At 36.1% G+C, this 129,151-nt stretch overlaps 3 protein-coding genes across 3 annotated transcripts; 1 reads left to right on the top strand and 2 right to left on the bottom strand.

Moving 5' to 3' along the window:
* The first annotated feature begins 23,519 nt into the window (after positions 1-23,519).
* On the top strand, positions 23,520-42,804 carry LOC121316646 (chitin synthase chs-2-like). Its single transcript, XM_041251687.1, has 20 exons — positions 23,520-23,566; positions 25,241-25,376; positions 25,755-25,937; positions 26,476-27,518; positions 27,789-27,884; positions 27,980-28,129; positions 28,467-28,614; positions 28,738-28,803; positions 29,974-30,208; positions 33,441-33,641; positions 34,964-35,248; positions 35,408-35,587; positions 35,890-36,343; positions 38,547-38,597; positions 39,154-39,296; positions 39,557-39,900; positions 40,490-40,600; positions 41,444-41,658; positions 42,195-42,261; positions 42,730-42,804. The coding sequence occupies exons 1-20, from the start codon at positions 23,520-23,522 to the stop codon at positions 42,802-42,804; spliced, it is 4,230 nt and encodes a 1,409-aa protein (XP_041107621.1).
* Positions 42,805-51,281: 8,477 nt separating this feature from the next.
* LOC121316869 (ribosomal protein S6 kinase alpha-2-like) lies at positions 51,282-96,445 on the bottom strand. The gene is made up of 21 exons (XM_041252147.1): positions 96,128-96,445; positions 83,528-83,644; positions 82,652-82,733; positions 80,059-80,139; positions 77,901-77,980; positions 74,509-74,615; positions 73,467-73,504; positions 73,198-73,340; positions 71,827-71,897; positions 70,751-70,839; positions 69,169-69,233; positions 67,357-67,459; positions 63,586-63,716; positions 62,695-62,820; positions 61,565-61,654; positions 56,689-56,847; positions 56,077-56,238; positions 55,914-55,990; positions 54,293-54,410; positions 53,384-53,521; positions 51,282-52,890 (listed from the first exon to the last, which is right to left on the bottom strand). The coding sequence occupies exons 1-21, from the start codon at positions 96,224-96,226 to the stop codon at positions 52,765-52,767; spliced, it is 2,202 nt and encodes a 733-aa protein (XP_041108081.1). The 5' UTR covers positions 96,227-96,445; the 3' UTR covers positions 51,282-52,764.
* A 17,038-nt stretch (positions 96,446-113,483) lies between these two features.
* rnaset2 (ribonuclease T2) lies at positions 113,484-122,011 on the bottom strand. The gene is made up of 11 exons (XM_041252146.1): positions 121,739-122,011; positions 121,526-121,631; positions 119,100-119,197; positions 118,807-118,867; positions 118,436-118,497; positions 116,581-116,638; positions 116,082-116,146; positions 115,856-115,969; positions 115,487-115,532; positions 115,317-115,391; positions 113,484-114,763 (listed from the first exon to the last, which is right to left on the bottom strand). The coding sequence occupies exons 3-11, from the start codon at positions 119,174-119,176 to the stop codon at positions 114,569-114,571; spliced, it is 753 nt and encodes a 250-aa protein (XP_041108080.1). The 5' UTR covers positions 119,177-119,197; positions 121,526-121,631; positions 121,739-122,011; the 3' UTR covers positions 113,484-114,568.
* Positions 122,012-129,151: the final 7,140 nt, after the last annotated feature.

Here is a 129,151-nt window from a genome sequence, read left to right as displayed (position 1 = left end):
CTGTTCTGGAAAAACCAATCAAATCCTGTTTCAATCACAGCATGTTAAACTGTCCCCAGCATTAAGTTCAGTTAACTTGGTTCAAGCTAATATACTGCAGTACAAAACTTAGCCTAGTTGTAGAGTATGCAGGTGCACATAGAGAGAACAGGACAAATCTTTAGCCTTTTAAGTCTGGGAGTATGCTTAATGATTGTATCTGGATGTTGCTTGTGGATACAGCATTGGATAAGTTGTTTACCTGGTTTTGTCAATTTAAATAAATATCTATGTGTTGATTATTGTGTTTTTTTTTTTTTTTTTTTTTTACACACATGTAGGTGCTTTGTTGATTAGTATACCGGCACTTTTTTCGAACCACTTTAAACACTGAGTTAAACCAGTGTTATTAAACAAAAAACAAAAAATGTTGAGCAAGCATTCAACATGACCTGGGGTCAGTCACAAAAATGTAGACGCTTAACTGAACTGCTTGTAAAAAAAAAATATTAATAGTTTTAACCTTTAAACAAGTAAGCCAGGTCTGTCATCTGAGGAACACTGCAGAAGAACACATTTCTTATGCCTTTATGATTTAGTAATACCACAAACATTTGATAATAAAAACAAAGAAAAGGGAGAGGCACTGGGTCTTCCTCTGTGCACATACCAGGAGCATTCCAAGTGCTCCAGGGAGTGTGCTTCTAAAACATGGTACATTGTAAATCGCCTTCTCACGCTAAAAAGATGTTCAATTGACCAAAAACCTTGTATTTTTTTCTTCATGGAAACATGCCGTGCCTTATTCTTACGAGACTCCCGCAGTGAAAATCCTGTTTGTGACGTAACCTCAAGCAATTTTCTTCTATAACTAAAGACCATACCAAGCAATACTTCATTATCTGAGATCTGCTGGAAGTAGCCCTGGCAAGCTTCTTTGTCCAAATAGGGAAAAAGAAGCATACAGTCCAAGGGGTTTAAAGACCATTAAGATTTTTTTTTTTTTTATGTGACACCATTTATTCAGTGTTTCAGATTATTGCTATTTGACTCATAAAAAAGTGCTTTATAGTTAAGTTGTTTTATAAGGAAGGATATCAAAAAAGTATTGAAGCTATGACAAATAGAAATAAAATACTATTTTCTGTCCCTTAGCAATACGAAGCAATTCATTGTAAGCTAGCTTGAAGTAGCATCTATCATGGATACTTACCAAAGAGAAAAAAGTCACGTTTGTACCAAAAGATGTCTTAAATTAGCTTAGCTGTTATGGCTTTAGCCATAAATTACAAAGTTTAATTAAACTCTCTTAAACCTAATTCATTGAGCAAGATTTGTTTTACAAATACGAAAATATGAAAAAAAAACAAAACAAAAAAACATTAGGTTATTATCATAACCCTGGTTCCCTGAAATAGAAATGTAACCATTACCAAATGGGTATTTACCTCTTAAAGACCCGAAACCTGAATAAGATATATCAAAGCTGCTAGCATAGCCTGTGACGCAGTCATGTCCCTGAAGACATAAATGGACTGCACACACAGATCTCATTGTCACTTTTCCATCAAGCCTGCTGCAATCGTGGATGCAACGACCTTGAAGGTTAATGGCTACATTTTTATTTAAGGGAACCAGGGTTATGATAATTCCCTTTCAAGTGCGAAATGTAACCATTACCGAATGGGTCAGTATACCCAAGCCGTTGCAAGGGGCAGATTGCCACACAACTAGAATGCTACAAGGCTAAGCTGAGGCTGCCTTGTGCGTTACCATTCGGGAACCGAGTAGCAATTAGCTAGGGCTTCATAGGCAGACAAGGCCACCGAACCCCTTTCAAAAATTGTCCCACCAGGAAGGTTAGCTCCTGGGGATTCAATTTTGACACGACCAGCCGAATGGCTGTCAGATAGACCTTTAATATGAGATTCCCCTCATCAAACAAGTCCTGCAAAAAATGCAGTCACGAGACAATTTGTGGGGTTGAACCCATGAGGCAGACACCATGTCTGAAAGACGGTCCACTTGTACTCGTACTGGGAATGCGTGGCGCTGCTCTGGCATTTTGTAAGGTGTCAATAACCTTATTAGATAGACCCAAATGGCTCAAATGCAGCCGTTCAGGGCCCAAACCCAGAGCTACAGGCTCGATGAGTCGATATGCCATAAGTTCCCCGTGCCTGACTGAGCAGGTCACAGCGATTGGACAGTCTCCATGGCTGGCCACTCAGGAGCTGCATCAGGGTTTAAAACCAGACTCCTGGGCCAATAACTAGGAGCACCTTGGCCCTATCCTGCCAGACTAGAGGTGGGGAGGCATATAACAGTTGCCTCGGCCACTGGTGTGCCAAGGCATCTACCACCAGCGGGCCTCTGCCTCCTATTATGGAGAGCCAGAGGGGACAGTGGGTTGATTCCTGGGATGTACTGCCCACAGTGAGAGGAGGTTCTCATGTGCCCCGAACAAAAGCTTGCAGGCCACGCCATGGAGACTGGGAGACCTGAGGCTGCCCTGGTGGCTAACATAGGCCACCACTGTTATGTTGTCCATATGGACAAGCACATGTCTCCCACAGTCCTCCTGCAAAAAATTATGCATGACCAGATAAATTGCCTACAGTTCCAGAATATTGATGTGGAAACCCTGCCAAGGTAGGTTCTACACCCCCTGTGGCCCCCTGCCATTCACAGCCCAGACTGGATGAGTTGACCATGCGGCGAATGCACTGGATGAATAGGCATGCTTAAGGATCAAGTCTGAGACCTGACACTGCTTGTTGGGGCAGATAGCATCCTTTAGGGGTAGAAATAAAAAAAAAATTGGGCTTTCCAAATTGGGGAGAAAATGAGAGAAAAACATTGGTGATTCCAAACAAAAAAAAAAGAAAATATTGACTGCAGCTTCTGTAGACCAGGGCCGCTTGATCAGTGGCATAAGCTCTGCTGACAGGGAGCGCTTAACTGCAGGAGTCATGCTGTCTGACTCCAAGTCCTCAGATGGTAACGGCAGCTCCTGTTCGCCTACCCCCTTAGAGGCCAATCTGCACTCGCAGGCCCCTGGGAGCCCAAAGAGGCAGATGGGGCAGGTGATGCTGAATGTTCACACAGCAACTCTGTGACGACAGTTCCTTTGATAGCATGTATTAGTGAGGGATGCAGAGTGCTCTGTAGAGCTGCGGGAGAGACATTTCTCCAGCGTACGTTCCGAGAATGTTCACAAAACTCACAGGTAGGAAGAGCATCTGCAGAGCTTGTACACAAGCAGGCTGGCTTTGTACAGTAAGGATGTACAAGTGCTGCCTCAGCTGCTACAGACAGCAACAGGGCTGTTGAAGCCCAACAAAACCTTTGTGGTACCAAACTGAGGATCTAAACACTGGTCAGTAGCAGGTCTGAACCGGGTCAGTTCAGTGCCTGTAGATGCAGCAGAACTGTAGCAGAAAGTTTCAGGAAGAGGAAGAACAGCTTCAGTCTGGTACAAATTATAAATGTGGAACACCGACTCAGAGTTCCCCTGATGTGACTGCTCTGTGCAGGGCTTCCCACTGTGGACTCTCGCCCTCAGGGGGTTGGAGGGGCTCCTGCAAAGCTGTGTCCCGGTGGGAAACAAGGGCGAGGAAATGGAGAGTGTGGAGGATCACCGCATACAGGGATCTCCTCGACACAGAGTGGAAAGAGGTCAAGGACAAGTCCGAGATTCTGCTCAGGTTGTTCTCGAGGGGTTCTGTAAGGAAGAACAGAGTGCTGGGGGTGGGGAGTTATGTTGGCTCCCCAGTCCTAAGGACCCCTTCAGGATACCTGACAGAGTCTGGGTGAAAGGCTGCTTTGTATTCGTGGATCACGCGGTGGGCCATCCTGGCGGTCCACGGAGGCACTCCGGCGACGAGTGCCTCGGGATCCAGTCCATTCATAATCCAAGAGATCCCAGACTGTCTGGCCAAGACCATCTGCTTCTGCACTGCGAGGGATTTCAACACCTGTGCACAAGATGGGGGTTGTGCAGCAGGGGTTCCAGAAGGTATGCTTCCCCCTTGGTCGGAAGACAGTGTTGGCTCACTGATAACATGCTCCAGTTTTTTAGCAGGTCCTAGATTCCCTGGACATTGATCCAGAACATAACCCAGGCTGTGCAGCTGGTGCAAGAGAAGGGAGGCCAGCTGACACCATTGGGGGCCTGGTCTGTGTACAGGTATCTCTGCAGGGTCTGTAGATGGAAGGTGTGCATCTGGCTCTTGATGCACACCAATCCTTGCCCTCCCTCATTCAGGGGGAGGCACAGAACCCTGACAGACCCAATGCTTTCCGGCCCAAAGGTAAAATATGCCAAATGTCCATTGTACAGAAACAGTAATAAATGATGATTAAACTTAAAATACCAAGGATTTAAAAAACAAAAGAAAAAGAATATTATGATATTATGCTAATTCAGAGGCTGGGATCCAAGAGTTCATATTTTGGCATTTGTTTTGTTTCTTCTGTTCCAATATAGGCCATCACATGGGTCAGTGTGTAGAGTCTGAAATAAACAACGTAAGATCCAGTAAGTGCTGTAAGTGAATAAATACCTTATTTTAATTAATTTGTTGGCTTCTTGAACAGAAATAAACATGTAAAGACATTTTTTACACAAAAAAGTTATGTTGATGTAATCAATTGAGGTAGGCATAACTTAGAATATACGTTTACACCAGCATTTGTGAATCGTGTTGGAATCAAAGAACATATAGAATTGAAACAAAAAATACATCAGTTTTTTGCCAACATTACTATTAGTGTCCCTCTTTATCTGTATAGGTCATCTAGAATAGTTTGGCTACTTAACATGCAGCTAATTATTACATCATGGATTGGGCTTTGTTTGTTTTTTGTTTAAAAAAAAATAGTAATTGGATGTTGGCATTATTATTATTATTATTATTATTATTATTATTATTATTATTATTATTATATACCTGTGGTAAATCATGGCAAGAAACTGCACAATCAGCAAGCCAGCAAAAGTCACAGTGAACAAAAATCCAACTGGCTCTATATACATGGTTACATCTTCAGCAAGAGTTCCATTTGCATTCAACTGTTTCACTTTTATATTGACATATGAACCCATAGATTGGATGATATATGTTGCAATTAGCCATAAAGCGTTGACGAAAAAATATACAAAGGCAACCTGAAAAAGAATAAAAAGGTAATTAGCGTCATTCAGTGTTGTTGTCCAGATTGTTAATATAATTGACTCAAGTGATAACAGAAAATAAATGGTACAAAACAATTGTGAAGCTATTAAAAAAATAATTAAAAATGTAATCTTAGTTAATTGTGGTTTTAATTGCATATTTATTTGACACAATTAATGCATCCATCTCATTTGTTTGTTTTGTTACTGATGCTGTTATTATTATTATTATTATTATTATTATTATTATTATTATTATTATTATTATTGTCATCCAAATAAAAACAACCCAGCATAAAAATGAATAAAAAAAACCTGTTGTCCTATTTCTGGATTAATATTGTTGCCCCTTCTTTATAACGTATTTATTTACACAGAATTATACAGAAAAAACTCCAGCATTTGCTGTTAAATTGTTTGAACCAACTGCTAAATCAAAATGGAGTCAGTTTCTTACTCACTTTAATGTATTTCAAATTACACTGTATATTTTCTTATCAGTTTCCTTTAAAAACTGACTGTTTTGGTAATTATAAGACTGTTTGGACATTCACGCTGTCACCCACACCACTCACCTGCTGACAGGCATGTGTACAAAGAGATCAGATTGAAAAACATAGACTAGATGGCAAACTAGAGTAAAACAAGGATCTGAAAATGGCAGTGATACAACTTAAAGAGAAAGGAGAAACTACCAGAAAAAAAGCAGAAAGAGCAGTGTGTGGGCTATTATTGATAAACACAAAAGTAAAGCTGATATGGTTCTGCAGCCTGAGGTGGGTGTGTATGTGTTGAAGTGTACATGTATATTCATTGCTACAGCACCGCTGGACCATGATGATGGATGTCTCTTGTGTCATCTGGAAAGAGTTGCATGTTCTCTGACTTACTGATGATGGCAGTTTGCAGTTGCTTGTGTTGTCTGGTTGCTTTGGCAGCTTGTGTGGGGGTTGGAATGGCAAGTTAGGGTTAAGTTAGAAGACTTTATTTTCATTATAAACTACACAACTTTTGTGGAGGTGTTCCATACATGACTGCTGCATTTTATCACATTTTATTAGACATGGTAATGCAAAGTGCAAACTCTAGCAAAATAGCAAAACAATGTTGATTGTTTGTATTTATATAGTTTTTGAAATCTATGATGCATAATTGTAAGGTAAGAAATGAAGTGTCTCTTAAGGTGGGTTCACACTAGACAACATAAGTGTCTTAATGTAGCCTAGTAACTCTTTGTGACAGTTTAAACAGGTCTTAATGGATAAGACATAAGGTTCATTTCTCAAGGTCTCAAAATGCCTCATGTTTGTCCATAAAAACCTCTTTAACTATCATCTATTAATGAAACACTTATAATTAGGGCCTCTGTCTTTTGGTTTATATTATTTTAATTTTTTTGGTGCTTATTTTAAATTATTTTTGAGTTTTATATAAATTGTTTTTTTCTTTGGCTTTCGCTTTTTATATGCTGTATGAAATTATTATTTTCGGTTACTTTCCAAAACACTTGGCCTTTCCAAGTTTTTTTTTCTGCCACAATACATCTAGTAACTCGACAGCGGTACCTTCTTTACTTTTCTGTCTTATACAACGAGCTCCTTAAGGTCACGGGCACATTCTTCTGGGGTTTTTGTGTGTCTAGGCATTTTTTTACATTTGCTGCCACTCAGTAGTTGGGGTGGGTCTAAAGTATTCAGAATGAATCAATGATAGATGATGATAGATGTCAGGAAGGAGGGATATTGTTTGTTTGATATTTTTTTGTTTGTTTTTTAAATGCGAAAGTGGTGAAGTCAATGTGAATTGATTAACCATTTCAAGTGTTTTCCGGTGTTTATTGCCTATATACCGATTTCCTTTTTGTATAGGGGTGTTTTATTGTCTTTTATCGGTTAAAATGAAAATCAGAAGTTCTATTTATAATGCAATCTCCATTAACAGTAAAAAAAAAAAAAAATAATAATAATAATCATGACCATGAAACATAAATGTAAATTGTTTTTACAACTGATAGCAATGATTTAACATATTGCTCATTCTTCACTAAAGCTGGAACTTATTTTAAGTGATTCTGTGCCTGTTATTGGACTGCAGTTTATTGTTCAAGGCCATTCAATATAATGAGAAGGGCCTTACCAGATGATAAAGCACTCTTATGACGGTTGTATTGCTATTTGAAAATGGATAAGTTAAAAACATAACTGTGATGAGTCAAAGGGATTTCGGTCTGTGATTCAGCCTCCCGACAGTAGATGGCATCAAACCAACTCGGGACTTCCCTTACCAAGATCTCGTGACCATGGCAAAAGTCATCTTTTGAGGGGCGGCACCTTGGTGAGGGGCGGAAGTACGAGTATGTAAATTCCCGCCACTGGAGTCAAGTGAAGGATAAGGATACGTGTCGGTTGGGGATTGGTGTTCCACTGACTACAGAGGCGGGACGTTACATACTAAAGGGAACGTACTACTGTGTTCGGGGTTGGTCCGAAAGTAAAATAGGAGGAGTAACGGGTGGAGGGAGAGACTGGTTTGGTGCAGCGGGATTTTTAAAACAAAAAAACACTAACATTTCTTTTGTCTTTTTGGTTTATGTATGGTTCGCCACGAAGACAATTAAAGACGAGTCATCACGGTTTGTTTTGGATTTCACCCCTGCACTCCTTCCCTCACACCATTTTGTTTTCTTTTGTTATTTAATTATTTTGTTGTGTATAGATAATAAAAATAAATTATTTTATTTCTGTACACATAAATTACTGTCTGGACATTCCATTTAATACACTCTCGCCTCACAATAACATTTACAGTTTTTCTGTTTGTTTGGGTTTTTTTTTTTGTGATTTTATGCAGGGCTAGTTTTTGTTGCTAATGAATACAAACATTTTCCTAATTATTCAGAATTCCATTTGAGGTCTGGTAGTCTTCACTCCAGCTTCATCCCAGCGGTGAACACTTTGTGGGTATTTATTGCGGTAAAAGTTTCTACTTACACAGAGCTTTTCTTCAGTTCAGATATTTTTGTGCAACTTTCAGTATTTAAGTTACCGTAAGGTCCTAACAGTTATTAGCAAAATAATATTTAAAAAAAAATTGTGATTAAACTACAGTATGTGTTTAAAATATATATATATATATATATATATATATATATATATATATATATATATATATATATATATATACACACACAGATATTAAATACATATATAGAAATAGATATAAATCTAACTGGTAGCACAGAGCGAACATTTTAAGAGGTTATTTAATGCTGCCCTTACATTAAGTGGTGCGCCACAGCTTCTGTGTACAGTATATATGTAACTACTCATTGACCTTGTATTACTGACTGACCCCTTTTTTTATTTTAGTTATTACTGACTAGTAAAATTGGAAGCACTGCTGCGCTTAAGTAAACGGTAAGTGTAACAAGCACACTCCTTCATGGGTCGGGATTCTTTACTGAGAGGCTTTCAAAAGGTCTCGGATGCTAGCCTGTTATCTTTTTATTATTAATAACTTAGGAACCATTTCATATTTTTTCACCAAACCTTCTAAAGGTCCTACCTCAGCACAGACCACGTGTACCTTACTTGGTTTGGTGCAGAAATTCAGTACTGTGTAACCTGTACATGAGAGAGCAAAAAACGCTAAAAAAAACAAAAAACAAAAAAAAAACAACAACAAAAAAAAAACATGTTAAGTAATAATGGAAAAAGGGAACTTTTACTAAAAAACGGGTATTGAGATGTCGGAAACCACACAAGGTGGCGTCATGAAACCTTCACGCTATCACAACATCAAATTTGTGGGCAATTCCAACAAACCCCGACAAACTCAACCCCAACAAAACTCATGTGTGTGTGTGTGTGTGTATATATATATATATATATATATATATATATATATATATTATATATATAGCATATATAGCGTATTATTGTTCACTGTTCAGTTTTTTGGTAGGGGTTTCAGAGTCACAAACCCTGAGTTCAGTTTTAAGAACCATACCTTATTTCTGAGGGATCTAAGATCTTGTATTACTTGGTCTTGCTTGGCCTTATCTTCATTAATGGGTTTTAAGTACTCATGTATGAGCCCTTCCCAAAAAGGTATTTCATCCTGGAGCAAAAACAAACAAATGAAGGGAAAAACATTAATATGCATTCCGCTCCACACAAATGGCAGTAGACCTTTCTACTCACTCATAAATTAATATATATATATATATATATATATATATATATATATATATATATATATATATATATATATATATATATATATATATTACTTAGCATTGCTCTGTAATTGCACACAGCCCAAATACATGAACTAAAAACATGTTTTTAATTAGGGCGTAACTGGTAGCACAGAGCGAGCATTATTTATTGCTGCCCTTACATTAAGTGGCGCTCCACAGCCTCTGTGTTCAGTATATATGTAAACTGACTGACACTTTTTTTAAGTTGCAGCACCTACAGTGCTTAGAGAGAATTCTTACCCACAGCCAGCATTAATAAACACAAGCTGGGTACGAATGTTTATGATGGCCACATGTATTCTTTCACAAGGTTACAAGGCACTGCTGCTCAGTAATATAATTTTTGCAAAGCATCATACCATGTAAAAGTAGCCTAATCTACATAAAACCTTCAGCAGCTTTTGCTAAAGAATGACAATTGGATGAGCTCTTATCAAGATATGGGTGTGAGAAATGGAGACAAGAATATCCCTGTCAGCAGTATAGTATATCTCACAGGAAGATAATTACCATACCTTCAAATAAACTGTAAAATGTCACTAAAATATGAAGGAAATTATTGTAATATTGTATAAATGTAAAGGGGAGTGGGGTATGGCTACCAGTCAGTCGTTCTTTTTTAGATCTCACCCCAAATCTTTACATGTAGGACAATAACATACATGAGTGTGACAGTAACCCATTCAGTCAGTTTGAGTAAGAGTTCCAGAGATACAGTACATCAGTGTTGCTGGTCGCAGAGAACAAGGTGATTCTGATTAATCCCAATATATAAACATTTCCTTAACAAGTAATAGCTTGACAGTGGTTAAAAATATGTGAACTCACGTCATTAAGTCTATCTTCAACAATTTCAATTTCACGTGACTTCTTTTGCAGTTGATGAATCCAGCCTTAAATAAAGAAACAATTTCCAACAATGACAGAGAATACATACATTTACATTGGCTATAGGTCAAGCTTGTCAAAAACATTTACTCCAAAATCTCAAAGAAAAAAAAAAAAAAAAACCATTACAATTCTAAAATAAATTAGAAATAATTAAAATAATAATGAAATAATAACTACATACAGTACCCTACATTGAATTTATAATGTGTATTTTTCTAGTTTGGTTACTTTTTTTGGGTGCAGTTTTCATTTTTTAAAGAATTATAGTAAGGACTATTGAGAGTAAAGAATTTTGAAAATCTAACCCTTGGATTATAAATTTAAAAGTTAAAGTTAAATCAAATCTACCCCTGAATGCAAACAAGACAAATATAATTGCTATTTTACCAAGCTTGGCTCCAATAAAATGATCACTTACACCTTCACAATGCTGCAAAGTCGGTGCATCAAAACCTTTTATAAATAAGCTTGCGCATTTCACATTCTAAGTATGGTACTTACATTCTTCAGCAGTGGCATCTATTTCCACAGGGTGTTCAATTCCTTCATCTTGGCTAAAACAGAAACACGTGGATGAAATTATTATCCTAAAGAAGAATGTCGCCTGGTGCTTCCTGATCACACTTATTATGTTTATTATGCAGAAGAAAGTGTGATTCACAGATATCTCTGCATGTCTATCTGTATGTATTCATAGGTTCATTGTTTACTTTCAATAATTCCACGACTGTTCTGGCAAATGCCTCCAGCAGTGGTAAATATTTCAGCAGCTGAAACTCATTAAGGAAACAGGTGATACATTTTGACACATGACATTATAATTTTACCAGTCAATGAAAGTACATTTTTTTAGCGTGAGAAAGAGATTTACCCACCCTTTAAAGTCATACAACATTTCAGATGCGCACTTCATATAGCACGTGGAATGTATGTGGTATGTATTGCTACGTCACACAGTGGAGAGAGAGTGTAGACTTTCTAAGCCAATGTTCTACCACATTCTCTTTTATAAAAAAAAAACATGATACTGAGAAATGAAGGAGAGAATAAATTATTACACATTTGAAATAAATAAAATGATACATTTATGAAACTGTGCAATGCAGAGTTATTTATGTATATATTCTAATTTGAGTGAATAAAATGATTCAAATGAAAAGGTGATGTAGTGCTCCAGGGCAGGGAGGGGCTGCCTGAAATATGCCTGGGTACTGAAATCACTTGGCTGGCTGTCACTTCACCTACTTTTCAAAAAAGAAAAAAAAAGCTTGATGCTTCATAATTACATGCTTTTTAAAGGCAACTCAATCGACTGCAAAAGTATTTACCTACAAGGTGATTATAAGATTACATCTTAAACATGTATTTTGCATGACAAGGTTAGCCTCAACACAGGCAGAAATGATGCAGAATAGAGTTGGAGGACTGCCAGATACTGTTCTAAAAGTATTAACCATGTCATTGCTATAATATGCCTGAAAATTTTCAATTTTAGAATACAATAAGAATAAAAGCTACATAGATGCAACAAAAGCACATACATTAGATGTTAAACAAAATGCATATGGAAGCCCCATGAGTCAAAGGTCAATTGTGTAAGATGTTTTATAAAAAAAGAGAAAAAAACAGCTCCAGGCAGATAAGTTCAAGTGTTGCGTACGAATCACTAAATCTTATGAATATGATCAACAAATTAAGGAAGCGAGTTTTTTGGAAAATGGATTTTAATTATGTCTTATTCTTATCTACTGTATAAGATCTGGTCTAAGGCCGTAGATACCCACACAATTTTTAAGCAATTTTTTTATTGACAACTCAAATTGACAACTTTGAGTTTTCAACAAATTTTTGATTGCCAATTAAGTTGCTTGAATAGACCACTGCTCTATTTTCAGCAATTCAGTTGACACATTTTTGATGTGCCTGTGTGTGTTCAACCAGTGATATTGCATTTTCTAACATTTGATTTCACTCTCAATTTTGCTAATAGGAAGTATAGCTACAGAGTAGTAGTCACATGCGAAAACTTTGTAATTGATAGCTTTTTTAAATCATAGAAGATGTTTATGGGATGTTGTATGTGTGGAACATAAAGACCACAATAGAAAATAAGATGAATAGAAGGAATTAGCAAATATTTTTGAGAAATCACCAGCGAAAGTAAAAGACAAACTATAGAACCTCTGAACTCAGTATTTTGCTGGGAGAAGGAAAGTATCTGAAAAGAAAATCTGGGAATGGCCACATTTATAAAAATGAAGCAAAACTATTTGTTTGTTGTAGGAGTTTGGGGAGGTGAGTGTGCTGTGATTTTTGTACTGTTTTGCAAAGTGGTAGTGAAGGCTAATGCCCAGCTTACGAGTGTGTTGTTCTTTTGTTGAAACCTTTTATTTTAGCCCACATATTGTGTTTTGTTTGTTCCTGTTTGTTTTTGTGTTTAATAAACGTGGGCTTATGCCCTTAAATTGCAGCTTTCTGTCTCTGGGTCTAATTTGAAGATTGAATGATGAGAGCCTGTTGCTGAGGTAGTTTCACTGTTGGAAAGGTAGGTTTCTCTTAGATTTACCTGATTTTTACTGGACGCGATGGGCTCTGGAGGGTTTTCTTTACCAAGTATTAGAGAATTGTGGAGATATGTTGCTGTTTGAATTGCGGAGATGTGTTGCTGTTTGAATTGTGGAGATGTATTGCTCTTTGAATTGTGGAGATGTGTTGCTCCTTGAATTGTGGAGATGTGTTGCTGTTTGAATTGTGGAGATGTGTTGTTGTTTGAATTGTGGAGATGTGTTGTTGTTTGAATTATGGAGATGTGTTGCAGTTTGACAGCTTGCACAGGTAGCCCTGTTGCTGGTATTAATGAGCGCGTATTTCCCATATCACATGTCTTTGTGAACTTTGGTATATTATTCCAGCTCATGCAGTAGATGCAAATTCTGGTTAAAAAAATGTGCTTGTTGTGATAGAAGTAGTATATTTTGCACCAGTATAAGTTCTGTCATGCTAATTGTTTCCAGATACTGTATGGAACCAATTGCCAAAGTATTTACCTTCAAGGGCTTGTTATGGAAAATTCTCCAAAATTGGTTAAGAATATCTTAAAGATGTCTTTTGCATTTTGCTAGCCTCCCCACATGAAAATGATATTCAGAATAAAGGTCGAGGACTGTCAGGTACTGCGCTAAAAATATTAACCACTTCACTGCTATAAATGACTGGGTCTGTTATCAAAAAGTACCCTCAGATGCTATATTGACTGATACAGAAGGCTATTCAGATGAGAATGTGTTGTGATTTGTTTCATAATGATGTTTGACTGCAGACTACAGTGTGCGAGCGATTTTGTTGCAGATGAGTCACAGGTTTACCGCTGTTTTCAGTGAAAGCAAACTCTTTCTCCCAGTCTGGTTTAAAGCCTCATACGTTTGTTTATTGCTCATGGAGGGTTTGCTCAATGCTGCTGTCGCCACGAAATGAACAAGCACTTAATTCAAAATTGTGAAATTTACTTTCAATCGCATGCCGCTTTCAGTCAATGATCGAAATACGCATGCACCAGTGAGCTTCAACGAAAATCAACAAGTGAGGAAATATTCCTGCAGTGAACATGCAGGGTCAAAGAAACAGGAGAGAGAATAAGAGAGAAGAAATAATAATTAACACAAATTCATACAGAGAACAAAATTAATTAACTCATTTTTGTTCATTATTCTTTCTTTCTTCAGTTCATTTGAGCCGCAAAGCATTTCACTGGGAGCCGAACATGAACTGCCCAAGAACTGCATGCGGCTCTCATCTGCGGTTTGGTCACCTCTGCTATATGTGGTAAGGGTGGCTTGTGGATGACGTCAGACCAGGAAATACAGAGACACAGTACTGTGAGTGCAAGCACTGGTGCGCTGATTTATTGTAAATAAAACGTTTAAACATAAAACAAAAACACTTTACAAAAACAAAAGGCATGTTAGCCAAAACAAAACAGACAATAAACAAAAATTCAACAGAAAAGGTTCTTTCTTTAGCATGACCTGCCATAAGCCATGTAGGATTTATCGATAATCTGTGTTTGGCTAGTGTTTTAAGCATTCTCCATTCTGGTTATACTGCATCAACACTGCAACCATTCTTTACTAGGCCACTATAGCATTTCAGTAAGAGCTCTAACTGTTCAACCCCAAAGTCAACAAGATCATCAGGCCATGCATTATGACAGAATTGAAGAACAATGAATAATTTTGGGTACTCCTGAAACCCCCACTTCAGTGGAGAGCTTAACTATGATGCCAAACTTGTACTAAACAACCTAACTGTGATTTCAACGTTTTTTTTTCAATTTGTCTTTAGGTCATTTTTTACAATGACCTAAATGCTGCTGTGAATGAGGCACTGGCTGGGAATCCACATGTTGTAAACATTTCTCTAGTTTGCCATTTTTTTAATTCATTTTCCTACCTGCTTTTAATGAAGACACAATTCTTAATTTTTGTAACAGCTTGGGGAAGAATTAAACTATTCTTCTGGCGTGTAAGGTTAAGCTTTGATGCCTCTGAAAAGAGATAATGTAAAATGTCAAAACCTTAAAAAAATTGTATTAGTGCACATATTCACCTAAAGTATACAGTATTATACTTTCTAAACCAATAATAGTCTGAAGAACATTAAGAAAACAGTGTTGTCGCTCTATGGTGAAGTATACCCTACGATTGCCCAGTTTGAATATCAAAGTTTTAAAACTTACGGAAAACTTAATTTTCCTTTAGAAATGTCTTCATAAGTGTAATTTATTGATCTCCTACCTAAAAACTCTCAAATTACCAGTGGTAGCCACAACCCTAAACGATCAGAACTAGGATCAGATTTGTTTTTTTTATATAAATACCATGTATCGTTTTGATTTTACACCAAATTGTTTGACGAGTGTGCAGGTTCATTTACTTCACATATTTAACTAGAATCAACATGAAGAAGTTTGTCGCCCGAGAGATCTTCTATTTCTGTCATCCCATCAACATGCAGAGCTGGGCCTACACAGAATTTTATACCCATGGAAAAAGACAAGAATGTGGCAATAAACATGTCTATTTCTGCAAATACACCCTATGGTAGTTCTATGAAAGGTGAAACAATTCCAAGGTAAAAATTTCATTTTTATTACTTGTAGGCAAAATTCCCAGACCCTTGTCCTTTCTCCAAATAACCAACTCAGGTTTCAGAACAGTCCTGAACATCACAGAATCCCCAGCAATCCTGCCTATCTTCAAATGACACACTCTGCTTTATTGGCTGTTATTACCATAGTCCAATTAGTAATGTCACATAACTGAATTCCTGCAAATAATTGTAGTTGATTTCAACTGGTGTTTGTTTTAGAGACACTGATGCCAAATTGTTGGGATTGAAACTGATGGAAAACCTGAATAATAATGTTCTTAGAACTCTTGAGCCATATCACACTGAATAAACTGTAGCTACTTGACAACACCTTTCTTGCAAACACCATATCTGCAGCTAGAAGACGCAAGAAACACTGCACGTTTTCTTTTATTTTTCCACTAGATGTCACTGTTTTCTCAGTTGTCATGTCTTAGGCTCATTCTTTTTTTTTTGTCCAAGCCATTTGTACTAAAGACCACTGGCGGTAGAACTGCGGAGGCAGGTATTTTACAATGCCAGATGTGTGTTCTGCTGTTGGGTGCACCAACAGAAGAGGGAAAACAACTATGCACTCCAGTCTGCTGAGCCAGAAGGAAAAACTGATCCATGCAACCCAAATTAAAGAAAGAGAGACTGAACTCAAACTCAGTCACACAATTGTGTAGTGAGTACTTCATAAAAGGACAGTATCAGCAATATATTGGTACTTAGTTCTGGTCTTACGTTATTATTATTATTATTATTATATTATTATTATTATTATTATTATTATTATATTATTAAGTGTAACACACTTAATTGTATAACTGATTTTTCAGAAATATGTATGCACTTAAACAGATATTAAACCTAGGTGGTTTGGTGATTAACTGAAATATTAGTTTACTGTAAACAGAATGCATTATGCTACATTAATTATTTTACTGAACTTCAATATGAAATCATGGAAACCTCAGTTTATCATATATTTAAATGTACAAACAATAATGAAAACTGCATTTATCTACATGCAATTTTAGACTACTTGGAAACTGAACATGAGCCGTTATGCACCTACCTTAACACATTGTTAATGTTGTGCTAATTTTTGCACAGGATAGTCCTTTACTACAGTCCCGTTTAGCTGTTATTTGCTGATGTTGATTTTACATGAACAAAAAAATCTACAGATTCTAGTTACTGATCCTTCATAGAACAAAAGTTTTTTTTTTTTTTTTAAATCGCTATGCAAAGTTATGATACTATAATCCAGGTGTTCTCAACATTATTAAACGAAGGTCCACTCCACAGAAGAATACTCCTCCCTCTAAGGTCTCTGAACACAGATCAGCACACAGCTAACCATACTTGCCAGGGGATCAGTCCAATATAGATAAATGGTTTTGGCTTTTTATTTATTTTTTTTGTTATCTGTTTACAAGCCATGACAAAAGCATGAAGCAGAAGCCATAAATAAAACAGTTTAAATAAACATAATGTACAAAAATTAAAGCCTAGTGTGAAAAATTGCACTTTTTTTCCAGTGCCACCCTTTTGAAGCGGGGTGTAGGCTGTGGTAGCAATGTGAAGATGCTCATTGGTTATCCGGGCTGTGGGCTGCAGTGTTTATTTTTATCATGTTCATTTTGGAAATGCATGCCTCACTGGAGTAGGTTTACGCCGGCCCTGGGCCAGTTAAAATTAAGACCAGCTTTTTGATGTGGCCTAGAGCAGGCAATGCTGCCTCAGGGCCTAGCTGTGTGTGTGAACCCAACGCAGGCCCTGTGCTGGCATTATCATGTCAATGCAGTGACGTAGCTCAAACCACTCCCCTACTAGGTTGAGCGTAGTAGATCAAACAATATTGGTTTTAAGAGCTAACAACTGGGACGATGCAGAAATTAATCCATTTATTCAACGCTTATCAGATGCATCTGGTCCAATTTATTTTCACAGGCCCTGTTTATTTTACACGTGCTGCTCTTGTTCACTGTATTTTTGACATACCTCTTTATAGACGTGCATACTGATAAATACTCGCCTGATCACTAGTTTTATCACCAAACTCCTCAATAATGTGATCCAAGTCATTATTTTATTACTATAACATCTCAAAAAGCTCTGCAAATGTCTCTGATATTCTTTGAGTGCTGGACGCAGAAGCAGCTATCTCCTTTATGTCTGTGCTATGTGGTGCAAGGGGCTATCAGATACGCCCTTTTGAGTGGAGTTCAGAGAAAAAACTGCATGTTGTTCCGAGAACTCTCGGAAGAACTGAGCAGCAGACCAGAGATAAACCCACCATGGATCTTGGATTTTGTGGAACCTACGGTGATCTCCAGCTCTTTAAATAGCAATAGTAATGCACTGAATACACCAACACTTTTGACGATGATGATGCTGGGTCAGTCATGAATGGCAAGCATTTCTTCATTGTACAGCTTTCATTAAAATGATAAAACTTACTATAAATATATATATATATACTTATATATATATATATATTATTTATATATATAATTATATATATATATAGATATATATATATATATCTACCCAGGGAAAAATATCACTGGCAGTCTTATTCCACGATCCTCTTGGTTCAAAACCTTCAAAGAAATGTTTTTTTTTTTTTGCCAACATGAAAATATCTTCTGTAAGGCCAAATTTGTGAAACCTCTCACTGAATTCGGTCGTAAGCTTACTAAAAAAATCTGAAAAAAAAAAAAAATACAATTGAAAGGTAATTTTCGCAGCATAAGGTGATCCTGAGGACTTCAAAAAGTTTTAAAAATACTTTTAAACACACTGGGGTGTGTTTGAATATTTTTATTTACTAAAATTAATTTGAACTATAATCCCTATTTGTGTCCATCTGTCTGGGAAATGTTCTCTTTCAACTCGAAAAGAACCAACAGTACTTTTTGGATATGCCTGCCCCCGGTCAGGTATTTACTGAGCATTTTATGTCAGAGCTGCTGATAGGCCCCTCCGGGGAGTGACATCCTCGTCCTGCCTACTGAGGGGCTAGGTAGTCACTCTGTGGAGATCACTTTCTCTTTTGATTCTCTCAATCAGGTAGGTAAGGTATGTATAACTAACCTCTCCAGTGGTGTGATTGATTCTTGTAAAAGAGCTCTCACTTTGAGTTTTTCTGCTGTTGGAAGTCAGCTTGCCACTTCACCGGAATCGGAAACTTGGCTTCTGAGGACAGAGCTGAAACGCTCTGCTTAAAAAAAAAACAAACAGAAAAAAAATCCTTCTTTACTTTCAACAGCCAACATTGCTTGGTGACTGCTTTCTTAACCTACAGCATCTGCTTTCTGTGTTTTTTTTGTCTGCTTTTTGCAGCTAATATACAGTGTTTATAGAAAGTCTGCACCCCCTTGAACTTTTTTCACATTTGGTTGTGTCAGTGCTTCAGAGTTTCATGCATTTAAATGACGATCTTTTTCCACTTATCTATACACCATACTCCACACTATTAATTGGGAAAAAAAGTTTTTATTGAGAAAAAAATGATCTATTAAAAATACAAAACTGAAAGATCATAATTGGATAAGTCTCCACCCCCCCCTGAGTTAATGCTTGGTGGAAGCACCTTTGGCAGCAATTACAGCTGTGAGTCTGTTGGGATAGGTCTCTACCAACTTTGCACACCTAGATTTGGCAATATTTTACCGTTCTTTACAAAACTGTTCAAGCTCTGTCAAGTTCCTTGGGGACAGCAATCTTCAAGTCATGCCACAAATTTTCAATTGAATTTAGGTTGGGGCTCTGACTGGGCCGCTCAAGGACATTTACCTTTTTGTTCCTTAGCCACTCCAATGTAGCTTTGGCTGTGTGCTTTGGGTCGTTGTCATGCTGAAAGGTGAACTTCCGTCTCAGTTTCAGTTTTCTTGCAGAGGGAAGCATGTTTTCCTCAAGGACTTATCTGTACCTTGCTCCATTCATTTTCCCTTCTATCCTGACAAGTGCCCCAGTCCCTGCCGATCAGAAACATCCTCATAACATGATGCTGCCACCACCATGCTTCACCTTTTTGTTTTCACAATTTTTTTCTGTTTTTTTGAGGTTGCGCTGTATGTAATATGTCTATATATAAAAACATTTCTGTTCAAATGTCCATTTATTTACAAAGTTTGGGTTGTATAGAGGCTTTACAGGAATGTTCCTGAAACTATGACTTATAATCAATTGCTTGTCCTACGATAATATTTGTTGTTTTTAGTATGCTGGTCAAATCGACCGCTTATGGTTGTTCTAGGGATGACTATAAACGCGGTTGTTCTAGAGTTAAGGAGATATGCAGACAATTTCACTTTAGAATCTAAGTATTGAACACTTGAACCCAGAAGACAAGTCTGTGGACATATGCAGGCAATTTCACCAGGATCTCCATATTACCATTCTGTTAGTTGTAATGTGATTTGCAATGGGACTCAATTGTGCTGGAGAGCAAAACTGTAAAATACTGTCACTGCCAAGCCTCCATTGAAAAAAAAAATAGACACTATTCTGCTGTGCTACAGTAGCAAATGCACTAATTATCAGTGCAATGTTCTCCGATCTTACAAACCAAATAATTTAAAACAAATTACACATGTAATCAATATGGTCATACCATATATTGCACATTATTTATCAAATTGTGCTGGAGTGACAAATATGGCTAGGAGCCCCAATTTGGCAGAGACAGTATAGCACCTAAGGTGCCAAATACTGCCAGGAAGCTTTATTTGACAGAGACAATATTTGGCATAACACCAGAACTTTCTGGAACTTCGTTATGTATTAGGTCTTACAGCAAGCAGCAAAAAAAAACCCCATGAAATACAACATTACCAGAATTAATTATGAACATTTACTTTCATGGGGACTGTAGCAATTTATTTTTATGGCAATTATTACAAGTGACAATATTTACGTACTGTTGGAAAATGGATCGAGAATTGGTTAGCAGTTTGCTACGCATGTGGACTGGCAGAGTTATACTGGTGTTCTTTTCTGAAAAGAGACTAATATTGCAGATAGCAGACTGTTTGGGTCAAATTGAATGTACTGCTAACAATTGATAGAGACCTTGTGCCTACAGGCTTCTTGTCTAGCATTGACTGCAAGATAACAAGATAACAAGATAACAATGCTGTGGACCAGAAGGGGCCAGGCTCTAAGATTTTTGGAATGCAAAGCATAAAGGGGCTAAAAGGCTCCCAGGGACTGGTGTTGGACCCAAAGGTTCTCACGGAGAATAAGAGATAACGCCAATGGACTCAAAGGGTCTCAAGCAAAACGAAGAAATATGAACAAGGAAGATGACAAAAACTAGATGTATGGACCTTTTGGGGAGCCAGGGGTCTGAAGAATGCACTGAGTTCAGAGGTTGTCACACTAGACTACACACACACACACACACACACACACACACACACACACACACACACACACACACTAAATTAAATATATGGTAACAGAATAATGTGTTGTACCTTTGCTATTGGTTAAGTGTCAGAGAAAGAGAAGGTGGACCATCTATACAGAAGGGTATTTAATGTCATGCAAAAATTGTAAGGACGAGTAATCTGTTTGTCCTGCACCTGGAACCAGACTCCCTGCATATTTCAATAAACCTTACAACTGATTGAAGAAAAAGACTCTGTGCATTTTCTTGAATCTACTTACTCGCCATCCTTTTTTTTTTGGTTTGTTTAAGTTACTTCACGTACAGTATATGGAGAGCAGCATAACAACAGGAGCGTCACTTCTGTATCTGTGTATCACATATGTGCGTCTGTCCTTTTCCCTGGTTGTTGCTGTGTGATGCATTCATGTAACGGTATCCCGTCAATTTGTCACGCACTTTTCATCACCAACAATTAATCACCAACGACAATTCATCACGGATATTAACTCACCGATTAAGGCCATAATATGTCATAAAAGATGTGCTAAAAACAAATAGAGCTATAATAAATCATAAATAACAGCTACTTGTGGCGGTTTTGGCTCTGGGAAATATTCTATGAGATTTTAAACTTTGCGTATACTTACTAAAAACCATCAAGGTAGTCATCACTCTTCCAGTAACCACTGCAACAACGAGTGTCTGTTTTCTGTTTTAAGTTTGGTTAAAACCTATTTCTGAACTTCCAGGTAGCTTCAGTATATTTTTGATAACCTTGCTCATAAAACAAACTATAAATCAGAGACTCAAATGGCAATAATCTGAAATGTTGAATAAATGGTGTCACATAAAAAATAAAAATAAAACACTGATCTTGAAGAGGTCTTGAACTCGTGCCGTAATTTTTTTCCTATTTAGTCAAAGAGGCTTACCAATGAAGGATTGCTGACTTCTGTAGGAGTGTTTGGTCAATTGTAGGCTTTCTAGTGAGAAAGCAATTTACCCACCCTTTAAAGTCACACAATGTTTCAGATGTGCACTTCCTAAAGAGCGTGGTATGTGCGTGCTACAGCACATAAATAGTGACTCTGGAGAGATAGAGTCACCACTTTCTAAACTGCGTGGAAAACTTATCTTTGACCCTTGGTTGTTCTAGTGCAGTGGTACACAACTCAGTCCAGGTTTCTACTCCAGGCAGGTTCTAATGTAGTTAGTTGAAGCTGCTAAGAGGCAATTAACTAATTTAGGATCTGGTTGGAATAAAGACCAGGAGTGGAAAGGATCTCGAAGGCCAGAGTGGCCTGCCACTGTTCTAAAGTGTAAAACATATTGTAGCGCTGTAGGATTTACATTTGCAGTATAAAAATAAATTATAATTATTCATAAGTGCATGCCAGGCACTGACATGCTTGCCAGGAACTCTTCAAACTATAAAAGCCCAACTTCCTTATTGAGGGTCCAGATCCACCTAATGACTGGTAATCAGTTGTGGGTATCAAAGGTTTCAGGTGGTTACTATCCTACCCTTATTTGTCCTATGTAATTTTATCTAATTTTATTACCTATGCAGAGATGTGTTCTCTTGTTTGTAAAAACAAGATACAACTCTCAATGGTAGATTATGTGTGATACTAACAGACACTAAAACTAAAAGAACATTGCTGTGCAAGAGGTAGTGGAAGGAGAAATTATAAATGTATCGTTTAACTGATGGCCAACCATCTTGTCATTCAGGTTAGAATAGTCTAGTTGTTTACCGCTGTGTTCCATGGGGTTTTAATAGAGGAACTAGCAGTTCAGTTTAAATGTCGATCACAGGTATGACATTGCTGTTTTCACAGGTTATGTTACAGTCTAGATCTGTTCAGAAAAGTAAGAATCAGCATTGAATTGAAAAAACAACATATGAATCCAAATTAACATGTATTTATACTAAAGTAATACAAAGATGACTACAAAAGATTTAGAAGTGAGTAGTTTTTCGAGATTTACAATTATATTGTAAATACAGTATAATTGTAAATCTCGAAAAACTACTCACTTCTAAATCTTTTGTAGTCATCTTTGTATTACTTTAGTATAAATACATGTTAATTTGGATTCATATGTTGTTTTTTTCTGACTTTATGTTAACAAAAAGACACACATTTGCCCATTTTCCCATTGAAAATAGTGATATTTTGAAATATCACTGTCCTGGTCACAAAAGCAAAGTTTGTGGGGAATAATAGCCATTTTCTATACTTTTGAGGCATAAGCAATTAGGAAATAACACTTACTACCCAGGAACAAAAATTGTGTTACATAGTGTTATCCAGACTAAAGGAAACCAACTTTCCTTAGGCTGGGGGAATCATACCCCTACTGTAGATAAAGGAAATGTTAGCTCAAATTGTATTTGACCAAAGTTCCTTAATTTTTTCACAGTGCAAACAGAATAAGGAAGTTAAGCAGGGAATTTGTTGCTTCTTTTTATAACCCAGAGAGCACAGTGCCCCCACCATCAAACCTTTATCGGTACGTAAACAATATAAATGCACTTTGGTTAGGGGTGGACTCAAAGAAATGTACTGATAAAGACTAGAGTCAAGTAGCTGATGCTTTATCGGAACAACACGTCTACTGTACATCTTGTAGTCCTGATTTATTTTATGGAATCCATCTAATTCCCATGAAAAATGGAGGAGCAAAAAGATAGATCAGAACAAAGACAAGAAAGGCACGGGTGAGTTGCTGTTTCATGTTTTCATTGTTGTGACTTAATTTGGGACATTTATTTAATAAAATAAACCATTTGACATACACTGCTGTACAGTAGCGCAATGCTCACAAACGTCTACTTTTGTTTTTCTTACTGTGTCGTTTCATAATTATTATGTTGTTTCTTTCAACACTGATAGCCAACAATAAAGTACATTCCTTGATATAAAGTACAGAAAAGTATTCAATAACTCATTTGTTTGACACAATTATAATAATAATTCTGAATTAACAAAATGATTAATAAAACAAAGTAGAATTCCATTGTACATTTCTATTTTTTATTATTGGAATTATGCTTTGAATAAAGTTTGCTTGTTGGGTTAATTTAATTACCCCTTTGTTTCTAAACAAGTGAAAAAAAAACCAAACAAAAAAAAAAACGTATAGCTGTACCAAGACTTGATTGCTAGTCAGTCATTCAGTTGGAGTCGCGATATAACTGCACGTGAATTAATAAAGTGCAATTCCCCGTGCTCACATATTATTACATTTTACTTGCACGTGAAGTGCTGTACAATCCTCTTGCCTAAATACAAATATACATTTTAAACACTTGTGTTACACAGACCCGTTTATATCCCGTGTACCAATGACTACATACCGACATTAACACACAACATACAACACAAAATACACACATGGGCGGGCACTTTGCCACAATAATAATGTATTAGACACTAATTTATAAGTTTTTCTCTGATAAATGAGAAGTAAACACAGCCTGATTCAGTTCATGCTTTACCCGTGCCATCTCCGGAAAGTTGCCCAGAGTGAAAAGGCTTAACCCAACTGTACAGTTACAAGGGAAGAGGTTTTTACAATTTTAGCCATGCTATGGGCTATTCAGGGACAAATTTTAGACACAATTTTCAAAAGATGTTTTTGTCAGCGCTGAAACGAGGGGTGCTGAGGGTTACAGTTTTGTTCAATGGCTTTCAGTAACCCCACTATAGAAATTGTTCCAGCGCCTCTGTTTGTCAGCGTCTTTTTAAACTACTGTTATAGTTTATTGTTTTGTATCTTTGCGTGAGTTTCAATGCATGTGTGAATAACTGCATCTCTATTGGGAAAGTAGACCACTGCTTTCAGACACTTTATACTACAATGCAATCTTTTCTTGGAAAGATTCCCCTTTTATTACCTTGCTAAATGCTGACTATCACCAGATCAATTTAGCTTGTGTGATTGCTGAAGTTTTGTAATTTATTCAAATTAACCATCTAAATAAAAATAATAACTAGATGAATATTCTGTGTAAATTGTTATGTCATATAATCATACCATATTTTGTTATAGTTATATAAAGAAGCAAACATTATTTACTGGTATATTAGGGGGATAAAAGAACATAAGAACATTGTTTTATTACACTAAGACAACTTTCAAAACTAGGTTCTCAACTGGCTAACTTTGATTGCAGAATTTTAATGTGTGCAACTTCTGGATTACAGTATGTGTTTGTAGACTGCATTATATGTTTTGTGTGATGAGACATCTCAATGTTTAAAACTAAAAACTCTAAATGCCTGAAACAGTTACAGTAAAACAAATATGTGACCCTCAAAAAAGGACGCCCAAGTTCCAATGTAAATCTCTAATAGAAATAAAGGAGTTAAATTTATTTTTGTTTTGGCAGAGATACATGGGATCCATTTCAGCTAAATCCAATTGGTGCCGAAAAAGAAAGCAAAAAAAGAGGGTTTGTTTTTTTGCAGCATCTGTTTGCTTTGTTTGTTGGACTCTTTGTCCTGGTCTCTGCGTTTTTTAGCAAGGTAAGTTACTGTTCAAACCTGTCACAGAAAATTTAAGACAGTGACCATGTTTATTGGCTTAGGATGACACAGCACAGGCTAAAGTAAGGGCCCCATCAGTTTAGGTCATTATAAACTCAAACTTTGAGAAATTGATTATAGGTTGCTTATACATTTCACTTTTACATAAGGTATTATTTCAGAAACTGCTTGTAGTATCTGACATAATTAGATTACTTTCACTTCACAGTAATATCTCTGTGTCTCCTCAGTCATATGATTCCTGCAATCAGGAATGAAAGCTACAGTAATATCTGACGATAAAAGTGCATGGTATTTTACCATTTGCAGATTTAGAAAACATACAGCAATCTTTTTTTTCTTCTTCTTTCAATACAGGGTTCCCTACTAGTTCTTACTACGATGGCAAGTGAGAAGTCGTTGCTTGAAAAGGACAGGGCTTTCTACCTCCTTATGGTGGCATGCAGTTTAGCAGTACCAAATGTGCTGCTATTTCTGAAATCACTTTGGAAATGTGCATTCAAGAACTTTGTGGCACCTAACATTAAAACAATGCTTGTGGTAAGTTACATGGGTGGAAAAAAAGCTTCACAAAAGAACATGACAATTAATGAAAAAAAAATGAGACAATACGGTTTGTAATGTATTAAAGGAAGAATTCGAGGGGGGAGGTATTGTAAAAGAGATGTCATCTTGTGCAGTTTGGGTGATAGAACTGCAACATGAAGCTAAGTGATTCTGACTGCTCAAACAACAAAATTACATCTCTTGTGAAATATTGACGAATCTGTAATGGATTGATGATTCTATAATGCTATATCATGCTTGCCTGTCCATTACTCTCCATTAAGCTTTTACAAGGAAAATGTATTTTTTCGATAGCCCCCCCTTTATAAAGATAAATACAGTTGAATTAATAATTATATAATTTTATTAACTGTATTTTTGTTTATTTGTGTATTTTATTTATTATCTTTAAAAGTTTAATTGCATTTCCTATTGTTTATTTATTTTAAATCTGCTTTTTTGTATATTTTCTTACTTAGATATGTTTTTTTTTTCTAAATTATAATTCTCTCTCTCTTTTTTCTTTTTTTAGATATGTCTGATTGAATCCCTTGTGTCATTCGGTACTTCAATTCTTGCATTAGTTGCAATGCCCTATTTTGATATTCTGACCAACCTGTTCATATTAGGAAGCGTTTGTTTTTTCTCATCAGTTTTCCAGGCAGCGTTCCATTTACAGAAGAAAGCTTGGAAAATAATTTTCCCAATTTGTTCTGTTGTGTTTGTGTTATCCGGCTACATTCTTTTAGGACTAGATTATTATATACGAAAAACATCAACTGTTGCTAATGGGAATTCTCAAAATGACTATTTATATGTTGGTCTTGGTATATTTGCAACCATCTTGGTATCCCTTAACTGGTGGGAAAATTCATTCCAAGCCAGTGATAAACTGCATAATGCCCTGACAGAGTTGGAAGGATTCAGAGATTTTGTATTTGTGCTTTCTAGCATTTTAAGGACAGCTGTTATTGGCATGGTGTTTGCAATATGTATCACAGTGGAAGGTGTTCATTGGTCAGTTTTCAGTAAGTTTCCAGCTGATACAGTCCATCGAGGCGTCAGCATTTTAATGGTGCAAGCATTTGCCTCTGCTGTGTGCCACTGGTTTGGGGTGGTGGGCTGTAAAATACATGCTGTTCGCTGCAGCTTTGCTCTCCCTGTTGTGTTAACAACACCTGCAGTAGTCATTGCATTTGTGGTGTCCTTCTTGATGCAGTTCAACAATTTCCTTAAAAACAATATCAATGCCACTATTGGAGGGTTTTGCGCCAATTTCTATAATTACAAACTTATGAACACTTCAAAGCTGGTCTTGGATGAAATCTCCAATAGCATTTGCCGTACATCAGTACGGTATAGCGAGCCCTGGGGCCCTGCAGTAATGGGGCTGGAAGGTCTGTGTTGGTGGGTTGGGCTGTTGTGTTCAACCTACTACATTTGGACGCAGAAATTCCAGAGAATAGAAAGAACAACTCAGATATTTGTTCGCCGACTCTATGAAGCTGCCTTCATCGATCAATCCTTGCTTTTAAACACCAGGATGAAAATCATCAAAGTGAGAAAACAGGAGAGGTACGTCCAATTTATTTTTGTTCTTTCACAAACATTTAGCGTAACCTGAACTACTGTGATTTAAAACCCTATTGTAAAAGAACCTTGGATTGAAAAAATGAGAATATGACCAGAATATGTAAATGCATATATTTTAGAATTAACTGTAACACCCTATTTTTTTCCTATAATTATTATTTTTTTTAATGATAAACTGTTTTTGTTTTTGTTAAATAACATGTTTAGTATTATGATGAGAATGTGAATAATTATTATTCTTTTTTTTTTTAGTAATGAAAAAGTTGAAAGTTGCGTAATTTATCTCTGTGCAACAATGTGGCACGAAACCTTTGATGAAATGTTAAAGATCCTCACATCAATGTTCAGGTAGAATTGCTATGTGTCATTAGCATATATTCATTTTACAGAAAGTGAGTTATTTTACTTTTGATAAACCCCTTGTATTACATTTTTCACTTTAGGTTGGACAGATACAGGGGCGATCCAAAAGAACAACATAAAGATAACATTGATTTTGAATGCCATATCTTTGTGGATGATTCATATGATAAAGATAATAATGTCAACAAATATGTGAAGGATCTTGTCAGCGTTATAATAGAAGTTTACAGGTAATAAAAAACGTTGATCTTTTTTCTTTTTATTTGTGTTTCAGCTATTGTGGCAGTTTATTCTGAAAAGTGTTCAAAAGTACAGGTATTGATTATTTGGCAGGATAAATGGAAAGTGTAATGGAACTGCTGCATTGGTAATTAGATCCATAGCCATATTTCATTAGTTATGTCTTTCCTCACTTGTGGTTTATTTTTGGAATAGTCATACAATGGACACATTGTCGTGGTTTACCTGATATTTAGTTTTCTCCTCTCAACCTTGTTTAATGGCACGGGTTTTGTTATATAATCTCCCAAAACTCCCCGTAAACCCCCACTGCTGTTAATTTTATAGGGTGTTTACCAACAAGGAACCTGATGATGTGTCAATAATTGAAACACCGTATGGAGGACGATTAACCTGTATACTTCCAGAAGGAAATATGTTATATATACACCTGAAGAATAAACAGTTGATCCGTAATAAGAAAAGATGGTCACAGGTATCCTTATTCAACATCCTCTAAAGCTTGCAGTATTCACTAATGTTTTTAATAAAGTTTGTTATGCTTTACTCAATTTTTCTGTAAGATAAAAACTACAGTATTGCATTGTTTTTTTTTCAGATTATGTACATGTACTATTTGCTTGGATGGAAAGGCTATATTGCAAAGAATCCTCAAAGATTACGGGTAATATACATTTGATTTTAATTTACCCTTCATCTCATGTAAATACCCAGTACACATGAATACATGTTCGAGGTGTAGAAGTTGTTACAGAAATTGGCAACATGATGACAAAAAATCAATTGCAAACATCAACATTAATTGAAATACTTCCCGAGCAGACAATGAACCACTTAAATATGCAATTAATATATTTAGTAATCAATCAGGAAAAGGACACGGAATATAAATGCAAATTCTGTGCAATAACAACCTTAGAATTAGTCTGTTGTTTGCATGTTAACATAGGACCATATCTCAAAATGATTTACTCCAAATCATCAATGGCAATTATTTTTTTCTGGATGGAAAAATAATAAATACATACAAAAAGAAACAACTTAAACCAATTATAAGTCCTTAATAAAATGTCAGATTTCTTTTTTCTTGGTGCTTTTTTCCTTACCGAAAAAGTTGTGCAAATGACAAGTAGAGAGGTTTAAGAATCTTCTAGCCCATACTCATTTGGACATTTTACACTCCCCAAAAATTATAAGCAGTAGTGAAGCCCTAAATCTAAAATCTGAAGGTTAAGAAATAGTTCGTAACAGAAGACATGCCTTATACTGTTTTCATTGCATCAAGATAACTACTGACTGAATCAGACAGTTGGCGAGAGATGTGAGTCATGTGACTTAGCTTGCCTATTATGCACATTCCGGCTCGATAAGCCATTTACAGTCCAGCCTGCTACAGTTGTTTGGCACTCAAGAAACTGAATGGTCTTTAGAAACTGTTGGTTTTTGTACAGGTAACTTAAACCAGAAAATATTTTTATAGCAGCCGTTGTTACCAGAGTCGACACTACAGACAGGTTTTCATAAGTGTACCGGGCAGTGTTGTGTGACACACTGCCGTTAAGGATTCTGTTCAGTGCCCTGTTGGGGAGATGAGATGAGCTTAAAAGCTTTAAAACTACAGATGCAAGCCCTGCTCTTTTGTATTTTGGTTTAGACGCTCACTTGCAGTGCACAGGGTCACTGGTTCTCAACCAGCTTCCCTGTTACATATACATGCCCTTTAATACAGATTTGACAATAAACAGAAAAACACCATTACAATAAAGCCAAGTGTCTTGTTACAGGCAGCCTTTTGTTTTTGTCTCATTACCTGCCTTGCTTCTTCCTTTCACAGACAGTAGTTAACCCCTGTCGAGCAAGTCTGGTATCAATGAATGGAAACGCCTTCATTTTGCCTCAAGATGAAAATGATAGCAAGAGAAAAAATATATCAGATGATAACACATATATCATGGCACTGGACGGGGATACTGACTTTCATCCATCAGCTTTGATCTTGCTGGTGGACCGACTTCGAATGTATCAGAATGTAGGAGCAGCTTGTGGAAGAATACACCCTACTGGAATGGGTATGTAGGCATTGCCATTGCTGCAGAACAAGATGCATAACATTATATTTAAATAAAACATATCTTTTTTATTATAACTTTTTGTTCATGGGGAAATTGAGATTTCCCCCAAAATCAAATATTAAAATCTCTTGTGTTTATCTTTTTAATGATTGTTTCATAAAAACACCAACCTAGAATCAAAAGGGCAAGTGAGCAAATGGAAATGCTCTTGGTATAAGTGATAGAGCACGTGGACTCCTCCGGATGGAAGAGACAAGTGGTTAGATATGTATATTAAAGTAGTTAAACAAGAAATTATAGTAGGACTAAAGAAAAAATGTAAACTTAATTTAACCATATGACTGGGTTGTTAAATGATGATGGTGATATAAGTCAAAATACATCTAAAGCAGTAAAAATAAACCAGTTTAAAGTAAATAATAAAATGCAAAATAGATAATTAAACAGGACTAGGATAGAGAATTCAAAACAGAAAGATAGGAGACCCAGAAATGGAAATGGTACTAAATACACTAAGGATAAGACAGAAGACATAGTATTTAATTTATCAAGTAAAACTTTAACCACATCTCAGAAAACAGTAAAGATAAACTGGCCACTGAATTAAAGGAGTGGGAGAGATGCATGAGATTAGCAGAATATTTTTTCAATGAAAATATCTCAGATTCAGAGGGTAATTATGAGCATGGGATTAAGGTTAATAGTACAAGCACGTGGTCTCCTCTGGATGGAGGAGACAAGTGGTTAGATATGTATATTGAAATAGTTAAACAAGAAATTATAGTAGGACTAAAGAAAAAATGTAAACTTAATTTAACCAATATTGAAGAACAAGCTATGACTGGGTTGTTAACTGATGATGATATAAGTATCAGACCAGAAGATAAAGGATTGGGAATAGTGATAATGAACACAGAGGACTATATGAAATCTGTAGAATGTGAATTAAAGAATATGGATACATATGAAGAAGTTAAAAGCAATAAGATCAATACATCGGTTAAAGAGGTCACGGAAATTGCAGAGAGACTACACAATAAAGGCGTTATATCAAAAGAATTAAAAAAATACATGCAGCCACATAATGCAAGAACAGGTCTAGCAAGAGGAAATCCTAAAATGCACAAAGACAATCACCCTATGCGAATGATAATCAGCACAATTGATAATCCAACACACATGATAGCTGAAATAGCAGAAAAACAACTTAGGTCACACGTTGAGAAATTACCAAGCTATGTTAAGGATACAAAACATTTTTTAAAAAGACTTGAATCACTAAAGCTCAACCTTCGAGGGAATACAATTTTATTTTGCATGGATGTAAAATCCTTGTACTCAAGTTTCCCTCGTAAAGAAATTTTAGAAGCTTGTCAAAAAGCACTAGAGGATAGATTAGATAAATCAATACCAACAGCAGAGGTGCTGAACATGATCAACGTAGTTTTAGAAAACAGTTATTTTACATTAGTTGATAAACTAATAAAAATTACAAACAAAATGATGGTTCAGCAATGGGGAAATGGGAAGAACAATTACTTAGGAAATCAGAAAGAGAACCTTTGGAATGCATTCGGTTTGTAGATGATATTTTTGGGGTTTGGACACATGGAGAAGAAGCTCTTCTCCAGTTTCATAAAATGGCAAATTAAATACACAGTAATATTAAGATGGACCTTCGATGGACAAGAAAATAAATCGAATTTTTAGATACCGTAGTAAAACTTGAAGAAGGTTCAACTGAGACTGACCTCTTCTATAAGCCTACTGACATGCACCAGTATTTACACATGTCCTCTGCACATCCAATATACACTAAAAGGGCAATCCCAAAGGGTCTAGGAATAAGGCTACGAAGAATATGCTCTAAAGAAAGTGACTATGTAAAACAAAGACATGTATTAAAAACAAATCTTTAAAAAAGAAGATACAAAGAAAGAATTATAGAGACAAAGTTAAGAGAAGTGGATAAACTAAAAAGAGATGATCTTCTAGATTATAAAAATAGAGATAAAAAGGTCAAAAGAGTCTCACTAGTAATGACGTACTCTAAACTTTTGCCCAATATTTTTAAGATAGTTTGGAAACACTTGTGGATTCTACATAATTCAGAAAAATTGAAAAAAGTATTTCTTAAGACCCCAGTTGTAGCATTCAAAAGAGAAGCTAATTTAGGTGATATTTTGCTTAACAGTAAACATAAAAGAATAATTGGCAAAATAGGTTCTACAAATACTTGCACTAGTACATGTGAAGTTTGTAAATACATGGACAAAAGTAAAAATATAATTTAGCATAAGAACACCACATATCCACTAAATACTAATATCTACTGTAAAAATAGCAATGCTGTTTATGGAATAGCCTGTGAAAAATGTGATGAAATAAAATATGTTGGAAAGACTGGAACAACTTTGCATAAAAGAATTCAGAACCACCTTTCACTAATTAGAAATTAAAAAATGAATGAACCCATAGTACAGCACTTCACCAGTCAAGGACATGACATAAATGATGTAAAGTTTGTAGTATTAGAACAGCTAAAATTAGACAATGCAACATATAGAAGAATAAAAGAAAGTAAATGGATAAATAGACTGAACACAATTATGCCAGCAGGACTCAACAGAAAATAATGAACTAATTAATTCCAGTAAATATATACAAGTTAAAAATAATTAAATAAACAAAATTAATTCAAAAGCTATGCATGCTGATGCACTGAGGAGGCCAAATCAAGGCTGATCCTCAGAGCCAGCATTGCATGAGAATATAAATATAAGTTTACATAAAATAATGTTAACTAGAATTAATATAGATTTAAAGATATAAGTAAAATGATGTCACAATATATAGAACACCATTACATCATGTAAGAATAAATCATGGATTTGAATATAAACAAGGTAGTTGTCATGCCGTCAAACACCTATAAATACCTCCAATTTTTTTATTCAAAATTGACAAAGATATGTACAACATATCGAAACGTTGGGCAGTTGGCTCTTTGAGCTAATATATATATATATATATATATGCCTACTGTATAAGGTACTTTTGGTATCACTGTGCCGTACAAAGAATATATCTCTGTGAACCACGTCTTGAAGTGCCTTGCCTTTTAGTAATATTTGCATATTATTATTATTATTATTATTATTATTATTATTATTATTAGACAATGTATTTGAAGCCTGCAATTGCTGAACTATTAGTTTTCTTATTGCAGGTCCTATGGTGTGGTATCAGAAATTTGAGTATGCTGTGGGCCACTGGCTCCAGAAGACAGCTGAGCATGTCTTTGGTTCTGTTCTCTGCAGTCCTGGATGCTTCAGTTTATTTAGGGGATCAGCACTTATGGATGACAATGTTCTTAAACGATATACAACTACCTCAACTAAAGCCGGGGAATATGTCCAGTATGATCAAGGTGATTTTTCTTTCCCTTATTTTTTAAATGTATCCTGTTATATTCCTTGTATCTGCGCTGTACATTTTCACTGACCTTCAAGACAACTGGACCCAACTAGATAAAGATGAATATAAGCAATGTGCATTTTATTTCTCATTTATTTTTTTTAATTAATTAATTTTTTTAATGTTTTAGTTTTTAGGTCTGCTGGTGGAAAGTAATTCCATAAAAACATATTGTGATAGAGATAGTTAAATCAAGGAGAGAGGGGAAGGGTGTTTGACCACATTGTTAATAATACTAATATGAGGGAAAAAATTGAATACCCTGGCTATACTGTTTTACTTTATTGTAAAAGGTGGAAGGTAGGAGAAATTCTTGCAGGGTATAAGGTAACAAATAAAAAAGAAAGCAACCAAAGCTTAAACTGACTGAGGAAAAAAACGTAACAGCATAGATGCTTATTATTAAGAGCATGGTCAATTATGTGATATAAAAGTGGCACATCTTCACTGTCTTATGAACCAGTTAAACAGAGACTCATCTTTTCTTTCCCTGTTGTCTCTTTCAGTGATTTCAATGTAATGGCATTTTGTTTGTGGATATACCGGTTGCTGTCCACTGAGGCAATGCATTACATTTTACTTTCGTTTATAAAGTAAATTGTTCTGTGCTGAGCTGAATAATATTCATATCACTCTACTCATTTAAACATATGTATGCCACCTTAAAAAGTAAGTAGTGGAGTTCTGAAAAATCTAGTGTTACACGTCCCCTTGTGTTGCTACAACTGTTTAAATAACATACCTGTGCCTTTTCTTTTCATTGTTAACATCCTGACAACTTTTTACACTTATATGTCTGCTTAGTGCACTGATAGTATAAGGCCACATTGTCAAACAGGTAACACAGAAATAATGATCCATGATGTGGTACGGAACAGAAAAGCCAGAGCACTTGTTGTCATGTTTCTTTTTTGTTTGTTTTTTAATCTCTCTTCTTGCAGTGATTTTGAGAACAGATCTCAAACCCCAGTGCACCAGTGCGGACATTTTTTTAAAAGAGCTTTGAAACAGACTTTAAAGTTATAAGTGTAAAGAGTTGTCAGGAGATTAACAATGAAAAGAAAAATTACAGATACATTAGTTAAGCAGTTGTAGCATCACATGGGGAAGTGTAACGCTATGTTTTTCGGAACCCTGCTACTTACTCTTTAATGGCTTTGAAATTCAGCAGTTATTTAATCTTTAATGATGTGCTATAGTTCTGCATAGTTGCGTCAAATATGTTATTTATATTGTGTGTTATTCTCTAATACTGTTCCTAAATCTTTCTAAAAGGGGAGGACCGCTGGCTGTGCACCCTGCTTCTACAACAAGGCTGGCGAGTTGAGTACAATGCAGCTTCTGATGCCTACACCAATGCCCCTCAGGAGTTTAATGAGTTTTACAACCAAAGACGGCGCTGGGGACCCTCAACACTGGCCAATACCCTGGACCTCCTGCACAGTGGCGCAGAAACATCCAAAAAAAACAGTTCAATTTCCAGCTTGTACATATTTTACCAGATATTCACAGTTGGTTCGTCCATTCTGGGTCCTGCCTCTGTTTGTTTGATGATAGCAGGTAACCAACTTTGATTTTACACATTACAAGTCTTGTGCAATCCCATTACAATCTACATTGTCTTTGCAAACAATGGCCTAGTGTCCTATTGACTATTCTTGACTCTGGACATCTAGAGTTAAACTAATTTGTCATACTTTTTTGTTTTTCTTTTTTTAGGTGCCTTTTCTTTTGTGTTCAATTGGGATGCAAACTTTGCTATTTTATTAAGTGTTCTTCCTCCTGCTGTCTACATCATAATTTGCTACACAACCAAACCTGCTTTCCAGCTTGCTGTGGCTGCCATTTTGAGTGTATTGTATGCCTTTCTGATGACTGCAACATTCTTATCTATTATAGGTAGGTTTTTACACAGCTCCATCTTCATAGTTCAGTAATAATAAAAAGGAAACTTAGTAACTGAGTAAATGTTTTTTTGTTAACTGAATTTTGAGTAAATGTACTTACATTTACTGTATAAATCTGATTTAATTTTGCATTCCACTCAATTTGACTGCCATGATTTAAATAAAAATGCAATAATTTGATTTTCTTTTATAGCTTCAGGGCTGTGTTAAAATAAAATCTTAGAATTACAATGTAATCATAGGGTATGTTCATTATATAGCATCCTCACTATACCATTTATTATATTTTGTCAGGTCAAATGGTAGAAGAGAAGACCTTTATCACACCATCAGGCCTGTTCCTTGTGTCAGCCAGCATTTTATATGTAACAACAGCGATCCTCCACCCCCAGGAGTTTGGCCTACTTATTTATGGTCTGATGTATGTAATCTGCATCCCAAGTGGGTACCTGCTGTTAGCTATATATTCACTGGTCAACCTCCACATTGTGTCATGGGGTACCAGAGAGTCCACCAGTGAGGTGGCTAAAGAGAAAACTATGGGTGTGGTGTGTGACAAGAGGTGCACAATGTGCTGCTGGGATATAAAAATAGAGGTCAATCAGGAGACTAAGAATGTGGTCTTGCAACAACTCCAACAAACGGTTCAACCAAAAAATAAAAACAAACAACAAAATCTGAATAACCTGCAAGAACTCCAGCTCCAGACCATCCCACAAGATGGAAACGAGGCAGCACCTTTGAAAAGGTAAATATGAATTAAATAACTTTTTCATATGTTGTAGACATGCGTCACTGTTTTAGGGAGCGTTGGCGTATCTCATTTTGAGATACCTTAGTGCAACAAATTGCATATTGTGTCCATTCCATTTCCAGTGATTTTCTTTCTTAATACTTTTAGATATGCATGTGCCACTTTGAGATATGATAAGTACTATATGACCGCATAGTAGTACCGAAATTTCAGATAAAGCTCTATGAGAAACAATAATAAGAAGAAACAAGATTTTTTTTTTCTCAATTATGAAGAAATTGAGAAAGGCTTTCACATGAAATGTTTGTATTCCCATAAAACTTAAATTATTTACAAAATTTGCTAGCAGACCCTGCGCCTATTGGAGTCCAGTGATTATCTGAGACCAACGTTTATATTAGATCACTAGCTTCACATGTTTCATGCTGTCATTGAATAGCTGATAACTAGCAGCATCGTAACTCAATTTAAACGTTCCAGCAACTTCGTTAAAATGTTGTGTGTGTCATTGAGAACTAAGTAACATATTAACCAAATTACATTGTATTGTACACTCTCAAATATAAAGCAAAATTCTAAGGTCTTTTTATATGCACTGGTTAAAAAGGATACACGGTATGCAAAACATTGGAAAATGAACAAGCAGAAGTACAGATTTCTATTTAAAAACTGAATTAGATCTACCAATAATAATAATAATAATAATAATAATATAATAATAATAATAATAATAATACAATTCTAAAATGTTTTTTAAAAATTAACAATAAAAGCAATAAGTATAATTATCAAAAATAATGTATTGTTTAATCTCAAACTTGTACATTGTTAATACAACAAAACATGTTAAAATACAACAAGAGGTTTGTATCTGGCGCACTTAAAAACTTTTAATAATGTAATAACTGTACAAAACAAATATGCATTACATGTAGGACTACCTTAAATTATGTTTTCTATTATTATTATTATTTATTAATCACGAGAGTCACTTTCATCGCTGTCACTTCATTACGCTCAAGCTCCTCCTTATGTTCCCGAGCTTCAATACCAATGACAGAGACCCTGTTGTTTCAGTTGTCTGCATATCTCTCTGCTAATAATCTCTATTAAATTTCAATCTGGCTTTCGTAAGCAACATAGCACAGAGTCTGCACTCATAAACATTGTTAATGACACCCTGCTGAATGCAGGTGAGGGGCTGTTATCAGGGATTGCCTTTTTGCATATATCTGCTGCATTTGACACCATTGATCATACAATTCTTCTTGATCTCCTTGAGAAAACTATTGGCATTGCTGGCACCGTACTCTCCCCCCTGTGGTCCTACTTAACCTCCCGACATCAATTTGTCCATCGGAGGACCAAAAATGTCTAATTCTCTTGTTGTTTCTGGGGTTCCACGGGTCTCTGATCTTGCTCCTTTACTTTTTAATTTGTATATGCTACTGATGGGTTATGTGATCAGTCAACATGGTTTTAATTTCCACTCTTATGCCGACGACACCCAGATTTATTTTAAAATAAGTTTAGATGATGTAACCGTAAACTCCAGACATCAACTTGCCTTGACAAAAAAGGGGCTTGGATGTCAAAATTTTTTTTTCAGTTAAATACAAATAAAACTGAATTTCTTTTAATTGACTCTAAAACAGCATTAAACAAAATCCCACAACCAATGACCTTTTGTTATTCGTTTAGAGCAGGGGTGCCCAATCCTGGTCCTGGAGGGCCGGTGTCCTTCCTGGTGTTTGTTCCAACTGTACGCTAAATTGCTTAATTGGACCAATTAAGCTTCTAATAAGTGCTTGATTAGTCCAATTAACTAATTTAGGGGACAGCTGGAACAAAAACCAGGAGGACACCGGCCCTCCAGGACCAAGATTGGGCACCCCTGGTTCAGAGCTATATTCAGCTCCCCCCATTTACTAACACTGGACGCATGCCCATGTATTTGAGCGCGGCTGTTAGTGCGCGCACCCCCTTAATGGCCGCTCCTACCAGCAACATGCCAACGCACACCCTCGCTCTAGATTTGAATGGTAACTATTTGGATATTAAATTAATTATGTTAAAACAACAGCATTTCAATGCAAGCAGTACAGTTATTTTACACAATGTACACCTATTATACAGAATCGTTTCCAGCACGCCATGCCAGATGTGTTACTAACATTGCTTGTATTTCTTTTTACAGGCCGTCAGAATATCGACTTGCCGGACAACACGACCCCTCTCCCCCACCCAGGTAAGTAAACAACAGTTATTATTATTATTCACGTTTCTTTTAACATGTGTACAAAATGTTTTTTTACATTGGCAATCAGCAGCAAACATTTTAAAATACCATCGATGTTATCAGTACGCATTTTAAAGGAACATTATACATAATAAAATGTGTGGCAGGTTTAAAACAGTCAGTGTTCCGTGCTACTGATGGACAATCTACTCCATCCCAGTCATAAAAAATATATATGCTTGTATAAAAAGGATACAGTATGACTGTTGTGTCCTTTCTCCTACTGCACTGCTTTATAACCCAATGTACTGTGCATAGTAGTTACTTAGTAAATACAGGTGTACTTACAATCAATTACAAAGTTATTATGCATAGTTACAATGCACTTAATGTGTAAATTTATCTGCACGATATAACCCTAACCCAGTGGCTAAGCTGGGATTTGAATCGGGGACCTGCTGGTTAGAAGCCAGTTTCTTTAGACCACACAGCCTCCTATGTGTACACAATACACAGTAATTAGACACAATGTAACGTGTTACCATTTTTTACAATTTGTTTACAGCGATAAATCTGAAGACCAGTATGAAAAAGAAAAACACGTTCGCTTTAGGGATCTGGATGAGGATCAGGATCAGGGTCAGGATCAGGATCAGGATCAGGGTCAGGATCAGAATGAGGATCAAATTGAAGATCTACCTGAAAATGGTAAGTATACACAGTGTATGAAATGCTTTGCCTCACATGCGGCAAATCACATTAGGTTTTCTCAATCCACATACGTTTTAAGAAATGTAAAACTAAAAAAAAAAAAAAACTATTTCAACATATTTTATCAGCAGCATCATGCAAAATGTTTGGTTTTACTGAGGTGCATTGTTAAAACTAGTTATAAAACAGACAATTAATATGAAACCACATTTAAAAACACTTTTTTTTAATTTTTTTTTTTTAACTTTTTCTTTAAGTTTGGATTAAACCAATTAAAGAAGAATTCCTAAAGAAACTTACTTACGCTAACTTGAAAAGGAACCTGGCAGCACAAATAAAGCACGCGCTCAGAGACAAAAAGCATGAAGATGTGTGTGATGAATTGGTTCTCATGCTAACAGACACTTTGAATCAGGAACTATTTGACACAGTAGGTCCAGAAGATATATTACCTGACAGTTTGGTTGAAGAACTTAGGGAGTCCCTAAATGATTGCGCAAGAAGAATTCTGGTAATGAATCAAGTGGAAACTCTGCAAAAGAGAGTAAGAAGAGCTATAGAAAAAACACTGATGGCTCCTCAGGTGGAAAAACTACCTGATGTAAGTTATTCTTTTTGCTTTGATATTTAGGGTTAGAAACACCAGCCATACGTAGCACATACTTTTGTGCAGATCAGATGATCTTTACTTCATTAATGATTTAACATCCTGTGATGGGAACTTATACTGTTTGTTTTGTAAATCTGTTATAGGTGCTAATATCTTGTAAACTCCTCTGCCAAAATCTAACCTTTAGCTTGACCGCCATGGCTACCATATTTAGGTTATGGGATTATGGAAGCTTCTACTATAGAGAGACAGTATCCTTTGAGTTATTGTTATCACATTTGGTACTTAGCTGTACTTTATAATGTTGTAAGCTTCCTTTATTGAAGGTAAAATTAACCTTTTTTTACAGCCATTAACCTTTGCACTTTAAAATAGTTTTAACAGGCTTTGAGATAGTGTTTTCACATTTGGTACAAAGCTGTTTTTTATAATTCTATAAGAGGTGTCCAGTGTCCAGTCTTGTCCAGTTTTTGGCCAAATTAATGATACAGATCAAATGCTTTATTCCTGCTTTTAAAGTTACGAACACATGGTTTGGGTACTGTTACTTGTTTTAAACAAAGATTGTTGTATTTCTCAGGAAGAACGTGACTTTTGGGTAAAGTTAATTGAAAGATACCTGGAACCTTTGTCAGAGGACAAAGCCCACAAAGAAGAGGTTAAAAGGGAGCTGAAATCACTTAGAAACAAGGTATGAGTAGCTAATTTGTTTTATTCAGAACTTAAAATTGGGTGTCTAAAAGTATAGATAATCAGCTGGAACACATGCATTTTTGTCAAATCATCAGATGTTTAAATTCAGATGTTTCTAAAATTTTTACTAACTTGGTTTCAGGAATTCTCCAAACGTACATTTTGAGAACACCTGTGGTATCCACAGAGATCCCCTGATAACATGTCATATAGTAAGCAGGTCCCTTCTGCCTTATTGATATACAGAAAACAAATATATCATCCCCCGTTACGACAGATTTATAGTGTCACACCACAGCATTCCTTAATCCACTGGATTTTAACAGATCAACACCAAATTCCTAAACTGCTATTGTAACTCGTCACTAATCAGTGGTGTGCAAAGCTGTTGGATGTCAACTGTCAACAGTCTGTTCCTTAAACTGGAAGAACAGTGACATCATCCAAATTGATTTGTTAATGTTGCCTGCTGTATTTAGCAATGCTCCCCATTGTCACAGAAATACAGTTTTTCCATAGTGGTAAAAAATATCTTTCAAAGAAAAATATGTCTCTTAAAAATGTTAGCACTGAGAAGTATAATATGATGTTTACATCCATCGTATGTGGGCTCAGTTCAGTATATATATATAGAGTATTAGATATATATATAATAGTATATATTATATATATATATATATATATATATATATATATATATCGGGTTCAACCCAAACTTTGTGTTTATTGGGGTTGGGGTTCTTATTAGGAACTTTACGGTACTTTATTTTAACAATATTTTTATTTATTTATTATTTCTTTTAATTGACTGAACGCATATTCTTCATATTTCCTGTCTCAGGCCACATTTCTTTACTTCATCGTCAATATCCTGTGGGTGGTTGCTACATTTTTCCTTCAAGCCATTGGGGAAGCCATCAGTATCAAAATTCCCAAAATCTATCCCAATGGCACTGTTGCAGATGAATATCTCAATGTGGAGCCCATAGGATTGATGTTTCTGCTGACATTTGCAGTGCTACTCTTTGTGCAGTTTTTGGCAATGCTGTATCACAGGTACAGTAAAAAATAAACAGGCTTTTCCCTAAAAAGTTCCCTTTACACCATCAGTAAAATATATGCAGCCATTATTGACCAGGTCTAGTTCTAAAGCAGTTTGCTATTTCCATTAATGCAAGGTCAAAGCATCTGTTTGAATAAACAAAGCTGAAATGTCATCATCGTAGGTTTTTCAAACCCCCTTTTACCAAATGAAGGGGCATATACGGTACTGTAGAATGTGGACTAGACAGGTTGTACTCAACTGTATAGTTTCAACTTATACTTTATATAATATTGTAACTCAACATTTTTTTTTTCTTTTAGTAATGTGTGGATATTTGTAATATGCTGTATATTTCAGCTGATCCTATTAAAAATGTATCATCTAATATTCATATGTAGGGGTTTATAAGATAATGTAAATTAGAATGTACAGACCATGTTTCATGTGTGCTTGCACTGTTGTAGCCCCTTAGCTTTCTATCAAATACCGTAGTAACAGATTTCATCTATCTTTTGACCATTGCTTATATTTATCTTTCTCTTTGCAGGGTATATACCCTTATCCATATGGTATCCTACAGAACTACTGAAAAAGAATACGCGACCAAGGATTCTGTGAGTGACATCAGACTAACATAGCCAGCTTTGTTTTCTGTGAACATTCATTAAATAAAACATGCAAATACAAAATCACCTTTGCTGCACCACTAGTGGTATACTGTATAATTTGGTACATGTTGCAAACTTAGCTACCCTATAAATAGCTACAATATTGGAATTGTTTTTATTTGGAATAATATAAGTGCTACACAGTTGGATTCCCGTATTATTAATAGGTCATTAAAATGTTGACATTAAAAAAGACCCTTAATGTCTTTGATTTCACGTTTACTAATCAGTGCTATTCAATAACCATTTTAATGAGGAGAAATCTGTATTATCATAAAATAATACCCCCACCCCCTCCCCCAAAAAATACAACTTAATTTTACTAAAGGTAAACAATTTACATCTAATTTAAACATGGTCCTAAACATTTTTTCTCCTAAACATTATGTTCCTTTTTTTTTTTTTTTGTTACAGGATGATGAAGATGAGCTGACAATTGCTAATAAAATTCCATCTATGTTTTCTATCGAGGATGACATCCCAATGTGAAAATACAGAGTAGGAATAATTGTTACAGATGCCTTCTGTGCCGACTTATTAGCTGTTGGGCCCGGTAGTTTGCTTGCTTCATTGTGCTTTCTAGGGCAAACATTGCACTTTACTTCAATACTAAATAATAATTATTCACAAGCTTTCAAGACCTCAAAGGTCTCTTCTTCAGGTGAAAGTAGGAAAGACAGATTGATGCCATCAATTTAACATCAGACCTTTGAGGTATTGAAAGCTTGTGAATAATTATTATTTAGTTAGTCCAATAAAAGGTATCACATCTCCTTCTCTTTGTCTATAGATTTACTTAAAATGTAATAATGATATAGAGGAAACAGGCTTTAAAATGTTTGTAAATATATACATTTAATGATGTTTTATGCATGTATTAATGTCATTGTCCGATTTTAGCACCTTAAGACCATATATTAACTACCTCTAGTAGTTTAGAGATTTCCTATGTAACAAAGATGATTTAGAAGTTCTATTTATTTTATCTTATTTTATGAGCTTGAGTTTGGTCAGAGTTGAATGTATTTATTTATCAAATTGGTGGAAAGGGATCAATAATCTTGTGTGATAAGGGGTGATGTTGCTATACAGGTTTGAAGCTGTGAATAAATTATTATTATTATTATTATTATTATTATTATTATTATTATTATTATTATTATTATGAAATGCCAATATAATTCTATGCTCAACAGTAGGGTATTCTCAGATATTTGATGGACGGGATGTTCAGATTTGCTATCTGGGTGAGAGAGTGCAAATTAGAAACAGAAACCACCTTCATGGGAAGTGATTGTGTGACTAAAAGTAGAAATTGCGAAAGTTATACCTGAATCAACAGTTTGGGAAATAAACTGAAACATTACATGTAATTTATAGCCCCAGCACATTAGAAAAAAAAGTCTTTGTGTATTGGTATTTTATAATTATTATTCTTTTTTGTTTTTAATGTCTGGTTTAATTTAACTTCCTTGATATTTGTCAGCTTAGCTAATATGTATGTGCCTTTAAGCAGATTTAGTTTTAATTAGTTTCATTGTTTTACTGCACATTGTACTTCATTGTAAATTAGGACTATGTTTAAAAATGTAGTACAGATAATAAATCTGGCATAATTTAATTATTTGAATTGCTTATTTGTGATATCTATAGTGAAAACTGTTTTAAGCATCCAGGGTAATATCATTGCTTTAAGCGATGTTGCACCCTATTTAATAGCCACATGCGTAATTTATTGCTTTAGTGACTGCTACAAAAATGATTCATTTTAATAAGGCATTGATGACCCAATTTGAGATGCCTCACTCAGGTATCCATATACTGCCCCAGTGACTGAAGCTTTTGGTGCAAAGGCCAATGCACCACTCCCTGTGAGTGTCCAGCCAAGCTTAGTAACTAAGTGTAACCAGGATTCAAACAAATGTCTGATATTATATCGATTTCATTGGAACATTGAATGCAATAATTGGTCTCTGTCATAAAAGGATAGGAGAGTAACTGGAAACGTTTTCAATGTTGTAAAACAACTGCAATATAGGCTAGTTTTATTCCTGTCAACGTTATTTCCTTGTATTCTGGTTTGCACTGGGGGAGACTCACTCATATTGTGTTTTGTGTATTATAAAATAATGCTGTTTAATGCATATATCAATAAGTCATTGTCCAATTTTAGCATCTTAAGAGCAGATATTAACTTTAGTAGTAGAGAGATTTCTTATATAACAAAGATGATTTAGAAGTTTTAGCAGCTGTTTCATAAACAGTATTTTAAATATAATAATTAATCTTATTTTATGATCTTGGAGTTTGGTCAGGGTTTAAATGTGTTTATGTATCAAACTGGTGGAAAGGGATAGATAATCTTGGAGGATAAGGGGTTATATTGCTATACTGCTTTGTAGCTATGAGTACCTATTGCATGTTGGAACCAAGAAATAAACTCTGCCTCATGTATTCGTACTTTCTTGATTACCACACGACTGAGGCATGTTGGGCTCTATTCATCAAGCTTTAACTCATGGGTTATTTTAGTTTATTCAGTTTGTTTGGAGTGATATATCTCAGTAACTGCTGCACAAAAACTGATGACATTTACCCAGCAGCATGGGAAACAATCATCAGGGGACAGCAGTTGACATCGATGGCACTGAGTTGATGTAAAATGTTCAGTTGGTGTCACAATGTTGTCTGTGCAGGTTCATGCACAACTCCAATTGCAGTGTCGGTGAAGTGGCTCTAATCTTACCCTTAGACTGATGTGATTCTTAAGAGGTTGCTGGTATTTAGAAAACATAATTCCTTGTACAGGGTGTGACTGATGAAAAGTGAGGGTATAAACCCTGTGCAACATGCTGCGCAATGACAAGCTGATAGGCAGGGTGGCCAGGAGAACTTCATCAGCACCAGTGTACTATTGTGTTCCAATGAGTCAATATTCAGATGGGTAACCACATGGTGTCGAAAGCTAGTTGAGGAATACCACCCTGACTGCAGCCCAGTTATACTTTAACCTTCATAGTGTTGTGCTTGCATTACTTTTCAATTATAAACAATTTTACCTTACCTTAAAAAGGTTTTGTGTTGTGTTTTCCCGTTCATGTTCTCATTTCAGAGAGGCTATCGCAGGACTGCAGGAATCAAGATTGGCCTGCTCATTGCAATAGAAAAGTAACCTATCATTCTCATACTGCCACCTTGTCAGGTGAGGAGAATGACACTCAGGTTGGCTTTTTTCTAAAATGAAAAGTAACTCTTGGAATTATTGTTACAAACATTTGCAAATTTGAGAACAAAAGTATAAATATAGGCAAAATAAAATATAAAAGATATTGTCTAGTCTACACATACTATTCAGAGTTATTAGAATTTTGTTTTTTTTACTGTATACAATTGGCGTTGCAGTAGGCATTTTACATAAATGTAAAAATGACATTTTAATGGTGTATAAATCGACAGCCAAGCACTGAAGGTAATTCAGTTATGCAGGCACATTATTAATAATCACAAACGTGGCCTAAATAAGTTGATGTTAATAATGGCACCATTGTTTGCCAAGAAGGACACCTCAATGCTGCTGTTAACTTCAGTGCCCTTAAACAACAATGCCATTGCTATATTAAATACACATTGTTTTAAAGATAATAAATGTCAAAACATCATCACAAGAATACCCTTTCTATCTTTTTATTTTTAAAATAGATTCAGACTTAATTTTCAACCACTGAATGTATATAATATTTAAATAAACCCTATTGACAAAGCAGTTAGCCACTTCACAATAACAATTTTATTCACCAGTTAACAGAATGGGTCAGTTATATTAGCATATCAAACAATTTTTATGTTAAATAAGAACATAAGAACATAAGAAAGTTTACAAACGAGAGGAGGCCATTCGGCCCATCTTGCTCGTTTGGTTGTTAGTAGCTTATTGATCCCAGAATCAATAACTGTGGGGGAAGGCAGCAGCAGACAGTTTCCAAGGTTCAGGGCGGTTATATTGAGATTCTTAAGTGCGTTTTAGATCCTACTAGAAGGAGTTTAGATTTGCTAGTGTTCAGCTGAAGAAAATTGGCAGACACCCAAGCCTCGATGTCTTGAATGCAAGTTGGACCATGACAGAGGGGCTACCACGGTCAAGTTTTAAGTAGAGCTGGGTGTCGTCAGCATAGGAGTGAAACATGAGGCTGTGTTGGCAGGTGATATCTTAAAAATGTGTTATGGACAGCTTCTACGATTAACCTACATAGTGGAATCAGATACAAAGAAAACAAATGCAAGCTGGCACCACAAAATGTTTCTATTCTATCATTAAAACTTCCATCTACTGAAACCTCAATGTGACTTTTCTATAAACAAATAAAAATATGTGAGTGAAAGGCTGAGTTTTCATTTATGTTGGCCACTCTGTGTGAGACGATTTTGAAATCAGATAGCTTGACTATATTTTTGCTTTGGTTGAAGGAAATTGTGTCTGACTGCTCCACAAGAAGTCTTCTGGTTCCCTGTTATTGAGAGGCCGCCTTTTTTCCATTCTGTTAAAGATAAAAGAAAAGTTTGTTTAAGACGTTTAGAATTAATAATCCTGGCTTCAGTGGTAAGCACAGACAAAAACCTGAAAAATACCCAGGTCCCCTTTAGAGTAATTTCAACTTCACACACATATCTGTTCCTTCAAGAGTTCTCTGCTTTCCTCGGCTTGTTTAATGCTGAAAGCTATGAGCAATCCCCCAGATTTGAGTTTATGAGTATGCTTAATTAATTTCTGAATGTTACAAAGCTATGCCTAAAAGTGGTGGTAAAAGCCCTGACTATATCAGAACTTTATACTGCTCAAGCAGAAATTATACCACTCTGTATGTCTCACACAACATTTTTAGCTTGTAAATGGGTGAGGTCATTCCAGGGCCGTTACCACCACTTTCAGAAGCTTCAGATACCTTTTACTGCGCAGGTATAGCTTTACCCTATACTTGCAGATGAAATGTAGAAATGTGTTGGGGAAAACCACAGCCTCTATTCTGATACTCTCAAGACAGTCAGTAGTTCACAAATAAACAACAACAACATAATCAAACAACTAACCTGTTTTTAACAAGCCTTCCACCCTGGATGAGCTGCGAAGCTTCATTAGTTATGTGGCAGGCAAAAAGAAGCCAATTCCTTGGCTGTACTTTATAGGCAAACCTCATAAACAGAAGTGAGTAAAAACACAAAGCTGTAAAATCAAAACAGAAAGTATATATTAAAATAAATCAACACCAAATCATATTACTTCCACAATAAGGAACCTTATCACCACCCACCCTTTCATTGTCATGGAATTATGGTTCTTTACTCTTTGGGAATATACTTTACATATTGCCAAAGATTTTACATTAAAGGAATGGAACTGTGCCACAAGTCATGTGAAAACTGACTTACAGCACAGAAAGTTATAAGCGATAGGATTCCAGGAAGTTTAAGACAATTTTGAGATATCTATTTATCTTTTCAACACAAAAAAGAGGAAAAATGATAATGTAACAACTTTCCACATTGCTAAACAATATGAGCACAAGACTAGGCTTTTCTTCATATCATTTATGGCAGCCCCCAATTAGAAACAGGACCCCAGAAATGCTGGAATTGAGTTAAAAAAAAAACAAATATTATAGAGTTTCCCACATTTCCTTCACATTTTTACCTCACAGACTAGGATTTGAAAAACACAGGACATTTTCTTTATATTATTATAACATTTTAAATATAGTCCAAGATTGCTTGAACTTCAATTTTATACCATTCTTTCATAATCGATTAGCATTTTTTCAAATTTCCACATCAAGTGGAAGGACTAAAGGTTTGCACAGCTAAACTTCCTTTTTAGTAAAAAAAAATATATAAACTTTCTAAGTGTCATTTTTAAGTGCACCACGATGACGTGTTTTGCCCTTAATGTGGAAGGTCTGTAACAAACTAGGTAAATACAAACAATTTCATTACTGTGCTGTTGTTAAAGATTGTCAGAGTTCATCATTTTGAGGTTACCAATTTAGAAAGGAAAAGAAAAACATTTTTTTTGTTTGTTACCATGACAATGTGAATTTAGCACCCCCAGAAACAGACCACTGCACACCCAGATAAAGGCAGACCTAAATGACCAGCCAAGTACCCTTGTAATAAAGTGAAGGAAAAGGCTTTTTCTTTTTTTTTTTAGTTCAGTCAAAAGTGTACATGAGTTTAGTCTAATCTATGACTGAAGAGCAAGTTTTGATGTTTGACTTCTATGATGTTAGCATGTTTTCATGGATTATCAGAGAACCATGAAAATGCTGCTACACATGTACCTAAAAAATGGAACCGGGTTACATTAAATAAATACAGATCAGCACCACAAAACCAAAAAATGCCACTGTACTCAACCAGGGAAATGCAATAACCGAGTTGAATGTTTAACTTGAGTTGCACTGCATAATGCACGAAGGCACTATGTGGTTTATTAGTCCATTTATCAAACCCAATCACCCAGTTCTATTTGTTGTGTCAAGGGGAGGAGACGGGGGGGGGGGGGGGGGGGGGGGTAACAGAATTGGAATATACAAGGGGGAGTCTTAAACCACTCTCTGTGTCCTTTTGGTTTCTAGTCTCCAACTCCCCCACTGACAAAGAATAATTTAAAAAAGAGTCGTAAACTAAATTAACACTGGACACATGGCTCGTCTTCACGATCGCTGAATGACTCACAGGTACCTACTGTAAACTGTGTTTGGGTCCTCAACTTCACCAGACCTTACACTTGCCAGTAAAGGCCACTAACAAGATCAAAGCGCACCTTTTGAATGATTGGCTGTTCCGACAACTTCGTCATGAGGATGATGAAGAATTTGAGCGTTTGCTGCTTCATGCAGAAGTACGTTGGTTATCGAAGGGGAATTGTCTTGCACGTTTTTGTGAACTGTATGACACTTGTAGAGTTTCTCGACCAAATTAATCCATCTGAAAACAGATGTTCTGTCTTGTATCACAGACCTTTTCTATCTTGTTAATATTTTTGAGGCGCTCAACACAGTGGCATCACACTCATCTACTCATGGAGTGTAATTCTGAGCTTTATTGACAAATTGGAGACAAAATATTGGCCGCTGACCACTTTTGCAGTTTCCTTACTTGGTCAAGGTGAGTCAAACTATTACTTACTGAGCAGCCTGCCCAAGGGCCAGAGGAGTAGGGCTGCTGGGACACCTACCTCAGCTTGCTCGAGGATTCAGGTTGGTGCCTTGCCTGCAGGGACTGGGGGCAGTTCTCTGTCAGCTGCCCCTCCAAGAGGAGGAGGAACAGCTACCATCACCCAAGAAGGGGGAGCTGTCTCCAGCTGCACGTCTGGAGGGGCCAGCGTTGCTGCCAGCATTGCCGCTGTCAGAGTGCCCCGCACCGCTGCCAGCATTGTCGCTAATGGAGCGCCCCATGCCACTGTGAGCGTTGCCCCACGCCACTGCAAGCATTACCCCTGCTAGATTGCCCTGTGCTGCTATCAGCATTGCTGCTGCTGCCAGAGTACCCCGCACCACTGCTAGCATTTCTGCTACCAGCGTTGCCACTGCCAAAAGAGGAGGCAAAGTGACCACCATCACCGCAGCCCCGACCCGGTGCTGATGGGTCGGAACCCTCGATCCAGGCTCCCAGACACCTGGCATTTGTGTCCGGACCTTTGATCGCTGAGCCTAGCTCCTGGGTTGCTGCATCAGCAGGCACAGTTGGTCACCTGGTGTCCTGCTTTGCTGCCCCTGGTGGCCCAGATGTTGCTCTGAAATGGTAGCTGTCTCAGACCCAGAGAAGATGTGATACATTTTATTGGATTAACTAAACAATAATTAATCACAAGCTTTGAAGACCTCAAATGTCCCTTCAGGTGACAGTAGAAAAGAGAGATTGATGTTTATAGTTATATTGATGTTATATTTTATTATTGTTTTATGGTTATTGGTACTTTATAGTTAGAAACTGAAAGATGTATGTTGGGAACTTCTAGTAATAAAGTGTCCCAACCATGTACCATATATTTTCAGTGATAAATTATAAAAATCAGGAGAACAAATAAACTTTTTAAAATGTATTTCTAAAGATTTGGCATGCCAAGTCTGTTTAAAGTAAATATGAATATCTACACTGTTTTTGTTTGTTAATTAAAAATGTTAATTGCCAGAACCTCAGCATGCAGGTAAAAATTTTGCAAGGTGAAAGTTTTTAGTACCTTTAAAGCCAAGCCACACCAAGCTTTCTAGCTGAGGTCACTAGTTTACACAGTCTATGGAAAATGCAACAAAGATTATTTTGTTGACCAGCGCATTGAAATATACAAAGTACCAAGGTATCACAGTGCTACAAAAATATTGCACTTCATAAAACAATGTATCTTACAAAAAATGCAATGTTTGTCCAATTAATTACATAAATGAGTTTTCTTTTAACCCTTGCATTGTACAAAGACCATTTCAAAACAGATTAAACACACTGTAATATAATAATAGAGGTTAAAATAGCTGTGTTGACAAATTGGGAAAAAACATCAAGGGGATATGTATAACATGAAAAAAGATTGTAGGGCCATCACTGACATATTGTTTTTCTTATCAGTAAAATACCTTAATATTGTTTTACACTTTCTTGGCTCTTAAGTAACAAGGCTGTAAATAAATAATCCCTTGTGAACTACATTATCACAGGAGGAAGAATATAATTATTCAAGATACAGTACTTTTTCTAGATACTTCAAAGCAACACTACAAAGCCCTGCCAGTATTTATTTATTTTCCACACAATCATTTTTCATGCAATTCCTGTTCACAGTTGTTCGTAATGAAACATGATACATGATATATATATATATATATATATATATATATATATATATATATATATATATATATATATATATATATATATATAGATATATATATATATATTACACGCAGACACAGCGTCTGTGTGTTTTAAGAATGCACTTTGTCTTTACAACATAAGTATTTTCTTAGGCTACGACTATTGATTTTATAGATAAGATAGCAGTAGATGTGGCCTGTAATGAAACTACGTATTGTACAAAAGAAAACATTCAAAATTGATTGGTTTACTGTTGAAATGGAAATAAATGGTGGAAGCTGAGTTCTGGAGCAACAGAAAAAAAAAAAAAAACACTTAGCTGTGTAAAACAAATTTGGAAAGAAACTGTTTTAGTTTGACACAAAAGTACACACTGTATGTTGTAGAGATCTGAAAACAACACAGTGAGTTCCAGGCTTTAATCCAGATAAGTAAACATTTGTCACCAGCCATTAGGGTGCTTCAGTGTTTTTAGTTAGTTATTGATTATGTAAACATAAGGAAAAAGCAATTAGTGCAGATGCCCAAGGACTGTAATCCTGAAATATTCATTTCACACCTCTTGTACTGCATCATTTTACTCTTGGCGGCCATGCTGATGTTCAGTAAAGGTAATAGATTATTTTTAAGTATTATTTGTACTTAATCTTTAATTGGTAGAAATATGTTTACCTAAGTGTGTAAAGGTACATTATTAATTAATTTATGTAACATGCATTAGCACTGCAAAGGGTGATTGGTTTGGGGGAACCTTAAAAATGAGCGTGATATGATTCCTATAATATTCTGGGTCTTATTTTGGAAGAGAAATAAAAAAAGTTAATGGTATAAAACTAACAATAAGCAACACATCTTAGGAATGTACCGCTGACTTTCCATTAAGATTTGATGGGAGCTCCTATTCATGTCATTATAGGGTGTTTAAAAATTGCAAAACAAAAAAAAAACAGAAAGATATGCTGGCAAATAGGTGAGAAATTTGAAAAGCCTTTTGTATCTTTCTTCTTTAAAAAAAAAAAAGGCAACTTTAACGTGTGCTTATCTGTCTTGGGTGCAAACACTACTTTTATAGTACCTCTAGCAGGGGAATGCTACACAAAATATAATCTTACAATTTTAAAGTTATTTCTTCTACCTTTAGGCCATTTTGTTCAAGGGATTTGTTTCATGTAAGAACAATACAGGACAGGAGTTTTGCTCTCAGTTGACAATGGGCTTTATAGCTTATGAGTGTTAAGCTAGGTGAGTGTACATGAGGCATTTGCCATCCTTCTAGCACAGCTTATTTTGATCTCTAGTTGTATTATAACCAGCTACAGTATATGACCGAACAAGCTGACGACATTGCTGCTTTGACAAAGTTACACTAAGATTAATGCATCCAGTTTTTTCATAAGTCATTTTTTTCTTGTTTCCTCGTAAAACAATTTTGAAGGTTGGCACGATGCACACATTACCAGCCAGGCATCCACAAATGAAATAAGGTACACTGTCACCCACATTGGCTTCTATGAAGTCGGGTACTAAAGATATTTTTAAGAATAAGATTCAGAGTTAGGGCACTTCTATGTCTGTCACAAGGATCTGCTATAATCGGGTGGATGTGAGCCTCTTCATTCCTCTCCGTTGAGCCAGACTGGAAGAAAGAACTGGTTCCAGTTTGGGGGCCTGGGTTGAACGGCTCAAAGCAAAGTATGTGGCTGCCATTGCTCCCTGAGGTTTAGAAGAAAAAGAAGAAAAAAAAAAAACATTATAGTACTACAATGTAGGAAAAAAATATTAATGACGCTCATGCTGTATCATGAGATTATTGACCTCAGACAGCTTAATAAATAATTGAGCAGTAGCAAAGAATATGCTGCCTGAGGTCAATAATTGATGGCATGAATCACCATGAAGCATGAGACTATTCCAATTGTACACTGTCTGGCATGTTTTTTAGGATCTGTCTACCCGACTGGATGTGGCATCGTCCTGGGGTGGGTAAAGTTCTCCTGGTATTCCCTTGGTTCCCTTGATTACTCTAGAATGTTGAACTAATGCATAGTGGAACCAAATTGTGGTCCAACCTGATATTACAGTACAGGGGCCATGTAGCTTACTGATAATTCTCAATAATAGGTTATACACAAATAAATATTATGAGCAGAGCAGACATAAATACACTAGTAGAACTGAAACACCATTAGTTAACGACTTACTGTACCTTGACTAACTGCACATCTTGTCTGATGAGTTGACTCTGAGGTAGATATTCTCTGCTCACTATCCAAGGGTGATGAAGTACTTGTGGTGCACTTAGCCGCTGGTGGGGATCTACATGTAGCATTTTGGATACAATATCCTGCAACAAAACAAACCCCACTGTGTTATTTGGACAGCATTATTATTTGTACAGAAGCTATAAATGCGTGCAAGGCAGTTTCAGTCATGATGTGTAAATATTTAACTGACTTTTATAGAGGCTTATAGTAGGCACTTGCTTGGCTTCCCTATTCAAAGTGAAGACTATGGCCCATTCAAGAAATAAAAAAATGAATCATTGCAAATCTCCCCACCCCAACATCACGGAAGAATTGAAGGCAATGCCTCCATATTCCATAGTCCTCTATAATAATTCAGTAACACTCAGACAGTCATGCAGACAGGTTAAAAGAGGACAGTGGCTATGTGAGATTGCACAAGGCATGAAGCTGGTAATTGCAATATAAAAACACAATGCCACATCAGCACTTTAGAATATCATTAAGGCTGTGCATCAAATTGGTAAATTAAACATTATGTAAACTAAATATATAAAAGTAACTGGGACTCTCAGACTGATTTTCTTCTGTTTAAGACGGACAGCTATACAAATGGAAAGTAGCTGCATTTGATGCGGGAATGGAATACAGTGTTGTTTTCTATGCTGAAAGTAATAGTAATACAAAAAAAAATATGATTACACAAATTGGTTAACATAATCAGATATTAATATTGTTCTGGAGCAATCATGGCAACAAGATTTTCACTAAATGTATGGGAAAGTTGGTAACCAGTCAGATTTGTGATGAAGTCCCCACTGGCATTTAATCAGAATGTATTTCTTGTTTTTAAAAAAAGAATTAAGAACAACCTTTGCTGCATCAGAGATAGTATCCCAGTTTCCTCCAGAAAGAGCAAACATTCCACTTCCGATACGTGACAAAATTTCTTCAGGGGTGTCTTCAGGTCCATTGGCAAATGGTGTGAACCTGGGGGCCAAAACAGACTAGATGAAGTGAAGTAACACATTGAATGACTTTTTTTGCAGTATAGATTAATGTAGCTTGCACCATTGAGTAAAGACTTACATAAATGTGGCCTGATGTCCTCTATATATGTAACTGTTGAAGGTTTAGTCCTGACATTTACAACATGTTTTCTTTGGGGGCAAAGTTTTTAACATCAGGCCATGACTCCTCAAAAGTAGTATTCTTGGCCTATGGTGGTGTATTGTGTTTTAACCCAATAAAAGTCTGAATCTGCTGCCTTGGATTCCACTGATCTCTTTCACTGACTGAAAGCTGTGTGTACCGTTCTCAGAAATGGATTTCAGTCAGCACTTTATAACTAATCACTCTCTTAAAAAAGCAAACATTAAGTTACATTTTTTCAGTTCTTTAATTAGTGAGGCTGCACTAAGGCTGTTTTCCAGCATTCCTAAATGCATGTATTTTGTACAGAGTATTCAATTTTGGGACATTCACTTTCACTCCCACTTGTTTAGGGTTGTTAATTAATTAAAATGAATGCTAACCAATGCTTTAAAATCATGTTTCTGCAATGGTTAACATAATCACTGATTTGGAAGCAGCAGCATTTTTTCATCTATAGCATTGTCATTCAGATATACACACATTCCTAATTGGAGTATAAAATACAAGCGGAAAACCAAAGGGTTGTTAAAGATAGCATTACTAGGGTGGGATTAAATCCCAAGATACAGCACCTGCATTGTTATAATCCGACAGTTAATCTTTCCTGTACATTTTTTTATTTAATCTAAAAACATTTTTAAAAAATGGTGGTCTGTGATAAAGCAGATTTACATACAGTAAGAACATAGGAACATGTATGAATAAGAGGCTGTGTGGTCCAGTGGTTAAAGAAACAGGCTTGTAATCAGGAAATCCCCAGTTCACATCCCAATTCAGCCACTGACTCATTGTGTGACCCTGAGCAAATCCCTCAACCTCCTTGTGCTCTCTTTTTCGCAGCCTTACCAATGATCCTTCAACAGTGGGATTTTTATCCAGAAAATGTGACAGGAACTTTAATGGTTCACAGGTGGAGGTCAATGGTAAGGTAATTGTGTCCTCATTTGGGCAATTTCTTTCATCGGTGCAAACTGGGAGCTTCCACAGCACCAGGGTTGAATACTTATGCAAGTAAGATATTTCAGTTTTTTTGTTTTTCTTAAAAATATTTCCCAACATAAAACCAATGTCACCTTACAATAATTGATTCTGAGTTTCAGTGTTTAAAAATAAAATATCAGACAGAACGAAATTTCAGTGTACCATTTGTAATTCAGTAATATGAGAGAATTGGTCAGGGGTCTGAATACTTTTGCAAGCCACTGTGTGTGTGTGTGTGTGTGTGTGTGTGTGTGTGTGTGTGTGTGTGTGTGTGTGTATATATATTATATATAATATATATATATATATATATATATATATACGAATTTTATATGCTTAAAATTAGAAAATGCTTACCCTGCCAGCATGGTGTACAGCAAAATACCAAGACTCCAAATGTCACAGGCTGCATCATATCCTTGTCTCTTCAACACCTACAACAGATCAAAAGTAAACGTGCTGAGAGGTTGGAGGTAATTGATCTCTGTGGCTGTTTGGTTCTTATAATTATTTTTCTCACCTCTGGGGCCACAAAGTTTGCTGTATAACAAGGCGTCATTAATAGCCCATTTTCAGCTCGTAATTGTTTGGCAAATCCAAAGTCACATATTCTTATAGATTCTGGATCTCCAGTCTCGTCCACGTACAGTATGTTGCTGGGCTTCAAGTCTCGATGAACAACCTTAACAATAAATGCAAATTAAATAATGAAAATAGTATTTTTTGTACCTTTTTAGTTTTTATAGCGCTCAATCTTTATGATACTGATTTAGCAATATAGTTTGTGGCCATCATTTAAATTGAATGTATTACTCAAGCGCACCGCTGCAATGACTAATTGTAGGAAAAAAAATATTGTTTTTGAAAGTGTTTTTTGTTTTTTTTTTGCTTTAATTAAGTGATGTGTAAAAATAATTATGACTGCCTTCAAAAACTCCCTAGTAAGATGTCACAAAAACAACAATTTGAATGGAGATTGCAATAGATTCATAATACCTATAGTATGGACAATGTAAGTAGTTTCAACCATGTAACACCATTAAATTCAACCATAAAAGCAGTAGATTTGTGATAGTGTTTAAAGTACCTGTATGTACAATGAGATTGTTTTTTATTAAAGCTGTACATGTACCCCTTGTGAGTGAAGATACTCCACAGTTTTCGTGATGGTGCAGAGCACTGCACTGGCTTCTCTTTCGGAGAAGCATTTATGTCGTAGGATCCTGTCCAACAGTTCTCCTCCTCTCATTAGCTCCATTACCAAGTACACATACTTTCCATCATCATAAACCTAGAGAACCATGCAAACAATTAGCAACATGTTTATATATATATATATATATATATATATATATATATATATATATATATATATATATATATATATATATATATATATATATATATAACTATATATATATATACTATTATATATAAGATATAATTAGATATGATTAAAAGCACAAATTATAGATATAAAGACAAATAAGATTAGATAATTGAGCAAAGCACAATAAAGCACCAATCTGTAGCAGTCATGTCACAAATTGTGGTAGATAGAGGGCTTTATTTCAAATGTATATCTATAAACATCAATCTCTCTTTTCTACTTCACCTGAAGGGACCTCTGAGGTCTTGACCGCATGTGATTGATTATTGATTAGTTATTCCAATAAAAGGTATCACCTCTCCTTGTCTATAAAACACCTGTACCTACAATCATTTTTCCAAGCTTCACTATCAATGCAAGGTGGGCGTTTTATGAATTAATAACACAATGTAACAATATTTTTTTTTTTTTGGTTCCTGGGTAATGACTGTTATTTCCTAATTGCTTATGCCTCAAAAGTATAGAAAATGGCTATTATTCCCCACAAACTTTGCTTTTGTGACCAGGTGTGGCAAAGTGTTTGGTAAGGGGAACAGATGTCGCGGTGATGTGGTACAGGAGTGATGAACAGACAACAGTGATTCAGTGAAAAAAAAGTGCTTTTATTTGTAATCCAGGTCTGGTGACCGTCAAATAATAAATCCCCGGCTATACACAACGATGTGTAAAGCGCGGGGATAACAAAGCAGGGCACAGTCCCGAACAAAAACGAACGCACGGTCACCAGTCCTGGGTGAGTGCAGATGTGCTTGTGGTGCGTGAAGACACGGGAATGTTTTGACTGTTCTGTGCAGTGGTGATCCGGATTGTGCTGACCCTGGTCGACAGCTCCGGATAGGTGAGTTAACTGTCTGGTGGTGCAAAACGCAGACAATTACAAAACAGACAAAACCCAAAACACAATACACAATACGCTCTTCTCTTTGTGCACGAGAGCTCCTCTCTCGGTCCTTCTCTCTGCTGAGCTTTTACCCAAACGAAGGAAAAGATCAGAGTTACCCTGGCCCCTATATATAATAGGTAAACGGTTACAGCTGCCTTATTACTTGCAGCTGCCTCTCGTTTACCTTTCAAATCAATACGGTCTTACAACAGAGTCTCGCTTCTTTCCAGGCTGACCCACTTCCCTGACCCGGAAACGAACTGTCAGGCCAGCCCTTCCAGATACTTCTCCTCTCATTCTTTAGCACCCTCACAGGTCGGAAGATTCATCACCAGAACTCATCTTTCCGTCACACCAGGACAGTGATATTTTGAAATTTACCTATTTTCCAGAACATTCCAGATAGATTCAGTGCTGAGTAAACTTGGAGTAACTTCTAGAACTTTCCAGTAATATAAATAGTAATATAAATACAGGGGCCTTAAGCCCACTAGTTCAGTTTAGTTCCAGCTGCCTAAGTGGATACATATCTGCATTTTTCTGAGATGGCATCAAGAGGCTGCAAGCATCTGGCAGACGCATTTTGCTATGTCTGCGGCCAATTTATCAAGACAAGAGCGAAAAAGTACTCCGTGGAAGCATCTGCTAAGATGTGTGAGGCCTACAAGGCATATTTCGGCATGCCTGTCGGGGATCAAGACAAACCCTGGGCACCTCATTTCATCTGCGAGCACTGCAAAAAAGAAGATAAGATGGACAATTGTTGCTCGGAATTTTATGTTATAAAATTTGTTAAAATTTTTAAAATTGTAAAATGTTATTGAAAAAATATATCATATATGAAAAATGTTGCGAGAATCTCTTACACATTAGTCATGGGTGAAATAAGTGTATTTTTGTAGGATGGTACAGAGGGGAAAAGAGCCATGAAGTTTGCTATCCCAAGAATTTGGCAGGAACCCACTGACCACTCAAGCAACTGCTACTTCTGCATGGTGGACCCTTCCAAACGTCGGACTGGCAAGAATGCACCTGCTATCACGTATCCGGACCTTCCTTCATCCATCGCCCCGGTGCCACACCGCCATCAGCTCCCCGTACCCACTCCTCCGGAGAGAGAGCAGCCGTCTTTAGAAGAGAGCAGCAAGTCAGAGAGCGAGGAAGACGTTGTAGATCCAGATGAGTGGATGAGTGAACAAGCAGTGGAACTTGTTGGATGAAAGTGTGCAAGTCGCAGATCAGAGGAAGTGTCAACAACCTTTTTCCAGCTTCTTCACCCGTCAAGATGGGCTCTGCTTCTGCCACAATGTGACCAGAATGAGTGGCGCCTCTTCACGACAGCTCATCCAGGAGCCTCAAAGCCGTGCTGCTCCATAATGGTAACAAGTACCCGTCTCTTCCCCTGGCTCACTCGGTGCACCTCAAAGAGGATTACAACAGCAACAAGACCTTGCTGGACGCCTTGAAGTATGATGAGTACGGCTGGGAGGTCATAGGAGACTTCAAAATGGTGGCATTCCTGATGGGTCTCTGTGGCAAAGTGGTTTGTAGTGCTCCGGTGTATAGGTGAGTTGAGGTGCTCCAACAAAGGACAAACATAAAGTCTACCGGTCAGGTTTCTTTTAATGCCCTTTTTAAACCGGGTTTCAAATAATAAAGCTGGCTCTACCCAGCAATGGGTATTGCCAGTGAAAACTGGACCCAGCAATGGGTATTACCAGCTACAAAACAAAGGGGTTGCAGTCCCGAAATAATAAACACAAAAACACGTCTCCAAACTGGGTGCTCTGGTGCAGGTGCGGTGCTCTGAGTGCTGGTGCTCGTGCGCGTTCAGGTCCGGGCTTCTCGCTGCAGCTCCAGCTTCGTATCAGCCATCTGGCAAAACAAACACAATACTCCTCAATGAACCCACACTTCATTCAAGATTCCGTCCTTGTCTCCTCCCATTAACCACAACAAAGGAGACGATTACGGCATCACGTCCCCCTAAAGTACCCTAAGCCCCGCCCCCTCCGATAGCTAGTTCAATCACGTCTCCTCCAATTCATGACTGAAACTTCGCTCACCGTACTAGGGCGATGACTCCAGGTACCGTAACGCCGCCCTCTTCCTGAATGGCCGGCTCCCGACTGTCCCCGGGATGAACTGCCCAACCATTCAGTAGGAAGCCCGCAGCTCCTGTTGTACAGTGCCCTCACTGGTCGAGAGGGAGATTTTTGATTCGGATTCATTCGCTCTCCGTCACAGTCTCCAAGGCGGTTTTACCAAGTTTCCCTGCTATCTTTGCCTTTGCGACAGAAGGGACACCAAGGCGCACTACCACAGGGGGGACTGGCCACAGCGGACCGAATTCTCTGTGGGGAGGAACAACGTCAAGTGGAAGCCACTGGTGGACCCCCGGAAGGTGCTGATGCCACCACTGCACATCAAATTGGGCCTTATGAAACAATTTGTCAGAGCTCTAGATAAGGAGTCGGCAGCCTTCAAGTACCTTCAAGACTTCTTCCCTAAGCTGTCTGAAACAAAGGTCAAAGCCGGTGTCTTCGTCGGACCACAGATAAAGAAGATCCTGGAGTGCAATGAATTCCCCAAGAAGCTCACTAGTAAAGAGAAAGCGGCCTGAAACAGCTTTGTCGCAGTGGTTCGGGGCTTCCTGGGAAATCACAAGGCCGAAAACTATGGGGAGCTAATTGAGACTCTGGTGAAGAACTACGGCACAATGGGCTGTAGGATGTCCCTCAAAGTCCATATCCTTGATGCTCATCTTGATAAATTCAAGGAGAACATGGGAGCGTACTCGGAGGAGCAAGGCGAACGCTTCCACCAGGATATACTGGACTTTGAACGTTGCTACCAAGGACAGTATAACAAGAACATGATGGGAGACTACATTTGGGGGCTAATTCGTGAAAGTGGTTTACAGTATAATCATAAATCTCGAAAAACTACTCACTTCTAAATATTTTGTAGTGATTTTTGTATTACTTTAGTACAAATACATGTTAATTTGGATTCATATATTGTTTTTTTCTGACTTTATGTGAACGAAAAGTCACATTCGCCCGTTTTTTCATTGGAAAGAGGTAAATTTCAAAATATCACTGTCCTGGTCACAAAAGCAAAATTTGTGGGGAATAATAGCCATTTTCTATACTTTTGAGGCATAAGCAATTAGGAAATAACACTTACTCCCCAAGAACAAAAATAGTGTTACATAGTGTAATTAAACTGACCTTGAAATAGTTACATAATTCACAAGGCAGCTGGATTTGGATTTGGCTACTTATGACAGATGTTCTGGAGTATATAATACATGAACAAAGACTGGTGGATGATTACAACAGGGTAGGGATAATCTAAAAAGGTAGTGTAGGGTATCCCTTTGTGTCATACTTATTGAGCACTTGCATTTTAGAAGGATGCATTCCAAACTGCTTATTTCATGTAAGAAATATCTATAATCTAATCTTCATGTTACTGAATTCCCTTGCTGGAAAACAAATCCTAACATCTTAAAGAAAAATACCATGTAGACGTTTAGAATGCAAGTAGGGCAGCTGTTCTTTGGTATTGTAGGGGCAGTTCAGTTGGCAGTTACGCTTGACTGCCTTTACCCTGGTAGGCCCTACCATATGGTCCCTCTGACTTCTCTTATTTGCATCTTCATCTAGCATCAGGTTTCACAGTTAAAAACTAAATAGTGTTACAATTAAGAGATGATGGTCAATTACATACATCTTTCAAAGTAATGATGTTTGGGTGCTGTCCATATCGTAAGAGGATCTCGATCTCTTCTGATGGGTCTCTCTTACTTCTATCGATTATCTGAAACACAGTCATCATCATTAAGTGTTTTTTTTTAAGCTGTTCACAAATCTGGTATACAGTACACTGGGGTATATATATATATATATATATATATATATATATATATATATATATATATATATAGCGCTGGAAAAAATTAAGAGACCACTGCAAAATTATCAGTTTCTCTGGTTTTACTATTTATAGGTATGTGTTTGGGTAAACTTAACATTTTTGTTTTATTCTATAAACTACTTACAACATTTCTCCCAAATTCAATGCTTAAAAATCAGGGTTATTCTACCAAATATTGATTTCTGAACTCTTCCTAAGTTAAAAAATTAGTATTGTGTTGTTTTAAAATGAATATGAACTTATTTTCTTTGCATTAATCGAGGTCTGACAACACTGCATCTTTTTTGTTATTTTGACCAGTTGTCATTTTCTGCAAATAAATGGTCTAAATGACGATATTTTTATTTGGAATTTGGGAGAAATGTTGTCAGTAGTTTATAGAATAAAACAAAAATGTTCATTTTACCCAAACACATACCTATAAATAGTAAAACCAGAGAAACTGATAATTTTGCAGTGGTCTCTTAATTTTTTCCAGAGCTGTATATATATATATGGAAACACCTGTTAACCATCCAACCTAGCAAAGAAGAACATAAGAACAGACAGCTGTGTGTAAGTGTGTGTGTTTTTTTTAACATATTTTTTACAACCACTGGCATTCTTTTTTTATACATCTCCATTAATGTACCTATCCAAACTTCCATTTATGGATCCTGCAAAGCTGGCAGTGACAGAATAATCACAAACACCAGCTTTGGTACCACCTTGAGCACCTACCCATGTCAACTAAAGATTTGCAAAAAAAGAAGTAATCTGTAGCACTATATTTTATATTTATAGTATATATATTCTGTAACGTGTGGTTCTTTTGGAACTGCACTGGTGACACCTATGTGCACATATCATTGAAAGTGAATGGCAAGATTTGATTTTGTAAAACCATTAATAATGACATCACGTCAAGTGAAAACTGCACTGACCTTGACAGCATATTCCACTCCAGTAGATTTGTGAACACATCGTTTACACACCGAATAGGCTCCAATGCCAACATCTTCCTTGATTTCATAGCCATCTCTGAAATTAATATTGTTCCCGTGCAGTCGCTACAGGCCAAGTAAATGGGAAAATGAAATGTTTAGACTGAAGAGAGGTATAGGTGATTTGTAACAATCATGCCCCCCGTTAGAAAACCAGTGTCCAGATTAATTACTCAGTAAAGCCAAACGAAGAAACAAAAAACTAAGAAATGATGACAATAGTCTCTGGAGTCCTTTCATATTCCAACTTACCCTATCAAAATATACCACAACAGCTTACCGTGCTTTTAATTAAACTGGCTAATATAACTATAGATAAAAGATGCAGAACTGACTGCAAGTATTATACATTTGTCAGTCTGTGCTTCTTAACTGAAGCAAAACACCAACTCAAATGAAAGACTGCCTAAAAAAGTGGAAGATAACTACAATCATTTCTTCCACTGTTCCAGTTTACAGTCCCAATATTTTACAACAATACAAACTAGTAAGGGTTCCTCTGTACATATTTATTACCCGAACACACTGAAAACCAAAAATGTATCTTAACATACATAGTTACAATGTGTTTACAATATTTGGCTGATTATAATTACTCCTTCTGACTGCATGTTTTTCTCCATCAAGATAAGTAAATAGTTACCCACTGAGTGAAATTGCTTTTTTTTGTTTGAATATGAATCAGAATTTACCAATCTATTTAAATATCTAAAGGTGATAGATATGCATTTAAAAAAAAAAAAAAACTATAGAAAAAGGATAGGTTACAAAACAATTTTTAACTGTCCCACCCACGGTAGTGGTCAACAAGTAGCTGCAGCCCTAATGTACCTGTACAATGGGGGGCACGGCACTCTGGTGGCTATCCCTCTGCGTTTGTTCTTGTCCAAGGTTTGTAGCAACAAAACTGAATCCTCTGAAAAGCTGGTGATCATTGACACCGGGTGGGGCGCCAGGGGAGTCTGTGGAGAAAATTATTCAATGAAAATAAATAATAGCAATATATATATAAATCTAAATCTAAAATTACTTTAGAGAAGGTCAGTTATTTGTTAGCTCTAATAACCATTAAAACCATTTTGAGTCTTCTGAAGAGTGATTGACATTTTAATTTTATTTTTTACAATGGTACAGTAAAAGAAATGTAAGAACATTATTAAAATAATAATAAAAAATACTTCCATTACTTCTCCCTTTGTAAACTGACATAACTTGCATCCAAGTATTTATTATAAAGTTGCAGAATCTAATTATTTACTGTAATGAATCTCAGTATTTACAGTAAAAGTGATTCGCAGAAATGTACATGAAATGTTGAATTGTCAATTACAAACTGTACATTTGTTTTATAAGAAGTACTATGAATACTTACACGCTTGTTACATAGGTTTTCAAAGTGATACTGGAGTATTATACATACGCATTCATTATACAGTGTAATGTAACTTGATGAATGTGTTATGAATACCACCTAGTGTCCAAATGAAATAGTGCTACCCATTTATCACAGTCAAGCCCTGCACTCAGACAGGAACATCAGTCTTTATTTTCTGTGCTATATCTGGTGACGTTTAATATTGTGTTTTTTCAAGTTTCCCACACTTTAGCACAGTGCTGAAACTGTTTCATTTTTGAATATGTGTAGTTTAAATGATCCAATTATATTTCTTCTCATAAAGAGTAATTATACCTGTCTAAAAGGCTGATTCACATTTTTGTTTTAATATTAAAATGACAGAGCAGTTCAGCTCTGTGCCATTGAGGGGACCATGTGCCAGTCATTAACCTCGAGAGATACCCCTCCAGACAAATGAAAATTAAGAATTGAATATGCATGCATTAATAACTGACATAACATTTTCCTTGGGGTAACATACCAATACAATTGCTTATTGTTCTAACAGCGAGCAGGTTTGGCAAAACCTATTCTGACCCAGAACACTGAGGGTTGATGTACTAAGATGGGCCAGTCGCTAGGCAAACATAACGCAATTTGCATTTTCGTTGTGCAAATTATTAATTTTGAGTATGTACTAAGAAAAAATATGTTTTCAAAGAGAAGTGCAATATAATAATTTTAACATTTATTGCGTCCTCCTAGCGAGATCTCTAGTATTGAGAGAGTTGTGTAACATTTTTTGGGAATAAATAATGAAAGTCAGTTTAATCCCATCAGATTCTATAGTGGGCCCCAACCTTCACCCCCAAATAAAAATAAAAAAACTGTTTCTTTCAAAAAGCTTTTCATACTGGTGGAGGTGTCGGGTTTGAAAAAAATGCAATAAAATCGCACACACATACATTTATAGTGCTCAGTGTATTTTAAATGTATCAATCATTGCGCTGACTAATGTGTTTTGTGTAGGGTACACATTACATTATGAACAAAAATATAAATCTGTACACTAGGGCTATACAGTATATAGTACAGTCGTAAAATCAAATGAATACCTAGAGCACCTTCTTTTTACTCTAGCCTGTAGGTTATCAGTAACACAAAATAAATCACGCTGCTGCACTGTACACATTGGTGTACTATGCAAATAAAAGATTATTTATTTATTAAAATATATGATTTTACTTTTTTTAAATTTATTTATTTATTTATTTTAAGTATTATTATTTTTATTTGCCTACTTAGTAGCCTAGACAATTAACACAAAATAGATCATGGTGCTGCATTGACAAGTGATACTTCCAGGTGGACACTCAATTCTTGTTAATACACACTTCAAAGGACCAGCAACACATTTTGCATTATACCACTAATTCGTACTATCATGAGTAGCCTATAAGCCAAATGTATGCTGTCAGTTTTTATTTAATTTAGTCAGTGGTGCAGTGCTAAATTGTGCACACTTACAAACCTCCTGCACAGTAATAGGTGTGTTTCCTGTTCCTATACAGATGCTCAGAATGAGCTGGAGGGGTTAGCGGTACACATGTCTAGAGCTCCCTCTTGTGACTTACACATTAAAAAGCTGAAATACTGAGGGTACCAAATAAGTGAAGGTTCCTTATAGTACAAGTATACAATTTACTCTTAACATGGCCTTATATTTTGTCCCAATGTAACAAAACCTGGCTCCAATGCACTGAATAACCAGGGGCTTAAAAGCAAGATGAGATGCATGAAAATATTTAATGCTTTAATTAATAATTTCTTTTCTGCGAGTTGGGGGAACCAGAGTCTGTGACTGTGTATTTTTTTTGCATGATATAACCATAACTCTAAACCTAACTCTAAGCTTAACCCTAACTCTAAGCTTAACTTTAGCCTAACCCCTTTCTGATACAATTGTGTACTTACGTATATTGTGCAAAAACGTTAAGTACATTGTAACTATGTATAATAACCTTGTAATGATGTGTTAGTACACTTATATTTACTAACTACTATGTAATACACAATAATTAGAGACATTTAATGTGAAGTGTTATCGTATTTGACTTACAAACAGCATTGGAAAATCGCATGCCACAATAAACAGTGCAATTCTGTTTTTTATCCAATTTTTTCTTGAAAGATGCTTTTATTGTTGTGTCTTTAAAAATGTGAAACCTAATATCTGATTGCAGCCACTGTTCTATAACGGCTCTTTCTAGTCAATGCTATCTCTGATTCGGCTTTTTTCATTACATGGAATCAGCAGTAATCTAGGTTGAAAGCCTCTGAAATGAAAAATATGGATGGAGAGGTACTTTCAAAATTGATCACTCATACAGGGGTCATAAAAAAGCAGGTTATGATTGTCAAACTAAATCTAATTATGTTCTATTACCTCTAATATCCTTTTGTACCAAAAAGAAAGACATAATTCTTGTGCCATACAATGCCATACGTACCCATACTTGTTTTGTTTTATTTCAATGCAGAAATATTCTTATTTGCTTGATGCGTCTATTTAGAAGTAGTAGCAGATATTATAGAACTGAAGAAGTAGCAGAATGTGTTGTATAACACACAGGTGGTATACATGCATGGAATTGCACACCAGGTAAAGTGGAAGGATCTTAAACACTGGGAACATTTAAAAAAGGCGAGATTCTGTGCTTTTAAATGAGATCCCCCCCCATGTAGGGGAAAATGGTATGCTAACAAAGGACGAGCCTTGATGGTACAAAGGACCGTTTTTCATTCTCAAACTTATGTTCTTATGTAAGCTATTTTGACTTGTTTTTTTTGTTTTGTTTTGTTTTTTTAATTTTTTGCTGATTTATTATGGCTTCTACTGCTCTTTTTGTCCTGTACAATATGTAACCTTAAACTGAAAGAAACTGATTTTCTGCTTACTCAAGGTACTGTGTTTTGCAAGCTGTAGTTGAATTGCTGACCCACACAGAAGTACAAGGCCAAGTCATGCCTTGTGGTTGCCAGTTTGTCACTGAGATGGCTTTTCCATTTCATCACATGGATTCAGTAATAATCATAGCCTAAAGCTTGTGAATGAACCCTGAGGTTTTACCAAGTTGTATGTGTTTATCTCTTCAAGACCATAACTATACTTCTAAACCATTGTCAAATCATTGAGTCAAAAGAGAAAAAAAGGGTTTGTATCAAAGCTGCGTCAATAGAAACTGACCTTCAAGCACAAAACTCACCAGTTGGTGTTCGTGATGTGAATTCTGGATCAAAGTAAAAAGTGTCTTCAGGTCTGCCAACAGCTGGTTTAAATGGGGGCTTGATTTCTATCCTATATAATTTCTTTTGGGGGGGAGGGGGGTATAAAAGGAGGGAAAAACATTTAAATAATTTACATAAATAATAATAATAAAAAAAACAACACTTATGTTCACTTTAGTTTTTGCTAACACTAACCCTAACCCTAACCTTGTTTAGCGTGTCCATCTCTGTGCAGTTCATATCACCCCTGCCCTGCTCCCAAACGCTGGTGTAAGAAATGTATGTTCTTTCTGTTCATTTTTAAAATCAAGATTGGTTTACTAAGTGAGAATTGATTTAAAAGGTCAAAAATAATAATAAAAAAAAACATTAGTTTTGGCTAAATGCAAAACCCCTCAGTGAAACATTATAACCACAAGAGTGGTCTGTTTGAGGATTACAGAAGCATTGTTATGCAAATAGGTCATTAAACACATTTACCTCAGAACTATATCTGTAATAGGAATGGTGCAGTTGTGTTTTTATCCCACTCAATGTAGTAACATTCCTACGGTGTACTTAATCCACATGCCCTTTAGAAAATATTTACTCCTCTAGTCACACAAAGTCAAGCAACCTGGTACTTCTGGAATCCGAAATGTTCTGCTAATCTGGATTACCCTCCTGCCCATTATGTTTAGATCTGAATTTTTTATTCAATGTACGATTGAGTTGTCGCCTTGCACAAGTATACTGGAAACAGAGAAAGAGTGCCCTAAAATGAAAACATTTTACCCTTTTGACGTCCATGGGATTAACAACAGGTACTCTACAAACGTTCACATTTTAACTGCTGCTAAATAAAAATAACCTCATTTTTTTCAGTCTGAAGTCAAACTTCAGTAAGGTGACATGTTATTGAAATAGTTTTTCCTCAGAGATGAAGTAAAGCTGATTTAAGTCATTTTTCAAATTCATCCAATCAACTGGACAGCTGCATTACACTTGAGTTGAAATCAATTTCCTTTTTCTAAAAATGGCTCCAAAATAAAGGCTTTGGTAAATCAGTCACATAAAGAGCTAAATAAAAATACATTGATTTAGAAAGGCTGTACATGTCTCACATAGTTTTTACACCATGTGAGGAATTTCCAGCCATTATTAAATGTTACACTTACTGTACAACAGTGTGAGTGAGGGTCAGTCTATAGGATCAGGGTAAAAAGATATCATAGAGGACACAGCTAACAAGGAGCAACAAAGAAGTCAAGCCAATATTCTATGCTTAAAAGATTCTCGAAGATCTCGATTCAGACCTCAACAGTAAACTGCACGCTTCTTACTGTTGCAATAACAAGGTCTGAGGGGTGATTTGTGTGTGTGTGTGTTGAACGTTGTTACAAATGCAGTTTGTTTTCCCCTAATTAAATGGCAGCGAATAATTAATAAAGTGTGTGTGTGTGTGTGTGTGTGTGTGTGTGTGTGTGTGTGTGTGTGTGTGTGTGTGTGTGTGTGTGTGTGTGTGTGTGTGGAGAGTATTTCCAGGTTCTCAATGTGTGTATATCTGTGGCACGTGTTTAACCTAATTGCATGTGAATATACCAATCAGGGTTAAATGTTGTTATAGACCCCTGCCTGTCAAACACTGAAATGCCACAGGTATGATGTGTGCAAGGACTCCCTAAAAAAAATAGGTCTGTTATAAATGCATACCTTTTATGTTTTACAACAACAAAAAAAGTATTTTGTTAAAAAAAAAAAAAAAAAAAAAGTGGTAATCAATAAACATTCCAGTCCAGTCCAATACTCACATTCCAGTCTATTGGTGCAAAGAAAGAGTGCCTCTTAATCTCCTCTACTCCATCAGGACCAGCACCTAAAATATTATTTAAAAAAAGAAATCTACTCATCGAGTTGTGTACAATGTGAGGGATCATTAAATAAAGTAACAAGATGCAATTAAGAATGTATCCCTCCAGAAATGCTGCAGTGTCACTAAAGTTAACTCAAAAGTTTGTTTTGCACTCTACTTATGTAGTCCAGTTTGTTTACATAGTTTTAGCTACAGTAAGGACACAGTTCCCCTGCCTTGAGGCAAATACGGGCACTCGATTCTATTTTTGGAAGCATGACTCACCTATATACGTATTACATACAGATTTTGATTTACAGTTTAGCTGCAGGAGATTCCTGTTCAGCCTCATCTGTGCCTCAGCTATGGTATAATTAGTGCCTGTAGCTCTTTACCGGCAACTGAGAAGTGGAACTGGCCTCTCAGGAGGAAGCTTTGGTCTATTATTATTTAATGCTGCTACTGGAGCTCTTTATTCTTAAAGGGAATGTATCCCTTGCACACAGAGAACAGGTACCACATTCTTCTTAAAGGCTTTTACACACAGGACGTGATTTGACAAGACAATGTGTCGTACGATGTGACACTGAAGCGATGTAAATAAAAAAGGATTGGTGTCTATTTTTTCAATTTTGTCTCACGGCAGCTAGGGGACTGACCAATGAGGAACAGCTTCCCTTGTGCACCTTCAGTAAACAATGGTAGAAGAAAGGATAATTCTTGGAATATCAAAGTACCCAGAGCTATACAATACAGGACACAAAAATTATAAAGACAAGGCAATAAGGAGAGTCCATTTCCAGGGAATTCGATATAGCTGGTGTGTATGATAAGTATTCTTAAAAGCTAGTATGTATTCTGCATTTCTATTAGCTGTATAAATAATATGTGTGATTTTTTTTCCAGCTGATGATACAGTCAGAGAAGAATCGACCTATCACATTGCAAGCGCCTGTCGCCACTGGTGTGAAAGGTAGTGTTGCAGTGAAAGTACCATTTTATCACAGAACAAATCACATTGCATTCAGTGTGTGGTGACCTTAAGACTAAACTAAAAAAAGGGCATTATCACGATAAGATACATTGAACATAAGTGTTTTCCTGTTAATTTTAAAAAACAAACCAAAAAAAGTTATATAATTCAAGGCAATTAAAAGAACAAGTTGTTTTTCGCCCTATATTGTAGCATTAATTATGCATTTTCTACTTGTAAAAGCATATTAGAAAATATGTCCCTGTGTCATAATGTAACATCTGCTGTAATGTATAAACCTTAGAATCACATTTAAGATCCCACTGACAACCTTCATCATAACACTAAAACTATATTTGTGGACCACTTGATCATGTGTTATATTATCAGCTTAAATAGGACGCTGTTCTCAAGGTAAAGGAGACAGCTAGTCTCACAGAGACATTTGCAGTGTCCTCTTAATATGACAGATGTTTTCTTGGCTAGGCTACTGTATGTGCTACTCGTGTTTACAGTATGTAACAAAAACATATTTTACAGCACATTCCACACAAACATAGGTACATACCTAATCTGTTGGTAGGATTTCTCTTAAAAAGTGCACGCAGCAAACTTTGAACTTCTGGGCTTAAAAACTGTGGCATTCCAAGCTTTGCTCTGAAAATAAATAGTGTATAATTATGATTTAAATGGACAGTTTCATAAAGCATTAGTGTGCAAGTAACTGAATTGAACGGCAATGAATTTACTGGTCTGTTAGTGATTTACGATTTGTAAGGAAGGCATCTACTGTAACTGGATCCCAACATAAATAAATCCTGTACTGCTCCCAACTTCCCAACTTTCCGGTATGTTAACCCTATACAACTGAAGAGCTTTTGTCTGAAATGTCCTGAAATAAAAATAATTTAAACCTTTTGTGTAAATCTTAAAAACATGTTTATTTTTGTACACTGCAGTTACATCTTTCAAACACACATATATGTCAAAAGGTTTGTGCCACCTGGAATTTTAGATTAAGACATAATTACTATATACATAAAAATACTTTTGATATTTTATTTAACATCATGTGATCAAAGAAACTACTTTATTATATTGCCATAATAGTTGTGCAACATTTCAGGTTTTGAAATGTCACATCTTTCAATTTGCCAGTTTTTTTGTTAAGTATATGGACAGGTATGTAATTCAATATGTAAATGTAACATTATTCAGCAGGCTTCATTCCAAGTTATGAAGCAAAATTAGTTAATTCTATAGGGTGATGAAAAACTTCTGTCCATAGCTGTATATATAGGTTTGAAAGGAGGTAAAAAAATGTGTGCAAAAATGAAAAGGTTTTCTTTAAATGTACACACACATCCTTCCTTCTCTCTCTCTCTCTCTCTCTCTCTCTCTCTGAGGCTTCTCTCCTTTCTCTATATATATATATATATATAATCTAATATATCTAATATAGATAAGATATATATACTATATATATATATATATATATATATATATATATATCATATACAGTAAAGTCATATTTCAGTATTATGGCCAAATATTACTATATTTGTTTAAACACCTGTATTTCTCTACTCATGCTTCTATATACAGTATGCTGTAACTTGTTTTTTTTCTTTTTCTCATACTTACTTCAGTATTAGTGCCATTGTTTCCTTTCTGTCCTTGCCTTGGAAAGGCAGTGACCCTGTCAGCATCTCAAACTAGAGAAGAACAGAAGATGGCAATAAATCTTCACCATGCTTCTCACATGCCTTTGGTGACATTTCTAGACTAAAGTGACAATGTAAAGTACTGATCTATAATAATGCCTTCTATGTGTTAGCCTTAATACATGTGTCTTGATGAAGGTTCCATCATTAATATAGCATACAATGAACAGCATTGGTAGAGGGTATTATTAAAATAAAACAGTTTTTTTTTTCCCCCACACAGTTCAAAGTTACATACTGACTACAAAAGGCCAAACATAACTTTCAAGTTGCAACTGTTAACTTGGCTGATTGTAGCATTTCAAGCAACACATTTTTTATGTGTTGCTTAAGTATTCATTTACTGAAAATGGTCCCTTACAACCAGCCAGTTTCTCAAATTGCTTAGTTTCATGAGTTTTATAACCACCCTATTGATTTCTAACATAATGCATTGCATAATATCCTTGTGGAACTGGTATCTAGATTAAAACAATACTCTCTTATAAAGCAATATGTAAATACACAAAAGCCTTTTCAAAAATTGCTGTTTGTAATTGTAACATTTATTCATACATTTTCTTTCTTCTAAATTCTTTCATATTTCAGTGGTAATGGATTTGAGTTTATGTTGAAAGCAAAGAGAGAATACGCTGTGTAGGGATGACAAGTCCTGTGACAACCCAATTCCAAACATTGCTTTGACATTTGACACTGGTGTTTTCTAAACATGTCAGCATAATTACTACATTCCAGTAATTGCAGACATTGTTACTTTAAGCACAAGATATATTTGTGTTAATCTATTACTCTGTTATCTTGTTTTGGTCTATATCAAATATCCAGCTTACCTTTCATTTCAAATGTTCCTGTCATGTCTGGCTTTAATGGCATAACACAGGCATCACGTAACGTTTGGTTCAAACAGGGATTATTATAAATAAGGGGAAATCTCATGTTGTTTTTAATGTATGATTAATTTAAATTAGTGATTGCATTTTCTTCGCAACTGCACATCTGTTATTAGTTTGTCTGCCGGAACAGTATCACGGGCACATCATTTGCATTCAGTCTCCAAGATCCCTGGGTTGTTCACTCCGTGACAGGAATACAATTTCTCTTACTGTTTTTTACTCATAAATGAATCTATGACAGGTTATAAACTTGAACAAAGTCGAACATGTTGGTGAGACAAATACAATGACAAACACTTTGCTTCGTTTTGTGTATATACTGCATTTGTTTTGTTTCTTTGCTTATTACACAGAGAGTATGTAACAAATTAAATCTATACCATTAATACCAAAAATACCATTAGAACGCCAAATGACCACCAGTCTGCACTTTGAGTGTGTCCTCTTCTGTTGACAACCTCTGGGGCCATGTATTCTATCGTCCCACAGAAAGAGTAGGCTCTCTTGTCATGGTCTATTGCCTCCTTGCTGAGACCGAAGTCTGAATGAAGGGAAAGGCAACATGTTACTGCAGAAATCTCGTCAAACGTCAAACATGATGGATGAAGCTAGAACATTAGATTCTACAGCCCTGTGCATAACACTCTTTAAACAATCAATTACTTACCTGTTATCTTGATGTGGCCCTCTTCATCTAAAAGGATGCTGCAGTGGTAAACAATGCTGCATTAGAATGTGTATTGCATTGTTATTTGATGTTTGTTTCTCAAGACTTGTTACATTGATTTATAAATGTGTAATCATCTTCATAATTGTGGGGCAATAATACACAAATAATTGCAGATTGTTATAACAAAGTGGTACCCCAAAAGACCATAAACACCTACCCACTGCCTATTAATACATCTATGAGCATAATCATTTCAAACCCCTTTCTGGTTATGCACAGTTTTATTTTAAAGTTCCCTGAATGGAAACTCGAACTGGTGAAATGTTACTTCCTAGACAGGTGCCGATTTCTTATTACAACTTTTTAAGAAATTAAACTGTATAGTTGACGAATACAGGGTGGTTAAAACATCAGACAAGAGCAAAAACACCTATGCCAGATATGTAAGGTGTAAACTGAGTAACTTCTGTTTTAGGAATCTGGAACAGTAAATAAAAGAATCTCATTTTCAGAGATCCACTTGTTGTTTCTTAAAATTGATATGCTTCCAAACATTGCATTTAAGGTCTTTACCCTTAATTAGAATGGGTTAATGTCTCAGGAAATATAGAATACTTTAAAAATACTATATACAACAAAATGGAAAGGGAGGGCCAATAATAATAATAATAATACAAGTGTTGAGAGATCTAGCATTGTACAACTCACTGAGTTTGGCCTTAAATAACCTATTCCAGTTTGTTGGTTATTTGGCTAGAATAACTACAGTATGTTGTAGCCTCTTTTTATCTTGTCACATAAACATACTGTATATTGATTAGAAATTGGTACATTTTTTTTGTTTAGGTTCCATCTCTAAGCTAAAGCAAATACCAGCATCCATACATTTTTTACTCTTTTTGCAGATTTTAAATGTTATGGTGCACAGATATCTGTCTGAAACCTTACTATGGCTCAACCTGTATTGAAAGTACAATTCTGATGTTTAAACCAAGGAAGTAATTGATTTTAAATACAGACATTCTTCACAAGTCCTTACTTTTCTGGCTTGAGATCCCTGTATATAATTCCAAGACTGTGGAGGTGGTCTAAAGCCAAGGCCAGCTCAGCTAAATAGAACTTGACATCTTCTTCTGTGAACATTACCTGTGTAGAAGTAGATAAGTCACGTAAGTGCTTTTTCATCTGTATTTAATTTAAGTCAAAATCAAACATTAAACCAGAACCTCATATAATTGGCTTTATTTATCTGGCGAGAAATTGTCACCATTTTTAATGACTCAACACTTCAGTTTTTGTAACAATTAAAGCTTCATGAAAACATGGTTTGGAATTCATAACACACACTAATAAACAATTAATCTCAATGTGAAAAACCTTTATCTTGTTGACCTTTAACCCACCATGTTTTCCAAGCCAATTACACCAAGGAGCTGGACCGGCAAGCCACTCGGAGACCCAAACTGTTTATAACATTTCTTATGAATATACAGACTGTATCACAGAGGCTTTAACCAAGAGTTAAGCTAGACAGAAGATTTTTACATTTTTCATAGATTGTTCTTTCCATATTTGATACAACGCTGACAGAGTGACTCATCACACTTGTGTGGGAGCGTTGACCCTTTAAATCAGCAGGTCGTTACCTGAATCCTAATTCTGTGAAAAAGCAGAGGTTGACACTCAGGGATGCAGTAGAGAGGTTGCATAAATATTTCAGATGCTGTTAGCAAATGTGAATTTTTCAAGCTGAATTCTAACTCTCAATTAACACAGTCTGAAAGTGCATTTGAAATCTACATTTAACAGGCCAGTTCAATTCTAGCATTATTTTCTGGTTGCTATTGGAGACAGAGAGCCTCATTTACTAAGCAGCAGTAATTTGGCCAGAATTGCAGGAGGAAAACTGAGATGACTGCACTTGGTATTTCCCAAAGTGTCACGCCCTATTTACTAACTAACTAGAAGCAAGTCGGAAAAATTATAATTAGCATACAAATTGTGGGATGGCAACAGGTCTGAAATATGCTTTGGCTCCAGTTAAAACCCAACAGTATAAATAGGTACCATAATTTGAACTCAATTAAACTGTTTGACACAGTGATACAAGATGTATCAAGTTTAACTGTTACAATGTAAACCTCCCAACTTTGTTAAAGCCAGAAAGAATCTACAGAAGAATGTACATTGTAACTGTGTTTAGTTACAGTTCTATTAACTATATTTAATTAAAACTATGACGAACTTTGTAACATTGTGAAAAAAAAAAAAAAAAAAAAAAAAAAAAAAAAAACACTTTGATCAATAAAGGTATTTAAAGGTCGGCTGGGTAGGTTTTTTCAGTAGTATTATGTTTTACTCAGTTAGTTTTATTAAGTGCATCATTTTCATAACAAATGGAACTTCGGAACTGAATGTTCCTGTTGGTTTTATGACTAAAGGTAGATATTTGCCGTATGGTATGTGAATAAAGCTTCGGGTGGGTTTTTTGTCAGCACTATGGCAAAAATAATGTAGCAATCTTGGTTAAGGCAAGCAGACGCATCACAAAGGGCGAGGCAATACACACAATGGTGGTCAGTGGGGTGTATATGTCGACATTAATTAATTAAAGTACTATACATGTATTCCTATGTTTTTAATCGATTTATGTTTGTTTAGTTACATACTTAGGCTTTTTTTTTTTTTTTTTAGTCTATCCAACATGTAATACACAACAAGCCATGCTGATGGCACATTGTGTAGGCTTCCCATTGTTGTAAAATATTATTTTAAATTGAAACTAAATTATTTCAGCATATTTTCTTTTTATCTTAGTCTACTTACAATTAGCCCAACATAAATAATAGTGTCACATTAACACGTTCTGGCTATACAGGACCTTAAATATCTGCTATTTCAAATCAGTACTTATGCTTTGAATACATAAACATCATTGATTCAATGCAAATGAATCAATGCATTCTGCTAAATCCTTGTTTTCCGCACGGAAACGGGAATAGTAAATAGGACCGGGAGAGAACTGTGAATGTAATCATGTTTTGCCTACGGTAAATGCTTTGTAAATGAGGCCCAAAGAGTCACACATCTTTATAAGTAGAATTTTAGCACCTGCAATGCGTGATAAAAATTAAGTTGGAGATGAGCTGGCCTCAATTTCATAGCAACAGTGGGGCAGTTTCCATGGAAAAAGAAAAACAAGTCTCGCTTTTTTCTCACACTAAAATTTAGAGTAGAAATTTAGAGGCCCAGAGTACATATTCTCAGTATTCTTTACAGGTTCACTGTGTTGCTGTGCCCAACCTCATGGTTGCAAATGAATGTATTATGTAGAGGTTGATTTCATCAACATAGACTGTCGGGATAAGTCACAACTGAATTTATTTAGATTATTTTACAGAAAAAAGGAACCCACTAGCACTGCATCAACCACGAGCTTTTACAGGTAGCCTCAGGGTAACTGGGAATAGGTTAGCAATGCAAAGGCATTTCCCCAGTGCTGTAACATGCTCTAAAAATCCTTCTGTGACTTATCCTGATTGGCTATAGGTTGATAAAACCAATCCCTTGCGATTGTGAACAGTTTATTTTATTTACACTGTTTCAATGTCAATTTTTCAGTTTCATTCTCTGATTCTATTGCACATCTCATTAAGCACAGCGCTTTGCAACCCAGGTGACTGAGATAGATTCAGCAGTCCTGACAGTACTAGATACAGCTCATAGATGAGACTGATGTCAAGAACACTAATGGGCTTGCTGGAATTCAAAGAAAGACCACACTAAAAATCGAAATGCAGTGAAAAGGCATTGATATAATGTTCTCCCTTAAATCCAGCATTTAACATGCCCTTTTTCTTAAAACAAAATACATGTTATACAATCAATAAAAAGACTATTCAGCCTATGAAAATAGATTTATGCAATCAAAGCCACCAGCAGAATCTGGGAGTAGACACTTTAGGTTTAAGAGCAATTTGAGCACTTTCAAACTTTACCTTATGCTATATATAATGCTTTAGTACACTCCTGAAATCTATACATGTATATAGATAATGTCTCTAGTGCCTTTTTAAACCTACTGTACTGTGAAAGGTTGAAATAAATCTGTATATATTGATTATTACTGCTTATGTTGGTTCAGCTAAGTGAGGTCATTTTTAATGTAATTCCAGTTTGGATTATTTATACTGACATGAGTCCCCAGGATTCAATATGCGTTCTACTTCCTACTGCTTGCAAGTACAGAAAAATGACTAAGGTGGAGCATGATTCAAAAAAGTTTTGAGACCCTCTGCCCTAAAGCTACCAAGAATATTCAGTTATTTTACAGACATACTGTAAATTTAACCATATTTATTAATTTGTTTTAAACATTTATTCCATTAAAAAAAAAAAAAAAATGCATCAAAATGTATTTCAATACCCTACCTCTTTGGAGAGCCGAGTAAACAGATCTCCACCTCTGAGGAAATCTAAAATTAGATATAGTTTTCCTTCAGTCTGAAATGCTGCAGTAAAAAAAGAAAGTATAATGTTAATTATAAGTTTTCTGGCATGAAGCTGAAAATACAATCATAGAAAGTCCAGAACACAGTCATGTTTCAGGGGCCTTTAATAAACTCCCTCTTTCAAAATACACATTTTATTCATGCTAAAGTTTTAAATTATAGCCAAGAGGTTAACATTTGTATCATTGTTACTCACACTGCATGGTATTGAGTTTGTTTTCAAGTCTGTTGAAGTGGAAACATTAAGTCACGTAATAACAGATCCAAGACTATACAGAATTCACACAATAACGCTTCAAAGTCCAAATGTGTACGAATCTCTTACTATTGTGAATCTAAAAATAAACACATTTGCAAATAAACTGAGTAAAAAGCAAACTTCCTTGCACATTACTGAATGAGTGAGCTAATATAACATTTTCTTCACATGTTTTGATGCATGCTTTGCTTGTTATGACCTTAGTAAACAGTAAATAGGTGTATCAGGTCCATTTCCTACCTCAGTAGAAGAACGAATTACTCCTTAACACTATTCACCTTGCTTACTCTCACCAATGAAATGGTTTATGATCCATCCATTTACCTTTGATGGCTCAAATACCGTATTCTCATTCAGTAATCGAATTTGATGAAGTGGCAGATGGTAAAACTGATTTTTTTAAAGCTAAAACTATTACTGTAACCCTGTCTTGTGTGTTTTAAGTTTGCCAGTTTAAATTGATTCTTTATATAATCTTTATTGCCTTACTGAATATCCTGATATGTGGACTCTATATGATTCTCTGTTGTCGTTTCTGCTCAGTTAATTATTTGTCATTTTTACAAACTATTCAAACTAATTGGGTAAGAAATAAAATAGAAGGACAGTGTTGTAAAGTATCCCCTTAACCTTCAGGGCATGCTACACTGGAAATCATATATAGATGGCTTTCCATTGTTTTCTTTTTCCTGCTGGCAGTGTAAGCAGCATGTACACAGACTTCCTCCCTCTATGAAGACTTACAGCCCTGTGAACTAAGCAGACATGCCTGAAAAAAGGGATTTTACTTTTCTCCCCCCAACAGAGTTTTTGTTATACTGAGCAAATACCTGCCAAGCGCATACTTTCAACATGTAAAGTAACAACCTTCTAAACAATGTAGAACTATTTAAAACACTACTAGGACACTAATGCAGACACAGGTAGAAGAACTGTTATTTTGCATTGGAGTTTGTATTTTTATTAATTATAAATGTAGCATCATCATTATGTCCAGCCAGGATGCTTCTATATAATAAATATATTGCATCGCGGACTGAGGACTTTGAATAAATGTTTGTTTATTAAGGAATAATGGCTGATGACTTCTGCTGCAGAACCAGTTTTTCATAGTAGAGGTTATTCAAGCCTTATCAGAGTCATTGTTTTTAAAACCAAAATTGTCTTTTGGTGTAGGAAAGAATTAGTTCAATACCAGTTTTATACTAATCTAGAAAACCAGTCTACCTTAATGCCACAGAGAAATGCAAATTTATCAAACAACGAAACCACAATAACCTGAAAACATTCAGAAGTAAAAAAAAATTAAAAAAAAAAAAACAAGAAAAAAAAATAAAACAGTGTTATTCTTTGTAAATATCAAATGTGGGACTTCATGTTAACAACAGACTGGTTAGTGACTCGAGTACTTATTTACAGTCCATACCTTGCTTCATACAATTGCTTGGTCTGTGTAAGTCAATACACTGTATTCTGTATTCAGTTCCCCAAGGTAGAATAGTCCATGTATTTGTCCTATACTCTACAGGCTTTAATTCACAAGTGAAATTGCACTTGGGCTAGACTCGCTGTTACTCGTATTACACCATCCATTTACTACACATTTTTTTGCACTATCTGTGCTTTATCATGCTAGTATGCTAGTACTATGCTTTACTACATTTTATTTTACTGCCGTATTGTGTTTGTGCTTTAGGGGTACTGTAGTATTTAACGGAAACAAAATGTAAATCGTTGATTTGTAAATGACTAGAATACCTTGAGTTGTCACCCACAAACATTCCTAGTGTATTTCAGAAGTGGACTATACATGTATTACCATAGTGAAGTTTTACTATGAATGGATGATTCACTTCAGCCAAAATATCCCGCTCCATTTTAGACCTCACGCGGTCCCGAACTGAAAGACACAGAAAGTATAAATTAGTGTGGTAGCAAGTGGGTTATAGCACTTTGTACAGCAGTTATAATATGATTGTGTATCCTTATCCTCATTCTAAAACTTAAGAATGTTTGTAACAAATCAATGTGTCTGCGTTTTTTTAATATAAATCACATATGCTTCATTTTTTTTTTACTGTTTCATTATTTATTTATTTTTTGTAATTATTGTGAGTGATTCTTTTTGTAGTACTTGAGTAATTGCAATACAAAACAAATTTCAAACCTCATAAATAAAGGTAAGATGACAGTGAAAAACAAAACTGCACAAAATGAAATTGGAAGCTGCTTTTTACTTATACCAACCTGCATTGTGATGCACAGGCACAGTTATATATGCATTAAGCAATTTTATTTCACCACTTTGTTCTCCACAAAACAGCTGCACTGTAACATAGAGTTATGCTTATGTAATTACCATGGGAACATTGTAACAGAGCAAAAGTCTGTGCCCCTGGCATTCACTTAAATATCTAAATATAGTGCATCCACATTAGTAGCAACAGTATTGTCACAAAGGTTATTGATTTTGCAGAAAGGCCATTTTTGCTGAAATGTCTTCTCTTACTATGATGTATAGCTGTAACCATGGTAACACCTGCAGTGTGGGAATCGAAGTTACAATACCGTTTTTGGGGCCTGTATTATGGTCTTAATCCTTCCTGGTTTTACATTTTTGACAGGCTTTAAGTTGTTGGGTGAGCTAACTTCCTCATGATCCACAACAATTTAAGCGTGTCTAGGGATCTTCACCTTGTATATTTTTTTGATGATATGACAATAATCTACAGTGGCTGCAGCTATTGACTATCTAGGACTCAAATGTGCAGTTTTGACAGAAATATAAAATTGCGAATATGTATTTTCAACATGGCATCTGGTCCTACACTAGGTAAAAGAAAGTCCTCAAGTGATGTCAGTCCAAGTGATGTCAGTCACTTGGTGAAGCAGTTGATGGGGTGAGTGCAAGACTATCAGAAAGCAAACCCTCTATCAGAATTGTATTAGTGTAGTTCAAGGTATCATGTTTTAAAGTGACAGCACATGGTCGCTAAAAAACCTGCTGTAGTTTCCTGTCAAACTGGACTGACATTTAAAATTTGAATTTTAAAATGGATTCTTCAACTTGTTTGAATGAAAACAATGACAAGGCTAAATTTCAACAAAATATATCCAAGTGAACAAAATATCAACAACAATAGCTTTGGCGATGCAATGCTACACACTTGGCTGAAATGTGGACATCAGGTAAACAAGTCTTTGTCAAGTAATGCAGTCTGTCACACACAAACTGTACTGGGTTAAATATTAAATTGTATTATTACTTGAGTTGTGCAAAGTTTTTAACCTGTTCAAAAAAAGATCTATAAATTGAATCCAACAATATCTACCAATTGATCATTTGCACTTAAATAATGCACATTTGAACATTCTAACATAACAAACGCTAAGGAGAACTACAATAAAATAATAAAACCTTTGCTATTTTTTTAAATATAAATTATCGCATGCATGTGAATACTGATACTTGTGTACTTCTAATCTGTCAAGAAGATGAGTAGAAAGACACGAAAGATAAAAACATAATTGATTAGGGTGGGAAACAAAAAAAGAAGGTGAAGTTGAGTTTAAGCTGCAGAGAAAAAAAAAATTAAAAGCATTGCACATTATTATATTGAATTTTTGTAACACCGTTTTACAATAGCAGCAAGATAAAAAGAAAGACTAAAAAACGTAAACTTAAATACTATCTAAAACTTCCATTCGGGATTTATACCTATACGTGAAAGGCAAATTGTTATTTCTGTTTGAAAAGAAACTATCCCAAAGGAAAGCTGCATGTTCTTTGTTATGTTCTTTAATAGACAGCAAGTCCTTCATTTTCTTATGCAGCACAGCAGTAAAAATAAAGAACAGAAGCAACAGCTGCAGCTTAAAGCCAATCACAGGGATGAAAATAAGACTTATATTGCGTAGCAGTTTCACCCATTCCAGGTTTTAATGCAAGCTTGCATTAGCCACAGTGTACAGGTAACAAGCTCAGGCGAGTCTTATTAAACTCATAGTAAAACCAAGATTTAATCAAACTGCTATGCAATGGGGGTCTTATTTCCATCCCTGCAATCACACATACCTTTTAGCTATAGGACCAGCATGGATACTGTACCTCTGGTCACCATATAACTGTCCATGTCGAATCTCTGTTGAGGCAACAGAAATTACAGCCTTGGCTAAAAAACAAGCATGAAATGTTCCAGGCTAATGACAGGTCTTTGCTAACTGCACGTCAAATTGGTTGACTCATTTGACTTTAATGAGAGAGTGAAAAAGGTTTCTTTGTAAAGGTGACTAAAGTGCGAAACAATGCCTGATTCTAAAAAGACAAGCATCCAAACAACTTCATAAGTTAACAGCTTATAATGCTGAAATCATCCATTTAAATTGTAAGTTCGACTTAAAATGGAATTGACCTTTCAGTGTTGCTTTCTTCAGTGCTTTCATGGCATAGAGTTGCCCGGCATCAGTTCCTTTAATTTTTCTCACCAAGAACACCTACAAAAGAGAAAAATAAACAGCATTTTTATGATTCTGTGGCAGCAGGATGCAATCTGTGGATGTATGCTGACTAGTTTATTTTTCAACTAACTCGAATTCTATACCCTGCCTGCTACCTACAGTGTGATGGTCCCTCTCATGCTTCAAGGGGAAATTGGGTTACAACTTGACAAACTCAGAATTACCAGTAGTTTAAACCTTCCTTGATTTTTACTACATATAAATAGCATTACACTGTATACTGTTGTGTTATTTGTGTACCATTTCAAATGACTGGGTAATAATCAGAACTGAACTGACAACGTACATGTATGTAAACATAACAATGTTAAATTAAAGTACACAGAGGTAAAACGATAATTACTTTAAATCGCACATGATATGACTCCTAGCAGCATGGTGTAGTTTGAAACAGTGTGAGCCGCCCGGTTATTTTGAGATCCCAAAATTAGATCCGGTAAAATAAATCAAACATTTTAAAAAGCATGAATACGAGACAGTTTGGAATTCAGGTGTATGTTTCTGAATCGTCTTGCTGTCTGTGCAGTGGAGTCAGTTTTGTTTAACCCACTGCATATGTACAAAGCAATGAGATCACACATATAATAATAAAAGTAAAACCAGTTTGGAAAAAAAAAAAATGTTTACTGTTTCATTTCACCCTGTACTTCTGTTTTTTTTTTTTTTTTTTTTTTTTAACTAGTGTTTCATTCTTAAATGTATATTGTGGTTGTAAAATAATGTACCAGCTTTAGGGTTATGTAACAATAAATAACAAGATACTGGCTTACCTTTCCATAAGAACCTTGGCCTAATACTTTGAGAAGCTCAAATTGCGAGGGGTCTGCTTTTTCAAAGCCTTCTTTGACATGGTGGCTAATATCTATTTCTTTCACAATATCTTCATCCTGTAACAAACACATAAACAAGCACTGTTAAATGATTTCTTAAATAAAGTGCTCAACCTTTATAATGCTATAGTGGGGAGCCATAGTTATAAGACCATGCTGTTTGTGTTCCACCTTATAACGAGTACAAAAGGGCTGCTGTAATGGTATTATGGAGCAAATGGGAGCCACTACCCTATAGTGCTATAACCGATTCTGCACTATAATGGGAGCACGGTATAACAGGTGAGCACTGTATTTTGTTTGGCATGTTGCCAGAAAAGTTTATAGTTATTGTTTTGTGTAAAACAAGAATCATGTTCTGATATTTTTGAGCCTTGACCCTTTGTTTCTTTGTCCTAATCCTTTAATGGCGCCCTCAGGTAAATGTGAGATGTGTTTTCAAAGTTGTGATTCTCACTGGCCTAAATCTCACCACCTTTCCTTCATTAGTCCTAAAGACAACTATACACACGGTAGCATTATTCCTCCTCAAGGAAGGGCTTGGGTCAATACTTTCAATTGAATCACGTTTAATTGGTTTATAAACTTGGTAATGTACTGTATTCAATCAGAGAAATATGTTGATGAGAAATCTATATATGTTATTATATGTTACATAATGGAAAACAAATTGGTGAATTTTTGTTTACACTAATCTTCTGTCATACTGCTCATATGGGTAGTTTTTCATGCCAGAGAAATGGAAATAAAATATGTATAAGGTCAGGTTTAAACTCTAGATAGAGGATTGATGCACAACAGTATGTCAACTTCAATTAATACTGGAGTGCTACTCTTAACGAAAACTAGAAGTAGCATTGTGTTGTTTTCTACATGTACAACTTCAAATGATCTATTTAAATGACATATGCTCAGGTGTAACTACGCTAGGTGGAACACAGGGGTTAGACCTACACACTGGGAGCCAGGGGAAACTGGTTGATGTCTCAGCTCTCCCAGTCATTCTTAAAGGTGAGTCGCTCTCTTGTGATTGTTTAATGTTTGATTGATACAGTGTCCCTGGTAAAACCCTAAATGGAGCTGACATTCTATACTCACAAAAAGTTGTGAACAGTAATACAACAAGAATGTGCACGGTCAACTTTTGCAAGACGAACACAGAGAAGTAATATTCATCATAACTATAACAGTAAAACAATTCACTTTTGTTAATTGAAGGGAGTTATGGATACCAAACGGGATGGGGCCCCTACCCCACCCCCCCACCCACCCCCCCAAGTCAGAGAACTGTACTTATTACAGGGCAAATTTGATACAACCTGAGTTGTGAAGAAATGCACTTGGTTAGTTCCAAATGCCCCATCGTCCAAGGTTATAGTCTGAATCCAGCATCATAGTAAGATGAAGATCACAAATGGAAGCTGGATGTCACATCTCAGCTGTTTAACAATCTGTTTATTAAACTAAGCAACACTGTAAGAGACAATTGACAGCTGAATCAAACATCTAAAGGTCTCAGTTTGCTGAGACGCTTCAAAGTCCTTTAAAAGATACATTTAATTGTCATGTTCACAGCAGTTCCACTGCAATTCAAAAAAACAGCAAGCTTGTCCTCTTCTTTTCTGAATCAAATGCTCCCAGTATGTTCTGCCTAACAGATCCAAGTACACTTCTTCATGTCGATGCAATAGAGTTTTGCCAGCGTCCTTTTAAAAAGTTTCTACAGTATAGCTCTATGAGGTGTAAGTTCTAATAATGTGTTTTTCTTTTCTGAATAGCAAGGCTCAGTATCTGGAATCTCATGTTGTGCACAAGGCACACCTTTAAATTCAAAACAGTCAGATAATGTAAAAATCTGCAAAAGTAGGTCTTATAGTTTGTACTTCGAATAGCAACTGATTTTCATCTCTGAAGATCCTCTTTGGCAACCTGTTTTCAATTAACTACAGACAAAAGCTAATAAAACATGACAGATGGTTTTAATTAGTTATGCTGGGAAACACTGGCTTTATTTAATTAACACCGTTGGATTTCATTACAGTATTACCTGAGGTAGAAAACCTATGTGACAGTTCTATGACCACAGATATGAAAATGCAGCTGAAGCATGCAAATGTATAATTGCCCAAAACAGAAATACAAGAATCAATCAAAAGTGATCAGTCAAAAATGCAGGTGCCAACCAACTAAAATAGCCAGAAACATTTTTTTTTTTATGCATTATACCAAACAAAATTAGGTTCTAATGCAAAATTGCTGAAGTAAATAAGCTTCCTTGTCTAGAAGACAAAAGTTTTAAACAAAAGGTATTCCAGTGTCTTAAAAAATTGCTTTTGTTGAAACGTAAGTCGACTAAACTAAGAAGCTGAGAAGATAAAAGGGCATATCATTTATATTTAACTGCTATAATTTACTCTCACATTTTTATTTTTGTGATGAGGTTTTAATCCTTGACTTCACAAATCTCCATCGAATGTACATCATTAACACTCAAACATACACTTAAAGATCATCAACTCTTCGGTGAAAATATGAATCGTAATGCTCGAGTTACCGAAATGCAAACCTAGGTTCTGCAATGTGTGTATCTAAGTGCTGACTTCAGTACCCCTGACATGAAGCATGTCTAATGTGATGATTCCTGGATGATATTACTGCCAATATGTGGATCAGGTGCAGCAAGTCAACCATAAGAAGTCAAGTTAGCGTGTGTGAAGAATCCTAAATACAGTACGATTGCCAGCACTGTGGGTCAAATTATCACAAAAAAACTTAACTGTATTACAGACAAATATTGGACTCTTCTTTTTTTTTTTTTTTGAGAATCTTTACGGACTATAGAAATCAGTATAATTAGCATATCTACAACAAGCTACATGTGTAAAGATACATGGCTCACATTAACAACATTAGCTGATTGTTGTAGCATGTGATGGACCAAATCAGTGTGGAAATTGAAAATGAAAAACGATTAATCTAAGGGTACATTTTGAACTCACAGGACATACAACTCCAATATCTTTACATCCTGCAGCTGAACTTATTTTTTTATGAAATGTATTTCTACAGCACCTTTTCTTTACACTTAGCATCAATGAAACTGGTTTATCTGTCTACATGCAATGTTATGCAAACACATTAACTATACTGCTAGTTGTACGTTATCAAACTATTCTAGAAATAGCACGTGCATATTTAATTGGTTAATTTTGCTATGAAGATGGCATTTCAAATATTTGAGTTCCCTACAACTATATTTTTTGTCAGCACAAGATAACTAATAAATGCAAGTACAGAAGTATTGCAAAAACATTGACTTTCTGTAAGTGAACAAAAGTATGTCATTGAAGGTTTGTCTGCATTTTACAAATGGAGACATATTACTTATTACAAAATCTCTGCAAAAAATGATATAACGGTAGTGCTTGAATGAATAATCATGTAATTACATTGTAATAACTGGGTAAATACCAATGATTTATGGTCTCTACTTTGTAATTACTTTGCCTTATGAACAACATTTTGTTGCCTAATATATTTATATGGTCACACCATGTAATTATCAACCAGTAGTTATTTAAGAACAGATAGTTATCCAGTTATTACTGTGTTATTACATGATCAAGTATGCCACGTAATCAAAAGAGCTACCCCTATAACCCTATTGTAAAATTAATATTGTAACTATAAAATCTAAAATACCTGCCTTCCTCATTTCTCCCACGTTATTGATGACATTGATTCAATATCTTATTAACTGGATGGCACACAAGGAGGTTAAATGACTTGCTTAGAGTCACTCAGTGAGTCAGTCAATGATAAAGATGGGATTTGAACTGGTGACCTTCTGATTACAAGCCCTGGACTTTAACCACTGGACCACACTGCCTACTTTCTGTGTTTGTTTTACTCTATAGGTATCCGTATTCACATTTTTTTTTGTAATTGCTCATTTTAAATCATTGTCATCCATTAATTATACTTACTATGTGCTCATACAGGACACGGATAAGCAAACATTTTTTATATAAGTTAACTGTTCTTAGTCAGACCTGCTCTTACATGTGATTATTTACTGTATTCTCTTTTTTGTTCTTATTTGAATGTGATCTTTTGCTACTGATTTGATTGTACTTTGCAACTGCTCTTATCTGTAATGTAATACTCTGAAATGTGATACTTTACAATGTAATATTTTGTAATGTGACACTTTGCACTATATTTTGTAACAATTGTAAGTTACCCTAGATAAAAGCGTCTGCTAGTAAATAAATAATAATGTAATGATTAATTATTCAGAATAACTCAAAACATATACTAGTATGTAGCTCAGAAGCTCTTGGAATTCTGTCTTACATATAAAAGTCTTTCCTATAGTATTTATCCACATCTATCTGAATTCTATCTGTGTTCCGACATGTGCGTTAGTATTATGTAACAATTCCTAAGAGCCTGTATCAGGATGTAAAGAGGCTGCAGTCACTCAGAGCCAGTGTTTGAGTGCACTATTGTCTGTACTTGTCAAAAGAATAGGGTGTACCCTTTATTAATATACTGTCAATACCAAGCTGAACACCTAATCAACAGAAAAGAAAATCATTTCAGAATATCAGTTGAATTTGTCCAGTGCCTAGATGTTATTGAATTGAAAACTGCACACATCACACTGCTGTGGTAGGAACATAGAAACCCCCAACTCATGCTGCTCACAGGTTAAATCCTTCTTGTAGTCATGGATCTTTATAAACTGCACTGGCTTAAAAAAAAAGTAAATGACTTGTTAACTGTAATCTATCTAATGTTTAAATCAGAGAATTCACATAAAACTCAATCAGTTGAAGTATTTTTATTTATTTATTTTCAATTAAATGCAATGCCCATGATGTTCTTAAGAGAACCAGTGAATCCACTGTCCATGTATTCTTTGATCTAGGTCACCAGCTTCTGTTTAAGATAAAGTATATACCTTCCAAGTATACACATGGATTAGAGAATCAATTTCAAATACCCACTGATTAATACCTGCTTATAGGGTTAATGATCGAATGCTCGCACTCACGATGAGTCATTTTAGTTTTAGTATTGTATTCTAAATATTAACAAATGTGTCTGTGTCACTCATTCAGACTAGTCTTCCCCACGTTAATAATAGTGTAGAGACAAAAGTAATCTCACGTTTAGATAGAGCTCACAGAGGGGTTAGACTTTTTGTTTGTTTTTGACGAGCTAGTGTTTGTATTCTTAAAAGGGTGAGAGGCTCATTGTTTCTGTTTTGTCAAATAAGTGCGCTGGTCCAATATTTGTCTGTAATACAATGCAGTTTGTCCCACAGTAATTTGACCCACAGTGCTGGCAACCATACTGTATTTAGGATTCTTCACACACAAACTAACTTGTGTCTCATAGGGTTGACTTCTCATTGTTGATTTGCTGTACCTGATCCTGGTGTTAAAGAGACTCCAACAGTGATATACAGCAGGGTCCTACCACATTGATCACGAGGGGCACTATATCACAGACATACAGAGAAAAAAACTAATGACAACGTAAAAATGACTAAAATATGATATACAACTGAAATATAAAAGCAATAAGGCCACACCAGGCATTACCATACAAAACCAAGTCTCTCATATTGTTTAATTATGTATCCAAGGAAATACCGGTATAATTCTTTCACTACACACAATACTCTTGAATTACTGTGACTATTTTTTGCTCAGCTGCAGGCTCATCATAATCCCAGATTTCTCTATAGGTATGTTTGTACTTAACTCATTTACCCTAAAGTGGATGCATTTGCCTTCAAAAAGCCATATCAATGTCAGGTTTTACATGGGAATTCAGCTAGGATCAAATAAACTATTCAATCAACTCCTATAAAGCACAAGATAGCGATGGCCATGGTTCCATGGTCTTTTCAATGCATTTTTTTTTTCTTGCTATTCACTAAGAACCAATGTTATAGTGAATTACAACAAGCCAATGATGACTTTGCCATTCTAGTTTTTTTTTTTTTTTTAATAATCAGTTTCCATGCATCCCTGGAACAACAGCATATATGGTTTGTCTGTCCTCACATTTAAAGTGATGCGGCAAGAAATAAAACCACTGTGGAGTATGACACAAGGTGTATTCACATTGCAGGTACCATGACATGATGTCTAGCATACCAATAACATGACATTAGGTGCTTAGGAAAGGTGGTGTCCTTTTTTTATTCTATTTTTGAAATGAGCTAACCGACATTCAACTGCTTCTCCTTATTCACCAACTTGCTGATCCCACACACATTACAATGAGCTGATTTTAATCGTACAGAAGGGATAACAGTAATTGACCCCATAGTTGGTGAAGTTTGACAAATAACTTGTACTGTAGGTATGTGCATAATTGATGTTTCAAGTGTTCTTGACATAACAGTTTTTGGATTTTTCTGAAAGCATCACTGATTGTAGTTGTAGGATCGGACAGGTTTGCTGCAGTTACAGAGCTTTGATCAAATGCGTTTCAAATGCGATGACAAGCCTAATGCTTAGCTGCTCCAGAAAAAATGATCTTTTTATATTTGGTTTTGAATAAAACTATGATTGTTGAAAGACACATTTTTAATAGGACAGTGTTCTTACCAAAAAAATAAATAAAAAAATCAGAATGGAATTAAGGAAAAGTTAAAAAAAAAAAAAAAAAAAAAAAAAAAAAATTGTTTTCTTCAGGTCTTCTCTACTCTTCCAAATGTCTGCTCTAGTGCACTGGGGTTTGAGATGTGTCCTCTAAATCACTGCAGGAAGATCAATTTAAAAAAAAAAAAAACTAAACAAGTGCTTTGGCGTTTCTTTTGCATTCCATATCATGGATCGTGATTGCTGTGTTTCCTGTTTGACAATGTGGTCTATTATCCTTACACTATCGGTGCACTTTTGAAAAGAGCTTTGAAACAGATCTTAAAGGTGTAAAAAGTTGTCAGGGTGTCTACAATGAAAAATCACAGGTATATTATTTAAACAGTTGTAGCAATACATGGGGATGTATAACACTCTATATTTATGGAACGCCTGCTTTTTTGTTTCTTAATTTCTTCATTGTATTCAAGGATGGAAGGCTGCCCTTGATACTGGACTGTGACCCTGCACAAGATAATTACATTTTCAACTGGTTCACTCAGTTGTTTCCGACAAAATTCAACAGAAACTTTCAACTTGTTATTTGGTTTCAGTCAAGAATAACATTTGAAGCCGGAATATGTAGTAACCATGGTATCGGCCTTCACCTACTGAATCACCACATTCTCTCATAAAGAGTGAGCAATGCAATCTGCCCACACTGGTTCAACAACAGTGTTAACTAAGCCCGCTGACCTGATTTATTGAATTTAATGAATTTCATATTCATTTAATGTTATGTCTGAAAATGAGATAACCTCCTTCCAATTAAAACATGTATCAAGCTAGAATTTACATTGCCATCCATATAATTATAAATTATGAACAGACACATTTTCTTCAGGATTTGGTTAGGATTGTTTAGATGCCAATTAAATTGGATTTGAATCTTATAACTGAGATACTCAGAAAAAAAAGTACTTTTTGGATGAAAGCAAAACTGCTCTGTACTGACAAGTGCATTCTTGTGTGTTCTATACCATTGTTGAAAATTAAGAATAAAAACTAAACACAGTGACATGAGGAGAACAATAATAGTGTAGCATTAAAATAACACTAATTGATCACAACTGAGCTTTTAAATTTTACTTGAGTACAGTCCATTTGTTTTACTTGGATTGAACAAAAAAAACGTGTGCTCTGATAAATAAATATCTTCATGTTTTTGGACAGATGGTTTACGTGTCACTGTACTGTATGAATTGCAAATCACATCAGTGCAGAATTTCTTCAGAGAGTTTAATTAGAGTGAAGGAAAGTGGAAACTGCAATAATTGACTTCAGTGTATATTTGCAGCATCCAAATATGAGTCATACCTGCTACAGGTAAAGTGTCACACAGGGATCAATTAAACAGTCAACTTCATTACTGCTTGAAGGGGACTCTTAATTGATGAGCAAAGAAACGTTTACAGTCTCTTATTAACATAAAAGTTTAAAAGGATGTGTGATGGTTTTAAATGCTAGCGGTAAAGCTTTTACTAGAATTGCCCATTACAATAGGTGAAACTTCTTGGCTTAGTGTTTATTAGTGTTAGTTCAGTCATCTTCTTTTCACTTTGAAACACAGATAAATCAACTTAGTTTACCTTTTCAGAATGTATGATATACAGAATGAAGACAGGTGGTTCTAGAAGGGTTAAACTGCACCTATTTTGCACACTGCCTTCTCATGGAATGCTGAAAACTGCTTCAACCAATCAGAGTGCAGCATATTAGGTCATAACTTGAAGTAAACAAAAAAAAAAAAAAAAAAAAAACACTGCTTTCTTAGGACCACATCTTTGATTTAAAATATGTATTCTACTGTGATACAGAAGACTTTTCTGACAAACTTCAGTAGACTGATGAACTACTGAACTGCTGGAAAATTACTTCACATTAAAATCGGCAGCTAGCAGAAAACAAACTCCGCTGCCAACTTTGTGAGAATGAATCAGCATTCCATATACTGTGGAATGCCGTCTAATACAAGCTGTTCCTATGAAGTGCCTCTATTCAAAGGGGTGTGCTGTATAACAAAACAGATAATGTACATAATGCATCACAATTGCTCTAGTAATAAAAAGATGAGAACAACAAGGTGCACAACATTAACATAGTATGTTAGTCCTACTGGCGTTTTCATGAGACCATACAGAGGGAGATTAACACCAGTCACCTAATACACAGTGCCGCAGATGTTAATCCTTTACACCTACACATTTGAATGTACCATGGATCAATGTTACCACTGAATGTTAATGAAAGGTCAGGTTGTAGATAGTTAGGGGCTCGACAAATACAATTTAGCAGAACTATACATTGGGGTTCATGCTTAGAGACCAAGTAATTTCATATACCATTCATTTCCTGTTTGCAGATGAAAAACAAGCTGCAGCAGAAAGTTAGCCACATGATCCTAGATCTTTTAAACTCAAAAAGCAACACACGCTTCACTCTCTTCATACTCCATTTCAATCCATTAATTTACAATGAGCATATGTCACTTACTTATCCTGTAACCTTATCCCCTCTAAGAAGAAAGCATCTGGAAAGTCAGTAACTTGCACAATAGAAATCAATGATAAAAGCCCAAAGTGTCATGGAAAAATGGAGCGACATTAATATGTACTGGTTTAGTATGTGATCACAGTTAGACAAAGAAGGTAAATCCCATATATTGCTGAGTACCTATTGTGATAGGCCAGTGTAAGGCACCACTGTCAATGGTGTCAAAGGTCCTATCTAGGTACTATCTTCATATTTAAATAATTAATACTATTTCCAATGGCTATGGTGTAGATCCACCTTCAAATGTAATGTTTTCCAGAGAACGTGTTGCATTGTGACATTTGCAATCTTTCACACACATGTAATAAGCTATTTTGTTAAAGAAATGGTTATAAAAAAACCCCAAAAACCAAAAAACAAAAACATTTTAGTGAAAGTAAAAGTTAACACTGTCAAACTGTGTTTACACAAAGGCTTTCCCTATCTTGCTCAATGTAGATGAATTTCCAATTCTGACAAGACAAGCTTAACACAGCAAACAATTGCATTCTTTAGACAAAAGCAATTTCATAAGTAAACTCACACTTCAATACCAGTTGCAGTGTCATGCTGTCCCTATAGGTAACTGTCTGTTAACAGCAAATAGTGATAATGTCATCCTTACAGGGGTTTAATGTGTGCACACATGAACGGGTGAGGGTGGGCCGAAAAAAGATTAAAACTAGACCAATGACGAGGGGTAGTTGCTTGAAAAGAAGTCCAGTACCTCTTTGAAGCAGCCATACAGGTGATATGTGAAATCTGTTTGCTGACAGTGTTTAAAATGTTTATACAGTACTGCGCTGATATTTTAAAAGTAAACAGATGGTGATGTATTTCATAAAAGGCATAATTTTAAAATTAGACAAGTATTTATTTTCAGGAGTGCTACCTGTTTCTCGTCTCTTTCTGCTATCAAACTAGGTCCAGTTGGCACATGACAAATTAATTCAGCGTTATACAATGTGTAACAGAATTTTTTATTTTATTACAAATAATTAAATCATTGTGACAAAGTGCCCGCCCCTGTGTACAATATCTGTTATGTTGCGTGTGGTTTGTTAAATGTTGGTGTATAGTCATTGGTACGCTGGATATAAACGGGTCTGTGTAACACAAGTGTTTAAAATGTATATTTGTATTTAGGCACGGGTTTGTACATCACTTCACGTACATTTAAAGTAGTTAATATGTGAGCACGAGGTTGCACATAATTAATTCACGTGCTGGGATTCAAGTGAATAATTAATTAGTAATTGAATCCCAGAACAACAGTATATATAGATGCACGTTTTACTCACTCGCGGTTGGGTGTTCGGTGAGTGGAGAACGGGAGAGAGAGTAGGAGTATTAGAAGTAAATATCAATTGCTATTGCGTGCTGCTGGGACCAGCATGATACTTGTTTATTTATCTGCTCACTGTGTTTGTCTGTATAGTCCGTTTTGTTTGTCTTTTTGTTTTGGCGTAGAGTGCTGTGTCCTGTTTTCTGTTTGTTTAAACCCTTTTATTTTATAATAAACCAGCGCAAGCAAGCGCCATCATCATTTCACATCATCTGTCTTTGTGTTCATTCCTTCCCACTTCGGCCATCTTTGTGACACTCATGTACCACCAAAATACCACATTAACTACTTTATGCAATATCAATTTATTTAGCTCTTGAAATGTGAACCCAGTACGGCATTTATTAATGTACAGTAAACACCTCCAGGTGCAAGAAGGTTAAACATGTGTAGTGGTAGGAAACCACGCCTGTTTGAAAATTCTAATTTTGAGGATATTTGCTTTTAATGACTGCTAAACAAATAGCATGATTTGAAATGGATGTCGCTTTCCAGGTTTAGAATACAGTCACTTATAGCCACATAATAATTCAGCACACAGAGATAACTGTAATTTTAAAATAACTGCCAATTACTATCATAACTGACATCTTCACTTAGTACCTAGCTAGTAATGTGGTCAGTCCGATAAGCTGTCTAACCTAAATGACACAAAAAGTCAGCAAATTGATAGCGCTCACAGTGTGAATAAAGTTCACCTGCTGTCTATATATAGTTTGAAATAACACACACTCAGTTAAGCCCTGCTGAGAAACAGTCCATATGTAGTGTGACAAACTACTGGTATTCTGGAAAAGACAAATAACACTATCTTGAACCAAGCAGTCACCTGCTCTTATCAGCCAGTAATTACAAGAACAGATTTTCTTTCTTCAATACAAAATGAATGACAGAGGGACCTGTACACTGTAACTGGCACCAACAAAGTTCCATTACTGTGCTCATTTTAACTTGTATTGCTGCATATATCATAAGCACCTTTAATGTATTAGCATCAACTTTTCTTTTTTTTTATGTATTAAGATAGTTTCCAAGTGGTTTCAGAATCATGTTATCCATTTGTGTGAAAAACTATTGCGGGAGAAGCTAACAGTAGAGGCAGATAGTGCATGCTTGAGATGTATTCTTTTTTTACGCTGTTTTCCTTTTTTAAAATAAATTGGATGAATGAAATAAATAAAAATACACACAACCTTAATCAGATATTTCTCTTTAGCTGGAATGAGTTTGTATAATTAATTTAAAAGGTTGAAAAAATATAAGCATGGTGGTTTCAAACCTCAGAAGACATGAATCAAACATGCCTAAGCGTATGGAACTCAAATAGCAATGTACCTAAATCAGCCTTATGATCAGGCAGCCAAGGCAAAAATACTTGGTTCAAATGAACAGTCACTTTTTCACAGTCACATACTCCTCCTGTAATTAATACTAAATTCCCTGAAGTCTCCAGTGACAATGAAGTGGATATTGTATGAATATTTAATCAAGAAGCACAGTGTGTATGTTAATATTTTATACACATATATTAAAAAAAAACCTAGCAGATTTGTTTAATTATCTTAACCTACCACACAATGTACTGTGTTGCCAGCTGTCAAAGCACATAAATATGTAACTACTTAACTTTTTGTGAATAAAACTAACAACATAAACAAAACTTTCCGTTTTAATATATGGGAAGCCCAAATAGCACCAACAAAATATGCACTGTGTTCTTCTGTGATAAGACAGGATGCTAAATTCAGAGATTGAAAAAGTGTATCAAAGTGCTTTGGGTAAAAAATAAATTACCTCTGGCAAACATCACTTCCAACAGCAATGTATCATTGGCTCAATCTCTGCTGATAGCATAGGCAAGGCAAAGGAAAAGAACTTCCAGGTAAGCAAGATACAATTAACAGAAAGTGACTAAACTATCTGGCTTTAAATTACTTCATCAAGGCAATCAGTAAAAATAGCAAGAAGCAACTATGCATCCAGGGAAAAAAAATTACAGACCTCTAATTTACTTAGACTGGAGCTCTTCGAGCAGGACTTCTTGCGCAGATAGACTGAGAAGAACCTCCTCACTGTAAATTTCCTCATGTTCATGTCCATTGTCTTTTTTCTTATGGTCACAAGCCTTTGTTCATTATAAAATGAAATAAAAAATCTGTTTTATTGCATCCCTGTCACCAACTGGTAATCCACAACACAGATAATTGAGAAATTAAATCGACTGAGCAAGTCATTAATACTGGCAAAATTAAACAAAGCTGCTGCTAACTGGAGATGCCATCAAAGCTAACAGAAGTGTTGCTGCTGTCCTCAGCACCTACCACTCTCTTTCTGTCTCTCTCTCTCTCTCTCTCTCTCTCTCTCTTTCTCTCTCTCTCTCTCTCTCTCTCTCTCTCTCTCTGTTTCTCTCTCTCCCTCTCTCTTTGTTTCTCTCTCTCTCTTTCTGTTTCTCTCTCTCTCTTTCTGTCTCTCTCTCTCTCTTTCTGTTTCTCTCTCTCTCTCTCTTTGTTTCTCTCTCTCTCTCTTTGTTTCTCTCTCTCTCTCTTTGTTTCTCTCTCTCTCTCTTTCTGTTTCTCTCTCTCTCTGTTTTTAGTTGATACAATGCAATGCTGTAATCTAAACTGCCTCCTCGCTCCCTCCCTTTGCCTGAGGTTCTGCTATAACCAATCAGACCTAAGCAGATGAAAGCTCCCACCTCTCAGCCAGCAGCACTTTTGACAAGCCTACATGTATTATAGATGTCTCTCTACTTCTTGCACCTTGCCAGGGTTTTGCATCAGGGGACCTGTAGGACACAAATGTGTCCCCATACGCACTGCTACTGTATCTCAGCAGCAGGGAGCTTTAATTAGGCTGACTTGTCAAGGCTGAGAGTAAAAAAAAGCTTCTTAAGACACAGGGGTTCTTGGGAGACATACAACTATGAGCATCTGCTGCTGCTGGGTTCAAATTGATTTATAAATATTTCAAAACTAATGAGACTAAGGGAAAGAGGAGGGGTAAAGAGAATCCCCAGCACAGGAGCTCATTCGACTCAGAATGCCGTTTACAATCAACGCATTCATTTGTTGAAGATTCGAGAAGTATTTTGTACAGGGAATGGAAACTCTAGAAACTGGACCCTTGTAGATGAACTGAAGTGAAAAATAAGGAAATCTGCTTTCCATCTTATCATTTTCTGCAGTTCAACCTAGTATATAAAATGCAGCACTACTGCTACAGCTTGCTTGAATTGCAGTTTAGCCCAAAACTTTTTTTATGGGTAATATAGATAAATACATACACCTGATACCTAATTAATTTGTTATCTCTTTCAACTACTCTTGCTGGGTGCAGTCAGAATGTGAGCAGTTTTCCAGCTGCAATTTGCCCATTAATTCCCACTTCAATGTCGACACTGACACATGGCTCTGTGATGCAGAGCTTATTCTGGGTTCATTCTATAAGAGAGACAAACGCTTTGCCCTCTTGTCAGTCCAAGGGCAGCTGGACCCTAAGATTTATAATTAGAACGCAGAGGTTTTCTGTAAACTCAGATCCCAGCATAACTGATTAAGGCAATGTATACAATTCGACCTTCTGAAGCAGATGACATTAACTGTTATTCTTTAACAACACATAGGAAAATAATTATTTACAATAGGAAACTGCAAGGCAAGGAAACAAATACCTTTGCTCTACAGGATTGCACTAAACACAAATAATACAACAAGATGAATGTTAACCCCAAGCATGTCATCAGGATATAGCTGAGCTTGTCCTTGTATTTTTACACCTACTACACAATAAGTACAGATATTTTTCAAAATAAGCATGGTCTAAATTCCAATGAGGGGCACTGACTGATTGATAATGAATACATTTCATATAGAATAAAAAGCTGGAACTCATACAGGGCAAGGTATATTAATTGGATACACACCCTCTGCCAGCATGGCCCAAACTCACCCTTTCATCTAAACCTTATCAGACTATTAATGTGCCATAGTCTGGTGAGTGGCCACAGAAGGAGTTCACCAGCCAACACTATACTGGAATTACTACAGTTTAAATAGGTCTAGTGACATTGTGACCACATAAGTTTTATTATAATTATTATTATTTATTTATTAGTATCAAAGTGTATACAAAATATCACAGACAAGAGCAGTTACAAGTAAGACCAAATTCAAAATGAGAGAAAATAAAAAATACAGTAAATACGTTTGAGAGCGATTACAACTAAGAGCAGTTAAACTTAAAAATCCCTTTGCAGACTAGGAGATTCTTTGGGCTAGTCAGAGTAATTCACTAAGGTTTGTTGCAGAATATCACTCGCTTAGTGATTGACATGATTGCTGTACTAGGTTAAAATAATAAACATATACCAGAACAGTAAGTGTACGTAAGTTCCCTTAGCATTTTCAAACACTTGTTTTGCAATAGGAGTATGCTGTGCATTACAGCTCAGTTCACTTTCAAACTGGCCCTGTGCTAGTATACAAAATAAAACAGTGGTTACAGTTTACGGAGTTAAAAAGTGGAAACACTTAAATAATTAATAATTAATTTAGATTGATCCAGCATCAATTAGTAGGTAAGGGTCTCCATTAACACATTTTCTTAGACTGTGGCAAACACTAACACAAGATTATAAGCAATCTATTACCAAAACAAATGCAACTTTTTAGGATCTCAACAGTTAATTAAATTAGCGGCCTAGTTATTTGATACAAAAATGTTTGTACAATCCCCCACAGTTTGGGGAAAATACTTTTTGTTGAAAATGATTGTAATGATGGCAATTATTATTATTATTTTTTTTTTTTTAAAAGGCCTCCAGAACGTTGTGTGAGGCCTCTAGAATTTTTTTCTGAATCTAGTCTTTAAGTAATGATCTAGTGAGTACAGGAATTAAGTTAGGAATTCAATGTCTTTCTTACAGGTCACAAGGTATAAAGTTCTGTATAATGACTGTTGAAGGGTCAAAGTGGTGTTGAAGTAGTAGCCATTAAAATGTGTGGGCTTCTTTAACAGTGGTTTGCATACAGTAGTCTCCGCTAAGAGAACACCCCTCGGGAAGCAAGCAAAGTGTTCTTAGAGCCGAAATGTTCTCTAAGACAGAGTTAGCCACTAGACACAATATGACTCAATAAATATGTATTACCAGTGTAGTGTTAGAAAGTGGTACATCGTCAGAATGTGGTATGCATACAAAAACTTGGCCTATGGAATGTCTGAAAGTGGTATGCTGTCAGATTTTGGTACATATGCAATCAATTGTGATCTGATGGGTGTTTGCTATTGTCAAAAGGAGGTACATTTACTGTTAATTATACTTTTTTTTTTGTAAACTTAAACTAGAAACAGACAACCAATTTCTCTTAAAGGAAAAAAAATATTCACAACGAACAAGACAAAATGAGAAATCACCGCAAAGTTTCACAAGTAAAATAAGTTTTAAGACCAAATGTATTGCACATGATAAATATTTGCATACTATTTTCTTAATGTTTGAAAAATATGATTGAAAACAATATAAAAGACTGGAAAATATAAAAGCAATTTAAAAAGAAGTAATAGACTGAAAACAACATAATGTACCATATTTAAATGGCCATTTTCCTGCTTTCTTAGAGGAAGTTGTTGAGGCCTGCAGCAAGCACAATGCACAGGTACCTCTAAATAACACTGCACCTGTACTTCTCATGACACACATGCATCAGCATATGAAATGAACTGAATAAATAAATTAAAAGCAATAGGTAAGTGTATGTTAATAAATTACAATAATAAAGTAACAGACACACTAATGTTAAAAACACTGTCAAACTAAATTAACACAGCACCCCTACACACGTTACAAAATGCAGTGGCAATATACAAGACATGCACGTTACTTAACAGAATGGTGAAGCAACTCACCAGAACGGGAAACACCAAATTGTTCGGCGACTTGTGTCTGATTCAGGTTTTTTTTCAAGAGCTTGAACAATTTCCAACATTCTGTAGCAAGGGAAACAGCATCGCGTTTTGCCGTTTGTTTACATGCATGCCATTTTATAGAGATGAGGTGCACTCGTGGAAATCAGAATACAAAACAAAGATTTAGCAAACCAATCAGTGTACTGAGGATGCTCTCACGATGACAAGTCACTTTTGTTAAGACTGAATAAACCATTTCAATTTAAGTTTCATGATGATGAGTTACCAGGCTACAAAACAGTACTGTATCCTTTGTGAACGAATCGCTATCGGTGCCAAGAAGGTGTTATTTTAACCCTGTAGGATCTGAGCTATTTTTGCCTTTTTTATTGCCTTTTTTTTACTGTACTTTGCACAGTCCACAATTTTGCATACATTTTTTTTCTCCATTATTACAGTATTTCCTGCTTTGGCAGTATTTGTTCAATTTGTCATGCACATTAAAATCCATTGAACAAACTCATCCGATCTCGCGAAACTTATGTTGCTAGGAGACAAATGGTTGTTTACATACAGTACAGTCTTTCCACGTGTGTAAGCAAAATGGCGAATCATGCTGAAGACTCAAAAACTGCAAAAAATACCAGTCCTTTAGATCGTACAGAGTAATAACCCAATACTGACTTGTACAACATGCACTGTCACATTAAACCATACACGTAAATCGATTATTGATGTACATTTAAATTCTGATCGGCACCATAATGCCAAACGCAAATCAGAGATATCAAAAGCTAAACTTCAGACAACTGTTGTATCTATGTTTAATCGCAGTACTGGGAGTCGTGCTGCTCGAAATGTGGCATATTTTGAACTTGTTGAGGCATTCCCAAGTGCAAATATACCGATGGAGAAACTGGATAACAGTGTTAAGGGGGTACGTTCAGAAACATATTCCAAACACAGGTGCTCTTCCTTCTACTAAGCTTCACCAAGATTACTTACCCAAAGTGTTTGAAGTACACAGAAAGGAGTTGAAAGAGTGTATGAAAAAAGATGATTCTGTATATATTGTGTTTGACATGTCAACAGATGACAAAGATAATTATGTACTGCATATCGTTGCTGTACCCTAAATGAGTGGCTCGGAAAAGCTACAATCATTTTGGACAGTCCTGTTCTTAATCTGGTAAATTATTCAACTGTGTCACAAGCTGTCAAGTGACTGACCAGTTTTGATACAGACTTTAATAAGGTGTCTGGGATAGTGACAGACAATGCAATATACTGTACTCAAGCATATAATCAGGTTCTACAGAGGCTACTTCCTAATTCGGTGCATGTAACGTGCAATGCACATATTGCAAGTCTGGCTAGCAATCAGTAGCACATTCATTTTTCTAAAGTCGATCAATTCACTGCTGCAATGAAAAAAATGTTTCAAAAATGCCCAGCTCACAAACTGCATTTCAAGGCTTTCTTTGCAGAAAAAAGAGCTTAGTCTTGACCAAGTACCTCAGTGTCCAGAACCAGTAGTGACACGATGGAATTCGTGGTTTGAAGCAGTTCTTTACCACCCTGAGCATGTAAGTGACTACCGCGAGTTTATTGAAAGTGAAATGGAGATTTCACCTGCTACTCACCTGATAATGGACAGACTGATCTCGCCTTTAAATAACATGAACTTGCCACTTGAGTTCACTGCTCGGCATGCCAAACCATTGATGAAAACCATCAGATCTTTCGAGATGTGTTCTGTTTCTATCCATCGGGTCATCTATCAGAAATACACTAATAGGACCTTGTTTTAAAGGTCTGAATCTCTTTCCAATGACGTTTCACAAGCAGGGCAGGGCAGTCCCTGTTCCTTTAGTCGGAGCATTTACACTGGGAAAAATTAGTTTCACCACAAGGATTTTTCTTAGGTAAAGTGTTCTCTTAGGAGGTGTTCCTATATGCAGAGACTGCTGTAATAGTTTTGAAATTAAGGTTTAGTTGGGATTACTAAAGTAATATATATATATCTATTCTATTCTAATACATGTGATATCACTGCAGGGCTATTCCTCATCACCGCGCTCCAGCAGTGTGTGACGTGAACACCGTCTGGCACAAGTGATTAAAAAGACTCTATGAATGCATTGCAGTTATATAGTTAGTAAGGCTAGGAACACACGAGTAATCTTTAGGAATCCTTTCTAATCACAAATATAATACTAAGCACCAAATTAAATTTAAAGCAGCTACTAAGCACATATCCTATTAGGAACATGCAGTATGTGACATTCTGTTTGTATTGAACAGCTCACATTTCTCTTTCAAAAAATGCCGCAGCACTGCTGTGATGACACAGCATAATTTAGTGTTTTGAAAACAAAAGTAAAAAAAAGAAATTTTCAAAGGTCTGAATGCCCATGAGAATGCACTCATTTTCGAAGCAATTAAATAAGTTAAAGTGGTCCCAAATAGAATTATGCTTTGGGGTTAGCAAAGCAAGCATCTGTATATAGCACTTTAATGTGACACCACTCTAATGTGATTAATCCTTTAGAAGCAACAACGTGAAGGATTAGTGCTGCAACTGTGAAAGGAGTATTGTATTTGCATATCTCTCAGAGGGGAACAATGATCTAACAAAATATATAATCATGCCATTGTAGGTCTGTGTCAGGATAGCAATGTGGCCCAAGATGTTACTGGAATTAGAGACTCAGAAACAGAAGCTGCAGTGAAGTGCTGGTGCACACATTTATTAAACAAAACACAGGAACAAATCAGCTGGCACAAGGGCCAAAATACAAGGTTTAAACAAAACACTGAAACAAACACCAAACAAATATGTACACTTAGGATGAGCAGTCACCTTCACTAATGGTTCTTAAATCATCGTACACAACCAATTACACTCAGGTACAACCAATACACACTTGACAGGTACAAATTTAACCCCATCCCTGCCAACCCTATACTTATGTACAGAAGCAGAAATTGTGCCCTGCCACAAGGTCCTTGAAAACTTATTGCAAGGATGAACTTTCATGTCAACCAAACCAGTGGTTGTAAACAATCAAGCATTTGGTATACAAGGTTTTCTTATTTCTCTTTCTTTATTTTATTTGGATATTTTTATCATTTAAGTACCTCTGTAACAATTTCTACTCTAATAAAACAAGTGTTATGGCAATGCCTACAATGCAATGAGTGTTTCATTGCAGATGGGTTAACCAACAGCAACAAAAAATGAAACAACGCTGATCAAAGTCACAAGTCCACAAAATGTGTTCAGGTTGTGGCCAATTTAGCCTTATCTATTTCAAGAACAATGTTGTGAAGGTTCTTTGGCATATACAATATAGACCAAGGTGACGTAATAACTCCTATAGCAATGGCCAGAAAGTTTTGCATCACCTTGAATTTTAGGATTGAGATAAAATGTAATTGAAAAATGTTATTTAACATCATGTAATCATAGAAACTGCACAATGATATTGCAAAAGTCTACCGGAAGCCATAATAGTAGTACAGTGTTTCATGTTAGATTTTGAAATGTCACATTTTTCTATTTTTTGTCAGTTATACGGTATACAGGAAACTACAAAGCGGTACGTAATTCAACATGTTAACGTAACATTATTCAGCAGGTTTTATTCAACTTTATGTTACATTTGTTAGCTGTATAGGGTGATGCAACATTTTTGGCCATAGCTGTAGAGTGTTTATGATATTATCAATTAAAGTAGTATGTATTTTACAAAAACATGAACATGGAAATTATGCATTGTGATTTACTTTGCAATTTAGAAAAGATGTTACATACGGGAAAGCTCATTAGCGCCACAAAGAAAATAATATTTATTGTGTTATTACCAGATAATATTGCAGTATTTTGCATAATTATTGCATTATCATGATATAGTTTTCATCAGCAATAAAGATATCATAGTGTAGCAGAAGTGAATGCAGTTTTCTATAACGTATATTAGTTTTTGAAAAATTCACTAATACATAATATTGTTACTGCTGTAATTTAAATATTTTCATTCCACCCATTTCATGATCACATAAACTAGGATTAGGGTTTTCAACCTTTCTGTGTATGGACCCCTACAGACAAAAAACTAGAAGCAGGAACCCCCTTATTGCAGGCAAAGTGTGCAGGGGGAGGTGGAGATTGAGTGTTTCACCTATAAATACATTGTACTGGTTTATCATTAACTACAACCATAAAACCCATTTTAAAGCAAAATTAAGAGATTGAATGGGAATACTGTCATGAGTGATGTGAATCACTAAAACTATTTATTGTGAAATAATGCAATATTATCCTATAATAACGCAATATATATAGGAAAATACAAACTTGACCACACTACTATGTCAGGCAATGTACATAATTTTGTTAAATACAGGTGGTAAACTATACTTAACAAACAGGGCAGATCTAGAATACAGTCAAGGCAAGCGGTTTGCACTGCCCGATAATTAAAACAATAACTAAACACAGAATTACAATTTAAAACTAAAGGGCAGTGCGGCTCAATACCTGCACAGAGACGGGGCGCACATAAAAAAACATCGAAAAACCAATACAGCCCGTCTCCAGCACTCTGCTAAAACCCCAATAAAATACTAGTTTAAAATAAAATACTGGATTAAAATATAATACTAGATTAAAATAGAATACTGGTTTAAAAACATATACATGACAAAATGGAGACCAAAAGCACAGGCAGGGAGATAAGTCTAAATTTGGCGGCTCATTCTTTACCATTTTCTTCTTCCTACCACCCGCCGAGTCAGAGAGCCCTGCACCGGACTAGTGGGATAGAACACAGCTGCGGATGTGGTGCCAAAGAAGCAACGGCGCTCAGAGAGGGAGTGGGGTGAGGTCATTCACGTGGTCATCGAGTCGCTACCAGAGAGACCACAGCTGCTGCCAGAGAGCCCTGTGCCACCGAGGGAGAGTACTCCATGCCGCCAAGGAGGGAGCCTGAGAAAGACAACCCCACGCTACAGCTGGCGCCAAAGAGCTCTGCTCCACAACTGCCGTTTGAGAGAGAGTGTCCGGCGCCGCCCAAGAGAAAGTGCCCCACACTGCCAGTGAGAGAATGCTGTGCCAGTGCCAGTGAGAGACTGCACAGCAACACCAGTGAAAGAGTACCTCCTGACACCAGGAAGAGACTGTCCTGTGCTACCAGAGAGAGAGAGAGAGTACTTAGTGCCGCCAGAGCCCCAGAGAGGGAACCCAGCATCACCAGAGCCTGAGAGAGAGCTCCAAGCTACCACAGCCCCAGAGAAGGAGCCCAGCATCGCCAGAGCCTGAGAGAGAGAGACCCATGCTACCAGAGACCCAGAGATAGAGCTCCGCACCACCACAGCCCCAGACAGAGAGAGCCCAGCATCGCCGCCCTAGAGAACTCCACGTGGCTGGAGCCCTGGAGCCCTGTGATGCGGCCCAGCTCCTGAAGTGGTCATCACATTGCGTCACCCACAAATGTGCCGTCACGACCCGTCAGTTGCTCTCCTCTGCCCTGGCATACCATACTGGCTGCCACACCAGGACCAGGTCAGTGCTTCCTAGGCTGGGAAGCATTTGAGTGGGGGGCAGTGTAACGACGGACTGCCTGGGACTTGCACCGGGCAGTGTTTCATACCCACTCGCAAGTCTCAAAGTCAGCAACCATTTGGGCGACACAGTATGTTCCTTACATTGTAAATAAAAACGTACATGATTAAGTATAATTTAATTAAAACACTATTAATAATAAATGAATCATGATTGTAGCAGCAGTTTTTAAGTATTCTGTAAATATTTCGTCTAATAGTTAAAAGTACAATGCTTATGGGGCTGCCAGGGCTAGTTTTCAAAATATATCGACATGGACATATACAAACCAAATGGAATACCTTTTGTGTGTGTTTATTAATAGAGAGAGAGAATATATGCAGGTCTCCAGTCATATGTGGATTTCACGTTCCGCCACCTTCTAGCCAAAATTGTAGAGAGTACTGCCATAGCCTTATGTTTTCACCTACTGTCATTGGTTTGCCCCATTACCGCTGTACTTTATGCGTCCAGGGCAGGTCAAACATCAGACACAAAATCAGAAATTGTGCGTCTCTTCCACCGATTTAAAGCGGGCAGTGTGTGATGCCCGCCAATAAAGATTTTTTTGCGACGCAACCTCCTCCATCGGGATATGATGGTCGCATACTTTCACTCCAGCTACATAACCGCTATGCTACACAGACTCACATCTTAACCCTTTCAACAAACTATGTTACTACAGTGCTCCCTCGGGTATCAGGGGACACACAATATAAGCGTTATATTATAAACGGGGGAGGGGCGCGTCGCGGGGCACAACACACAAAATAAAACAACTCCCTCTCTAAAATGCACATATAGTGAAGCAAAAATGTAACTTTCCATGAATTAACCATGCATAAAGCACCATGTAAGTCAAGTCAGCACTCGGATATCCGTTACCCAGATACACGTCAGTCGCGTTTTACAACCTTGTATTAAGAATACAATATATATATATATATATATATATATATATATATATATATATATATATATATATATATATATATATATAATATACTTACTCTTCACACGCGATTTCCGACTCCGTCGACAGTTCTCTGACACAAAGCCTATATCTTCAGTGTTACAATTTATCTGAATATCCGTCACAGCCCGTGTTATTTGTTAATTGTTTTTAATTCTCTCTAATGCCAAATCAGTCTGTCTTATATTGTGCAGTTACACAACGCTTTCTCCAGTTTTACCTGATGAAAATGCAACCAAAGCAAAGCGAACAAGACAAGCTTAGGGTAATGTAACAGTTAATCATTAAACAGTTCTAGGTACTGTGTTGTATTTTATTTACCTGTGATCTTTAGTTGATTTTGTGCATTTTGATTTGCAAGTGAACTGTGATATTAGGGTCTTATCAAACAATATATTATGCAATTTTAAATACTGACTTGGGAGACTGTTTTAATTCTGGAAACTGTTTTTTTTTTTTAATATCTTTTGGGTTTGCCATTTTGATTTTATTTTGCTGTTTGGTCCTTAATGAGGACATTTTACCTACCGCTACAATACGCATGGGTTTAAAAGTATGTACTATATTACAGTTCACGTGTCGTCTCTCTGGTTTTGGTAAGTGATATTTTCAGAATCATATCATTCTGAATTAAAATACTACTTCTGTTAAAAATATACTACTGTACCAACAAAACCCATACAGTGCCTCTAAATGGAAGCCTACTTATTTTAAAGTCCTTTCAGCTATGTATTTTTGACATTGAATCTTAAATAATCATATCAGTCATGTAATAAATAATGGATGCAAATGAATGATGGTGATTCCACTGTGAGATTAATGGAAACTGATACACAATTTATTACATTTTTATTGCACCCCAATGTGTTAACAGCAGCATTATTTGAATATCAGTTAATGTCTGGTTGAGGAAAAAAAAAAAAAAAAAAAACAGTAATGTCTGTATACAATATTTTGCAGTTAAGTAGCATAACATTTGTATTTTTTAAAAAAAATGTTGTAAACATTTTCATTGTGATTTTATGATGTTTTAAGTCATCTTGAGTCATTTTGGGATAGGACTGCTCCAATTCTGCGTCATTTCATCTAAATCTGGTCTCAACTTGCCAGCCCTACTTAATATATACATTTTTAGTTGTATTGTTGTATTAATCTAAACATGTGTAGTTGGTGGGGCTGACAGTGGAGTTGAAACATTGTCAGTTGATTTGAATTGAATGAGGGAGGCTGCTCAGTGCTGGACTTTAATATTCTCTAAAGCTCAAAACCAGGCAAAGGCATATTAAGGAAAAAAAAAAGATTAAATATATGATATATATATATATATATATATTATATATATATATATATATATATATATTCCTTAGAAGATGTCAGTGTTTATGGGATCGTTAGTGGCAAGCATTGATCTAAGTAGAAGAGAATATTAAAAGGTAAGAATGAAGCATTAGGAAAATGTAGATAATATAACGTTTCCTTTTAAAATCAATCACCAGCACTGTTAAAAAAACTCCCATCACAATGGCCCTAAAAATAGACTGTGGTTAAAAACATAATTGCTTTTTTTTTCTTCTCTCTTTTAAACTGATCATCAATGGAGAGTGCAATTTCATTGAAATTGCAATGATTTGCATGAGTGTATGAATCACGACACTGAAGTGTTTTCTCGTATTCCATGGTAACAAATTGTCAATAATTGCGTTGCAGAAAAGCCTAATAGTTTGTTACATCAAGTAGCTGTTAAAGTGTGACAAAAATAGTTTTTGCTCTGAACGTAATTCTGGTCTGTATTGCATCTGTAAGTGTTTAATTTAAATGAAAGTTGTTGTTTTTTTTTCTTTCTAATGCCTTTTCTTTTGCATGCTTCACCAAACCACAATGATGTGTTTATATATAATATAAAGAGTTTTATCAAACCATAGTGATTGGTCATTTCTTTGTTTTCCTCTTCTTAGGAGGTAAACCAATTATTTCATCCTGTTGTCCACCATATGCGTTAGCTACTTATTTGGAATGCTGTGCAAGTTCCTCAGTTATCTTGGTTGATGCAGAGTGCTGTAAATCATTCCTAGTGAAATTAATCAGGACTGGGTCCTTCAGGATACTCTTCTCAGTGAAAGTACACTGCCTACCAGAACAAAGCGAACGAGTCACTGTGTTCTTCCGTTGCAGGGTACTGATCTCAGGCACTGACATTCTGCTGTTAACCTTGATACGCAGCAACATTTCATCAGGGCTCATCATTTGAAATAAAAAGCAAACCATCATAATCAGATGCAATGTCAGGGGTACAATATTTCAGACACTTTCCAGGGAGACCTCTTATTAGTGTTTTAATTTCACATTTGTGCCATACTGCGAGATGCAATGCACTAAATTAATCAAAAGTATCTGTTTGAAAAATAAAACAAATAAATAACATTTTTTTTTAAATAAGATGCATTGAATTCATAGGTGGTCCCCCTCTAGCTATTTTTCTATAATTTAGCAAATGATGAGGTGTGTTTATTTATTGTACAGTAAGGAGTGGACTTGTATCGTTCTTCATCCAGATCTACAGCTACTGTTTACGTGTATTAGTTTATTTGTTCACCTGGAATTGTTTTAGTCACACTATTATGAGAGTGTGACTGCCACTGTAAAACTTGGTATAATCTCTGCTATTTTAAAGATAAAGAGTGACTACACCCTTTAAAGCAAATTATACCCTTCCTTTTGTGTTGTGCCTGTTACTGCATCAATTAGCAAGAGATTAAAACAACCCATCATAAATCCTGGATCTCACCACTGTACCTCAAACAGATGCACTACCTGTGATCATCTTGAAGAAACTGTTCCTTATAGTCCTACAAGTATACCCTAGAGCATAAAACAGAATATCTATAGATCAACCTATCAATCCAACTATCTAGCTTACATTACGTATATGTTACATGAATAAATGCAGAGATAACACTGCATACTGTAGTTGCCTCTTCACAATGCTAGTTAAACAGTATAATGAAGCATTCCTTTGAATAGTTTGGGACAGGTTGTATTTATTAGAAGATGTTGTCTAATTTGAGGCTAACAGGGACAGTGCTATGTTGCAAAATATTATTTTGATAATGTCCAGGCTGGAAATAATGTTTGACTTAACTACACTCGGTGAAACATCAGACATGTGGATTGCAATATTTTGATTAAAAATCCAACAACGTGCTGTGGAACAGCAAACTTAATTTTCATACAGTTAAAAAGAAGCAATTGAAAAAAAGTAGATCATTCATCTACGTTTACATAAAAATAAGACTGGAAAGCTTTACTCCAGTCGCAAGTTGGTCATGATGGTTTGAGCCCACAGAAATGCATAACATACTGTGACAAGCAATAAATTCAATTGCCCAAATCACAGAAAGCTTCAATACTGGACAAGACACATCCATTTACACATTGTAGGCTTTTGGTTTATTATTCCACATTACTCTCTCACAGGTAAATTGCTGAACAGAATATACAAGAATGTGACAGCATGAAGTAATCTTTAATGGATGTTTATATTCTTACCAGAATCAACAGCCTGATTGTGATGTGGCTGCCATGACAGGTCAAAGGTCATTCTCAAGTTCACCAACACAATAAGCACGCAGGGCTTATATAACCCTGAAAATATTACCTGAAAATGTTTCTGAGCTTTGAGACTTGACACTTTGGGAACGGCAGCTTTGTAAGATAACATGGCACAAAAAGTACTCAAACTTGATTGAGAGAATCAAAGACCACAGTTGTTTACAGAGTACGAAACAAGTAACTAAGCGTAAGATCTTTTTTAATCTGGAAACAAAGTCACATGACCCCAATATGGCAGCCATTTCAGGTCATAGGTCAAATGAAGGCTGCCGTTAGATTTTGCATGAGGAGTTAACACGAAATAAGAATTGCAAGCTGAAATATTCACTGAGATATTTAGGTTATGGAAGTTACTGCTAATCAGCTCTTCTGCTTTCTACAAAATACAAAGGGCAGCAGCTTCGAGGTGGTTAATATGCTACTTAATACTAAACTCTAAATTAACTTTGCAAACCTCAAATATGTTTTGAGATTATTGTGAGTATTATAAAGCTGATTTTATATATGGAGTTACATAAGGCCTTTTCTAGTTTTCCTGAATAAACCCTAAACATTACATTTGGTGTAATTACATATGGAGTGAGGACCTTATAAAGTACTACGGGAACTAAAACTTTGACTTCATACTTTACATGATGTTGTCAGGTATTTATTTTGTTGTATTTTTTGTACCCTTTTTTATTTTTAGAGTGGTTTTCAGGGGCTGCAATCCCCATAGCGTCAAGTCATAAAAATTAAATATTATAGTTCTGCACTCTATGTGTTTAACTCAACAGTACAATTTAGTTATGTATTTCTGTCAGATTTGGATAGATATATTAGCTTCTGGCACTTTTCCAGCAGTGGTAAAATTCAAAAATCCATTGCAGTAACAACAGTAACTAATGAGGTTGTTTTTCTGTTTTGCAAGGCAAGCAGATCTGCTGACTTCTAAAGTTACCTTCCTGATTTCAGTGCAATAATGAAACTTAAGCACTTTGGACAAGTCAGTGAAATAAAACAGTTCCCAGTAATCCCATTACAAAATAAAACTTCTAGTACTGCCTGAGTTATCAGCACTACTGTAGTGATTTCCTTTTTTTTTTTTTTTTTTTAAGTGGGGGTGAGGGTCTTGTGTTAGGAAGCTCATGGGGTGAGTAATAGGGAGGTAAAAGCATTGTCTACAGAGTACTTCCATATCCAGACACAGCACCTCCCAGCTTATCTGCCTATTCTTTTTGTGTGTCATTCAGTGACTATAGATGACTCATTTTTAACTTTATTCCCACTGAATTTTGACAATGAAAAATGAATTAAGCAGCTGCTGTCCTTGTAGTCTTTGCTATGTTGTTAAGACAATCAAGAAACTTGAAATTCACACAGGGGAACATAAAAGTGCCATTAGAAATATGAACATAAAAATCACCAGTAGCAGGACACTTTAATGAACAACACACTGTTGTACTCCCAGGTGATGTGTGTTGAGCTTGTGGATACCCCATAATATGTTATGAATACATAATTTTATTTGTAGTGACATATTATCCAAATAGCTGCAATTAATTGCTTTACTTAATATGATTGTACTGCTGCTACTAATAGATCAATTAACATTAATAATAACTGAATAATCTGAGTTAATTGTATTCAATGCTGCAGCTATGGCTTGGTATGTGACACACTGAAGAAGGCCTATGGCTGCAATATGTTTGCTTTAATCTGGAATTGTCCCTCTTGTAAATAAATTGATTAACACCAATTGAAGCCTTTTAATATTTAACGATGTTTACCTCACAAGTACATGGATTTATAGGTGTAAAATATAAGCAGGATAAAAATCATGGCATCTTCGAAACAACGTTCCAATACTGGTATATGAATCATTTAGTTATATTATTGATAGATCAGGTTAAGTTTCAAAATATGGTTGCTTCAGACTTTGCAACCTTTCAGTTTTGATGTAGCAAAAGCATCTGAAGATGTTTACAGGAATTGTTAGGTTGTTTTATTTCTAGCTTTAGATACAGTTGAACAAACATGTTACCTTATTTAAATTGTTGTCACTTTTCATCTGTTTAGTTTTGCTGACACCTGGTGGCATCATCTGTAAATAATATCAGGTTATATGAGTCATAACTCTTCTTAAATGTACTTTATATGAATATTCACAGAAGGTATTGACACTTTAAAATCTTTATATGCACGTATTACTACAAGGCTGTATAAATATGACCAAACAACACTACCTTTCACCTTCAACTGCAGGAACATTTTGGGCATGATACCATCCCCATACAAATTATCTACAAATCCCATCTGCATATTATTGACATTTTTATTGGTATATAAAAGTATTTGAAACAAACATGTCATGTGTTTATGACTACACTATACAGAGCTATCTCAGACTTACTTCTGAGGGAGCCTCCTGCATAATGTTTTGTAAGTGTGCTTGGTCACTGTGGCAAAGTGGCTTGCAGTGTGCAGATGTAGAGGTGGTGCAGTTATTATAAAAACAGGAGAAATATACAGTTCACAGTCCAGACAAGCGCTTTAATTCTTGTGGGCACAGTTTGACACCATTAAATAATACTGCTGGCAACTACACAACAATGTGTATTTGCACAGCTCAATAATAAGGGTCAGTTCCGGAACAATAATAAATGCAGGCATAACCCCACCTCCTTTTCACAGTGCTTTTGTGCTGGTGGTGAATACACAGTTCCATTGGCCGATGTGCTAATTTGTACTCTGGGTTTTAATGCTGGCTTCATAGCAATGGCTCCTGGTGTTAGCCGTCTAATAATTATAAAACAAACACTATTAGTACAATAAACAAACAAGGCACAAAAACACTCACGGTTACTTTTCTTTAGTCCGTCCTTTACAGGTCTATTCTCAACAATAACAAAGGAACAGATCGCTCAGCCACACACCCTGATATACCTTCAGTCATGCCCCCTTTGGTAGTGAGTGCGATTATGTCTCCTCCAATCCATGACTGACACATCGCCTACCGCAGTAAGGCGCTGACTTCTAGTATTGTGACTTCGCCCCCTTTTAGGATGGCCAACTTCCAACTGACCCTGAAATAACTGTTAAACCATCCAGTCCGGGGCACACGGTTCCTGTTATACCGTAGGTATCACAGGTCGGGAGGGAAATTGTTGATTCGGATATATTCGCTCTCTGTCACAGTCACCCACCAGTAGCTTTACAGTACCAAATACCCTAGAGAAAGCAGTAGTACAGTTGTAAAGGTATAACAATAAACATAACATAGAAACTTTGAAATTGAAATGTTTTAATAGTAAACAAAAACATTTAATGTGTTGTAATGTATACAAAACAGATATAAAACACCAGTAAAAAGTACCATGGATATAAACTTCCACACAACAGATACAAAATGCTTTAACAGGATCATGTTTTACAAACAATTTAGAACAATAATAGAATTTTGAACCACAAGTGGCTTACAGAGGAAAAACAAGACAAGACCCTCACCCCCACTTAAAAAAAAAAAAAAAAAAGAAAAAAAAGAAAATCAAAACCACCAAATCAATTAAATATAATTATTTGGCAATGTCCCCCATCTCTACAAATATACAGTTCAATGTTAAGGAAAATGTGATCAATGTTAGTATTTATTGCTTAAACATGTATGTAACCTCATTACTTATCACTTATTCAATTTCCAGTGTTCTGAACAACTGCAATTTGAAATAATCCAGATCTCAGGCAAGTCAGGGTGCAGCAGTTAAGAGTTATGACAAAAGAGCGACTGTGGTGGTTTTGGCCAGCATGGTTTAGGGAATTATTTTGGAGGACAGTACAGTGGATTTGCTGTCCCATAATGTACTACCACTGTTGCTGCTAGTATTAAACACTGCATGCTGTTCTTTTGCCCCAACGTCACAACCTCAAAATAGATTAAATAACGAAATTCTGCAGCACTTGTTGTCTTGACTCACTAAATGTACACCAAGACTTGCAAGTCATGTACTAGATTATTGGGACACCACACTGGAGCCTGATCAACCGATTTTAAAAGCTTTGTGGCAGCAAGACATCCGACAAAGATAAACTGCAGCCCAATATATTTAACCTTTTGTTACAATTCGCCCAGTATACATGGTAATCAATTCAGAACACACATTTTCTTAGTTTTTGCTAGTTTATCCTATGCTGTTTGAAATGAAAATCATAGTCAGTGTTACCAAACTATTAAAATCCAAGTGCAACAAATACTATCATTATGCATTGTTTAATCATTAATCATTGTTCATGATTTTATATTTGTTTCAGAAAAAAGGCAACATTTAAGCAAAAGCTTAATAACTCTACCCCGTAGTGCCTACAACAACTGCTATTATTCCTCATGAGCTGGAGGATAGTATATCGGCATTGACTCCTCACAGACAGAAAAGTCAGAGTGCACAGCTGATTCAAAGGCAAAGTCATCAGTACTGTTAAACAGCTGCTCTTCGTATTCCACACAGTCTATCAGTTGATATTCTTTGTCAAAGCAGATTTCAATTTGACCCAGAGTTTGTACTTCCTCTCCCTGGAGATAAAATAAGATATTTAGAATACCCAGTGTGCCTGACTATTCTTCCATTCTTTAAAAAAAAAAAAAATTCAGAGCAACAATGTCATGTACAAGGGGTGCTATTCACACAACTGTAAGTCCTAAATTCTAAGTTGTCAATTAATATATGTGTGCAACCTTCATACCACAGAAGATTAAACAGGCAACAATAAGGCTAGGTTCTTGTAGCTGAAGTAAATATTATTTAGTGGGGGTGTTTGTTTGCTTTCAAGTAATTCTTCCTACTAACTATTGTCTGTGTTATCTTTTCTGCAATTTAAAATGATTTCCAAGTATAATGCATGTCATGTTTCAGTCAAATAAATGGTCAAAAGACTTTGTACCGACAGAAGAACTGAATTAAAAACAAAAGTGAAGTACTGGTCCCTTACAGAGCTGCTTTGGTTTGTTGGTTTGGAATCATTGCGCTTGTACACTTCTCTATATAAACGGAAGAACTTCCCTAAATTACTTTACAAAAACACAAACCAAAGACATTTGTAATACAAGATATGCTACAAAAAGTTACCTGTGAAGGAGAAACACACTGGATCTTTGGTTTTACGTTGTAAAAACTGCCAATAGCATTCCTGATATCGTCCAGCTGAAATATAAAATACAAAAGTCAGCTTCTGAAACAAACATAACAGCGTGCAGTAGAAATACATTAAGCATAACATAATTTAAAAGATTACTCACTCTGTAGTATTTTGAAGATGGTACAATGTTAAACTTCTTAAGAATACTGAAAATTAATAAAAGAATAAAAGAAAATTCAAACAATTTTCTAAAATGTTATTTACAGTAACTTGTTTAAGTTATCTAGCTGTTTATAACTAGCATACCAACATGTTAACACATGTATTTCATTGTTAATGGTCAGTTATAGTGACTTGTTTTAAGTCACTTCTTGTGCACGCAGCATATCTCCGTTCAGGACTGTTGCAAATGATAAGCATTCAGCAGCACCACTGGCCATTCCAGGTTTTTCTCTGATCAGCTAGTAATCCAAATCCAATATTTGTTCCATTCTTGCATCTATGTACTGGAACAACAGCAAATCCTTACCTATCAAGGTCTACTTTTTTGTAAAGATCCAGTGCTTTCGCAAAGTATTTATTCTCAGAGTTTAATGATTCTGTGACAGCAGCACAGGTCCCATGCTTTTCCCATTCATGCTTCCTGGAAGAAAAAAAATGTGACAATGTAATGAAACACCAGACACGTTCGTGTCACTTTAACAATTGCAACAATGGAAGCCTAACTAAATAAGGTATAATTTGAGGTGATGTACCAGAACTGATTACTTCCTGGATGCAACACATCAGGCCACCAGTTCTCCATTTCAGGTAATAGATCCTGTGAGAAAACATGTGTACATCATTTGAGAAAAAATGGGAAATAGACAACCGCTAGAAACAACAACTTGCATTTAAAACCATTAAAAGTTATATTGCTAAACTCAGTAATACAAGTATACGGTATAGCAGATTTCAGTTAACACCATGAAGCAAGTCCAAAAAGTTCCCAAACAAACACTGGTGACTGCTGTATAAATGTTTATGTGCCTTACACAAAGGTATACACTTGGCATGGTAACTTTTTTAAATCATCCACTAGGTCACCTAACAATCTCTGGTAGGTCAGTGAAACTCTATCAAGCAAAATTCAGCATTTGATCATCCAGCAATACTAATTAAGTAATCTTTATTTTTTATCACGTGGTGACAATCAGACTGTGTTTGATGCAAATAGATGTGACAATTACAATTCATATTAAAGCTGGCAGATACCTTGATGTCATTCACATTGAAGTGCCAGGACTTATTGCAGCTTTGTCCTTTATCAGGCCTGTCAAAATATAGGAAAGCTTTTAAACTTATAAAAGCAGTTGCAATTGACACATAGCAACAGGGGATTCTGGTGGTTAGTAATACTGTATGCTACAAATGCCACAATTGTCAATGTTGACACTTTGAAAGCCTAACTTGTGTTCAATAGTGTATAACAGTTTATATAATAATTCTTTCAAATTATATTGCAAAGTAAATATAGTACATTTATTATACTTTACTAAGTTTGGAAATAGTTGAGCTTGCAATACACATACATAATGTATAAAGCCTTGCAATGTATTGCATTTTTTTTTTTTACACCACATTTACTCCTATATTGAAAACACAGGGTTCTGCACACATGCAGTAGACTAATAATGTTATCATATGAATAACAATATAAATTGGGTACTTATTTTTGCGTCTCAGTGGTGTAATTTGATTCAGCCAAACCCTAAATAGATTTTCATAAATATTACAAAATACCATTAAGGCATGTATAGTACAAACTGCTTCTTGCAAATTCATACCTGTTCTTAAATCACTTGAGAATATATATATATATATATATATATATATATTATATATATATATATATATATATATATATATATACACACACACACACATATATATATACACATACACACACACACACCACCCACTCGATATATCACGGGTGTTGGGGTCCAATATAAATCTGCTATATATCAAGGGCCGCGATATCGTGAGAGACCCATAGAAAAACAAATAGGCTAACAAATAAATGCTGTACAACCACTCCCTCATTTTATCGGGTGCGTCAGGGTCCAGTATAAATCCTCTACACAACCTGCTTTTTCTCATTTTTTTGTATAATAAGCAGCGCGCTGTTTTCATTTGTACAGCAGAGGGTAATTGCTTCTCATCAACTTCAGTCTCTAATTAATTTCATGAGTCTTCCTCGCCTTTCTCAAATGCACAAACCCGCTGCATTGAAATAATCCATTCCCAACAACAACACAGTAGGCTTGTTGCTAGGGAGGTGACATCACTGCCTTGTGCTTTTGCTGGTGCATTGCTGCCACACGTGAACACCTCGATGGCTAAAATACAAACCGCTTCAGCAAGTAGATATTTAATTTGCTTTGTGTTACTGTGCAATACGTGTGTATATGATAACAGTACCATATTAATGCTTTGTTTTTATTTTTTTTGTACATTGTTGTTTGTGATATGCAGTATGAAATAAAACAAACAGTAATTCTAAGTGGCTATGCATATTGCAGTTAAGGCATACGCAGTTAGTGTGTAAACATGGGGAGCCAACTCCAGGAGCGTGATATATCCGAATCCACAGTATGAAGAGGGGTGATATAACGAGGGGTGGGTGTATGTGTATATATATAATTTAAACACCACTACACAAGGGGGTGATTTCAAGTAAACAATCAGTAATTAAATGAGACTCGCACGTATAAATTACTGCTTGATTACTTACTGGAGATTACTCTATAGGTTTTCAACAAAGATAGTTCAGTAGTGATAAAAGTCCAAGACTTGTGGAAATACATTTTAAATATAGGTATCAACAGTGGTAATGAGAAAGTGTAATCAAATATACACTAGGTTAAAAGCTGATGCGGGTGCAGGGACCATGAAGGTCTCTGCCTTTAAATACACCTCAACACAAACAGTAGTTTTCTTGCTTATTGTGATGTGACTATTATTCTGGGTCCTATTGAAGTGCTGGTATTACCGTTTGTGTGATCAAAACAAGGCTCAAAGTGTTCTGTAACATCAATACTGTACTACGTGTTAAGAAAACTCTTACCAGAGCCCATGTAAAGTCCAGTAGTTAAACTTATCTGCAGTTTGGCAACTAACTTCTTCCATCTTGGAAAAAATTAAATAATTTATTAGAACACCACAAGGAACAAAATTACTGACACAAGTCACCCAACCCAACCCTGTAAGATTATTGTGTATGGTTTTTATTTTTTATAATTTGTTAGGTGGGCTCACAAATTCTACTGACAGGACTCAACCTTAAATAGACGGGGCGATCATCAAACAATATAGTCCATTTGTTGCTGTGGTATGGTTTACGGTTTCACTTCCTATATAAAGAACAATTAAGCAATTGAACCCAAAGAGGAGCACTAGTTTTGGTTGCTCCAGCAATTAGTCACAAAACACACTTACCGTACACAAAGTCTTAGGCCAGTGGTGAGTCAAAATCAGCTTTGTCCACTGATTTTCATGTCTACAAAAAAAAAAAAAAAAAGGATTATTCTTAGAAAGCGAATTTTACAGTAGAAGAAATGCAAGAAGAATTCACAGAGTTCACAATACATACATGTTGTAGTGCACAATAATATTGGAGAATATATGATGGCTGTTTTTACAGTTTAGGCTAAATAGCAATCTGTTAACCATAACTCCTTAGTTACATCTCAGGAGCGGCTGTTTATGAAACATTACAGTAAAGAACTTACTTCTGAAACGACGGGTAAGAACTAACCAAGACAACAAGGCCAAGACACAGTAATGTCACCACGTTTAAGGATGCCATTTTAGTCCAAATAGAGATTTCCTGTACAGTTAACAAATTAAAAAAAAAAGAATACAAGAGAGTTAAATTACAGGTTATTTGCTTATTTACTCAGTAACCTTTAAAATACAAAAAAATACACTTTAAACACTTCTTCATTTTTTATAAAGTGATAATAAAATGAAGAATAATGTTACTGTCAGGCAGGCATACATACCACACATATTTAGGGAAGTTATTTTAACACTACATACCATGTGATACACTGTTTTTCAGGGTTTTTGCCAGTGTACTCAGATAAGTCAGAAACCACATGCCTACCATGGTTCTGGTTTTGCAGAGACTTATCACTGTACTGTATCTTGTGGAGTAAACTGCCCTTTAACGTGTTACATTTGCAGTTGTACAGTATATTAAATAAAACTGCATCAGATTGTGATGTTCTGCAGAATGAATACCTTTCTGTGCAAATATAACCTTAGGCACCCATTGAATACAATATAAACATGATTGTGAAAATGATACAGAGACACAAATATTGTTACCTCGAACAAAATGTTACATACAGAACATAGGAAAAGCTGAAATGTATACAAAATATTATGTTCCTGCAGATCTAAAATATGCATATACATGCATGTGAGTTTTATTTTTATTATAAAAGTTTAATACATTGTCTGAATAATATTCAAAATTACAAACATTTTAAAAGTAACCGAGTTGAAGGGAACGGCACAGTATTTTATTTTTGAATACCAAACATTACCTTACTTTAATTTGTAGTTATTTCGACTCAAACCAAAAGTCTACCAAGCTCAATGCTTATGGAGGTTAATTACTTTCCAACTTAAGCCGGGTACTTACCTTACTTAGTTTTTTTTTTTTTTTTGCCGAGGCTGTCTGCAGTTATGAAAGTGAGAAAAAAAAAAAAAAAAAATCTCACTTTTCTCAAATCTTTTTTTGCTCTCAAATGCGTTTTAGTTTTATCGACTCTGCGAGTTCTTTCGAGCGCTAAAGATTCAGTCAGCTGACAGGGACGTTCCTAATTACTTTATCATTTCAGTTGTCAAATTCTATACACAAATAAGCTTACTTGATTTGAAAAACTTAACGATACAAGCACATTCTTACACTACTTGGTTTGAATGCGTAGAATACAACAATGTATGTTATATGAAAGCTGAACATTAACTTCAGTAAAAACAACGGCAAGTTTTTAATGAGACGAAATAGTGCAGCCTACTTCACTAAAGTAAAAACGGGCTTCTGTTATTTTGAAAAACACATTCTTCAGATTATAACTACTGCTTAACAGTAACAACTTTTTCGGGTTGGTGTTGAATTTAAACGCATTAAGCCCTTCACCCTGCAAGAACATTACCCAGTTACTTCCCCTATTCAAAAACAAATGTATAATAATACTGGTCTGGTTCTCTCTTGTATTTTGAAATAACTAATTTAATTAATATAATACAAACAAATTAAAGTAACACTTAATTATCCTAAATGTATTTTTTTTTTATGTTATCTTAATTTCCACAGACGGCTTCTGTATCAGTCATACTGTAACGTTATTAATACAGTGCGGACTATGGGTCAAACCAATGTGTAGGGTGCGGTTATTGCATTTATTTATTTATTTTAAATCAATGTCAGTCTTCTGAAGTCCTCTGAATGCCTTTCCGTTTTTTGTTATATTTTAAACCGTTAAAATGCAAAATCATAACAAAACACAGAATAATGGTGTGTATACACTGAGCAAAGAGAGTAGCAAAAATATATATCAAAGTGTGGGTTGTCACGCGCCCCCTCTGTCCTATGAGTTGGGCGCAGAGGTACAAGCTTTTTTTTTTAACATTTATTTTTATTTATTTATTTTTTGCGGTTGCTTTTAATTATTATTTTTTTCTGCTCAAACTACTACTTTGTATATGATATAGAATACGTGACTGTAAACATCTAACACTAGTACGTATACAATACCCCCGGCACCTTCTGTACAAATTAAGCACTGGGTACTTGTCACAAAATCTTGGTCCGGGTGCTGTCTATGTTTCACATTCATCCAGAAAACGTTTATTTTTTATGCAAGAAAAAAAAAAAGAACTACCACTTTCACAATCACTCGACTAGTTTGCTGAAACGACTGATATATAACAATTACAAAACGGGCACAATCATGTAAACCCTAAACTAAGTCGCCCTAGTACAGCCTTGGTACGATAAGGTGTTTTTCAATTGACGATACTTCTAGCGAGTAAAACAAAAAAAAAATTGGGACATATTGCTCACCTTATAAACACACCATGTTTTATATTCACATGTATAAAACCGTTCAAACCAAAAATAATAATAAGTTAGATACTGCACCTGAGTATTTTCACTTTACCAGATTTTAACCAGTTGTTCACTTGAGTTTGCTGTTACGCGACCTGGTTGTGGTGGATGTCAGGTACCAGCATATACTCGTTCTTATCTTGTTTTGAAAGAAAAAGAGAGAGACCGCGATTAGCCTATTGGTGGAATTTGTACCCCCATTGCAATACATTTGATTTGTTTTAGTTATTAAAACGAAAAGCTCACTCGCTTGCACTTGCTGAGTTATGGTGCTGCTGTCTTATGTGCGCATGTGAAAGTTTCAATGTTCTCACTCATTTTCTGTAAATCCCTTGACTGTTCTTGTGAACTGCATTTACCATAACATGGCTTTCAACATCCTACCAGAACAAGGAGCCTGCGCCTAACTGAGTCACGTGAAGGAAACAAATTGCACACGATCACGTGATACATCTCACAATGTATTGCATAGGATAAATATCTGTAAATATGATAAATTCAATTTAAAAAGATGAAAACGACCGAAAACAGTATGACGTGACAGATTTGAATGGGCATTTTCCTTCTTTGTAAGCGGAAGTTGTTTTTAAGTTGTTTAGGCATACGAGCAAGCGCAGTGCGCTGCTTCACTTCTTGCCCACATACTTGAAAATAACACTACACCCAAATTGTCACCTGTTTTTACCAGCCAGTAAAACTCCAAGACAGATTGTCTGATTTTCAGAAGGGGCAAAGTGAAAAATAGGTCGCAAAACACATCTGGGTGACTGAGGGCCAATAATGTATCTCTTCATCTGTTCCAGCTATCTGTTCAACTTCACCAAACGGGCGTACCCACTTTTTTATTTACTACACCACTGCATTTGGGGCTATACTCCGATATGTGTATAGTGTCAATGTTTCGCTATGTCTTCCAAACCTTCAGTATTGGGATAGTGGAATCTGATGCAAATTAAGTTCCTGTTATAATAATAATAATAATAATAATAATAATAATAATAATAATAATAATAATAATAATAATAATAGGCGATCCCACGCACTTCAAGCGAGCACCCAAAGCACTATTCACATAGGAGCGATTGGAGCAAACGATCCGTTCCAGGTGTTGTGCAAATAGTGTAATCGGAAGAAAAGTATACCACTTTTGTTCCAACACATGCGCAATGCTGCGAATTCATCGGCCCTGGTACAGTTCTATTCTTTTTGCCCTATGTGCATGCTAACCTGTCTGGGGGCGGATCGTTTGTAACCACACCAGCCCAGGGCTCACAAGGCACGTATGATCATACAGATATTTGTATAAACACTAATCTTCATACACTGTGAATTTTCTCCTAGCTCTGCAAAACAGATCTATTCAACTGAGTCATTTGGTAATAATTTTGAAGTTAATAGTAGTTCCAGTCCTTAATTTGGCATTTTGTATTATTATTTTAAATGTTTTTTTAAGCATACCGATTTTAAAGCAAAGCAAGCAGATTGTACATGGATACATGTATGCTGTTTGTTTAAGTCTGGTTTGGTACAGCTATCCAAAAATAAAGTGCTGCATTAAAATCAGTTGGGCATTCGATGTGAGCTGAGCTCGTTTGAAATTTTGTGAGAATTATAAAACGATCTCGGTCCGGTAGCAGAGGGCAAAAGAGCGGGCTCGTTGGTAGTCGTGGTTTTAGAGCTGTTAACGTCATCTCCTGTCACCGCACCCGATCTCACTGACACAGGGCAGGATCTGCAACGACAGTATATCACACAACAATGCCCGTTGCACCGTAATAAAGTAAACAGTCACAAAGTGTTTGAACTAATATAGTTGAATGATCTAATCTCTCTCTCTCTCTCTCTCTCTCTCTCTCTCTCTCTCTCTCCAGAAACCTGCTGAACTTTGATGCGAACAAACAGTACAGAACCTCTTTAGAAAACGTGTGTGTGTGCAAAAAATAACTTACTCGAGTGGTTCAAGTTTAGCTGAATGATTCATATACTCATTGTTTTCATTCCAGCTGTTATTTAGCCAACTGAAATTAATTGCTGACTTCTATATATATTGCATAATAATGCAATGTCAGCATTTAACGCAATTTCAGAAAATTGCAACTAGTATGAAAATCATTTTGTAATCAACACTACACCCGTCCAAAAAAGGGAACATGTTATTCCTCAAATTTCAAAATATGCATGCATACACATTAAAAATAAGAACATATACTATATTTAGGGTTTCTACGTTTTAACTTCTAGTATTTTAAAGGATAACAAAAGTAAAATAATAAAAAAATAAATAAAAAAAAGAAAGACATTTTTCTTATATAAATCGTTTTTTTTAAATTTTTTTACAAGCTTTTCTTAGATAGTATGACATGTTTGTTATTCAGCATAGGGTGAAAAGGAAAATCAATCTGTTTAAAGGAAAATCTGGATTTTAAGGAAGTACTGCATTGTATGATGCTATGGCAGAGCTGTTAACCCTTAAATCCTCTAATATATAACGAAGAACATCTAAATATTACACACTTAAATCTTAAAACATCACTGATGTACTGATTTCAGTAAATAAAAACCTGCAATGCCCTACATTTTGGGTAATTGGTTTCTATATGAGACATTCTATAAAGTTAGTTCTATAAATCCATATTTATTGAAAGTGATTGAGGCATTAGGCTTGATTTAGTGGTGGGCATAATTGTCACCTTTACATATAATTGATTTTTATAAGTGAAAAACAAACATTAGTGCTGTTTCTGTCCATAAAAATACACTGCTTTAATGCAGTTTTTTTAAAAACTATAACTACTGCAAGACACTCACACAGAAAACACTGTTGTATCTTGTCTTTCAGAAATATGCATAGTCTTCTAGTGAAAGAGAAGATGACCGCCAACAGTACTTTTAGGATATGCCTGCTTTGTCAGGTATTTGCAGAGCATTTTATATCAAAGCTGCCGATAGGCCCCTCCGTGCAGTGACCTCCTCGGTTTCACCTCTCGAGGTAATAAATAATCACTGCATGGAGACTTCAGTCTCTTTTGATGTGATGCGACCTCGCAAGGTTGGCTGTCATCTTCTTTCAGGGAACCAGTTAATTGAAGGTGACCGCCAATAATACATTTGGGAAAGTGTATCAAAGCCGTTGCGAGAGAGATTGAGTGGACAACATATGAAGGACATCTCGCTACCGCCATCTAGTGTGCGTGGTGTGAACATGCAACTTCAAGGACCATGGGGCCTATTGAAGGCATAAAGAGATTTATGACATTAAGTCAGTAGAACCTGGTAAATGTAGCTCAGCTAGCCGCAGAACAAATAACAGTCAAGGAGGCACCTCTAAAGAGGGCCCATGACATAGCCAGACCTCTGGTAGAATGCGCCACCACGCTCCCAGGTGGGGGTAGGTTGGCATTAGTATACGCAGTCAAAACCATGTCCACAATCAGTGGGACAGTTGTTGCTTAAAGAGGGCTTGACCTCGGGTCTGTTCACCATGACAGCTGAAGAGCTGGTCAGACTGACGCAGTGCTCTCATTCTATCCACATAACATCTCAAAGCCCGAACCATCTCCTATCTGTCTCTTCCACAAAGGGAGGGGGATGGAAAGCCTCTAGTTCCACTGACTGCTTCAAGTGAAAAGCTGTAATCACCTTGGGGAGGAAGGCAGGGTTTGTGCACAACGACACCTTGTTTCCATTGTCCCAAATACGCATATAGATGTTCCGTCACAATCGCTGTGTGAGCCACTGCTCCTTCCTGGGACTGGGAACAAATTAATCAGTCGCCCAGGTAGTTCATCACCCTGATCCCTTGCAGCACCAAGAGAGCTAGGATGGCGTCCATGCACTTTGAAAATATGTGTGGGGGTTAAGGAGAGGCCGAATGGCAGCATTGAAAACTGGAAGATGCTTCCCCGAAAGGCAAAGCAGAGATATTTCCTGTGCGCTAGACAGATAGGAACGTGAAAATACGCGTCTTTCAGGTCTGCTGTTGTCAACCAGTCACCTGGCTGGACAGACTGGAGGATATGGCGATGTGTAACCATCTGGAACCTCCTCTCCCTCATGAAACCATTGAGGTGTTTCAGATCTAGGATGGGGCGAAGGCTGCCGTCCTTTTTTGGCACCAAGAAGTATCTTGAGTAGAACCCCTTTCTTTGTGAGATGTGTTCTACGAGATGGATGGCTTGTTTTTGAAGTAGTGTTTCTACCTCTTGTTTGAGGGCCAAGATCTGGAGAGGGTCGTTCACAGATGTGACCGTGATCCCTCGAAAGGGAGGAGGTCCTGCATGGAATTGCAGTGCGTAGTCAGTGTGTACAGCGGCACTCACCCAGTGGTGACTCTGAGGTGCATTTGCTCCAGTATTGCGGATGCTGTTGTGCAAACAGATGGGTCTGAGGCCGCAAGCCTTCAGGGCCCCTTCTGGGGCTGCTGAGGCTGTGTCGGAGACTCCCTTGGAGGCTGCCTGGGCCGGTTCCATTGGAACTGTCTCCCTGGCCGCTGGTGCTCTGGGGCCCCACATCCAGCATTTCCCCTTGCTGATGGCTCCTTGTAACTGCCAGACGCCATCGGCTCCCCCTTCCCCATGCCAATATGTGCAATAAAGTGCTTGAGACTCAGGAAGGGTAACAGAGCGCAGCATGCCGTCTAGGTAGGCTGTCAAGAGGCCTCCTGTGTTTGCAAGGCATGTCACCTGCACTTCAGCCACATAAGCCTTTTTCAGGTGGGTTTCCGTGATCCTACATTGGCCATTAGGGCATACAGTATACTTTGACAGACCTCCTACTGGGGGGGCTTGCAGTAGGGCCACTATGGTGGAGTCCATCGGAGGCAACTGTGCCGGCTGTATCGCCTCTGTACCTTCCACGGAGGCAACTGTGCCGGCCCTATCGCCTCTGTACCTTCCACGGAGGCAACTGTGCCAGCCCTATCGCCTCTGTACCTTCCACGGTGGCAACTATGGCTGTGCTTTTGGACACACTGGCCGTTGAGGCTGGGTGTTGCCAGAAGGATTTGACCTCCTCCAGAAAGTCCGGGAACACTGGCCCTTTAACTCGGCGGCAATGCCCCTCGCCTGATCCACATTCCTTGCTCTCTTTCTACCCCTCAAGGGGGTTCTAAAGTGGTGGCATGACAAACAGGCTTGAGTCTGTGCACAAGGTATACTGTGCGCTAAGCTCAGGGGCGGGCGGAGGGGGGAGACCTGAGATCACGAGGCCGAAGGCGGCTCTCCCAGGCTAGCCGCAAGGGTCTCGTCGGTGAATTGCGCCATTCTGTTCAGTAAGGTTTAATCCACTGCATGCCTCCCTCTGTACCTGCTATATCTTGTGTTTCCTATGTTTCTAATCCACTGCATGCTCCTAATGCCTTACAGTTTTTTTTATTGCGTGCTGCCTTGCTGTTTTCTTATAGCTTCACTGTTTTCTTACTGCAGGTTTTCACAGTTTCATCTTTCTGTAAAGAAAATTTACTGTTAATAGTTTACTGATCATTATCTTGTATAAAATGTTATAAAAATTATGAAATGCTATTTGTTATGTTATAAAATATAAATGTTTTGCAATAAAAGGTTTTCAGTCTGATTTTATTTATTCTAGTTTTGAAAATAAAAAATCTTCATATCAATGTTTTATCTTTGTTTCACATCAATATTTGTAATTTTGCTTCTTTTTAAAATAATAATAAAAAATGACTTAATATCTTGTGTGTTGTTTCTTTATTTTTATACTTAAATAAATATAATTGTATCTCAAACAGGGTAATGTTTCCAATCTCAGTTTTTGAGAAGTCTTAGGCTTGGTCTGCATCGGCAGTTTTTAAAAATATTTATTTTACATTTTTTTATAATTTTTTGGGAGGTGTAGCTCATATGAAAAAAAGTATAATAGAACCCACAACAAAATAAATGACATCACCGAAAATATCTACTTGATGCCTATCTGTAAATGTACTGGGTTTTAATTTCTGATTTAAGGTTCCAAAACTAGAAGCACTTAAATACAAAGTGTTCATATTCATGTGGTATGGTAATTCCACATAGGCAGCAAAGGGTTAACATAAAAAACATGAACAACAATAAAATAAAACATATACACCCCAGTAATAGAACTCTGAATAACAAAATACATCTGCAAACTAGGAAGCGCTTTTAGCAATTATACTGACTACTCAGCTGGTTCTAAATTACATGGAATGTTATTTAAGAGCTGTGATGTGGACCTAAGGTATTTGACAAAGGATTTGGATTTCATTATGTGAATTCTATGGACTTGTCTGTCTTAAACACTGTTGTTAGGGCAAGTAAAGTCAAATGAGATAAAGGTAAATGTTCTTCTCTTAAAAGTGCTTATCCTTTTTTTTTATCCAACTGCATTATAGAAAGCAGCAGAAATACAGAACTGAATTGAGGTACATATGAAGTAAATGAAATAAAGCAAATAAATTTTTAAGCACATTCCACTAGTATGTGTTTTATTAGTTGACCACAAAAGGTTACAAGGGGCATGATAGCAGGTGTCCAAAAAATTAAGCACCACTCTCTGTCACCTTGTCTTTCACAGCCAAGGACTAGAAAACAACATGTGGTCTATATGTGAAGTCGGAACTACTGGGGACTGAAATTGTAAGGTGGTGGATGCAGAGGAGTGTGATGTTTGAGTGGTAATTGTTTCAATTAAACTATTTAGAGCAGGCGTGGAAGGGTCAACTTTGGCCAACCCTGAATTAAAACATTTAGAAAGAGGATTGCACCATTAGCTGTTTAAGTAACGGCTCTACTTAAGAGTATCAACTATCTATATACATGTAGCCTAGCATGATCAATTATCAAAAATAAAAATGCAATTCCTCTTGCCAAAATGTTTTGGTGCTCTTTTGACCTGCAGTGCAGGTGAAAATGAAATAAATGGGTGACATTTAAAATGTATATAGTATTTGTTTTATATTCTTCACACATTATTTCTTGCCTGACACATATCAAATAGTTTATTTAATTAGTTATTTGAAAGTAACATAATTACACATAGCAGTAGCCTGGTCCACTGTATACAATGCTGCCAGTGTTTCTCTTTTTAGGTTCTCCTGGGTTACTTGGCAAACTGTCTTGACATTAAGCCTATGTAACATGATCTATACATGTAAACGTTACTGTATGTAACGTAGTCTTGTCAAATTTACAGGAAACTGACCAACAACACACCTAAAGCCAGAATTATGAAACGAATTTAAAAACCAAGGGATCTACATTAGAAAGATTCGATGGAACTAAAGGTTCTAGCATCGATGAAATCAAGAATCACCCCCATGCCACATTTATATTTGCAAGCAAATTATGCACTCAAGCCAGTGACGGAGTCTGAAATCCTAATCTCTACGTTAAAAATAGAATTTGGCATTAACTCTGAATGGTTGCCCTGCTGTCTTAAGAAGCCTAAAAAGGTTTCAGCCAAGTAATCGCTTTAAAAACATATAGGGATATAATAAAAGGGAACATAAATGTGCGCTAATTGAACTTTATGTAATCATATATGTATTAATAGATTAATAGATTTGTTTATAGGCTACATTTTATCAGCAAAATGTTTAAGAAAAATAATTGTTATATATCACATAAATGATATCCAAATAAAAAATAATTGTACAGTGCAAAGTTCCTGAATTTCAAAATCGTG

Source organism: Polyodon spathula, chromosome 6, assembly GCF_017654505.1.
Source record: "Polyodon spathula isolate WHYD16114869_AA chromosome 6, ASM1765450v1, whole genome shotgun sequence".
Taxonomy (NCBI): Eukaryota; Metazoa; Chordata; class Actinopteri; order Acipenseriformes; family Polyodontidae; genus Polyodon; species Polyodon spathula.
This window is presented reverse-complemented; position numbering and strand designations above follow the sequence as displayed.

Excerpts from the sequence above, each read along its gene's own strand:
- LOC121316869 (XM_041252147.1), bottom strand. The coding sequence starts at position 96,226 with ATGGACATGAACATGAGGAAATTTACAGTGAGGAGGTTCTTCTCAGTC. Across the intron at positions 70,840-71,826 it reads ACAATGGCACTAATACTGAA|AGCAAAGCTTGGAATGCCAC; the intron begins GTAAGTATGAGA and ends ATTTATTTTCAG. Across the intron at positions 67,460-69,168 it reads TTGCACCAATAGACTGGAAT|AAATTATATAGGATAGAAAT; the intron begins GTGAGTATTGGA and ends CCCCCCCAAAAG.
- rnaset2 (XM_041252146.1), bottom strand. The coding sequence starts at position 119,176 with ATGGCATCCTTAAACGTGGTGACATTACTGTGTCTTGGCCTTGTTGTC. Across the intron at positions 115,970-116,081 it reads CCAGGAAGTAATCAGTTCTG|GAAGCATGAATGGGAAAAGC; the intron begins GTACATCACCTC and ends TTTTTCTTCCAG. Across the intron at positions 114,764-115,316 it reads AGTGTGTTTCTCCTTCACAG|GGAGAGGAAGTACAAACTCT; the intron begins GTAACTTTTTGT and ends TTTTATCTCCAG.
- LOC121316646 (XM_041251687.1), top strand. The coding sequence starts at position 23,520 with ATGGAGGAGCAAAAAGATAGATCAGAACAAAGACAAGAAAGGCACGG. Across the intron at positions 23,567-25,240 it reads CAAAGACAAGAAAGGCACGG|AGATACATGGGATCCATTTC; the intron begins GTGAGTTGCTGT and ends TTGTTTTGGCAG. Across the intron at positions 42,262-42,729 it reads AATACGCGACCAAGGATTCT|GATGATGAAGATGAGCTGAC; the intron begins GTGAGTGACATC and ends TTTTTGTTACAG.